This window comes from Macaca fascicularis, chromosome X (assembly GCF_037993035.2).
Source record: "Macaca fascicularis isolate 582-1 chromosome X, T2T-MFA8v1.1".
Classification (NCBI taxonomy): domain Eukaryota; kingdom Metazoa; phylum Chordata; class Mammalia; order Primates; family Cercopithecidae; genus Macaca; species Macaca fascicularis.
Genome location: NC_088395.1, coordinates 149,637,668 through 149,781,846, shown reverse-complemented (window position 1 = coordinate 149,781,846; position 144,179 = coordinate 149,637,668). Strand labels below are relative to the sequence as shown.

The 144,179-nt window shown below is 38.5% G+C and overlaps 2 protein-coding genes, 1 long non-coding RNA gene and 1 pseudogene across 5 annotated transcripts; 3 read left to right on the top strand and 1 right to left on the bottom strand.

Annotated features, from left to right (window-relative positions):
* The first annotated feature begins 23,419 nt into the window (after window positions 1–23,419).
* Window positions 23,420–32,718, top strand: LOC102125235 (sperm protein associated with the nucleus on the X chromosome N2). The gene is made up of 2 exons (XM_005594744.4): window positions 23,420–23,896; window positions 32,293–32,718. Exons 1-2 carry the CDS (start codon window positions 23,819–23,821, stop codon window positions 32,716–32,718), a joined length of 504 nt encoding a protein of 167 aa, XP_005594801.2. The 5' UTR covers window positions 23,420–23,818.
* A 24,160-nt stretch (window positions 32,719–56,878) lies between these two features.
* LOC102122305 (heterogeneous nuclear ribonucleoprotein H2-like) lies at window positions 56,879–58,794 on the top strand (annotated as a pseudogene).
* Window positions 58,795–67,266: 8,472 nt separating this feature from the next.
* On the bottom strand, window positions 67,267–98,832 carry LOC123570844 (uncharacterized). Its single transcript, XR_006695057.2, has 4 exons — window positions 98,630–98,832; window positions 97,558–97,615; window positions 90,552–90,643; window positions 67,267–67,388 (listed from the first exon to the last, which is right to left on the bottom strand). It is a non-coding gene; the product is annotated as an uncharacterized lncRNA (long non-coding RNA).
* SLITRK4 (SLIT and NTRK like family member 4) lies at window positions 98,280–111,542 on the top strand. Of its 3 annotated transcripts, none has more exons than XM_005594741.4 (2): window positions 98,280–98,620; window positions 103,210–111,542. In XM_005594741.4, exon 2 carries the CDS (start codon window positions 103,260–103,262, stop codon window positions 105,771–105,773), a length of 2,514 nt encoding a protein of 837 aa, XP_005594798.1. In that variant the 5' UTR covers window positions 98,280–98,620; window positions 103,210–103,259; the 3' UTR covers window positions 105,774–111,542. The 3 variants fall into 3 exon arrangements, with proteins under 3 accessions (XP_005594798.1, XP_005594799.1, XP_005594800.1); XM_005594742.4 differs by lacking the exon at window positions 98,280–98,620 and adding an exon at window positions 99,269–99,460; XM_005594743.5 differs by lacking the exon at window positions 98,280–98,620 and adding an exon at window positions 99,269–100,015.
* Window positions 111,543–144,179: the final 32,637 nt, after the last annotated feature.

Genomic DNA, 144,179 nt, shown 5'->3' with positions numbered 1-144,179 from the left:
TGTGAGCTCAGATTCACCTCATGCTGGCAGCATCTCCCCTCAAAAATTTGCCACAATGTCTCTCTACTTTCTTCCCGGGGCCTTCTCCAATAGCACAGGAATAAGAACATTGTTTCCACATATCACAAATGGGAGATTATTAGCCTGAAGAGTAATTTTTAACCAATGAGGGAAAAGAGATGTTATATTGCTTCTGTTCATCAGGTGGAAAGTTCTGGCAGTCATTCTCTGCACTTTTCAGAAAGTCTCAACACAATTGAGCCCCTATTGCCCACAGCGAGGGTCTCAGTTATATACCTTAGATTGGCATATTTATTTTTCCACCTTCCTCTCTTCTCTCTGCTCCCTTACTCCTGCTCCTGGTAACTCCCAAATAAACTACCTGCACTTTGGTCTTTATCTTGGGTTCAGCATTCAGAAGAATTGAAACTAAGATGGTGTGATACATTGTTTTGCGTTCATCAGAATTTCTTCTTCCTGAGTTTAAATGAAAACAATGTTTCTCAGTCTCCTGGAAGTAATGGTAAGGTACCTGTGATAGATTTCTGACTAGTGGAATGTCAACAGAACTAACCTAAGCTGTTTTTATAAACCTCAAAGTATAAGGAGAACAAATTCAGCACTGAAGATCTCTCACCATTCCTGTAGCACCCTGCTTTTCTCAACACTAGCTCGAGCACTTAGTATACACTACAAAATTGTTGCTTTATTTATCTTTCCCCTTACGCAAACATCACTAGATTGTTAGATTTTCACACAGAGCCTGTCACAGAGGAAACTTAGTAAATGTTTTTGAATCCATAAATAAACAAAGCCTAATGTCTGAGCAAAAGCTCACCCAAAATCTTAAGTCATTAAGAAGTTGCAAAAAATTAAATCCCCTTACTTTACCCTACATCCATTCTCTTGAGTATTTAGCCTTTCTCTATGAGCCTTTCTTATCAACAAATATTTTTGCTCAAATATTTTTCCAAAACAAAACCAAACAAAAACCTTCCTGGATTCTTTTTTATAGCATCCAGGTTACAGGTTATCCTCCTTATTCAATTTCACAGCCAGATGTCTTTAATGAGCTGTCTAAATTCAACATCTATGCCTCCTCACTTCCTACTCACTCTTCAACTTACTTCATTTTGGCTTCTGTCTGCACAAGTCTGTTGAAACTCATAAATGTCACTGAAGAATTCTATGACTCTAAAGCAAAAGAATATTGTACAATCTTCGTCTTACTTGACTTCTTAGCAGCAGCCTTCACAGTTGGCTATTCCCTTCTCCTCAAAACAGTGTTTTAACTTGATTCCTGTGATATCGCACTCATTGAAATTTCTTCCTCTCTAATTGCCTTTTCTCAGTCTGTTTTGGGGGCTCATGTTCCTCTCTATGATCCTTGAAATAAGTATTTCTCTAGGCTCTTTCATTTTCTCTTGGTGCACTAGTATTATGTGGCCTCACCTGTCATTTGTGCACTACTGTCATTTGTGCACTAATTATTCCCAAATTCATAACCATATTTCTGAGTTCTCTACCCATTTACAGATATGTATTAGCTTTCCGTCTGCTGGATATATATAATATATATTATATATTGCATATATATTTATATATTATATATTATATATTACATAATATATATATTATATAGTATATATTACATAATATATATATATACACACACAACCCAATACCAAATAGATAAACAAATTACCTTGTCTAAAAATAAGCAAAGAACCCTAATAGATATTTTTCCAAAAAGACATGCATGTGACCAATAGGTATATGAAAAGATGCTCAACACCACTAATCATCATGGAAATGAAAATCCAAACCACCTCACACCTGTAAGGAGGACTGTATGAAAAATACAAGAGGTAAAATATGTTTGTGAGGGTATAAAGGGAACTTTTGCACACTGTTGGTGGGAATGCAAATTGGCATAGCTATTACAGAAACAGTATGGCGATTCCTCAAAAAATTAAAAATACAACTACCATATTATCTAGAAATCGCACTTCTGGGTATATATCTGAAAGAAAGGAAATCAGTATATTGAAGAGATATCTGCATTCTCGTGTTTATTGTAGCATTATTCACAGTAGCCAAGATAGAAAAACAAAATGTCCATCCATGGATAAATGGACAGAGAAAATGTGGTATATCTACACAGTGAAATATGACTCAGCTATGAAAAAGAATGAAATCCTGCCTTTTGCACCATCATGGATGAATCTTGAGAGCATTATTGTAAGTGAAATAAATCAGATAAAGAATGCCAAACACTATGTGACCTTATATGTCGAAACTAAAAACATCAAACTCATGAAAACAGAGAGTAGGATGGTGGTTTGCAGGGTCTATGGGTCAGGGGAACAAGAAGAAAGTTTGGTCAACATGTACAAACTTTCAATTGTGAGATGAATGAGTTCTGGGGGTCTAATTTATAGGATGGTTACTAAAGTCAATAATACTGCATTATGTACTTGAGATTTGCCTAGAGAGTCGACACTAAATGTTTTCACGACACACACACACACACATACACACACACACAATGGTAAGTATGTGAGATGATGGATGTGTTAGCTAACTTGATTGTGGTAATCATTTCACAATATATACATATATAATCATCATAGTTTATGTCTTAAAGAGATACCAATTTTGTCAACCACTGCTCAGTAAAGCTAGCAAAAAATTTTATCTTCAACACACAAAATGACCTACATAATTCCTTGAGAACTGATGAATAATCTGGTCTTTCAAAATATCTTTTTAAAGACAATCACATCATCCCATTTTTAAAAAGTCTGTTGGTTCAAATAAATACAAGTTTTAAGAAACCAAATATATTTCAGCTACCTTAAGGATATGAGATCAGCCAGCTAGAAAAAAGAAAAATGATGAGTTAATTCTGTCAAACAACTTGAGAGTTTTTTGTTTTGTTTTAACAAAATATGCTAATTTGTTCAAATAAACCAGTTATGTTGGTACTGTCTAGCACAATGTATTTACTAGATGTCTAGTTATTTTTTATTATTTTCCAATGCTTCCAAAGCTTTGCCTTGCTTGCATGTAATCAATACATTATAAAGGTATTTCTTATTAAAGTCGCTTAAGCCTTAATTATTTAATTTTTATAATAATTTAATACATCGTGGACTTAACTCTCCTTTTAGACTCTATATGAAGAAAATGCAATCTTATTTATAATGTTAAAGAAAAATGTTAAGTGATAGTAAACTGCTTAGAGAAATAAATGCTTCCAAGGACTTTTGCAAAATCAACTTGAATACAATGAGTCAATTACAAATTATTATTATCTATTAATTAAATTGAAACTCATTAAATGTTCTATTAAATTATGCTTTCCTGATTATTATTTAAATTAATTAAAGCAAAAAATTCATATAAACAAATTGTAAATACTGAAGACTTTTCACCGATTTAGACTGGCTATCTCTCTAATGAGTCTGATTTAACAATGCTTTATTGTGTCTGAAAAAATACTTTGAAAAAGTAATGCACTCTCTATTGAATCTGTGCACTACAGATTTTTATCTTCAGAACAGTTGGATTTTCTGTATATAGGTATGGGTATACATTTATTTCTATGGAAATACTCAGGCATTTCTACTTAACCTATTTTCAATTTAGTCTGCATCATATATACTAGAGAGACAAACATTTGACCTCTTGTTCATAGGACCATTTTTATTAATAAGAAGTAACTGATTTAAATGAAATTTTCCCTTTTCTTCAGGTAACTCGCAAACATATTTCTCCTTCACAGTTAAATAAAAGAGACAATGAATGTGCCCTGGACACTTAAAAGTATTGGTTATTCGAAAGTAAGGTGACACTCTTAAAATTTAGAAGACTCTTTCTCTATACTAAGACTTTCATTCTAATAGGTTCGGATCTGATAACATTTGTACATGGATTCACATGAAAATCATTATTAAATATCAACTATATTGAGTAGTTTTGAACATTGTCTACAAGTCACATCTGCATAGTCTGTGGATTGTAGACTTTCTGCCAATAGTTGCTATTTAATTTGACCTTGGAAGAGTTCCGGCACATTAAGCATGACATTTATTTAAGTGTTAAATTTATACTATGCTTTTCTGATCAAAAGTTCAAGGAACCAAGTGCAGTGGCATGATTTGCCATTATAAAACTAGTCTCATTAAAATTGTGATAACATGATACACATTTTTTTTTTCTTCTGTAGTGTCTTTGTCTGGCTTTGGTGTCATGGCAATGCCAGCCTCCTAAAATGAGTTGCAAAAATTATCTCTACTTCGATTTTTGGGGAAGAGTTTGAGAATAATTGATGTTCTTCTTTAAATGGTTGGTAGAATCCAGCAATGAAGCTGTGTAATCCTGTGCTTCTTTAATAGGAGGTTTTTATTGCTGATTCAATCTCCTTACTCATTATTTGTTTAATCAGTTTTTTAATTTCTTCATAATTCAGTCTTTGTAGTGTTATGGGTCTAGGAATTTATCAGTTTCTTCAAGGTTATTCAATTTGTTGGTATATAATTGTTAATATTAGTTTCTTATGATCCTTTGTATTTCAGTGGCATCAGTTGTAATGTCTCCACTTACATTTCTAATCATGTTTATTTTTATAGTCTCTGTTTCTCCTAGTCTAGCTGAAGGTTTATACAAACCTTTATCTTTTATCTTTTTATCTTTTCCAAAAAAGTAACAGTTTTGTCGGTTTTTTCTATTGTTTTTCTAGTCTCTACTGTCTCCTCTGATCTTTGTAAATTGCTTCCTTCTGCTAACACTTGGCTTAATTTATTCTCTTTTTCCAACTCTTTGAGGTGTAACATTAGATTATTTATGATCTTTATTTTTTGATACAGGCTTTTATCACTGTAAATTTTCCTCTTAGGATAGCTTTTGCTGTATCCCATAGTTATGGCGCAATGTGTTTCCGTTTTCATGTTTTACAGAATTTTTTAGTTTCCATTTTCATTTTGTCTATGACCTATTGATTGTTTAGGAACATGTCGTTCAATTTCCCATATTTGTCTGTTTTCCAAGATTTCCCCTGGTTTTGATTTCTAGTTTCATTTCATTGTGATCTGAAAAGATACTTGATGTGATTTCCATCTTTAAATTTTTAAATATTTATTTTGTTGCCTAACATGTAATCTACCCTGGCACTTCAATGAGCACTTCAGAATAATATGTATTCTGCTACTGTTGGATGGAATGTTCTATATGTGTCTGTTGGGTCCATTTTGTCTAACATATAACTCAAGACAAATGTTTAATTATTACTTTTCTGTCTAGATTATCTAAAAGTGGGGTATTGTAGTCTCCGACCATTATAGTATTGCAGGCTATCTCTCCTTTCTGATCATTTAATAACTGCTATATGTATTTAGGTGATCCAATATTCGATGTAGATATACTTAAAATTGCTATGTATTCTTGATGAATTAGCCTCTTTATCATTACATAATGACCCTCTTTGTCTCTTTCTATAGTTTTCAACTTAAAGTTTATTTTGTCTGATGCAAACATAGTGACTCCTGCTCTTTTCTGGTTTCTATTTGCATGGAATATATCTATCCCTTTAATTTCAGTCTATGTGTGTTCTACTGCAAAAGTGAATAAGCAGAATATGGTTGGATCTTGTTTTTCAAAAAATTCAGGCACTCTTATGTCTTTTTTTTTTTTTTTTTTTTTTTTTTTTACCTTTTGTAAAATGCCGAAGTCATTTTCTCTTTTATTTTATTCTTTTTTTAAATTTTATTTTATTTTATGTTAAGTTCTGGGTTCATGTGCACAGCATGCAGGTTACACAGGTAAACCTGTGTCATGGTGGTTTGCTCCACCTATCAGCCCATCACCTAGGTATTAAGACCCACAAGCGTTAGCTATTTATCTTGATGATCTCCCTCCTACCACCCCCGCAACAGGCCCCACTGGGTGTTGTTTCCCTTCCCGTGTCCATGTGTTCTCAGTTCAGCTTCCACTTATGGATGAGAACATGCAGTGTTTGGTTTGCTGTTCCTGTGTTAGTTTGCTGAGGATGATGGCTTCCAGCTCCATCCATGCCTCTGCAAAGGACGTGATATTATTCCTTTTTATGGCTGCATAGTATTCCATGGTGTATATGTACCACATTTTCTTTATCCAGTCTATCATTCATGGGCATTTGTGTTTATTCCATGTCTTTTCTATTGTGGATAATGCTGCAATGAACATACATGTGCATGTATCTTTAGAATAGAATGACTTATATTTCTTTAGGTGTATACCAGTAGTGGGATTGCTGAGTCAAATGGTATTTCTGGTCCTATGTCTTTTTGTAGGCAAATTCAATTCATTTACATTCAAGGTAATTATTTTTAGGTGAGGACTTGCTACAGAAATTTTATAATTTGTTTTCTGATTGTTTTGTAAGTCACTTATTTCTTTCTTCCTCTCTTGCTCTCTTCCCTGTGGCTTAATAAATTTTTGTATTCTCTGGATACTTTCTTTTTATATTTTGTGCAACCACTATAGGTTTTTCCTTTGTGGTTACCATAAGGCTTACCTAAAATATATTTTTAACTTTTATGTTAAGTTCAGGGCTACATGTTCAGGTTTGTTACATAGATAGACTTGTGTCATGGGGTTTGTTGTTCAGGTTATTTTATCACTGGTTTTAAGCCTAGTACCCTTTAGTTATATTTCCTGATCCTCTCCCTCCTCCTACCCTCCACCCTACGAAAGACCCTGTGTGTATTGTTGCACTCTATGTGTTCATGTGTTTATAACAGTCCACTTTAAGCTGATAATAACTTTCCTTTAATTGTATACAAAACTTCACATTTTCACTACCTCCCTAACCTTTTATAATATGATGTCAACATTTACACTTACTTTTGTAATTTGTATCTCTTAACAATTTATTGTCGCTATAGTAGTTACTTTTAGGTTTTTCTTTTAATCCTCCTAGTAGGGATAAAATTACTTTTCACACTATACTTATAGAATTAGAGAATTTTGAGTGTGACTATGTATTACATCATTGAATTTTTTTCAAATGTTTTTGTTACTAATTAGCAGTCTTTCATTTAGATTAAATGACTCCCTTTAGCAATTTTAATAAAGGGGGGCTACTGGTGACAAACTTTCTTCACTTTTGTTTGTCCTGGAAAGTTTTAATTTTATCCTCATTTCTGAATGACAGCTGTGTCTGTAAAATATTCTTGGTGGGCTGTTCCTTCTTTTGTTCCCTTCAGCACTTTGGATATATCACTCTATTAACTCCTGGCCTGCAGGTTTTTTGCCGATAAATTCCCTGAAAGTTTTATTGTGGTTACTTTAAAAGTGATATGTTATTTATCTGTTGCTATTTTCAGTGTTTTTCACCTTTGATTTTTGATAATTTGATTATAATGCCACTTGGTGCATCTTTTGGGTTAAATTTGATTGGTGGCATCTGAGCTTCCTGTATTCGGATGCTGTCATCGGTCCCTAGATTTGGGAAATTTTCAGCCATTATACACTGAAATATCCTTTCTAGGCCTTTTCTTCTTCAATACCTCTTATTATGCAAAAGGTAAGTTCAATTGATAGTGTCTCATAATTCCCATAGGCTTTCTTCATTATTATATTGTGTTGCTCCTCTGATTGAATAATTTCAGAAGTTCTGTTTTCAAGCTCATTGATTCTTCTGTTTGATCAAGTCTGCTCTTCAAGCTTTCTATTGATATTTTTTTAGTTCAGCGATTGTGTTCGTTATCGTTAGGATTTCTACTTGTATTTTTAATTGTTTCTAATACGTTGCCAAACTTTTCATTTTGTTCATGAATTGTTTTCCAAATTTTATTTAGTTTTCTACCATTACTTTTTATAGTTCCATGAACTTCCTTAATATTATTCTGAATTCTTTGTTGGTCATCTAATAAATCTTCATTGCTTCTGGGTCCATTATTAGAGCTTTATTAATTTGTTTTGGTGGTGTTATATTTCCCTGATTTTTCTTTATTGTTGTGTCCTTATGTTGAAGCATGCACATTTGAGAAAACGGCTGACTCCTCCAGCCTTTGCAGGTGTTCCTTGGTGGTGATAGATCTTTACTATTTAGTCTATCCTAGGTTTCTGTATAAGTTGACAGTAATGCCAAACAGGCAGACCTTGGTGTCAGATTCTCTAGATGGGCTGGACCACCTCCTATGGTCTGAGGTTGAATGGTAATGCTGGCTGTATTCCATGGTCTGGTGAAATCAATGGCCGAACTCTGCCATCAGGTGATATTATTGCCAGTGATCTATAATTTTCTCTGAGCAAGTAAGGTTGAAGGCCGTCATCCCTGGCTCAATGGTACTGTTGTTTAGAATCTGTAGCTGAGTAGGTATGTGTTGTGGACTTCAAGACTGGTTGAAGTCTTTGGGGTTACTACTCAGCCACATGGGTTGGGAAAACCCAGAGGCTCTGATCCGTGGATATGTTAGACTTGGGCTTGCCTCCTGGCCTAGGGTAGGCTTCAGCATAGCACTGAAATTTGGTGAAGTCACCACTCTGTAATTGGGGTTGAGTGAAGCCAGATGCTTTCTCTATGGGTAATTTCTGGCCTTCAGTTGCTTCCCAGTCAGAAAAAGACTGAATGTAAGCATTGGAACTTGGTTGGATTACCTATTCACTGCTAAGATTGAGCATGATCTCATGCTCACCCCACACGTAATCACTGACCTGCAATTCCTTTCTAACCTGGGGAAGAATTAATGTGAGCCCCAGAGCTTAGATTATCTCTTCACTACTAGGGTTGAGTGGGGTCCACATGCTCCCTCTATGGGCAATCACTAATGTACAGTTGCCTGTCAACCTGAGGAATACTTAACAAGAGCACCTAGGTTGTGTGGGGAAGCTTGCTAGGGATTCAAACCTGTAAGATCAATGGACCACATTTCCAGCAGTGTGATGCTGTTGGATAGCTTCTCTAGTGTGGTGCTTTTCTTGGCCAGAAGGCATAGCAATCATCTGGATCCACACACTGGTAACTGTGTGTCTCACCGGCATTCTTTATTTCTAACTGAAATAACTAATCTAGTGCTGCTAGTACTCCTAATGTTCCCTGTGGGTTGAGACATGAGTGACCCTCCTTTGAAGGGGCTCAGCATGGTAGTGAAGCTTCATGGGCGCCTCCAACTCACTTTTCCCACTGTAGAAACCATAGGACCAGGCACTTTCTTTTTGTGTGATGCTGCGCTAGCTAGGAAGAAGGGAAGTGTGATCAAAAAGAACCATTTGTCTTATAATTTCATTGTGGCTTTTCTTGGTTTTGCATCCAAGTGTCTCAGTCTCATTGCCACATTCTGGGATATTTGGGATGGGATTCTTGCCTGTGGGTAGTTGACAGTTGAATTTCTGTGCTGGGGAGTAAAGCACAAGAACTCCTATTCTTCCAATTTGCTGACATTACTGATCTTGTTTTGCCTTTTCTTTAATTTTATATACATTGAATAATACATGATGTAGTCTTTTTTAACTTCTTTCATGTAGCATAATTTTTATAAGATAAATTTATGTTGTTGAGTTCACAAGTCGTTTATCACTTTCAATATAGAGTATTTTTGCATTGTATGAATATACCACATTTTTCTTATCCTTTCCCCAATTGATGAAAATGGCTTCTTCCAGTTTTTGGTGATTATGAATACATTTACTCTCACCATTCATATAGAGGTTTTTGTGTAAATACAAGTTTTAATTTTCTTTACCAGGGAGTGGAATTGCTATTGGGTCGTGTGTTAAGACTATATTTAACTTTATGGGAAAATGCAAAACTGTGTTCTAAAGTGGTTGTCCATTCTGCATCCCCACAAGCAATCTATGAGAGATCTCTTCACTTTGCATCCATACCAGCATTTTTTATTGCCATGTCTTTTATTTGTAACCATTCTAGTACATATTAGTGATATATAATTGAGATTTTAATTTGCATTTCCTTAATTAGGTAGTAGTATTTTTTTCCCAGAAATGTGTATTCCATTTCTTTTGTCAGGCTGTTGTTAATACGTGGTGTTGAGTCAATCTAGTCAGTAGTCGAGCTCAAAATGCTTGAAGTATTATTGTCCTGGTAATCCTGTTCCACCCTCAGCTTTTGGCAAGCCTCGTATGCCTGTGCAGCAGAGTGTTCTCACTCCACATGCTTGCATTTTCTCAGCAGTAGACTGCTTTTGCTTGTTACTCAGTAAGAGGCTTGTGCTGTTGGCAGAGGAGGTCCTCATTCTTCAATTGCATCCTCAGTTTTTTACACTGTGCACATGAGTCCCAGAGATGGTGATTTCATAGTGCCCCTGCCCTCTTTTCTGGTGACAGTCAATCTCTATCTTTCTGTCATATCAGTCAGTGTATTGGATGGAAAAAAGTTTTCTGCCCTTTTTCCGGTGGTAGCTTATCTCCTAGGACTGAGAAGCTTTTCTACTCTTTTCCCAAAGGCAGATGAAACTTGTGTCTACCTTTCTTCCAGAAATCATAGGACTTTGTCCTGGGGCAGTAGGATTTCCTCCCCTTCTTCCTGTAGCAGATGGTTTATGATTGGGATGCGAACCAAGTCCAGGGAAGTAGGCAAGATTTTCTACCTGTCTCTCAGTGGCAACTTATCACCACCTATTTGCCTGCAACACAAATAAAGGGCACCCTGTTAGGTCTTGTTGCTTTCAACTTTTCATATGAGCAGCTAGTGAAGGCCCAGAAAAAAACATACTATGAGTGAGGACAGATTCTCATTTTGTCTGAGTCTTTCAAGTACTCTAGATTAATTAGTAACCCACAGTAGATTTTTAAGAATCCATTAAAATTCAAGTTGTTTTCTATTTACCTGCTTTATGTGGGCCGCCCCTTTCTCCCATGCTCTCTAAAAGGTAAAATAGTATATGTTCTTTGCCTCTCCTCAAAGACAAAGGGACTTGTCACTCTTTGGAATTTAGTTCATCTAGTTGCTTTGAAACCTTTGCAAACTGAGCAACTCAGAAATAGTTACGTTTTGTAAATTATCTGGTTTTTTATTAATGTTAGGATAGAAGCAACACGCTCTTGCAGCTTTCTACATCCTAAGTGGAAATGTAACTTCTTTCAATCCATGCTTTTTGTATTTGGTCACTCAGCTCACACTATATTTCTTGGGACAGACCATGCTACTTTGCAGGTCACTGCTATGGCTACTGTTATGCTGGGCAAAAGACACTCTATAGCCATCTCAAGTCCTCAATATACTACTGGCGCTTGCTCCTAACTGAACATGTTAACTCTGAGAAGGTTATGAGAACTCTGATGTAAATAGGACTTAATATGGACCATGAAAGGAAGAAAGGCTGGGGATATACCGTCCAGAGGGTATATGTAATGAAAAATGATAAGCTTTCTTCTCACTTTTTCATCCTCTTTATATCTGAGACATGTCAGCATTGATCCAACTATGGCACAACCTTCTTAGGGCACTTCCATCTGATGAGGAGCGCTCCTCTCTCCACATGGTCTTTTTCCATTTTATGGCTGTGTCTTCATCCAAAATAACTGGCAGTGTAACAACTCCTGTGAGGTAATTTGCATGTGTCCAGAAGGAAACATTGCCAGAGAATCGCCCTCTGGCAAAGCCTTGGGTTATACAAATTGTAGATTTATAACCTGCCAAATATCAACAGGCTTTAGCAGTGAGCTTGCAAAGATGGTGTTTTCCTATGACTTCCAGCCTGTGATTTGTACTAGTCCAAAAACCCATTCCACTTTGAATAAATCCTTCTCCTCTCCCAATTGAGCTGATACCTGATGATTCTCCAGTAATAAAGTGCATTCCTTTGTCTTCTATGAACACATAGATATGTCTAGAAAAACTGATGTTTTGGGCCTTATCAGTTGAAAACATCTCAATGTGAATGAGTATATCATGACCCTTCCTGAGATTCAGGTGAGATAGAAGAGGGGCAGAAGAAAACATTGGTGGGGAATGGGCAGACCTTATGAACATAGAATAAAGAAAGGAGAACAGAAAGAAGAAAATAAACTCATTGAATATGTATTTCCTGTATTTGTGCCCAACCTAGCTGGTCATAAATTACTATGAGGAAGAAATGTTCTAAGTAGACAAGTATCTTGTTAACAACAGAAATGATGAGTCAGTCATTACCTTGCCAAAGATGACAAGGTTTCTGTTTATCCCGTTGCTCTAAAAAGAACTCAAGAGAAGAACTTGATGTGAGGTACTAAGCAGACACCTTCTGCTCTCCACACCTCAGTTTCCTCATCTGAGAAATGATGACATTAAATTTGAATATTTCTCAGGACCCTTCCATATGTACTGTGATAAGTTTCTAATTTGTGGTGCTATTTCATTTTGGTGATATGAAAGTTATTACTGTGGATACATAATATGAGACTGACATTTTAGACTGCTTTTCTAGCTTTGCGTTTGCTAGTTAGAAAACCACATATCAGTGGCATTGATTAGGTATTTCATTGCTTTTCCTTCCGTGATTATTGATCATCTTCCAAGTAAAATTTATTTTAAAACACTAAGGCAATGGTCTTGGAAATGAAATAAAGATAAATTGTAATTCTTTATGAAAAAAGTGGGTTTTATTTCAGACCTGGTTTCTCATCATCTCTTTTGGCACATGCTACAAGGCACTGTGAAGAAAAACTACGCATAGCCTGAGTAAAGAAACATCTCATATTCTTTTTACACTCAACCTCCTTGCCAAGAATAAGAAAAACACATGTGATACAGATGGAATCCTGCACTTTCTATAATAATTTTAATTATAATATCTTAATAAACAGGTTGTATCAAGTCACAAATATGTCCTAAGTACATATTTACCATATAAATATATCGATCTGTCTACTTATCTAATCTTTTATTGACTTTCTTTACTTGCATGGTCACTATCAGGAATTTATTTGATGCAAAATTTACTATAAAATCAAGATCTGAGCTTCCAGTACTGGAGAGCCTTCAATTGGAGAGTTAGGAGCTATGCTAGGCATGTTGCAAACATTATCCCATGTAGTATCCAAAACAACCAAACGAGTTCATTATTATTGTACCCATGTGTCAAATAAGTTATCCAAAGTTCATATAGGTAGGTGAATAAAAAATGATTTGAAAATGGCTTTGTCTGATTCCAAGTTGAGTGTTTGTTCCCTGCTTCCTCTCAGTTTTAATTTGCAGTGTATTTCTGAATCTTTTAAATATATTTTTTTTCTGATAACAAAAGTAGTAAATAAGTGTGGTGGGCAGAATTCTAAAGGTGCCTTCCCTCCCCAAGATTCTCATCCACTGGTTATTCAATCATACATGAATTGAAGTACTACTGTGATGGGATTCTACACATATAATTCAAGTTCCAAGTAAATTAACTTCAATAGATGGAGATTGTCTGAGTGGACCTGACCTGATCAGGTGAACCCTTTAAAAGCAGTGAATTTCTCTGGCTGGTCGTAGAAGTGGAAGAGAGAGAGAGATTTGAATCATGAGGGAGATTCAGTGTGAGAAATCCTGCTGCTCACTGTTGAGACAGGGCCTACGAGAAGGCCCATAACAAGGGACTGTGAGAAGCCTGTAGGAGAAGAGCCTGATACTTCAGCTGAGAAATGGGATTTCAACCCTATAACCATAACAAACGGATGTAATGTAAGTCACATCTGAGCAGAAGTTTTAAATGTTATTGTGTGGTTCAGATTAAGCTCATAGTTCATGCTCTTCCTTTTTAGCACAAGGATAGGAATGCCTAACACAGGGGCTGTTTCTTTAGCCAAGGACCCAGAATCAGAACATATATGGAACAGAGTAAATCAGAAGTAAGGAAAACTAAGCAGAGTCACAGTAGCTACCAGTGCCCTGAAACTTATAACATGCAATGCAATTTAAAAGTAGATGTTTTTTGTAAGTCATTGAGGTTCTGGGGCTTTTATGGAGAAAAACTACAAGAACAATACACAGTTTTCATCCTGCTTTTTCAGTTAATATTTTGTAATATATCAGTTATCTACTGCCACTTAAAATATCAACACAAGCTTAGTTGATTGAAAGAATACATACTTACCATCACACAGTTTTTATGGATCAGGAGTTTGATAACAGCTTAACTGGATCCTGTCTTTCAGCATCTCACAAAGCTGCAGCCAAGATGTTGGCCAATGATGTGGTCTTATCTGAGGCTCAACCAGAGAATTTCCTCTCAAGCTCCAGTTGTTGCTGGCAGCATTCCATTTTTTGCAGGCTATCAGACTGAGGGCCAGAATTTCTCAATGGCCATCTGCTGAAGATACCCTTCACTTTTTTGCCACGTGGCTTTCTCTATAGGAAAATCTCACAACATGTCAGTTTGCTTCATCAAATCCAGAAAGGGGATTTATGTCCTCTAGCAAGATTGGTGCTATGAACTATGTAGCATTATCACAGTAATGATATTCTGTCACATGTGCTGTATTTTATTGATTGTATGAAAGGCATAGTTACTGACCATACTCAAGGGGAAAGATTATACAAAGGTTTAAACTCCAGGAGGAAGGGATCATGAGGGACCTCCTTACAGCCTGTTCACCGCAGATAGAATTTCTCATGTTACTAAGCATTCTTCAAAAAGGATGCTTTCTGCATTTATTAAAATCTTCATGTATATTTTTCTTTATTTTGTGATTGCCATAAAATATGACAAATGGTTTTTCTAGGGTTCACAAAATACATAAATTTTAGTGTTTACACAATACCTCATATGAATGGATAATAATGTAATTAATCAGTGTATTGTTCAATAATTAGGTGGTTTACTACTTTTTACTATTAGAATTATCTTTCTGATAATTGTGTACATCAATTTTTTCCATATATTTACTTATTTTCTTTATATTGCTAGGTGACTACTAACTAAATCAAAGAATATTACTTCTTTTAATGTCCTTAATGAATACTGTCACAATAATTTCCAGAAATGTATAGAAATTTACAGTTTAAATGCCTATCAGTAATGCATTGTCTTACCATAACTCAGCATGTGTGTGTCTCTTCACTAACAATAGGATTCTATACCATAAAATTGCTAAAGATTCTGCCAAAGTCCTCTAGACCCAATAAATGACTTTGGTAAAGTTTCAGGTTACAAAAGCAATGTATAAAAATTAGCAGCATTTATTTTTTTCTTTCCTTTTTTTAAAAATTTTACTTTAAGTTTCGGGATACAGATGCAGAACATGCAGGTTTGTTACATAGATATACATGTGCCATGGTGTTGCTGCACCTACTGACCCGTCCTCTAAGTTCCCTCCCCTCACCCTCCACCCCCCAGCAGGCTCCAGTGTGTGTCCTTCCCCTCTCTGTGTCCACGTGTTCTCATTGTTCATCTCCCACTTATGAGTGAGAACACGCGGTGCTTGGTTTTCTGTTTCTGTGTTAGTTTGCTGAGAATGATCATTTTCAGATTCTGATTTTTTGAGATATGTTCCATCAATACCTAGTTTATTGAGAGTTTTTAGCATGAAGGGGTGTTGAATTTTATTGAAGGCCTTTTCTGCATCTATTGAGATCATCATGTGGTTTTTGTCATTGGTTCTGTTTATGTGATGGACTACGTTTATTGATTTGAGTATGTTGAACCAGCCTTGCATCCCAGGAATGAGGCTGACTTGATCGTGGTGGATAAGCTTTTTGATGTGCTGCTGGAATCGGTTGGCCAGTATTTTATTGAGAATTTTCACATCAATGTTCATCAGGGATATTGGCCTGAAATTTTCTTTTTTTAATTGTGTCTCTGCTAGGTTTTGGTAACAGGATGATGCTAGACTAATAAAATGTGTTAGGGAGAAGTCCCTCTTTTTCTGTTGTTAGGAATAGTTTCAGGAGAATGGTACCAGCTTCTCTTTGTATCTCAGGTAGAATTCGGCTGTGAATCTGTCTGGTCTTGGGCTTTTTTTGGTTGGTAGGCTATTAATTACTGCCTCAATTTCAGAACTTGTTATTGGTCTATTCAGGGATTTGAATTCTTCCTAGTTTCATCTTGGGAAGGTGTATGTTTCTAGGACTTTAACCATTTCTTCTAGATTTTCCAGTTTGTTTGCATAGAGGTGTTTATAGTATCCTCTGATGGTAGTTTGTATTTCTTTGGGATCAGTGGTGATATTCCCATTATCGTTTTTTATTGTGTCTATTTCATTCTTCTCTTTTCTTTATTAGTCTGGCTAGTGGTCTATTTATTCGGTTAATCTTATCAAAAAACCAGCTCCTGGATTCCTTGATTTTTTGAAGGGATTTTCATGTCTCTATCTCCTTCAATTCTGCTCTGATGTTAGTTAGTCCTTGTCTTCTGCTAGCTTTTGAATATGTTTGCTCTTGCTTCTCTAGTTCTTTTAATTGTGATATTAGGGTGTCAATTTTAGATCTTTCCTGCTTTCTCCTGTGGGCATTTAGTGCTGTAAATTTCCCTCTAAACACTGCTTTAGCTGTGTCTCCAGGATTCTGCTACATTGTGTCTTTGTTCTCATTGAAGAACTTAGGTTTCAGAAGAACTAAGGTTTCAAAGAACTTACTTATTTCTGCCTTAATTTCATTATTTACCCAATAATTATTTAGGAGCAGGTTGTTCAGTTTCCATGTAGTTGGGCGGTTTTGAGTGAGTTTCTTAATCCTGAGTTCTAATTTGATTGCACTGTGGTCTGAGAGACAGTTCGTTTTGATTTCTGTTCTTTTGCATTTGCTGAGGAATGTTTTACTTCCAATTATGTGGTCGATTTTAGAATAAGTGCCATGTGGTCCTGAGAAGAATGTACATTCTGTTGATTTGGGGTGGAGAGTTCTGTAGATGTCTATTAGATCTGCTTGGTCCAGAGCTGAGTTCAAGTCCTGAATATCCTTGTTAAATTTCTGTCTCATTGATCTAATATTGACAGTGGGGTGTTAAAGTCCCCCTCTATTATTGTGTGGGAGGCTAAGTCTCTTTGTAGGTCTCTAAGGACTTTCTTTATGAATCTGAGTGCTCCTGTATTGGGTGCATATATAATTAGGATAGTTAGTCCTTGTTGCATTGATCCCTTTACCATTATGTAATGCCCTTCTTTGTCTTTTTTTATCTTTGTTGGTTTATAGTCTGTGTTATCAGAGGCTAGGATTTCAATGAGAGGTGACAACATGCTAGCAGCCCTCACTGTGGGAGCCTTCTCGGCCTCAGTGTCCACTCTGGCTCTGGCAGTGCTTGAGGAGCCCTTCAGCCCACCACGGCACTGTGGGAGCCCCTCTCTGAGCTGGCCGAGGCCAGAGCCGGCTCCCTCTGCTTGTGGGGAGGTGTGGAGGGAGAGGCATGGGAGGGAACCGAGGCCGCGCAAGGCGCTGTGGGGCCAGCCTGAGTTCTGGGCAGTCGTGGGCTCAGTAGGCCCCACAATTGGAGTGGCTGGCCGGCATCGCCGGCCCAGGCAGTGAGGGGTGTGCACCCTGGCCAGCAGCCCTGGAGGGTGTGCGGGATGCCCCAGCAGTGCCGACCTGCCTGCGCTGCGCTCGAATTCTTGCGGGGCCTCAGCTGCCTCCCCACAGGGCAGGGCTCGGGACCCGCAGCCCACCATGCCCGAGCCTCACCCCATGACGCAGTGGGCTTCTGCGTGACTCTAGCCTCCCTGACGAGCACCGCCACCTGCTCCATGGCACCCGGTCCCATCAACCGCCCAAGGACTGAGGAGTGCAGGTGCACTGCACGGGACTGGCAGGAAGCTCCGCCTGCACCCCAGTGCGGGATCCACTGGGTGAAGCCAGCTGGGATCCTGAGTCTAGTGGGGACTTGGAGAACCTTTATGTCTAGCTAAGAGATTGTAAATACACCAATCAGCACCCTGTGTCTAACTCATTTGTAAATACACCAATCAGTACCCTGTATCTAGCTAACCTAGTGGGGACTTGGAGAACTTTTCTGTCTAGCACTCTGTGTCTAGCTAAAGAATTGTAAATGTACCAATCAGCACTCTGTGTCTAGCTCAGGGTTTGTAAATACACCAATCAGCCCCCTGTGTCTAGCTCAAGGTTTGTAAATATACCAATCAGTACTCTGTATCTAGCTAACCTAGTGGGGAGTTGGAGGACTTTTCTGTCTAGCACTCTGTGTCTAGCTAAAGGATTATAAATACACCAATCAGCTCTCTGTGTCTAGCTCAGGGATTGTAAACACACCAATCAGCACTCTATCAAAATGGACCAATCAGCTCTCTGTAAAATGGACCAATCAGCTCTCCATAAAATGGACCAATCAGCAGGATGTGGGTGGGGTCAGATAAGGGAATAAAAGCAGGCTGCCTGAGCCAGCAGTGGCAATGCGCTCAGGTCCCCTTCCACACTGTGGAAGCTTTGTTCTTTTGCTCTTTACAATAAATCTTGTTGGTGCTCACTCTTTGGGTCCATGCAGCCTCTATGAGCTGTAACACCCACTGTGAAGGTCTGCAGCTTCACTCCTGAAGCCAGTGAGACCATGAACCCACCAGGAAGAAAGAACAACTCCAGATGCGCCACCTTTAAGAGCTGTAACACTCACTGCAAAGGCCTGCAGCTTCACTCCTGAAGTCAGTGAGACCATGAACCCATCAGAAGGAAGAAACTGTGGACACATCTGAACATCTGAAGTAACAAACTCCAGACACACAATCTTTAAGAACGGTAACACTCACCGCGAGGGTCCGCAGCTTCATTCTTGAAGTCAGCGAGACCAAGAACCCACCAATTCGGGACACAGCAACCCCTGTTTTTGGTTTTTTTTTTTTTCTTTCCATTTGCTTTGTAAATATTCCTCCATCCCTTCATTTTGAGTCTGTGTGTCTTTGCACATGAGATGGGTCTCCTGAATAAAGCACACTGATGGGTCTTGATTCTTCATCCAGTTTTCCAGTCTGTGTCTTTTAACTGGTTCATTTAGCCCGTTTATATTTAAGGTTAATATTGTTACATGTGAATTTGATCTTGTCATTATGATGCTAGCTGATTATTTTGCCCATTAGTTGATGCAATTTCTTCATAGTCCTAATGGACTTTACAATTTGGTATGTTTTTGCAGTGGTTGGTACCAGTTTTTCCTTTCCATATTTAGTGCTTCCTTCAGGAGCTGTTGCAAGGCAGGCCTGGTGGTGACAAAATCTCACAGTCTTTGCTTATCTGTAAAGGATTTTATTTCTCCTTCACTTATGAAGCTTAGTTTGGCTGGATATGAAATTCTGGGATGAAAATTCTTTTCTTTAAGAATGTTGAATATTAGCCCCCACTCTCTCCTGGCTTGTAGGATTTCTGAAGGGAATAGTAGTCTGATGGGCTTACCTTTGTAGGTAACCCCATCTTTCTCTCTGGTGAATCTGATGATTATGTGTCTCAGGGTTGCTCTTCTCGAGGACTATCTTTGTGGTGTTCTCTATTTCCTGAATTTGAATGCTGGCCTATCTTGCTAGGTTGTGGAAGTTCTCCTGGATAATATCCTGAGAGTGTTTTCCAACTTGGTTTCATTCTCCCTGTCAATTTTAGGTACACCAATCAAATGTAGGTTTGGTCTTTTCACACAGTCCCATATTTCTTGGAGGCTTTGTTCATTCCTTTTCATTCTTTTTTCTCTAATCTTGTCTTCACACTTTATTTCATTAAGTTGATCTTCAATCTCTGATATGTTTTCTTCTGCTTGACCAATTTGGCTACTGATATTTGTGTATGCTTCACAAAGTTCTTGCACAGTGTTTTTCAGGTCTATCAGGTCATTTATGTTCTTCTCTAAACTGATTATTCTAGTTATCAATTTCTCTAACCTTTTTTCAATGTTCTTAGCTTTCTTGCATTGGGTTAGAACATGCTTTTTTAGCTTGGAGGACTTTATTATTACCCGTCTTCTGAAGCCTACTTCTGTCAATTCATCAAACTCATTCTTTGTCCAGTTTTTTCCCTTGCTGGGGAGGAGTTGTGATCCTTTGGAGGAGAAGAGGTGTTCTGGCTTTTGCAATTTTCAGCCTTTGTGTGCTGGTTTCTCCTCATCTTCATGGATTTATCTATTATTGGTCTTTGATGTTGGTGACCTTCAGATGGGGTTTTTGTGTGGATGTCCTTTTTGTTGATGTTGATGCTAATCCTTTGTTTGATAGTTTTCTTCTAACAGTCAGGACCCTGTGCTACAGGTCTGCTGGAGTTTGCTGGAAGTCCACTCCAGACCCTGTTTGCCTGGGTATCATCAGCAGAGGCTGCAGAACAGCAAAGATTGCTGCCTGTTCCTTCCTCTGAAAGCTTCATTCCAGAGGGGCACCCGCCAGATGCCTGCCGGAGCTCTTCTGTATGAAGTGTCTATAAATCACTGCTGGGAGGTGTCTCCCAGTCAGGAGGCACAGTGGTCAGGGACCCACTCGAGGAGGCAATCTGTCCCTTACCAGAGCTTGAGCATTGTGCTGGGAGATCCATTGCTCTCTTCAGATCCAGTAGGCAGGAACATTTAAGTCTGCTGTATCTGTGCCCACAGCCACCCCTTCCACCAAGTGCTCGGTCCCAGGGAGATGGAGTTTTATCTATAAGCCCCTGACTGGGGCTGCTGCCTTTCTTTCAGAGATGCCCTGCTCAGAAAGGAGGGATCTAAAGAGGCAATCAGGCTACAGCAGCTTTACCGAGCTGGGGTGGGGTCTACCCAGTTGAAACTTCCCTGCAGCTTTGTTTACACTGTGAGGGGAAAACCACTTACTCAAGCCTCGTAGTGGTGGACACCCTTCTGCCTACTAAGCTGGAGCATCCCAGGTCGACTTCAGACTGCTGCTCTGGCAGTGAGAATTTCAAGCCAGTGGATCTTAGCTTGCTGAGCTCCATGGGGATGGGATCTGCTGAGCTAGACCACTTGGCTCCCTGGCTTCAGCCCCCTTTCCAGGGGAGTGAACGGTTCTGTCTCATTAGTGTTCCAGGCGCCACTGGGATATGAAAAAAATATCTTGCAGCTAGCTTGGTATCTGCCCAAACGGCTGCCCAGTTTTGTGCTTGAAACCCAATGCCCTGGTGGCATAGGGACCCAAGGGAATCTCTTGGTCTGCAGGTTGTGAAAAGCATAGTATCTGGGCCAGAGTGCACTGTTCCTCACAGCATAGTCCCTCACAGCTTTCCTTAGCTAGGGGTGGGAGTTCCCTGACCCCTTGTACTTCCCAGCTCACGCAACGCCCCACCCTGCTTTGGCTTGCCCTCTTTGGGCTGCACCCACTGTCTAACCAGTAAAACCAATGAGATGAGCCAGGTACCTCACTTGGAAATGCAGAAATCACCCGCCTCCTTCATTGATCTTGCTGGGAGCTGCAGACCAGAGCTGTTCCTGTTTGGCCATCTTGCCAGCCACTCCCTTTAATTGTTTATTATTCATTTGGATTGAAAATATAATTACTAAAGTTTTCAATAGGAGTTATTTTATAAAGTAAGTTGTAATCTTTCAATAGAAATAGGCACTAGATGTTTTCCTAACATTTGGATTAATTTTCCTTGGATGGTGATATACCCATCAAAACATTTTTGGTAAACAAATTTAGAAAACAATTTTAAAAGGTAATAAGATAATTGAAAGCTGTTATTTTCAACAATTGTAATCAGTTTCTGACCTGCTCTATTTGATACAGCATATGCCTTTTGGTTTTCTGTTTGTTTTGTTTTCCATAACATGATATGACAGGGTGTTATTCTCACTGTTAATTGCAGTCAAGAGTACAAAAAGTTATTAGAAGTTAGCTTGTGAGCATTTAATAAATGGAATTATTGAACTCTAGACAACATCTGGGGTTCACTAAAAATGTATACCTTAATAAGAATCTTCTTTTGATTTGTTAATGTTTAGATGACAGTCATGAGAATGCAATAAATACCTCGTGTCTGGAGGTCAGCAGGATATTTTTCTAGGCCTTTCTTGTTTTTCTGGTGTATAAAATAAAGTTATGTGAGCTTGATGAACAGAGGAACAAAATTCCAGGGTCTACTTCTCTTTTGTCTTATTTTTAATTTGTTTTTTTCCTTATCAAGTTTTGTGACTTCTTACAGAGGATGAGACAAGTGTCAGTCAACCTGTGGGAGAAATCTTGGGCCATGCCTTCTCTATTTTTGATCCTCTTTCTTACTGTCTTTTAAAATATTTTTAGATTTTTATTTTGAAACAATTATAAATTCACAAGAAGTTTCAAAGATATGTACATGGAGGCCTTTTGTACCCTTCAACCAGACTCCCCAAATAGTAAAATCTTCAATACACTACCACATTACACTATCAAAACTGGAACATTAACATTGATACAATCCAGAGCTTTTTAAGATTCAACACTTTCCTTTTGACTATTCTAGGCACTTTATATTTCCATATGAATATTGTAATTATCTTGTCAATTTATATTAAAAAGTCTTTTTTGAATTTTGATTAGAATTGAGTTGAATCCACAGATGAAATTGGAAATAACTGCCATTTTACAATATTGAATCTTCCAACTGAAAATCAAAGTATACATCCAAATTTTTTTCATATGTCATTAATTTATCAATGTAATTTTTTGTAGTTTTAAGTGTACAAGTCATTTACATCTTTGTTTAGATTTATCCCTAAGCCTTTAATATTTTTAGTGATATTTTAAATTGCACTGTTCTTAGTTTCAACTTTCAGTTGTTGAAATTAACTTCCAGTTCATTCTAGGACTACCATTGGTTAAAGCATTGCCTCTTCTAATATAGAAACTTCTCATATATAACTGCTAATATATAAACATACAATCGATTTGTGTGTTGATCTCTTACTTTGTAATTTTGCTAACCTCAATTACTGTAGAACCATTTTTTTAGATTGACTTTTCTACATACACTCTCAGGTAGTCTTTGACAAAAGATACTTTTACTTCTCCCTTCCAATCGGAATGCATTTTTTTTTTTTTTTTGCACTGGACACAATCTCCAGTACAAAGCTTAACTACGCCCACACTGGTGCACATGTTGGTCTTAGATTGTAGTATCCTGCATGTAACAACTTCCAGCACTTGAATATCCATTCCTTCCCCCACCCACATACTGGCAGAATTCATGTTGGGAGACTACATTTACTATGAACATACACCCCCCATTTGAAACAAGACTAGAATACACGGGAAAGAATGTTTATTCACTAAAGTTCTGAGAGACTGAAGGCCATTGTTTCAGATTCTACATGGACATTGCGCAAAAGAACATGGGTTGAAATTTGCCTGGCAGTAGCCTAAAAGTAAATCGTCTTCAAGGTGCATTTGAAGGAACTGTAGGAGGGAAATGGGATAATTAATTATTATTTATTATATGTAACTAGTAATTAATAACTAATAACTAAATGTAGCCACACTAGCTTGGAGGGATTTGAGGTGAGACATGTAAAATACTAGGGCATGGTGGGTGCTGGAAGACAAAAGAATGAATCACTTACTAGGAATGGCTGTGGGGAAGGGCTTGAAGGAACCATCCTCTCGCTTCCATGTGAACCATGAACATTAAACATGGAGAAATGAGGAGCGGCGGCAGATCCATTTGGGATGCATCGTCTTCAGGGGATGCTGAAACAACAACAGCATTTGGTTTCCTCTACACCCCTTTCCCCTCCCCCGCAAGCCCAGGGAGTGGGCAGCAGTGGTGCTTTGTGATGCCAAAGCCACCCCAGGACTGCCATTGGCTGGGACGCTGCCTGTATGATCAAACAAAGCTCAAGGGCGTGGCTTTGCCTTGTCACCAGGAGGGTATATATAGGGAGGGCAAGAGCTCTGGGACATTCCCCTGGGAAGCTTCAATATAGCTGTGGAAGTCTGGACTCTACAAGAGCCTACTATAGACATTCTACAACCAACCACAATCATGGAACAGCCAACTTCAAGCACCAATGGGGAGAAGAGAAAGAGCCCCTGTGAATCCAACAACAAAAAAAATGATGAGGTAAGATTGTTAGGTTTTGAAGGGAAGGTGAGGGTGAAAGAAAGACACACTGAGAGGGGGTGGCTCAAACAGCAACACAGGAATACTGCAGACACCTGTGGAAGTGGGGGACCCGCTTAATGCCAGAGCCCACCGTTGCTTACAGGCTGGGGTGCTTGTAGGTATAGGTGGGAGGGGCCTGGGCAGTATGGCTTCCTGCCTGGCAGGATATTGATAAGATGGTTTTATGATCAGGCTGTTTGGTCCTTTTTCCAGTGGGATGTCATTGTGGTGTGTCTTGGAACTTTGCCCAGCAAGATATGATAGGAAAATTTCTTTAGTTGGGCCTTTGTCCGCCTTGTGTTACAATGATTAGGCAAGATTTTTCTCCCAGCCCGAACCCCCATGGAATGTTTCACTTTGACCAAGGTCTGCAAAATAGCAGGGGGCTTACTAAATGGTGGTTTGGACTCACATTCTTGCCTTCTACTTTAGTATAAAAGGAAGAGGGGCGTTGTTGAGTATCTGGCTGCCTCCTGCTGAATAGGGGAGCTGTAATCAGGGTTTGGGTTTTGAAGCAGTGGGTGTTGGACTTCAGAGTGGTATTCCTGGAGGCACTGGTACTGGACTTGGCAGAGGAGAAGGATGGTATCCATGTGTTGCAGGGTGGCTGCGTGGACGAGGGAGTTTGGCCTTCGGGAGATAAAGCAGGATATGAAGGTGAGTATACCTGGGCCAATTGTAGTATCAGGAGGAGGAAGATTAAGGGCCCTAAGAAAGGGGCCACCTGCTATCCCAGTGCTGAGTGCAGCAGAGATGTTCAGTTCTGCTAACACTAGAATGAGATGTAGAGCCTGCTTAGTGTGTGTGGAGGAAGATGAGACAGAAGCTACTAAAGGAACCTGGATGGTCTGCTTGTTAGGCAAAATGTCAATGTCTAGACTGAAACACCAGGGTGCATGTTCCTGACCAATTGGCCAGTAGGCAGAGATAAGAGTTTGTGCCATAAAGGAAGAAGACACTGGGGGTGGACAGACAAAAGTTGTAGGTTATGGTGGCAAGCCATGAGAAGGTGGGGGTTGAATTCTGCACAAACCCTTTGTTTTAACTTTTATATTTTTCCAAGTTGAATAGCTGCCAGCAAGGGTAGCCCCTCTGAGGGCCGGATAGGAAATGGTGGTGGGGGAGGAGGTGAAGGCTGTGTGGTTTTGGAGAGAGAGGGGGAAATGGGTTTTTGTAACTATTAGCCACTGTGGTCCTGACAGGGCAGAAAGATACAGGTTGCAGTTGAGGGAATTGTTTGTGGATTTTTTCCAGGGAGCACCTTTGATTTGGATACATGGAGAGCGCCTCCGGCGGAGAGGGGAGGGGTTGGTAAGAGGTGTGGGAGGGGTTGGTAGGAGGTGTTTTATGGAATCCGACTTGTATCATGTTTAGCTAAGAGGCTATGAGGCGAAGGAGGGTGACAGCCCTGTGTGTGACAGTGTGGGTGGATTTGATGGATTGGGGGGAAAAGGTGTTTAGCCGAGCAAGATTATAAACAGGTTGGGGAATGAATTGGTCAATTGGGTGAGATGCAGGTTTATTTTGGACCAGGTTTATGTGGCCAGGTTGACAGGAAGGGCTGTGAACTAATGGATTTGTGTGGACAAACAAGTTTAACAGTTGGAAGTAAAAGGGGAGTGTGACTGATTTAACGGGCAATGTGTGAGGCTGATGAAGGGGGCTCAATTGTTAGACATTCAGGGTGGGCACTTAGAATATCCCACAGACAAAGAGGACAAAGGAGAAAAAGGAGATTTGAGTAGGAGTGAAATTTTGGAAGGTGCCCTGCAGTCTTACCTCCTGCATTAGTGTGAGAAACTGGCAGGACTATTCAGGGACATGGGGAAGGGAAACCAGGAAAGATCTGAAATAAAGTAGGAGGTAAAATATTGGAAATTGGCGACGGAGAGTGTTATGGACTAGGGCATTTGTACTGGCAACTTCTGGAATTCTTGTTAAGTACAGTGAGGTTGGTCCTGTGAGGGAAGGAGAATAATTTGGGGGTGAACAAATCTCAACATGTGGATCTGGTGCTCTTTTTAGTTTGGAATGGTGCATTCAGTGTGGAAAGGATGTTAGCTTTGCCCCAGTCAGAGTAGTTAGGATAACCTGGTGAGGACTCATCCACATAGGTTGGAGAGGGGAGGAGGAGGAGTCTGTGATTCAGACCCAGTCCCCTGGCTGTAGGGACAGGGAGGAGTGTTTTCAGGATGGACGTTTAGGCTGGGTCAGTAAGCATTTGCATACTGTCTCATTAGGTGTCGGGTGAGGTGTAACGCCGGCCAAGTATTCCATATAGAAGGGGGAGAGAATACAGGGAGATCCTGGAGGATAAAGGGGCATTTGTACATGAGCTTAAATGGGCGTACACTGAGGGGCTTTTGGGAAATGACTCATAAACGCATGAGGAACAGTGGGAGAAGTGAAGTCCAGGCCATTTTAACCTTTAGGGAGAGTTTGGTTAGTTGTTGTTTTTTATACAATTTTTCCTGAAGATTGGGAGTGGTAAGGAATATGCAAAGCCCATTTAATGTTTAGAGCCTTTATCAGCTGTTGGTTAAACTGTGAAACAAATTGGCCCATTGTCTGACTGGATGTAAGAGGGGAGTTTAAACCGGTGGATAATATGGGTGAAGAGAATAGAAGTGATGGTGTGCGTCTTTTCGGTGGTGGTAGGAAAAGCTTTTATCCATCCAGAGAATGTATCTACCATTGTCAGAATGTAGAGGAATCATTTTATGGGGGGCATGTGAGTGATGTTGATTTGCTAGTCCTGCCCTGGTAAGTGTCCTCAGGCCTTGTGGTTGAAAAGGAGGTGGTTTGATAGCTTCCTGAGGGGAAGTCTGAGTGCAAAGGGAGCATGCCTTAGTAATATCTTTGAGATGGGCAGCTATGGTGGAAGAATGTATATAAGTTTTTAAAAGCTGGAGTAGGGGCAGTAACCGGCATGGAAATGGTTGTGCACATATAAAAGTACAGATAGTTTTTAAAACTTGGGCAAGACACTTTATCATTGAGGTAGAACCATTTTTTCCTGAATGACACCAGCCCTGGCAATTGGGATTTGTTCCTCCTGGGTATATACGGGGTGTATGCTGAGAAAAATGAGCAATAGCGATGGGGTTGTAAGGGCTGCTTGCCAGGCTGCCAAATTCTCGGTTTTGGCATCTGTAGCCTTCCGGTGTCCCTTGCAATGGATAATGGTGGCCATCAGAGGTAGTTTATCCACCCCAGCAGCTTATGTATAAGTTTGCCATTTCTTATGGGGGTTCCTTTTGCAGTTAGGAAACCCTGTTCCTGCCAGATTAAGGCATGAGAGTGTAGGACATGGTATGCATATTTGGAATTGGTGTAAATGTTGACCCTCTTTGCCTTTGCTAGAGTGAGGGTCCTGGTTAGGGCAACTAGCTTTGCCTGTTGAGAGGTAGCATGGGGTGGGAGAGCACTGGATTCTAGGAGTTTATTTTCAGCAATGATGGCATAGCCAGCTGCTGGACATGGCTGCCTAAAAGAGCTTCCATTAATTAACCAGGTATGTGTTCCCTGCAAATGGGCATCTGAAATGTGCTGGAAGGGGGAGGAGAGGGAGTCTAAGGGGTCCAGACAGGAGAGAGAGAGCTTAGAGTCAGAAGTGTTTACAGGAAGGAGGGTGGCTGAGTTGAGAGTTTTATATCTCTGGAAGGTGATTAGAGGGTTACCTATGAATAAGGCATGTACCTGCTGAAAGTGGGATGGTAGGAGGGATAGAAGAAATTGATGGTTTATGAGGTCCTGTAGGTAATAGGAAGATACAATAGTAATGTGTTGGTAGAGAGGGAGTTTCCGTGCCTCTAAGGCCAGCGATGTGGCCACACCTGAGATTTTTAGTCAGAGTGACCAGCCTTGGATGACAGAGTCCAGTTGTTTTGAGAGATGTGCAGTGGCTCGTGGGGCGTATCCGTATGTTTGGCAGAGTAGTCCAAGAGCAAGGCCTTGGTCGGAATATACATACAAAGTACAGGGCTTGGGATTGGGCAGTCCCAGTGTCAGGGCAATGAAAAGGGCATTTTTTAGTTTTTAAGTGGGATTTGTTGGGGCAAGCTGGGTTTAGGGGTTTTAGGATGGGCCCATGTGAGGCCACGTATAGTGGCTTGGCCAGCAAGTCAAAGTTGGGAGTTCACAGCCAGAAGTATCCCACAAGGCCCAAGAAGGAGGGGAGGTCCTTTTTTTCTGTGGGGAAGGGGCCTGTCACAAATTAGCTCCTTTCATTGTGTTGGGATGGCTCAAGAATTAGGGGTTAGGACAAATCCAAGGTAAGTAACTTTGGTTTGGGCTACCTGAGATTTTGTGGGTTAGGCCCAATATACTCGATTATGAAGGAAGTTTAAAACCTGAGTGGTGTGTTGAATGGACAGGTTCAGGAACGGGCTACAGAGAAGGAGGTCCTTGACATATTGGAGGAGGGTACTAGGAGCAAGGGGAAGTTCAGCTAGGTCCTTGATGAGGGCCCGTCTGAACAGGTGGGGCCTATCCCGGAACCCTTCTAAGAGTACAATCTATGTGTAAGTCCATGTGTAAGTCCTGTAAGAGTACGGGACATGTGAGTATTAGGATTTGACCAAGTTAAAGCAAAAAGATTTTAGTAAGCCGGATTTAAGGGAATAGTGAAACAGTCGTCTTTTAGTTCCAATACAGAGGATTGTGTGGTAGATGGGGGAATATGGTAGAGTATATTGGTTGAGGACCACTAGATGGATTGGTACCACTGCCTGGTTAAGAACTTAGAGATCCTGGACAAAGGGGTAAGTCCTGTCTGTCTTTTGGAAAGCCAGAATAGGGGTGTTGTTGGGAGAGTTGACAGGCTTGAGAATTTGAGCTTGTAAAATTTACAGATAATAGGTTTTAGGTCCCTAAGCAAGGCTGGATTAAGGATATGTTAGGACTGATGAAGGAAACTGGAGGGGTTTTGAAGTTATTTTAAATGGGATGTGATGTGTGGCTATCGTGGGTTTAGAAACATTCCAAACTTCAGAATTAACAGAAGGTAACAGGGTGGATAATGAGGATGAGTGGGGGAAGAGGGAAGCATTTGGGTGTCAGAGTAAAATAAAAGGGGTAGAATTGTAGGAGCCATATTGCATGGAGACCTGGGATTGACTTAATATGTCCCACCCCAAGATAGGTGTAGGGGATTGAGGGATAACCAGGAAACAGTGGGTGAAGAGGGGTGTTGAATAGGTTGTATAATAAAGGACCAGTCTGGAGGCCGGGCACGGTGGCGCACGCCTGTAATCCCAGCACTTTGGGAGGCCGAGGTGGGCAGATCATGACGTCAGGAGATCGAGTCCATTCTGGCTAACACGGTGAAACCCCATCTCTACTAAAAATACACACAAAAAAATTAACCAGGCGTGGTGGCGGGTGCCTGTAGTCCCAGCTACTTGGGAGGCTGAGGCAGGAGAATGGCATGAACCTGGGAGGCAGAGCTAGCAGTGAGCGGAGATCGTGCCACTGCACTCCAGCCTGGGCGACAGAGCGAAACTCTGTCTCAAAATAAATAAATAAATAAATAAATAAATTAATTAAAGGACCAGTCTGTTTGTGCCTAGAGGCGATTCCATTGATTCTCACAATAGAGATCGAAGAACTGAAAAAGGGTCCAGAATATTCTGGTAAAACTGAGTAACGAGTTGTCCTATTGAGTATCCAATAGGAAAGACATGGGCTTACCAGAGACTGAAAGCATTACCCTGGGTTCTGTGGTGGTGATGGCGGTGGGGGCGGTGGACTCCAGGCCCCATCAGACTTCAGGTACAAGTGGTGAAGCAGGATGAAGAGTTTTACTGAGCACAGTTTGACTTCCAGTGTTGCTTGATACCACAGATGGGGCAAGGTTTCCAGAGTGTCCTGGGATTGGGCAGGCTTTTTCCCAGTGTTCATGTTGGACGAACTTACAACAGGCTCCTGGAGTTGACCGTTGCCAAGTTGAAGAATTCTGTATGCCTTGGGAACCCTGTTGAGTGGCAGCTATCAGCATGTGGTATTTAGCCTGGTCCTTTTTTAGGTTTGGGGTTTTTAGTTCTTCCTCTCTATTCTTAAAGACCTTAAAGGCCACTTTGATTAAGTCTCTTTGGGAGGTTTGAGGGCCATCCTCCAGTTTTTAAAGTTTCTTTCAAATGTCTGGGGCTGACCGGGAGATAAAGTGTAAATGGAGGTCGATTTTGCCCTTATTGGTATTAGGGCTTAAGGTGGTCTATTTAGTTGTGACCTTTGAAAGGCGGGAGATGAAAGGAGCAGGGGCAGCTTTATTTATGCCAGCTAGAAGGCATGATATCGTATGGCCCGGTTTCTGTCTGTCTATGGAAGTCGCCTGAAAATTCCAAGTGGGGTCAGTTCTGGGGACAGCTACGGTTCCTATTGGGTTATGAGAAGCATCTTGTTGGTGGAGGGTGTTCTCATGGGCCTGGGTGCCAATAAAGATGTGTTCCCTGTCCTCCAAGGTGAGGGTAGAGGAGAGGATGACATATATGTCATGGCAGGTAAGGCCATAAGATTTAGAGAAGTACAGAAATTCCTTGTGGAAGGAGGTAGGATCCATTGAATAGGTGTCAAGTCTCTTTTCACTATGGGAGAAGTCAGCTAGAGAGAAGGGAACTTGAATTCAGATTATGCCTTCAGCCCTCGCGACCTCCTGCAAGGGAAGGACTTTGGAAGACCTTTGGACACGTGCCTGGTTTTCGGCAAAAGAGGGTTGGGCATGAGACCTGGTTTGAGGTGGAGAAGGAAGGGGGATGGAGGGCTACAGTAAGGGGGTGGAGGAGCCAGATCCGAAGGAGAAGGTGGAGGGAATGGTGGTGGGCAGGAGGCTGAAGAATGGGTGTGTTGGCCAGGTTGAAATTCAGAGGAGGAAGCCTTGTCTGTAGGAGGAGGCCTTTTGGGGGGTTTCTCCTTGAGGAGGAAGATTTGAAAAGGTGAACAAGATTGGCAGAGAGGGAGAGTGAGCTGTGAACAGAGATAAGCAAAGCACTTCAGATCATTTACCATTGTGTTGGAGAAAGTTTTTTAGATTATGTTGAATTTGGAAGTTGAATGTTGTGTTTTATGGAAGAGGGGAGTGTATACTCTGGAAGGCAGTGAATACCCCTGAGGAAAGTGAGTACCCTGGAAGGCAGTGAATACCCCAGTGGGGAGCGAGCACTCCAGAGAGAAGTGAATACCCCAGAGGAAAGTGAGCACTCGATTCCTCCTGGGAGAAGGGACCCGGAGAGTCGGGGCAGCCCCACAACTATTCATGCTCCCCAGAGGCCGGAGCAGCCAGAGTGGCAAATGTTCTGAGGGTGTACCCTAAGAATGTAGGCTGCAGTCACCTGGTGACTGTGGAGACCTGTCACCCAGCACTGGAATATTTTGGAGAACAGGCAGAAATAGCGAGGAATCCAGAAAGGAGGAAGACGGACACTCACCCAATAGTTGAAGCCCAGTGTAGGATGTGATGTCCAGCAATGGCGGTGATCCTTGTTGCAGCTGCCTGGAAAGGGGAAGAAATGAAAAATAAGGTGGATTTTTTGATCAATATCTGGAGGTTAGCCCGGGGCTGGGGAAGACTAGAGAATAAGGGGAATGGAATTGGGAACAGGGAGTACACTCAGGATCTGGAAGCAGACCCTGGTCTAGTTTGTGCTGCTTGCTGCTTTCCAGGTTGCAACAGAAAACTCACCCATTAGAACCCAATCACCATTCCAGGTTTTGGCACCAAAATGATAGGTTTTGAAGGGAAGGCGAGGATGAAAGAAAGACACACAGAGAGGGGGCAGCTCAAACAGCAACACAGGAATATTTTAGACACCTGTGGAAGTGGAGGACAAGCTTAATGCCAGTGCCCATCAATGTTTACAGGATGGGGTCCTTACAGGTATGGGTGGGAGGGAGCTGGGCAGTATGGCTTGCTGCCCGGCAGGATATTAATAAGATGTCTTATGATCAGGTGGTTTGGCCCTTTTTCCGGTGGAATATCATTGTGGTGTTCCTTAGAACTCTGTTAAGCAAGATATGATAGGGATGTTTCTTTAGTTGAGTCATTATGAACCCTGTGGTCAGGTGGTTAGGCAGGATGTTTCTCATGGCCTGAACCCCCATGGAATGTTTCACTTTGACCACGGTCTGCAAAATAGCAAACAGCTTACAAAATGGTGCAGTTTGGACTAACAGATGACCCTACCCATGCTCCTCTTCTTCTTCCCCATAGATCTCTACCCTGATTCCACCTTGTTCTTCTCTGGCACAAACCCCTTCCTCAACCTGCATTCCTCCTCATAAAGCCCCCCTTGCTATCCAGTCTCTATCCTATTCACCCAAAATAATGTCTTTCTGGCCTCTCCCTGTTTTCTCACCAGATGCAGGAGGCACCAAACAGAGTCTTAGCCCCCAAACAGAGCTTTCAAAAGGCAAAAACAGTAGAATATCTAACAGTAATAGTGTATTACTACAGGAAGGGTAAGAAAATAAATTCAAATCAACTGGAGAATGACCAGTCTCAAGAGAACTCCATCAATCCAGGCCAAGAGGAAGAGGACGAAGACCTAGACTCATCTGAATTATCTTCACAGGAGGACGAAGACCTATACTCATCTGAAATATCTTCACAGGAGGATGAAGACCTAGACTCATCTGAAGGATCTTCACAGGAGTATGAAGACCTAGACTCATTTGAAATATCTTCACAAGAGGACGAAGACCTATTCTCATCTGAAATATCTTCACAGGAGGATGAAGACCCAGACTTATCTGAAGGATCTTCACAGGAGGGTGAGGAAGACTAGTCAAACATGGAGAAACCAAATTGGACAAATCCTCACCACCAATGGCAATGATTACAATAAAATCAAGTTTGAGGAGCTGATGACTGTGTATATCTCTGCCTGTTTTCTGATGGTGGGGAGGAAGGGAAGGGAAGAGGTAGGCATTTGAGAAGGGAAGGATATGACATCCTGTAGTGTTGGCAGACAGACCCACAGGTTGACAGTTAGCCAGACATTGTAAATAAGGCCTGGGGGAGAACTTATTCCTAGAGACAAATTTTCTTCTTAAAATTTTATCTAACAGGAGAGGAAGAAAAGGGCTTGGTGTTTGGAGCATGTGAATGTGTAGAAGGGCATTTAAAAAGATCTGTATTGGCTGGGCGTGGTGGCTCATGCCTGTAATTCCAGCAATTTGGGAGGCCAAGGCAGACGATCACCTGAGGTCAGGAGTTCGAGACTAGCCTGTCCAACATGGCAAACCCCAGTCTCTACTAAAAAAAAAAAAAATACAAAAATTAGCTGGGTGTGGTGGCAGGTGCCTGTAATCCCAGCTACTCAGGAGGCTGAGGCAGGGGAATCACTTGAACCCAGGAGGTGGAAGTTGCAGTGAGCTGAGATCTGGCCACTGCACTCCAGCCTAGGGGACAGAGCGAGACTCTGTCTCCAAAAATAAATAAATAAAATACAAAGATCTGTATTGTATGTAGGTGACAGTGACACTCTTTCCAAAATGAAGACATCAAAATCACCACCTCTAGGCCACAGACCTCATAGTGGTTTGGGTTGCAGCTCAACCAATACTGTGAGCAACTGAAGCCCCTCATAAGGACCAAAAACCTCACCCTGCATAAAGTAAGACAGCATGTCACACACACCAAAATAATGGTGTTTGGAGGCCATGGTCCCAATACTAGGGCATTTCCTTGTTAAGAAACTAGTGGCCATTGTCTACTGCAGGCAATAAATGAAAGCATAGTCTACAGAGAATTTGAATATAATGATACAAGTAAAAGTTGGTATTTTTATTACCACTTCCATACACCAGCATTTCCATAGAATGTCAATGATTAAGAATTCTTCCCTTTAAAAAAATATTGTTTTTATTGAAGGGAATACAATAAAGTGGTTTGGCATCAATGTAGAGGGCTGAGTTACATTCTTTGAATTCATTGCTCAAGACCCTCTCCTGTTTGTTTACTCATTCACTCTCCTTTATTTGCATGATCCAGTTTTATTTCTCTTGTCTACATTGGCAATCATTGTAATGCATTTGATGTGTACCCTTTTCTCTGTATGAGTGTCAATACATGTTTTTTTATTGTTTGTGGACATTTGTTTTCAATTTATGTAGCCATTGTCAGTATTTAATGTTTCACTCAGGCCTGTTTTTAAGATGCATCTATTTATGTATAATCTGTTCTTCCCTTGTAAATGAATATATCAGGCACATTTTTATATTTGGTAAATTTTAGAAAGATATTTTGATATTTAATTTTTGTACCCACCTTCTGGTCCATGTTTTAATTTATACCTTAGTGTTACATTTTCTTTCAAGTGACTGTAAATAGTATCATGTGTTTAATTTTGATTTCCACATGTTCAATGTTAGTGTATAGAAGTGTGATGGATTTTTTATTTCTATTTTAAAGAAATTTTGTTGTGTATATTTAAGGCTTATAACATGATATTATGGGATACATAAAGTAAAATGGTTACTATGATGAAGCAGATTAGCATACCTCTCTTCTTAGTTTTTAAGTGTGTGACAATAGCAGCTAAAATCTACTTATTTAGCAAAAATTCATGATGCAGTTTCATCAGCTTTAGTCCCCCTGTACATTAGATCTTTATGCTTGTTTATCCATATTGTGGCAAATGCCAAGATCTCTTTTCTTTAAGTCTGAATAATATTTAATTCTGTATAACTATAAATACACACACACACACACACACACACCACATTTTTAAATCCATTCATCCATTGATGGGCATTTAAATGGTTTCCATATCTGGGCTATTGTGAATAATGCTGTAATGAATGAGACAGTGCATATATCCATATGAGGCTGTGATTTCATCTCCTTTGGGTATATACCCAGAAGAAGGATTGCTGGGTCATATGGTAGTTACATTTTAATGTATTTAGAAGCCTCCATACTGTTTTACGTAATGGTTATACCAATCTACATTTCCACCAAGAGTGTACTAGATTTGTTTTTTCTTCACACTCTCATCAAAATTATTTATTGTTTAATTGATAATAGCCATCTTAACAAGTTTGAAGTGATATTCTGGTTTTAGTAGGCATTTCTCTTATGATTAATGATGTTGAACATCTTTTAATGTATCTGTTAGCATGCCATTGTGAGAAATAATATGAAGAGATACCATACTGTATCTTTTACTCCATTTCCTCCAGTTATAAGATCTTGCAAAAGTACAATCAAAAGTACAAAAGTACATCACAACCAGAAAACTGGCATTAGTACAGTTCATCTGTTCAGATCACCAATTTTGCATGTGTTCATTTGTGTGTGTGTGTGTTTAGTTATATTCAGTTTTATCATATGCCTACCTTCAAGGGACAACCACCATATTAATATAGAAGAGTTTCATCAATACAAGGATCTCTCATTTTTCCTGTAATAGCTACACCCTAGCTTTCCCATCAAGTTCATAATCCCTAGTGACCACTATTCTCAGCCTATATAATTTTGTTATTTTGAGAATCTTATATAAATGGAATAATTTGAATTTGAGAAAGATGATTTAGGATATCTGGTAGGGGAAATTTCTAAGCAGCAAAGCATTCAAGATGTAACCCGGATTATTCTGAAAGCATTCAGTTATATGCATTCACAAAGAGATGGTTTGCTATTGGAACATACACTTGAAAGGGAAGCAGAGCATAAAAGTTTGGAAAATTTAGCGGCCTGATGATGTGATAAAAGAGAAAACATCATTTTCTGGGGAGGAATTTAGCACACTGCAGATATTTGCATAAGTAATGAGGAGCCAAATGTTAATCACCAAGATAACGGACAAAATGTCTTCAGGGCATATCAGAGCTCTTGGCTGCAGCCCCTCCCATAACAGGCCAGGAAGCCTGGGAAAAAAAAAATGGTTTCTCTGGGACCAGGGCCCCCGCTGCTCTCTGTAGCCTCTGGACATGGCACCCTGCATCCCAGCTGTTTCAGTGCCAGTCGTGGCTAAAAGGGTGGCTTTCCATATGGTTTGGGGCCTGCAGTGAACGAAAGTTAAGAATTGAGGTTTGGGAACCTCCACCTAAGTTTTAGAGGATGTATGAAAATGCCTGGATGTCCAGCCAGAAGTCTGCTGCCTTCTTTATAAAATTATAAAATATCTGAGGCCTTGCCAGCCATGCAGAACTGTAAGTCAATAAAACCTCCTTTGTTTATAAATTACCCAGGCTCAGGTAGTATCTTTATAGCAGTGTGAAAATGCACTAATACAAATACTTAACTGAGAACCTATTTCAGGTGAGTTGGTATATAGTGAGAAAACATAAAACTATTCAAAGGATAAAATAACTAGAATTAGATATTTTTCCTGGAGGTATAGCTTTATTTTTATCATTTGGATTACCCTTTGGCAATCTCACTTTACTGTAGTATGCTGTTCATTCCTATCAAGAGCATCACGTTTAGCTGCTTACAAAAGAGAGAACTTAAGCATAGATATCCATGATTAAAATTGTAACTAAATTGATTATGAAACACATGACAGGGAATCTAAATATTGCTATTGCTGGATTAAACAGGCAATGCATATCCTTAATAAACAACTGTGTTCTTTGATCTATATCTTACAGTCTGTAAAATATATTAATACTTCTACCTTAAAAATAATACATTATTTTGTGTAGTCATATAGCACTAGATGAGTGTCAACTGGGAACACACTACCAGAAATACCAAAATCTCTCACCTGGCTTTCTAGAATATTGATAACCCTCCATTTTCTTTCTTGATCTTTCTACCAGGTTCTTTCCATTGCTCCAGTAAACTAAAAAGTTTTAAAGACTTTCATGGAGTACTGACTTCTCATATGCCCCATTTCCTTGACCTCCAGCTCACCCCAACACAGCTTACAAACACATTATAAGAGGGAGAGGAAGCATAGTACATTGCAGTTAATGGCATGCACTTTGGAACCACTGTCTAGTTTTGTGATTTGGGGCAAGTAATATAGCCCCGTATATGCTTTACTTTCTCCACCTCATAGAGTTATCAGGATAATTAAATTAATGATAACTTATTTGTAAAGCACTTAGAACAATTTCAGGCACGTAACAGGTATTATGCAGAAAGTTTTAAAATCAACAAGTCTCTCTAGGCTTAGCACAGACATTACCACCTCCAAGAATCTTTCCATAATTTTGCTCTCACAAAACCAGGTTACATGCCCCTCCCCTTTAAATTCCTCCTCCGTGTGCTCTAGCTTCTCATTATATTCATCACACTATAATGTAGTTGTCAGTTGCTCTTAGGATTTCCCCATTGGAGTGATAGACAGGGAAGATGTTCTACAGCTGATAAATGGAAGTTTCCTTATGGCAGGAATTTTATCTTTTTTCCATCTATCAGATCCCCAGTGCCTAGGATAGTATCAAGCGCAGACACATGTAACTAAAAAAATTGTTGAGTGAATTGTCTAAATTTTTCATCTGATAAGTTTCTTAATCCTTTTATATGCTCACCTATTATAGTACTTCACATTACAGATACACAATAATAATAACATTAATAGTAATTAATCAATATATACCTGTCATGAACTGCCTTGGTCTGTTTTGTGCTGATACAACTGAATAAGACTGGGTAATTTATAAATACAAAAATGTTTCTCCCTTCAAGACCAGGTCATGAGGATCTGATGAAGGTCTTCTTGCTCTATCCTCACATGGTGGAAGTGAAATTTTCTGATGACATAATCTTACATGATTACAAATTTGCTGATAACATAATCTTACATAAAAAAATCTAGAGACTTTAATGGAAAACTGTTAGAATTAATAAATGAATTGAGTAAAGTTGCAGGATAAAAAATCAACATTAAAAATTAGTAGCATTTCTATGTATTGGTAACAAATAATCTGAAAAGAAAATTATGAAAACAGTATGATTTAGAGTAGTAACAAAAAATTAAATGCCAAGGTGTAAACTCCACTAAAGAGGTAAAATACCTGGATACTGAAAATGTAAAACACTGACAAAAGAAATTTAAAAGACACAAATAAATGGAAAGATTTTTCCTGTTCATAAATATTATGAAAATGTCATAATTGAATCTCTAAAAAGTAGGAAGATTTTTTTGTGAGGATCAGTGTCAAACAAATAAGACATTTATTGACTCTTACCATGAGCCATACACTGTTCTAAGGTCTTTACATATATTACTTTTTTAAATCTTCATCATCATTCTATGAAGCTAGCATAATTATTATGCTCATGTTATAACTGAGGAAACTGAGGTGAAGGCAATTTAAGTAACTTGCCCAAAGTCATACAATGATAAGAGATGGAGAGCAAGTCAGGGACTTTAGATTTTGCATTGCTAGCCATCACATTGCACCTGAAACCTTCTGATACATCTATAGTATGTTTGAAGGGAGGTTCAACTCAATTTTGAAATTAGTTCCACCCATTTGAATATATTCTGAAATACATCCACTTTTCAGTTAGGTTTCCGGGTTTCCTATGGATATAATTAATATTGTTAATAAGATGTAGCTTGTGGAACAAGCTCCCCGTAGAAGAAAGAGTCAAGACGTGATAGTTAAAAAAGACTTTTATTTGATTTCTGGCTCTCTCACTTACTGAGCAATTTATTTAATTGTCTTAGCCTCAGTTCTTCAGCAACCAAACCAACATAATTTTATTGGCTTTAGGATTTCTTTGTATGCCATTCAGAGTCCTAGTATGATTCACATGAAAAAGGAGTGATTGGGAAGGTTCAGTGAAGATATTATTTATAAGACATAAGAAACCAGCAAGGCTTCTGATCAGTAATGAGGAGCCATTATCACTCCTCAGCTTGAAGGATCAATGAAAAGGAGATACAAGAACCCAAAGAAATTGTCTTTCACTGTGGATAGTATAAGGCTGCTGAAGTGGAAGCTGGAAGCTTTAGTTGATGGGCACCCACAAGTTCTTGGTGACCATATGGGAGGAAGCCAGGAGAACAGATTCCTGCCCTTTCTCTCCTCCCTTGCTACAATCTCCTGTGTCTTTTCCACTGAATCCAGCAGAAGCCAAAGGGAAAGAGAACCAAGTTGTTGCAGCCTATACAAATCAGACCCCTGGGGTACCAGGAAAACAAGGGTGAAGAAAGGATCCACAGTACACACACTGATAACATTATAAGATGAACATTGCATGTGAAAATGCTGTCATGCAGCATGGGCTTAATAATTATTAATTTACTTTTTTCCTATAGTGGTCATTTTTTGTTTCTGCCAGCTCTGCATTGCATCCTCCTCTTTCCGTAAAATCAGCTTTCCTTTAATAAATACACTAATCCTGGGATAGTAAGAGGGCTCCATGTAAAAATATGTCAGTGCTTGAAAATTTTATTTTTAGGGAGAGATTCTGTAGCATAGTGGTTTAAACCAAGGGATTTAGAATGAGAGTGCCTGGGTCTGAATCACAGTTCACTTACTAGCTGTGACCTTGGGTAATTTTTAGGAGCTTGCTGAGCCTCAGTTCTCATTTCTGCATAAATGGAGTGTAATACTAATAGTGACTCAACAGGGCGATTTTGAAAATTAAATAAATCAATATGTATATATAAGTACATTATATGGTGACTATTAAAAATAGATGAGCCTGTATGCAAGACTTACCTATTATTTTTCCATGTGGTCTTGTTAATATTGACGTTCAGGTAATCCACCCACTGCCTTCATGACTGAACCTCCCTTTGGATAGGTATGTGTCTCTGGCTGGGCCGATCTGACTTTTTCTCCTGAGAAGCTGAATTATGTACTGAATGACGCAAGGTTAAAACAAACTGTGGATGCTGAAGTCACACTGACAGCAAGGCCCTTAAGGAACTGCGAATTATTTCTCACTATGCAATCCCTGGAATTATCCTGGTTTTATACTTCCAGATTGGTCACTTATTCCTTCGATTTTTAAACAAATTTTTTTACTTTTTATATTTTAAACAACTTTATGGAGATACAATTCTCATATACTAAAATTCACCCATTAAAGGCATACAATTTAATGTTTTTAGTACATTCATAGAGTTGTACAACCATTGCCAAAATCTAATTTTGGAACACTTTTATCACTCCCAAAAGAAACACCTTACCTTCTTTGGTACTCACCCCTTCATTCCCTTCAACCACCTCTCTCTAGCGCCTGACAATCATTAATCTACATTCTGTTCCTACAGATTTTAGACAAGGGTGCCAAGAAAATTCAATGATGAAAAGGTAATATTTCTAAAATATGGTGTTGAGACAACTAGATGCCCACATGCAAAAGAATGAATTTTTACCCCTACCTCACAGTCTATACAAAAATTAATTCAAAATGTTAAAATACCTAAATAAAGGAAGTGAAACTCTTAGAAGAAACATAAGTACAAATTTTATTCCTGTGATTTGTGAGTCACCTAATATCCTTTCAACAATTTCCTTTTAGCGTTTTGGGTTTGTCTAAAATTCTGTTTTGTTTTATTGTTATTGTTGTTTACTTACTTGCAAGCACAGGACTCTACCATATAGCTCTCCACCCCTGACTCCCTTGCAGTTAGAATATCATAATACTGATAGGAGTAATATAGTGTTTTCTTCCTCAAAAGCATCCCCACTACCACCTACATTTCCACCCCAGCTACATGAAGGTGAATGTATGGCATGATTGAACTAAAACACGTTATCTCAGCTTATGTCTGATTGGATCTGAGAACACCATTGTAGGTATCTTCACCTGCCAAGTGGCAATTGACTATTTTCTTGAGTAAAATGCAACACTGCTAAGAATATTCGTGAAAGTTTTTATTTTGCAATTTGACTGTAAGATTCTTGCCTAATACTTTGAGCAGGACTGTTTTTCTACCTCTTAAGAAACAGACCGGACTTCCTGTGTTGTTGACCCTAGGTTATTACCCTTATTGAAAAACTAGGCCGGGCGCGGTGGCTCAAGCCTGTAATCCCAGCACTTTGGGAGGCCGAGGCGGGCGGATCACGAGGTCAGGAGATCGAGACCATCCTGGCTAACACGGTGAAACCCCGTCTCTACTAAAAATACAAAAAGAAATTAGCCGGGCGTGGTGGCGGGCGCCTGTAGTCCCAGCTACTCCGGAGGCTGAGGCAGGAGAATGGCGTGAACCCGGGAGGCGGAGCTTGCAGTGAGCCGAGATCGCGCCACTGCACTCCAGTCTGGGCGACAGAGCGAGACTCCGTCTCAAAAAAAAAAAAAAAAAAAAAAAGAAAAACTAAATTTAGGCTTAAACTCAAGAGCATTTTTTCTAAGAGTTTTCCTGAGTCGGCAATGCTAATCTCCATGGTATTTAACTAGTCAGTCTCTGGCAGTGTTTTGGCATGTGTTTTTACAGGGCTAAATGAAGTTGCAATGAACTTAAAATAAAAGACAAATAGAAGTTGACAAGTTGTTCAGTTTGGCACCATGACCATTAAACTCAATGTAAGGAACCAGACGAGGCTGCTGTGAATTCTGGAATGAAAGAATGGAATTAAGAGGACTTATCACAAAAGAATACTAGTGACTTGCTACTTAGTGATAGTCTATTTATTAGGCATTTCAATTTAACTTGTATGTCAGCAATTTTAATTTTCCAAATAAACTGAATAAGAATATAAAAACCCTTTAAATAGAAAACCCATATATATCTCTCTGTGTCTGTGTGGTGGTGGAGGAAGAGGTGTTGAAGGAAGAAATCGATCTGATATTACCATCAGTAATATGGCATTCTTACCGTAAGAGGGTCAAGGATGAATACGTGTATTCAAAGATCTAAAACAAACAGGTCAAATGACAATGGTGTTTGCTGCTTTGCTGCTTGAATCATAAATGGTAACATTCTTTTACTTTGCACATTACCACAGCTGTTCATTAAATCGCATAAAAGAAAATGCAAATTGCCTTCCCCATAAAGTAAATGCGAGAGTATTCTCAAGGTTGGACCATCTTGCTGAGAAAGTGTACAACAACTGTAGAACTCAAATAATAATAATAACAGTAACAAAGCCTTCTGTTGTATAGGATGGAAGATGCACAGTTTCAACAATTTGCAGGATTCTTTTTTTCTCTGAGCAAGTCAATTGAACCACATGCTTGAGAAAACACATTTTTGATATTCTAGAGAAATAATTACATGATTTTTCACATGAGAAAAGTACAGATAAAAAACAGCAATGAGTGCACTGATATCCATCTAAAGAAGAGAATAAGCTTGTTGTTAAGTGTAGGCAATAAGACAGATAAGGATGTCAAGTAATGTATCAACATATGTGGGAAAAAAAGAAGAGTACGTAAAAATAGGAAGTAAACTAACCATCTCCTCTCCTGCTTTTTTCTTTTATATCTTTTGCTGCTCCTGCAATGAATTGTTTTTTCCTACCTAAGCATAAAATGCTACAGTCTCTTGTTATCCAGCCCCATATACATTTATACTTTACTATACCTTCTTCTTGATGATTCCATTTAGTCCTATGGCTTCATTTGTTATCTATTCCACATATACGTAACTTCTACATGTATAACTCCAGCTCAGACATTTCTTCTGAATTCTAGAACAAGTCTCCATTTGTCTCCTGAATGTGCCTACATGGGTACCTGAAAGGCATATCAAATTCAGCATGTCTGAAACTAAACTCATGATCTTCTTTCCCCAACATGCTCTTCTGGCAACTCCATCTCAAAATGGCACCACCATTCATTTATCTGTGAAAGTCAGAAACCCAAAGCTCATCCTTGATATTCCCATTTCATTCGTATCCCACACATCATTCATTAGTGGCAGAAGCACAATTTAAACCAATATAGTAACTTTCAGTTTAGTACAACTCCACTATTCCACAGAGTAATAAGGACCCCAGAGTCTAATAAGGAAACATTTAATAGATTTAATCTCATCAGACCTATTTTCTCTATATTTAGTCACCAGTATTTGTTCATAATGCATTCCCAGGGGGAGGGTAAGGGGACATGTACTAAAGAAGAATTGTGAAAACTGGGCAATATTCCCAGAGAGCTCATTTTAAAATGTTAAAAGTTCTTAATTACCTTTCACTTTGAAATTTAACTGTTTATTATAATGTTATGGGATACTGAGTGAGACTTTTCTAATTCTCCAGAATGAAAACCTCCAGTCTACAGCTGAGGATAAAGAGGCTCTAAGAAACCTATATTCTTAAGATACCTGTCAAAAATTTTGGCCCAACACTTTCCTAAGGACTCACTAAAATTACCAAGTGGTAGCACATATTGTACTAGTACCTCCAACAATCATCCCCAAATTTTTCCTTCCTCTAACTTATCAGTATATTTTTAAAAACTGCAGAAGAGAGAACAAAATAATCAAAGTCAAGAACAATTGTTGCAGGAGTGACCGGGGTTGTGTGCAGGTATCACCCAAGCAGAATGTACTCTTGCCTTGGTGCTGAATCAGGATACTGGGGGTCTCTTGCTATGCCAGATAGAAGCTTCATGTTTGCTGGATCGTAGAGTTGAGAGGCTGAGTTGGATGCTTCATAGGAGCACTGATGTGAGAGAGGGAGAGAGAGAGGTGATATAAAGTTATTGGCTATTTGCCAATGAGTAAAGAAGTATTTCAGTATTTCAACAATGTTTCTCAGAGAAGGGAAGATATTGGCATTGGGATATCATTATTCTCCAGGGACTGCCCATGCACTGCAGGACATTTAATATCTCTTACTCCTGGAAATTAAATGCTGTTTCAGTCACTCCGAGACAATCAATAATCCCTTCACACATTTTAAAAGGCTCCCTGAGTGGTAGGGCAGTACTCCACACCTTGTGACCCACTTCCATATGTACCACACTAGGGAACTATACAACTAAATAAATCCAGGGAGCTTCTGAAAATCTAAAACATGAGCCAAAAAAGGGAGGCAGCACTTTGATTCCTTTTTTGCAGAGGAAACCTGATGGCCAAGAAGAGTTAACAGAAAAGAAGCAATACAAACAGCAACAAAAATCATCACAGCCAAGAAGTAAAGAGAGACTTGTTAATACATTCATTTGCTCCACTGTCCGTCCTCCTCAACACCCTGAACGAATTAGGTCTTGAAGAATTAGGACAGGAGAAGTATCTACCTCAGATTCTGCCCTGCCACACCTAAACTACCAGCATTCCAGTTTAAGCTTGTGATGAAGGGAAAGGAAGAGAAAGAAAACTTTGGGGATTCAGGGGGAAGTATGCTGCTCAAGTGATGGGGGCACCAAAATCTGACAAATAACCACTAAAGAAATTTGTCATGTAACCAAACACCACCTGTTTCCCAATAATCTATGAAAAAAAAAAATATATATATATACACACACACATGATCATCAGATTCTCCAAGGTTGAAGTGAAAACACAAAAGGTAAATACAGCAAGAGAGAAGGGACAGATCACCTACTAAGAGAACCTCATCAGGCTAGCAAGAGACTTGTCAGCAGAAACCCTACAAGCCAGAAGAGATTCAGTGCCTATATTCAACATTCTTAAAGAAAAGAATTTTCAGTGAAGATTTTAATATTCAGTCAAACTAAGCTACATAAGCAAATAACAAATAAAATCCTGGTGGGACACATTGGCTAGTGCCTGTAATCCTGACACTTTGGGAGGCCGAGGCAGGTGGATCACCTGAGGTCAGGAGTTCCAGAACAGCCTGACCAACATGGAGAAACCCTACCTCTACTAAAAATACAAAATTAGTTGGGCATGGTGGTGCATGCCTGTAGTCCCAGCTACTTGGGAGGCTGAAGCAGGAGAATCGCTTGAACCTGGGAGACAGAGGGTGCAGTGAGCCGAGATCGCACCAGTGCACTCCAGCCTGGGCAACAAGAGTGAAACTCCATCTCAAAAAAAAAAAAAAAGAAAGAAATAAGATTCTTTTCATACATACAAGCAAATGCTAAGGGAATTCATTACTACCAGACCTGCCTTACAATGCCTTACAAGAGATCCTGAAAGGAGTGCTAAATACAAAAAGGTAAAACTGTTACTGGTTACTACAAAAACACAATCAAGTACACAGACCTGTTTTATACAGCAGCCACACAAACAAGTCTGCATAATAACCAGCTAATAACATGATAACAGGATCAAATTCACATCAACACTCACCTTGACTGTAAATGAGCTAAATGCCCCAATTAAAAGGCACAAAGTGGCAAGTTGGATAAAGAACCAAAACCTGACAGTATGCTGTCTTCAAGACACCCATCTCATGTGCAATGACACCCATAGACTCAAAGTAAAGAGATGGAAAAAATCTATGAAGCAAACAAACAAACAAAAAACAGGAAAAAAAGCATAAGCTGCTATCAGTTTTAATTCTTTAGTGAGGGATTTTTTGTTTGTATCAGTTTTAATTTTTATTAGTGAAGGTATAGGAAACTGGGTATACTTTTGTTATCCTTGTGGGAACATTGAAAGATTGAAAAAGAAATTCAATCATTCTTAAGGTAAATTTGACATCATATTTCAACAAACCTGAAAGGTACAAGGTAGCTGAGATGATTTCTATTGGTAGGCATTTACCCCAAAGAAATGATCAGAGATAAGCATAAATGTTGTTGAAATATTGTTCAAACATTGATCCAAGTGTTATTCACAAGTGAAGAAATTTAGAAACATCTGAAATGGCTTGGGGTGAATATACAAATAGAGTTTGACCAAAAAGTAACTGTGATATGGCTGTTAAAGATTTTTTTATGGAGAATCATTTAAAGACATTGGGAGATATTCATATGATTAAGCAGAAAAAAAAGCAAAATGTAAACCAGAATATACATTATTATACTAAATTTGCTTTAAAGTGTGTGTGTGTGTTAGTGTGTGTATGTGTGTGTGTTACACATCAGAATATTAACAGTGGGGATGCAATTCTTACTATTTTTACATTTCACTCTTGTAGTAAAAAAATAATATGCTTACAATAATGAATATTTATTACATATATAATTAGGAAAAATAAACAGGAAAATAGATTTATTTTAGAAATACAGAATTCATTAATTGAATGGTGGGACTGGGTGCATCTGGATATGAGGCAATCTCTCATTTAATAATGGTAAGGGTGTCTGGTGTACTGCAGCAAGAAAGAGAAGCTGACAGATGTGGTTGTGAGAAGCAAGGAAAAAGCCAAAGATGCATTTCATACAAACAATAATATTAGCATTAACAGATAGTTAAGGAAATGAGAAGTTAGAGCAAATTTGGGAAAAGATGATGATGTGCAAGATTTCACTGGTAATCTAATGTCTTGGTAACCAGCCATTGGACAGTGCAAAGGCAGTCAGGAATGACAAAATCATGACTTGAGAGACGTTCATCAGGATGTTATAAACAATATGGAAGTAGAAGAGGTTTCAGGGACAGAAATTTGAGGATAAAAACAGAGATATAAGAACTACACCTAAGGAACATGCTTCATTTAAGAGGTTTGTTAAGAGGAACCTATTAAAACAGTAGTTAGTGATAGGTGGAAAACCAAAACAGACTTTAAACTAACAAAGATCCAAAAAGACAAAGAAAGTCATGACATAATAGTAAAGGGCTCAGTTCAACATGAAGACCTAACTACCTTAATTATATACTCACCCAAGACAGGAGCACCCAGGTTCATAAAGCAAGTTCTTAGAGACCTGCAAAAAGACTTAGATAACCACACAGCAATAGTGGGAGACTTTAACACCCCAGTGACAGTATTAGACAGATCATTGAGGCAGAAAATTAACAAAGATATTCAGGACCTTAACTCAACACTTGACCAAATGGACCTAATAGACATCTACACAACTTTCCACCCGAAAACAACAGGATATACATTGTTCTCATCACCAAACGGCATGCACTCTAAAATCGACCACACAATTGGGCATGAAACAGTCCTCGGCAAATTCACAAAACAGAAATCATACTATCCATACTCTTGGACCACAGTGCAATAAAAATAGAAATCAATGCTAAGGAAATTGCTCAAAAGCATACAGCTTAATGGAAATTAAACAACCTGCTCCTGAATGACTTTGGGGTAAATAATAAAATTAAGACAGAAATCAATAAATTCTTTGAAATTAATGAGAAAAAATATACAACATATCATAATCTCTAGGACATAGCCCAAGTAGTGTTAAGAGGGAATTTTATAGCACTAAATGCCCACATCAAGAAGTTAGGAAGATCTCAAATTAACAACCTAACATCCCAACTAGAGGAACTAGAGCAACAAGAGCAAACTGCAAGCTAGTAAAAGACAAAAAAAAAAAAAAATGGAGCCAACTGAAGGAAATTGAGAAACCAAAATCATACAATAATTTAATTTTAATAACAAAAAGTGACCAGAGAGTTATGTAATCTGTGCAGTACTTCATTAAATGACAAGAAGTGTAGATTCAATAAGTATGGTTGAAGGCAATAACTAGAGAAAAAATTAAAAATTACTTTATGTTTGTATCTCAACAAGTCCAGATACCACAAAATACTGATTGTAATGCACCTTTATCATCTCATGAATTCCCTTAATTCAGCTCTTTTCCTTCAGATTTAAATATAAAGCTATTAGACCAACATCTAAATAAAGCTAACAATTTATATCTTTTGAGAGACTTTTTCTCCCTGAATTATATAGGCAAATCTGATTTTATTGCTTTTTACTTTTATTTAGCTTTGAAGATATTGCATTTTTTTTTTTTTACAAATTAAAAGTTTATGGCATTCCTGCATTGAGAAACTCTATCGGCACCATTTTTCCAACAGCACATACTCACTTTGTGTCTCATTTTGGTAATTCTTGCAATATTTTAAACTTTGTCGTTAGTGTTATAACAGGGTGGTATGTGATCAATGATCCTTAATTTTACCATTGTAATTGTTTCAGGGTACCACAAACCATGGCCATATAAGATGGCAAACTTAATAGATACATTTTCTGAGTGTTCTCACTGTCCCACTTCATCTCTTTCCCTCTCCTCTGACCTCCCCATTCCCTGAGACCTAACAATATTGAAATTAGGCCAGCTAATAATTCCACAATGGCCTCTAAATGTTCAAGTAAAAGGAGGAGTCACATGTCTTCCGCTTTAAATCAAAAGCTAGAAATGATTAAGTTTAGTGGGCAAGGCTTGCCAAAAGCTTAGATAGGCTGAAAGTTAGTCCTCTTGTGCCAAACAACTATCCAAGTTGTGAATGCCAAGGAAAAGTTCTTGAAGGACACTAAAAGCACTATTCCAGTTTCATTGATATGGAGAAAGTTTTAGTGTTCTGTACAGAAAAATTGAACCAGCCACATGACTCCCTTAAGCCGAAGCTTAATGCAGAGCAAAGCCCTTTCTCTCTTCAAGTCTATGAAGGCTGAGATAGGTGAGAAAGCTGCAGAGGAAAAGTCTGAAGCCAGCATGAGGTGTAAGGAAAGAAGCTGTCTCCATAACAAAAAAGCAGCAAGTTCTCATAAAAGTTGGGCAGTAAGTTATCCTAAAAATCTTGCTAAGATAACTGATGAAGGTGACTGCACAAAACAAAATATTCTCAGTAGAAATGAAACATCTTTCTATTGGAAGAAGATGCCATCTGGGACTTTAGTAGTTAAAGAGGAGAAGTCAATACCTACCTTCACCACTTCAAAGGGCAGGATGACTCTCTTGATAGGAGTTAATACAGCTTTTGACTTTAAACTGAAGCCGAGGATTATTTATCATTCCAAAAATCTTAAGGCACTTAAGAATTACGCTAAATCCATTCTGTCTGTGCTATATACATGGAACAAACATAATGTGTTTGCACATCTAATAGACTACAGTGGAATACAAACACAATTTTTGTTTTTGTTTTGGTTTTTTTGAGACGGAGTTTCAATCTTGTTGCCCAGGCTGGAGTGCAGTGGCGTGATCTCGGCTCACCGCAACCTCCACCTCCTGGGTTTAAGCGATTCTCCTGCCTCAGCCTCTCAAGTAGCTGGGATTACAGGCATGAGCCACCATACGCAGCTAATTTTGTATTTTTAGTAGGGATGGGGTTTCTCCATGTTGGTCAGGCTGGTCTCAAACTCCTGACCTCAGATGATCCACCCGCTTTGGCCTCCCAAAGTGCTGGGGTTACAGGTGTGAGCCACCATGCCCGGCCCTGCAAACACAATTTTTATATGAACCAGGAAAACGAAATTTTGTGTTACTCACTTTATTTTGATATTTATTGTGGTGGTCTGTGACTGAACCTTCAATATCTCCAAGTTATGCCTGTATTAAGGTTATGAGACGTGTGCAACAGTATGTATGATTTTCTGTTTTCCTCTCATGTTATTAGCTACATGTTTCCTCTCATGGTATTAGCTATACAGACAGTATAAAATAAATGTAAAAATTCAAATAACTGTACAATAAAACTTGATGTTCACTAAGAATTGCAACACTACTCAAGTTGAGCTGATGTTTGACTGGAAGCATCACTAGGAAGGGACTCAAAATATATAATACAGTACTGATTTTCTGGATGTTTTACATCCATTCAAAATTTGATGGATGATAGACAGTTTAGGGATTTAACAGTAAAATGTCTTAAAGTGTGAATTAGGCAAAATCTGAGCTATGAAATGTGAATTCCATGTTGTTAATAATAACCTATCTGTTGTTGATATGAGAGGGAGACAGCAAGGGGCTCGCCTGCTCTGTTTTACCAGCAATCTATACCCAAAAAGCTGAGGCCTGAAAATTCACTTGAAAGTCCTTATTCTTATAGATCAGTATTGGGATCTCTTTCATTATGCAATCCTCACTATTCAAAGAGTTGCCATAGACTCACCAGTCAGTTAAATCTTAAAGCTTTTACATTTTAAGTTCTAAAAAATTGGCCAATGGACTCCATTATGAGTCTCATTAAAAGTATATACATTCTTTTCAAAAGAATGAACATAGATACAATTTTGATTACAGTTGCTATTCATGGACCAGCTCCCAGACTATTCAACAACCCCAGATAGGATAGATCGTATTTTACAAAAATCACAGCACCAGTAATGATCTCATCCTGCACCTTCCTCTTACAACATGAGGTTCACACTCTGCCATTGAGAGGGCTATGTTCATTCTTTTTAATTCTGGGAAAACCTTTGTAATGACCAAGGAAAAGAACAAATTTAAACTCCTACTTCACAGTATAAACAAAATTAACTTGAAATGGATAGAAGGAACCTATATGTAATAGCCAAAACTATAAAACACTTTGAAGAAAATATTAGTGTAAATATTCATGATGCTGATTAGGCAAAGACTTCTTAGATATGACAACTAAAGTACAAGCAAGCAAAGAACAAATACATAAATGAAACTTCATCAAAATAAAAAGGTTTTGTACATTAAAAGATACCATCAAGAAAGAAAAGAAAACCCACAGGATATGAAAAAAAATTCTAACCATATACCTTATAAGAAACTAGTATCTGGAATATATTCTAAAATTTTACAACTCAATAATCAAAAGACAAATAACCTCATTTTTTAAATGGGCAAATGATTTGAATAGCCATGTCTCTAAAATGATATAAAAATGATCAATAAGCACACACAAAAAATGCTTAACATCATTTGCCATCAGTAAAATGCAAATCAATACCACAAACTTCATATCCACTAGGATGGCTATAACAAAAATACAGATCTTAAGTATTGCTGGGATGTGAGAGAATTGAAACATTGTGCCTTGTTAGTTGAAATTTAAAATGGTACCTCTACTTTGGGAAACAGTGTATAAGAAAAAGAACAGCCAAATAAGCTCAAAGAATGTAGACATAAAAATATAATAATACAGTTAACAGCAGCAATAAGTAAAATACAAAAATTAAAGGATCACTCCTTAATTACGTGGTGACTCATGCCTGTAATCCCAGCACTTTGGGAGGCCAAGGTGAGATCACTTGAGGTCAGGAATTTGAGACCAGCCCGTGCAACATAGTGAAACCACTTCTGTACAAAAAATTTAAAAAGTGGCCAGTTGTTGTGGCACACCCCTGTAATCTCAGCTAATTGGGAGGCTGAGGTAGGAGGATCCATTTTCAGTTTCACGCAACACAAAATAAAAATCATAAGCAAAGTATTACCAAAGTGCGTAAAGCAATATATTCAAAGGAAAATACATTATAACTAAATTGACTTTATCACATAAATGCACAGTTGTTCTATCATTAGAGGCTGAAATAATGTAAATCGAAATATTAACAGAGAAACAGATTTAAAAAACATGATTTGAATGGCCTTTTAACATTTGGTTAACATCAAATAAAATAACAAATTCAACATCAATTTATTATTTTAAAAAAACAGTAACTATTTTAAGAAATTGAGAGTATAAGAAAAATCCTCATAGTCTGACAAAGGGATGTGCAAACAACCAAAGTCAATACACACTTATCCGTGAAAGGTTGAACTGCTTCCCCTTTGAGAACAGGATTAAGACAAAGATACCTGGTTTTATCAGCTGTATTCAACATTATATTGGATGTTCTATCCAGTTCAGAAAGCAATCAAAAGGAAATGAGGAATGAAGAGTGTAGAAAAAAAATGTGTAACATTTTTGTGTTTAGAGAAGCCTAACAAATCTACAGATATATCATTAGGATTAATGAGAGTGTAGCAAATTTGTGGGAAACAATCAATATTCAAATATTAATTGCATCCTTTCCTTCCCTTGCTCTTCTTCCTTTTCCCTCTCCTACTCTCCTTTCCTTTTTTTTCTTTATGCACACAGTGGAATACTACACAATCTATAGCCACATATAAACATTAATGAATCATTTCACAAACCAAATGGAGGGCGAATAAAGTAAGACACATTATACACTATTCTATTTAAATAAAGTGCAAAATCTGTTTAAACTAAAGTATATATTTAGGAGTGCAAACCTAGAAGGTTAGACCGCAAAGAAAATCCAAAAATTATAGATACATATTTATTTTTAGTACTTACGCATTTTTAAAAATGTGCTACATAGTACTATAAAATAACAAAAGATCTCAAAAAAAATTATGTATGAGACAGAGTAGCATGGATAAAGAGGCGATTTCACCTTTGGCTCTGTATATTTCTGTGTTGTTTAAACATATTACACAAAGAATACACATTTTCTATGTATCATATATGTAATTTACTTTTAAATATTAATATAGATTTTAAAAACTATAAGAATACCCAAAAATTGTTCATATAAATTTTAAGAAAAAAAATATTTCAGAATGAGAGAAGACACAATGATTAGAGGCAAAACAAAAAATAAAAAGCTAAAACATTTGAGGGCCCCCATTAGTTTGATGAAGCTGAAGTAAAGGGCACATGTGTGGGGACAAAGCAGAGCTCTCTGTAATCTGATCTCTGAAGGGCTAGGGCTATACCACTTAAATGTGGTTTGAGGTCACCCACACTGAACCACATGGCAGTACTCTTTTTACTTTGACCCTGGTGCCCAGACTATGATCTAAACCTCATCATAGCTTGTAATAAATTCCATAATTATTAGCAATTCTAACAACAGAGAGCCAAAGAATTGATGAGGCCAGGAGAAAAGGTCTGCCCTTTAATCAGAAGCTATACATTCAAGTCACCTTCAAGGCAATTTTCTGGGGCAAACCACTGTCCATGCATTTATATGTGGTTAATGAGTAGTGAAAAGCCCTTTGGAATGTTGAGAGGCCCTTTTCATTTGCACACAATTAGGGTAAAAATGAAATGGGCTGATTAACATTGAATGACATTATTCTGTTATCTTTTCCTATCACATCATGCATGAAAACCAAAGGTCTCTTTGTCGTAAAAGGGACTAAATTGCTTAATCCATGAATTTATAAGCTTGCATTTTTCCCCTCAGAGAATTTGTCATGGTTTCTGAGTTCTCGAAAACTCCCAGAAACTGATAATGCAATCAATTGCATATGAAACCTCAAAATTCATAGCGCAAGACTAGTCAAGAAATTTAAGTTCAGAAGAGGAAGTATGAAAGGTAAATGGTAAATGTTTAATTTGGCAATTGAACCTTAAAAGATATATGTTTCCCGGGGATAAGGGCTACTGTGACCAAAACAGCATGATACTGATACAAAAACAGGCACGTAGACTAATGGAACAGAATAGAGAGCCCAGAAATAAGGCGACACATCTACAGCCATCTGATCTTTGACAAAACTGACAAAAACAAGCAATGATGAAAAGACTCCCTGTGTAATAAATGGTGCTGGGATAACTGGCTAGCCATATGCAGAAGACTGAAGCTGGACCCCTTCCTTACACCAAATACAAAAATCAACTCGAAACAGATTAAAGACTAAAATGTAAAACCCAAAATTATAAAAACCCTGGAAGACAACCTAGGCAATACCATATTGGTCCTAGGAATGGGCAAATATTTCATGACAAAGACACCAAAAGCAATCACAACAAAAGCAAAAATTGACAAATAGAATCTAATAAAACTTAAGAGATTCTGCACAGCAAAAGAAACTATAACCAGAGTAAACTGACAATCTACAGAATGAGAGAAAATATTTTCAAACTATGCATCTGACAAAGGTCTAATTATATCCAGCATCTACAAGAAATGTAAACAAGTTTATAAGAGAAAAACAACCCCATTAAAAAGTGGGCAAAGGACATGAACAGACACTTTTATAAAGAAGACATACATGCAGCCAACAAGTCTGTGAAAAAAGCTCAATATCACTGATCGTTATAGAAATGCAAATCAAAACCACAATGAGATACCATCTCACACCAGTCAAAATGGCTACTGTTAAAAAGTCAAAAAATAACAGATGCTGGCAAGGTCTCAGAGAAAAGGGAACCCTTAGACACTATTGGTGGGATTGTAAATGAGTTCAACCATTGTGGAAGTCATTAGGGTGATTCCTCAGAGAGCTAAAGGCAGAACTACCACTTGACCCAGAAATCCCATTACTGGTTACATACCCAGATAAATATAAATCACTCTATGTAAAGACACATGCATATGAATGTTCATTGCAGCACTGTTCACAATAGCAAAGACATGGGATCAACTTAAATGCCCATCAATGACAGACTGGACAAAGAAAACATGAGAGAGATATATACACACACACACACACACACATATACATACATATATATACACACACACACACATACATACATATATATACATATATATATGTATGTATCATGGAATAGTATGCAGCCATAAAAATGAATAAGATCATGTCTTTTGCAGGAACACGGATGGAGCAGGAGGCTATCAATCTAAGATAACTAATGTAGGAACAGAAAACAGATACTGCGTGTTCTCAATTATAAGTGGGGAGCTAAATGATAAGAACTTAGGAACATAGAGAAGGAAACAGCAGACACTGGTGTCTACTTGAGGGAGGAAGGTGGGAGGAGGGAAGGAGCAGCAAAGATAACTATTGGGTACTGAGCTTACTACCTGGGTGATGTAATAATATGTACAACAAATCCTCATGACGTGTTTATCTATGTAACAAACCTTCACAGTTACCTGCAAACCTAAAATTAAAATAAAAAAAAAAGAGTTTTAAAAGACTTCTTAAGCATGGTTTTATATGTGATTCTAGGCAACTGGACATGAACCGTCTGTAACTGTTTGCTCTACAACTATCCTGTTAACTGCTTCCAGCTTACCCACAACTAGGCCATGGGATTCATATAAAAAGCTTCATAACTCATGGAGTTCCTGTAAGCCCAAGCCTGCAGCCTCATTTTTTTTTTCCTTCTGCAGTCTTTAAACCATTTCATGTAGTCTCAGCCTACCTTTGTATTGAGTCTGGAGTTGGCTTCAAACCTTAAGGATGCTGCCTTTGCTGTAAGAGTTATCTCAGTTACCCATCTCCCCAAAGAAGGATGCAGTGCCCTAACCTACACTCTGTCCAGGCTTATGCAGGGAAAGCACTGCCAGGCAGATCTAGAATCACACTAGTCCCCACTTCAAGCCCTAAAGGTCCAAAGAGACAGAAATCGAACAATGTCTACAATTACTTCAAACTTTTGAACCACTGTCTTCTAAAGTGGAGGCCCTCAAACTACAGCCTAGTGTCGAAATCCAGCCCTTTTCCTGTTTTCATATGGCCCTTGAGATAAGATTAGTTTCTCTCTATTTAAAGGATTGTAAAGGAAGAAGGAGGAGGAGAACAGAAAGGAGGAAGAGGAGAAGGCAAAGGTGGAGGAGGAAGTGAAGCAAAGAAGAAAATGAGGCATATGCACTGAAGACCATATGCAGCCTACAAATCCTAAAATGTTTACTATCTGGCTCTTTACAGACAAAAATGTTTCCTGACCCGTGTTCTAAACCACAAACTTCGTCTTTTCAAGCCCTTGCATAAAATGCTCCCATGGCTTTTCCATCACTATCAGGATAAGGTCTATATTCGTCAACGTCTGACCCTAATTATCACTTAGTCCCTGTCAACTTGACCCCAACATACACTCCCTATTCACCGGGCCTGAATTACTTGCTCTTTTGTGAACATAACATAAACTTTCATCCCACTGTACCCTTTTTAAACATTCTCTCCTCTCCCTGGAATGCCCTTTTCCTCTGGCCCTGTTGGAAAACTCTTCCTTAAAGGCCCAGCTAAATTGTCACTTCTCTAAAGCATTCTCTGAGTACCCCAAGCAGAATTAAGATCTTCTCTGCATATCCACAGCATTTAGTTATGCCTTCTATTAGTTCACTTAATATATTACTCTCTGAGCCACCACTCGCAGCTGGGGACTGAAAGGTTTACCATTTCCATCTAGCTGTTTATATCATGCAGACAACCTAAAAGCAGTCCTAGGTTTGAATTTACTTCTGCTTCTATTTACTGTTTACTTAATTTGGGAAAACAAAAAGGATAGATCGACAGTCCCAAATTAGATGAATTGTCACACAGTTGAAAAGAATATAGTGCAGGCCTAGAAAATGGTTTGAGGAAGAATCAAAACCTTACCTGCAAAGTGAGGACACCTTAAAGATATTCTTGGGAAAGAAAAAGTTTTCATTTTATAGATATATGAGGCACTCCATTCCAAGAAAATTGATGCTATGCTAGAAAGTCTACACGCAGTACTGACATGATTAAAGGAATAAAAGGGAAAAATGGGAAAAGATGAAATAAATGGCTAGATACTAGGGGAATATGAAGAAATCCACATGAATGTCTACAGTGCTCTAAATAACATGACCATTCATTTGTAAAGATGAACTCAAAAAATAAAATTAGTTATACTCTACATACACTATTTAATTGTATGAAAATGGTCAATAAGATGAAGTTTTTTTTTTTTGTTTTTTTTTTTGTTTGTTTTTTTGAGATGGAGTCTAGCTCTTGTTGCCCAGGCTGGAGTGCAGTGGTAGGATCTCAGTTCACTGCAACATCTGCCTCCCAGGTTTAAGCAATTCTCCTTCCTCAGCCTCCTGAGTAGCTGGGATTACAGGCAAGTGCCACCCCTCCCAGCGAATTTTTATATTTTTAGGAAAGATGGGGTTTCACCACGTTGGCCAGACTGGTCTCTTATCTCCTGACCTCAGGTGATCCACCCACCTCGACCACCCAAAGTGCTGGGACTACAAGCATGAGCCACTGTGCCCAGCCGAGATGAAGTATTAATATGGAAAAAGGTTCATGGAAAAGAAGTAGGTTGAAAATATATATGGACTATGACTTTTTATGTCACTTATTCGAAATAAAAGATAAAACACCCTTTATGTGTATATGTGTGTGTGTAAATGTCTACAAAATTGTACAAGGTATGCCTGATTAGCAAAAATGTTTCATTTGTAAATAAGAGAGGAGAGTTTGGGGTTGATAATACAAGAGAGTCAAAGGGCATTTTAACTGTTACCTTTACTTGTGAATTGCTTGACTTCTTAAAAATAATGAGCAATTTTTTGTCAATTTAAATTAAAACCAACAAAATGTACATTCACATCACATCCAGATCCTACAAGATATAACATTTCAACAAGGTCTAAAAGAATAGGTGATATATTCTCACTCATTTAGTTTTTAAATTGTCTTTCTTGGGTTTTAAATATACATAATAAAAGAAAATCATAGATGCTGAAATAAGTATTCCAAAGCTCAGACACAAGCTGAGAACATCAGAATTAAAACCACACAGGTTAAAAATTATTTTCTTTAAGAATGTTGAATGTTGGTGCCCACTCTCTCCTGGCTTGTAGGTTTTCTGCTGAGAGATCTGCTGTTAGCCTGTGCAGCAAGCCACCATGGCACACATTTACCTATGTAACAAACCTGCACGTTCTGCACACGTCTCCTGGAATCTAAAATAAATTAAAATTAAAGAAACACACGAACTAAAGCCATTTCTATTAAAGGTGAATGAAACAAACAATAGACAGAAGTTGGGTTACCATGGAAGCAACAGAAATGAACATGTAGAAAAAAAAAAAAGGAGAAGATTTTCTGCTCAGTCACGTCAAAGTCAGGTGTCTAGTCTGTTTCAGTGTCGGATCCTGTAAGAGATGATGATGTTGGGCACTGAAGGTGGACAGGGATTCATAATGAAGGTCCAGAGATTGCCCTAGTCTTGCTCAGCCAATAAAGTGCAGTGGATTTTTTTCTGAGTGCAAAATTTAAAATAGGGCTCCACGTATTCATTTCATATACAGCAGAGAAGGCAGACTGAGTGGTGAGACTTTTGCTGAACTTGAGAGCATGAGGTCAAATTGGACTTGAAAAAAGACAAAGAAATCATAAGACACAGATATGTTTCAGTATTCAAGTCAACGTTGAGATGGATGCGGCGCTGAAGCACAGTGGTCCAGATAGTTCTGACACGGCCAATGATGGCTTTGTACTCCCCTTTGAATGTAGCAAGGAAGAAATTGTTCAGTGCTTCTCACGGTTGGAAATCATGCCAAATGGCATAAAACTGATCGTGGATTTCCAGGGAAGGAGTACAGGGGAGGCCTTTGTGCAGTATGCTTTACAGGAAATAGCTGAAAATACTCTAGAGAAACACAAGGAAAGAATAAGACACATGCATATCAAAATATTTAAGAGCAGTAGAGCTGAAGTTAGAACTCACAAAAGCTTGTGGCCATGCAGTGGCCAGGTCCCTATGACAGACCTGGGGCTGTCAAAGGGCGTAACAGCATTAGCAGAGGAGCTGACTTTGAGCAGACGGGGTGTGGTGCTTATGGTGGAAGCTATGGAGGCTATAATGATTGTAATGGTTATAATGATGGCTATGAATGTGGGTCAGATAGATTTGGAAGAAAATTCAATTACAGTTTTTTTAGGAATGTCTGATCATAGACATAAGGACGGTGGCTGTACCTTCCAGAGCACAATGGGACACTGTGTACACATGTGTGGATTACCTTACAGAGCTACTGAGAATGATGTTTATATTTTTTTTCCACTGCTCAATCGTGGAGAGTACACATTATAATTGGTCCTGATGGCAGAGTAACTGGTGAAGCAAATGTCGAGCTTGTAACTCAGAAGACGCTGTGGCAGCTATGTCAAAAGACAAAGCAAATGTGCATCATAGATATGTAGGACTCTTCTTGGATTCTACAATACACCAAGTGGTGGTGGTTATGGTAGCCAAATAATGGGAGTTATGGGCTTGTCAAACCAGTTCAGTTACAGTGGTCCAGCCAGCCCACAGCTTCTTTGATGGTTATGGAGGCAGCTATGGTGGCTAGAGCAGCATGAGTGGATACAATCAAGTTTTACAGGAAAACTCCAGTAATTTTCAATCAAACATTACATAAATAGCCAAGGAGCAATGAACAGCAGCTACTACAATAGAGGAAGCCATGCATCTATGGGCGTGAACAGCATGGGAGGGATGTCTAGCATGTCTGATATGAGTGGTGGATGAAGAATGTAATCGATCTGATCACGGACTCTTGGCCAACTTTTCTCAAGAAAAAAACTTCAGTTTAACAGTTTTGGAAATACAAGCTTGTGGTTTATGCTTACTCTGTAAGTGGAAATCCGGATTGTTCTGCAGACTTAATTAAGGCTCATTGTTTTTGAACACAGTACTCCTCTAGGATGTAGCAGTGAAGTTGAGTAAACTATAACTGTTAAAAAAGTTTTCGTTTTTCTCAAGTTAGTTATATTGTACAATGTACTGAAGCAGTACACGTATTTAGGTTAAAGCAGTTGAATTAAGTTAGTCATTACCCTTCTACCACGTTACATTGAATACAGTTTGGATGCGTGTTGAAATACATGCCTTTTTTTTTTTTTTTTTTTTTTTTTTTTGTAAAACTCAATATAGGAGCTGTGTCTGGAATTAAAGTAAAAATTTTTGGCATGTTTTTAAATTCTAGTTTCATTTAATAACCTGTAGGGCATGTATGTTTAAGCTTTATTTAAGTTAATGGGAAAAAATTAGAGATCCAATACCAATACTTTAGGATTTTGTCTTGGTGTTTACATGAAATTCTTAGGCCTTGATTTTAATCTTTCATTGTATTGTGATTTTCTTCTAGCTATACTGTACCACATGAAACTTGCCAAATAAATCTTTCTCTTTTTTTTAAATTTTTTGAGACAGAGTCTTGCTCTGTCGCCCAGCCTGAAGTGCAGTGGCACAATCTTGGCTCATTGCAGCCTCTGCCCACCAGGTTCCAGCGATTCTCCTGCCTCAGTCTCCTGGGTAGCTGGGATTATGGGAGCATGCCACCATGCCCGGCTAAGTTTTGTATTTTCACTAGCGATGGGGTTTCCCCATGTTGGCCAAGCTAGACTTGAACTCCTGACCTCAGGTGATCCGCCTGCCTTAGCCTCCAAAAGTGCTGGGATTGCAGGCATGAGCCACTGCACCCGGCCAATCTTCCTGTTAAAAACTGATAGAAGAAGGAGGAGGAGGAGGAGGAGGAGGAGGAGGAGGAGGAGGAGGCAGTAGCAACAGAGGAAGAAGAAGAGGGAGAAGGAGAAGGAGGAGAAGGGAAAGGAGGGGGGTATTATGACTTGGCACAACTAGTAATATCAGGTTAGTATAGATCATCAGGGCTATCATATTTTGTAATCCTCGAAAATCAATAAAGTTGAATAGTTAATTTCAGTGCAGGCTAACTTAAAATGTAAAGTAATTTTCTCCTCTTTGATTCATAAATTCATTTATTCATTAATCCGTCAAAGAGTTACTGAGTGCCTAAGATGTGCCAGACCCTGTATGCTGGGTGTGAAAGATACAGAAAAGAAGTAACTCATGCCTTTCTTGTATTTAAAAAGCTCAGTCCAACCAAGGCCTTTATGTAGAGTCAATGACTTGTAAGAGACTCACTGGCTGTCTGGGACAATATTGTTCTCTTTATTTCTCCTTACTGTTGGTTAAGATTTCCCCTAAATATATTACAGATTCAACTTTTATGTAGCAAGAACTGGCAGTGTGGAGTGGAACTGTTCACCACCCGTTCACCATCTCTGCTTTCCGATTTCCAACGCGGAGGTTGGCAAACTTTTAGTGTAAAAGGGCCAGATAGTAAATACTTTAGGCTTTGTGGGATAAAAGTCTAGGGCATTACATAGGTACTTCTATAACCATTTAAAATGTAGAAACCACTCTTAGCTTGTAAACCATATGAAAACAGGGCCAGATTTGACCAATCATTTGCCAACCCTTGTTCTAGTAGAAACATCTGAGGATGAGAGAGGGAAGCAGCAAAGTTGTTATTCCTACTATTTAAGGTCAGATATAATAAAGAGCAAAATAGGCACGGTCCTTGCCTTCACAGAGTTTAAGAGCAGGCACACAGCTAGTCCATAAAGGAGGTCTTCGTATCTAGTAGCAACTGTAATCCCTTGAGGGTGTATGTTTATCCCATTTCTCTTGCATGTCACAAAAAGAGCAGCTGTTTGAAAGCTTCTCTTACACTTACACCATCATTCTAAAATGAACTACTTGCATGTCTGTATCCTCACTAAGTTACAACCTCTGATAAGCCAAGGAGCATGTTTTATTTATCTTTATATTCTTAGTTCCTAGCACTCCCTGCACCTTGTGCATATGTTATACACTCAATAATTGCTTGTCAGATGAATGGAACTAAACTGTTTTATCACATTATGTGTGTGCCTTTTTAGGTGGTCACTTGTCTTTTGCTAGAGTTAACTGTGTTGTAAAAAAAGACTCTGAATTCAAAGCCTTCACTTTTGAGAATGGAAGGGGGCGTATATTCACTGCAGTTGACATCAACATAAGGTCTAAAAAAATCTTTGTGACATCCTATATTTTCAGCTGGGATTTGCAACAAACTATCGTTTTCCTTTTCTCCAAGAAAAACTCTACCTAACAACAATTTTCTTGTTGGTTTCACCAGGAGACTGTTTGCACACTCCTCTTACGAGATCGATCAGGTCTTACATCTTTCTTTCCTTATTATTTCATAAAGGAAAAGGACAGCTTTTTCTTATGTTGACTGTTCTGTATCTGTGACCTGTGGGTAAAACTAAATACACAGGTAGTGACTACTCAAAAGCTCGTCTGGATGGCTGAAACTGACATGTTTCTATTTGAACATGTGTGGAGTTAAACGTGCCCTTGTCAGCATAAAAGATGCAAATGCCTTTAAAAGTATACTCTATTTTTACCAGTATAAAAGTAATGCATATTCATTCTAGAAAATTTGAAAATAATAGAAAAATGGAAGGTAAGGGAATAGACTGTGTATATACTCACCATCTAAATATATCTGTTACAATATTTTTCTCAAGTTTAAGCTTTATGTGCCTCAGGTTTTTCATCTATAAATTCATTTATAAATCTATAAACAACAATACCTTCCTTAAAGTGTTGTAATGAATCTTAAAATAATCAATACATGCATAATGCCTAAAAAATATTTTTTCTTTATTTAAAAAACTTGTATTTTAGGTTCAGGGGTACATGTGCATGTTTGTTATATAGGTACATTTGTGTCATGGGGGTTTGTCATACAGATTATTTTATCATCCAGATACTAAGCCTAGTACCCAATAGTTATTTTTTCTGATACTCTCCCTTTTCCTACCCTCCACCCTCAAATAGACCCCATTGTCTGCTCTTCCCCTCCTAAAGGAGATTTTTACACAGAGTACATGCTCAACAAATGTTAGATAAATAGTACTCCTCATACTGAATATTATCTTTTAGTGCCTTAACTTGTTTTGTTATCATTATATCATAATAACAAACATTCCTTATGTAATTAAAAATTTTACTTAACACATTTGGGAGGCTGAGGCAGGCAGATCACGAGGTCAGGAGTTTGAGATCAGCCTGGCCAACATAGTGAAACCCCGTCTCTACTAAAAATACAAAAATTAGCTGGGCGTGGTGGTGCACACCTGTAGTTCCAGTTACTCAGGAGGCTGAGGCAGGAGAATCGCTTGAACCTGGGAGGCAGAGATTGCAGTGAGCTGAGATCGTGCCACTGCACTTCAGCCTGGCAACAGAGCAAGACTCCATCTCAAAAAAAAAAAAAAATTTTTACTTAACATAATTATGGTCCAATGCCTCCAACACATTGTTATAATTAGTAATAATACAGAATATTATATAAAAGAACCCCTAACTCTTGTTTATTTTATAAAACAAACTGAAATCAGTTACAAAATTCATAAATATTAACATTGTTTGAAATGTTGATCCTACTTAACCACAATTGCCAGAATAGCCTAGAAGAGTCTGTTCATGAAATATTTGTAGAAAACAGCTAAGTTTTCAACTATAGGTGACTCTAAGACCACTTATAAAAAGAGCATGCTTCGAAATTGTCCAAAGAAATCTTCATTTTTACTAAGCTTCAAATAGGTAATTGCATATTTGAATACTTACGGGAACTGAATCTGAATATTCGACTCTAAAGTAACCCATCAAACTTGCCATAATTTTCTTATATTTTCTCGAATCACGGACTATAGATTACTCTTCATCAGTTATTAACTTCTTTAGTGATAACATTTTTTAGTTTATTTACTGTTTGTCCTCAACCTTCTCCATACTTTTCCATTTCAGAGACAAATTCATGAGTAAAATAGCCAGTGGACAGGAGTTATTCATTAAAATTGTGTTTACAAATGCAAAGTATGATAGGTAATTCTGGTAACTGCCTAGATGAGAACTACATGAATGAAGAAATAACACCAACTTCCCAGGCAATAAATCAGCAGTTTACTTGAAGTGTCAGTTCCCACAAGAAATACAAATAGTAAATATTCATAACAAATAAGTTCAACTTGGTTAAGGGGTTAAACAAATGCAATATTTAACAAACATGAGGTGCAAAGTTTTGTATAGAAAAGAAAAAAAAAATAAATGAAATAAGTCCCAATCCTGGAAAAGACTGAAAAGAAATACTCTTATTTATGACTATCATAATCCTTTCAATGAGTAATTTGGTGATGTATATCAGGGTAGATAAAATAATTATACCCTCTGGCCCAACAATTCCCCACATGGAAATTTACCCTAAGTGACTAATCAAAGCAGCGAAGCTATGTAAGATTGCTTTATTAACATTCCATGGTGGATGGCAGAGCAAGATGGCTGACATCGATGCAGCTCTCTTCCACAGAATGGAACCAAAATAGCATGTAGATATTCACACTTAAAATAGATTGTGAAAGAGGGAACACTGGAATGCAACAGAGCAGTGATGGGAAAGCACTGAAAGCAAAGAAGAAAGAAGCAAGGCAGCCTGCTTGGCAGAGATGTGCCAGGAGCTGGGACAAGGTCCTGTGTGGGGAAAGGGTAAGTGACAGCCCACCAAGGCTGTACATTTTGACAACAGACTCTTACAATCCTAGCTATGGGGAGAGCCCGTCCACTGTCATGGGTCTGGAGATGAGCACAAGAAGCTGTCTAGAGATCATGCAGGCATTGTTCCAGAGAGGGTACTCACGCTGAACCCCACAGGCTTCTGAGCCCTGAGCAGCTACAGCATGGTATCATTGGAAGATCTCAGTCCCCAAAGGACTGTTTCCTATTCTGGGGCACACATTGCTCCTGCCACTGCTGGGGGAAAAGAAAAAAAGGCAGAAGGACACCAGGCACATTCACATATCCCAAGGACAAATTCCACCACCACCACTGCAGGCTGCTGGGGGACTCAGACACAAGTAAACTGTGCCCCCCACAGCACTGCACCCACTGAGAGTGACCCCACCCTCCTCCTCAGTAGCAGACCCAAAGGGGGCGCCAGTCTCAGAGCCAAATCCCCAAAGGACTGCATCCTGCCCTGGGGCTGATGCTGCCACTGCCACCACCAGGCCAAGGATGGTGGAGAGAGGAGGGTGGGCATGTTCATGCACCCTTACCTCTTCTGGAAAGAGGCTGCTGTGGGACTGATGCTGGAGAGGATATGGAGAAAAGGGAACACTTATATGCTGCTGGTGGGAATGTAATTGAGTAAAATCACTATGAAAAACAGTATGCAGATTTCTTTTTTTTTTTTTTTTTTTTTTGAGACAGTCTTGCTCTGTGCCCCAGGCTGGAGTGCAGTGGCGCGATCTCGGCTCACTGCAAGCTCCGCCCCCCGGGTTCACGCCATTCTCCTGCCTCAGCCTCCCGAGTAGCTGGGACTACAGGCGCCCACAACCGCGCCCGGCTAATTTTTTGTATTTTTTTTTTTTTAGTAGAGACGGGGTTTCACCATGTTAGCCAGGATGGTCTCGATCTCCTGACCTTGTGATCCGCCCGCCTCGGCCTCCCAAAGTGCTGGGATTACAGGCTTGAGCCACCGCGCCCGGCCGCAGATTTCTTAAAGAACTAAAAATAGAACTACCATCACATCCACAATCCCACTAAATCAGTATCTCAAAAGGATACCGGTACTCCCATGTTTGTTACAGCAGTATTCCCATAGATTTGGAAGCAACGTAAGTGTCCATCAACAGACAAATTGATGATGAAAATGTGGTCTACATACACACTGGAATACTATTCAGCCATAAAAAAGAATGAAGCCTTGCAGTTTGCAGCAACATGGACGAGCCCTGTAGGACATTATGCTAAGTGAAATATGCCAGGCACAGAAAAATACCATATGTTCTCACTCATACGCAGGAGCTAAAAAAGAGTTAATCTCATGGGCATAGAGAATAGAATGATAGTGGGAAGGGTGGGAGGGTGAGAGTAGGGGATGAAGAGATCCTGACTAGTGGGTAAAAACATACAGTTAGATAGAAGAAATAGACTCCAATATTCTATAACAAAACAGGATCAGTATAGTTAGCAACGATGTGTTATATATTTCTGGCAACCATCATTCTACTCTCTATCTCCACAAGTTCAATTGTCTTAATTTCCAGGTCCCATAGTTCAAAGTAGATAAAAGAGAGGGCATGAAATGTTACAAACCCATGACTGGGCGCGGTGGCTCACGCCTGTAATCCCAGCACTTTGGGAGGCCAAGGTGGGTGGATGATAAGGTCGGAAGATTGAGACCATCCTGGCTAACGCTGTGAAAACCCATCTCTACTGAAAACACAAAAAAATTAGCCGGGTATGGTGGCACGTGCCTGTAGTCCCAGCTACTCGGGAGGCTGAGGCAGGAGAATCACATAAAGCCAGGCAACAGAGGTTGCAGTGAGCTGAGATCACACCACTGGACTCCAACTTAGGCGACAGAGCGAGACTCCGTCTCAAAAAAAAAAAAAAAAAAAAAAAAGAGAAAGAAATGTTACAAACACATAGAATTTACAAAAACTCAAGGTGAAGGATACTGTGAATACTCCGACTTGATCATTTCAGATTCTATTCATAAAACAAATGCTCACATATACCCCATAAATACACAAAATATTTGATGTCAGTAAAAAAGTCGTCCATGGTCACGTTATTTATTGTGGCCAAAAAACTGTAAAAATTTAAGTTCTTAGCCAAAGACATGTTCAGTATATTGCAAGAATTAAATTGCTACAACATAATATTAAGCATTTATCATAAATAATACATCTTGGGATCCTTTAAAAGCTTGGAAAACAGCTTGGAGTTAATATTTTGTGAGACATAAAATTGGATTAAAGTAGATACTATACATTTTTGAGGAATTGAATCTAAGACTAAAAATATTTACCTTTTAAAATGCAGTAAAATAACTAAAACATCTAACCCAAAATTAAATACCATTTTTTTTCCAATTTCTCTGAATTGTTACCAGGGTGCACGATGAATAGTTTTATGAATTGCTTTTTCTTGTTTCCATACAGAGCATTTAGTAGATTTGTTCATGCCAGAAGTTCAAGTTGCCACTGAATTCACACAATCATTTATTTTGCTCAAACTTTCTATTTTAGAACTAAAGAACATGACTTTATTAAACTCGTCATTTCTATCACCAGTTCTAGCATTTGGCTTCATTTTAGAGGCTTTTATTTCCCACAGAGAAACTTCATTTTCATAACTCTTTGATAGCTACTATGTGAGTAAGAGTGAATAGAGAAGCACACGACTGGGCAGCAACCTAGGCTCACACACTGGTAAGTGGCTTGCTTTGATTAATCAGCCTCAGAGTGTACATGCTTCAAACGCATGCATCTCTAACAAAACCTTCTTTACTGCATGCGATGGGACAAACATTTGCCATTCTTAAAATGTGCCAACCATTCATGATCTGGGAACTTTTTTTTAATACATACTGCTCCCTCTACTGGGCTATTCTTATCCTCACCTTCACATCAAATTGCTAGTCACCACTGAAGTCAAAGTTGAAGCATGACTTTCTTTACGAAACATACTCTGACACCTCCAGGGATGGCTATTCCTGGTATCTTCTGCGTGATATTGCACGTGAAATCAGTACACTCCAGTCCTGAACTCTGCTTGCTTATGGCAGTGTTTGATGATATTAAGTATGAAACGTCATGACAGCAAAACCAGGAATCTATTTTCAGTTTCAGTTGAAGTTAAAGGGAATTTCTCACATAAGAGAACCACGCATAGTGTGTGATGAATAGTAAAAGAATTAATGCATCTGTATGCATAGAAGAGATTCTCACACATAGTATGCGCTCAATGAATCTTAGATAACGCTTTCTACTATTGCAGCTTTCAGAGAAAATGGACACCAACCTTGTAGTATTCAGGTTAAGGATGGGGAGAGTCACGGTATCATGTAGCCATCATCAGGGCTGGTAAGCAAGGGTTAAGAACTCTCCAAGATTAGTAATTAATGAAGACAAATCAGATGTAAATATTCCCATGCAAACAAAGCCTCATGGAACAGATGAATTGTTTCAGAAAGGACGGGAACTGTTCCTCTCACCATGCTGTAGACTAAAATCAGGGCCCTCTGCAGCCCTGGCAGAGGTGATTATAGATAATTATATAGACTAAGGTACTGAGATCATCAGTTCAGAGTGGGGGAACAGTTATTCTCAACAGACCTTCTTGTCATTATCATAAAGCTTCAAGTTAAGAAACCCTCAAATTATTATTATAGATATCCAGGTTGAAGAGATCTTACTGGTTACATCCGAGATCTGGTACCAGAAAGGAAAAAAACATGTAAAATACCCCAGTTATACATGGATATATACATACACATTGACAACAACAGAAAATAAAAGCCTGTCTAGATCAGTAACATCTTGTGCTATATCTATCCAGGCACTTCTCAGACTCCATTGTAATAAGTTGTGTACATGTTAATTGACATCTTTGCATCCTCTTTAAGAATGTTGGTATTTTACATAAGGGTAAAGTATTGTTTGTCTTGTATAACTCTATCAAATATAACCTTGTCTATGACTATAGGCATTCACACAATGAGGGTGAAATGGAAGACGGAAAATCAGTTGGTTGGAAGACATTTATCCTGAGATTCGTCTTCCCTGTGAGTTCTCTTAAGAAACTGATCAATTACAAGGTTGGCACCTTAAGTACCTTGTTCTACACTTCATGCAAAACTACTGAATGCCTGTGGAAACAAAACTATTTTTATTAGTGCCCCACTGAAGGGTTGACAAAGGCCAATATTCCAAAAAGAAATTTACCAAATACCACAGAAGAAAAGGAAAATAAGCTCAATAATCTCAGAAAATGCTAACAGCATCAGATTTCTGAAGCTAGTATAATGTCATTCCATGTGTTCAGTTGTGCATATATATACATATTCAACCTTACTTATTTTTTCTATGATTCAACACAGTTTCAATTTTCAGCTCTCAGTCTCTTTGCCTTAAATAAACCATCTTGAAAATGTTGGGGTTCCCCTTGCCATTGAGTGACATCTAAGTTTTAGAATGCTAAAACCTACTCAAGACATTGCAGGGTAGAGGGCATATATTAACCTTGGTGGCATTTGTCCTTGAAGACACTCCTTTGTCCATGAAGACACTTATTGAGACATTTGTGGCCTCATCAGTACAGATAAGGTGCTTATGAGATGACCCTTGCTCCACCCATGAAACCCCTTTAGGTCCAGTGTTGGCACACAGGACTCTCCCTGATGCCTTTCTACTACTTTGAGTTGAATAAGTCTCTATGAGGCACTCTCTAAGGCCCCACGTGTCTAGACTGACTACACAGCCACTTATTCTCTCGGGTTTTGTGCCTCCCCAGGGCTTCACCTTGGAAGTAGAGTATTGAAACTCTGGCTCTGGAATATGACAATGCCGCCTTCCTCTCTACACAAGAATATATAATCTAACCTCTAGAAAAAACCTGTTTCCTCAAATCCCCAGCTCATATTGTTCTGTTTTCCCCTTGTATTTTTTTTTTTTTTACTACGTCAACAGTCATATTCAACAAAGCCAAACAAAGATGTTACAAAAAAAGAAAATTACAAGCCATATCCCTAATGAAAATATATGCAAAAATCCCCAACACAATACTAGCAAACCACGTTCAACAGCACATTAAAAAGATCATTCACTATGATCAAGTAGTATTTACCTCTGGGATGCAAGGAAGGTTCAACATATACAAATCAAAAAATGGTGATATACCACATTAACGGAATGGAGGACAAAATCTATGTGATGATCTCAATAGATGCAGAAAAAATCGTTTGACAAAATTCTACATGCTTTCATTTTAAAAACTCTCAACAAATTATCTATAGAAGGAATGTACCTCAACACAATAAGGGCTATATATGACAAGCCCACAGCTAACATCATACTCAATGGTGGAAAGTTGAAAGCATTTCCTCTAATATCAGGAACAAGGCAAGGATGCTCACTCTCGCTATAGTTGCCAACAACATGGTACTGGACTAAAGACAGATACATAGACCAATGGAACACAATAGAGAGCTGCAAAATCAATATGAGCATTTACAGTCAATCGATTTTTCATAAAGATGCCAAGAACACACAGTGAGGGGAGGACACTCTTTTTATTAAGTAATGTTAACAAAAACTGGATATCCACATGCAGAAGAAGGGAATTAGACCGCATGTTACATCATATACAAAAAGCAAATCAAAATAAAGTTTTAAATATAAGAAAGACTTTACACTGTGAAACTACTATAAGAAGCATTGTGGAAAGACTCCATGACATTGGCCTTGGCAATGATGTTTTGTATATAAACCCAAAAACATGGGAAACAAAAGCAAAAATAGAAAAATGGGATTGTATCCAACTAAAAAGCTCCTGTACAGTAAAAGAAACAATTGACAGTGTGAAGAGACAACCTACAGAATGACAGACAATATTTGCAAACTGCACATTTAATCAAGCGTTAATACCCAAAATATATAAGGAATCCAAACAACTCAATAGCAAGAAAACAAATAATCTGATTTATAAAATGAGGAAAGGATCTGAATAGACATTTCTAAAAAGAGGACATACAGATGGCCAATAGGTATATGAAAATATTCTCAACATCACTAATTATCAGGGAAAAGAAAATTAATACTACAATGAGATATCATCTCCCATCTGTTAAAATGGCTATTATCAAAAAGATAAAATATAACAAGCTTTGGCAAGGATGTGGAGAAAAGGGAATCTTTATACACTGTTGATAGGAAAGTAATTTAGTACAGCCATCGTGGAAATCAGTATGGAACCTCCTCGAATTAAAAATAGAACTAATACATGATCCAGCAATTCTATTACTGTGTGTATATTCAATGAAAATAAAATTATTATGTGGAAGAGATATCTGCACTGCAATGTTCACGGCACATTATTCACAATAGCCAAGATATTGAGTCAACCTAAGTGTCCATCAAGGGGTGAATAGATAAATAAAATGTAGTGTATATATATACACAATGGAATACTATTCAGCCTTTTAGAAGTTGGAAATTCTGTCGTTCGTGATAACAAGGATGAACCTGGAGAACATTATGTTAAGTAAAATAAGCCTGGAACAGAAAGACAAATACCGCATGATATTATAGGTGGAATCTTAAAACATCAAACTCATAGAAGCATAAAGTAGAATGGTGGTTATCAGGGGCTGGGGTGGAGGCAGCGACTGGGGACATGCTAGTGAAAGGATACAAAATTTCAGTTAGCTAGATGGAATAATTTCAAACGGTCTATTGCACAACATGGTGACTATAGTTAATAACAACGTAGTGTGTATCCCAAAATTGCTAAGAGAATAGACTTTGTGTTACCACAACAAAGAATAATAAATGTATGAGGTAGTGCATACGTTAATTAGCATGATTTAGCCATTCTGCAGTGTATAATTTCAAAACATCATGTTGTACACCATAAATATATACAATTTTTATTTGTCAATTAAAAATAAGTTTAGAAATAGGGCATATGATTTAGGGTTTCATTAACAGAATAAATATTTTTAAAATAGGCATATCAATTTCCTAAAAGCTTAATTTTTTTGAAAACCCTAGCTAAGAACATTTCATATTCTCTGCTTTCTGCTTTATTAGTCTTCTGAATAGTGAGTTTAAAAAGGGTTATCTACTTGGATTTGGGGTTGGAGATAGAAAGAAAAGTGAATTATTGAGAAAGAGGAAAATCGTAAATACTCTCTTGTCACTTTTTCAAAGACTTCTTCACCCCCACAAGGTTGGCACAACTTTATAAGCATCTGGTTGCCCTTTCTTCCCGTTTTTGTGATAAGTCAGATGAAAAGTTAAATCCTCTAAGAAAATTCACTCTTTCAAGGAATACGGCAGTGAATACTTTTGTAGAATAGTATTTTATTTTATTTTATTATTTTATTTTTTTGTAGAATAGTATTTTAATTTATTTTCTTTGGGAAAATAAATAATTATCTTCTAATTGTTCTTAATATTTGAAAGTTTTCTAAACTACAGCCTATTTTTACCTTTACTTTGTCTGATACTTAGGTAATTGTGTGTGGATTTATCACTGATAACCTGGGTTATAAATTATAATAAAATTGCGTATGTGGGCTTTTTACTTCTATTTTAAAAGATCAGCTCATTAAAAAAATTAATGCTTTGGCTGGGCGTGGTGGCTCAGGCCTGTAATCCCAGCACTTTGGGAGGCCGAGTCGGGCGGATCACGAGGTCAGGAGATAGAGACCATCCTGGCTAACAGGGTGAAACTCCGTCTCTACTAAAAATACAAAAAAATTTACCAGGCCTGGTGGTGGGCGCCTGTAGTCCCAGCTCCTCAGGAGGCTGAGGCAGGAGAATGTCATGAACCTGAGAGATGGAGCTTGCAGTGAGCCAAGATCGCGCCACAGTACTCCAGCCTGGGCGACAGAGTGAGACTTCATCTCAGAAAAAAAAAAAAAATTGTTGATTTTGAAAAGATCAACAAAATTGATAGACCACTAGCAAGACTAATAAAGAAGAAAAAAGAGAAGAATCAAATAGATGCAATAAAAAATGATAATGGGGATATCACCACTGACCCCACAGAAATACAAACTACCATCAGAGAATACTATAAACACCTCTACGCAAATAAACTAGAAAACCTAGAAGAAATGGATAATTTCCTGGACACTTACACTCTCCCAAGACTAAAACAGGAAGAAGTTGAATCCCTGAATAGACCAATAGCAGGCTCTGAAATTGAGGCAATAATTAATAGCCTGCCAACCAAAAAGAGTCCAGGACCAGATGGATTCACAGCCAAATTCTACCAGAGGTACGAGGAGGAGCTGGTATCATTCCTTCTGAAACTATTCCAATCAATAGAAAAAGAGGGAATCCTCCCTAACTCATTTTATGAGGCCAACATCGTCCTGATAACAAAGCCTGGCAGAGACACAATAAAAAAAGAGAATTTTAGACTAATATCCCTGATGAACATCGATGCAAAAATCTTCAATAAAATACCAGCAAACCGAATCCAGCAGCACATCAAAAAGCTTATCCACCATGATCAAGTGGGCTTCATCCCTGGGATGCAAGGCTGGTTCAACATATGCAAATTGATAAACATAATCCAGCATATAAACAGAACCAAAGACAAAACCACATGATTATCTCAATAGATGCAGAAAAGGCCTTTGAAAAAATTCAACACCCCTTCATGCTAAAACCTCTCAATAAATTAGGTATTGATGGAACGTATCTCAAAAAAATAAGAGCTATTTATGACAAACCCACAGCTAATATCATACTGAATGGGCAAAAACTGGAAGCATTCCTCTTGAAAACTGGCACAAGACAGGGATGCCCTCTCTCATCACTCTTATTCAACATTGTGTTGGAAGTTCTGGCTAGGGCAATCAGGCAAGAGAAAGAAATAAAGGGTATTCGGTTAGGAAAAGAAGAAGTCAAATTGTCCCTGTTTGCAGATGACATGATTGTATTTTAGAAAACCCCATTGTCTCAGCCCAAAATCTCCTTAAGCTGATAAGCAACTTCAGCAAAGTCTCAGGATACAAAATCAATGTGCAAAAATCACAAGCATTCTTATACTCCAGTAACAGACAAACAGAGAGTCAAATCATGAATGAACTCCCATTCACAATAGCTTCAAAGAGGGTAAAATACCTAGGAATCCAACTCACAAGGGATGTAAAGGACCTCTTCAAGGAGAACTAGAAACCACTGCTCAGTGAAATAAAAGAGGACACAAACAAATGGAAGAACATACTATGCTCATGCATAGGAAGAATCAATATTGTGAAAATGGCCATACTGCCCAAGGTAATTTATAGATTCAATGCCATCCCCATTAAGCTACCAATGACTTTCTTCACAGAATTGGAAAAAACTGCTTTGAAGTTCATATGGAATCAAAAAAGACCCTGCATTGCCAAGACAATCCTAAGTCAAAAGAACAAAGCTGGAGGCATCACGCTACCTGACTTCAAACTATACTACAAGGCTACAGTAACCAAAACAGCATGGTACTGGTACCAAAACAGAGATATAGACCAATGGAACAGAACAGAGCCCTCAGAAATAATACCACACATCTACAGCCATCTGATCTTTAACAAACCTGACAAAAACAAGAAATGGGGAAAGGATTCCCTATTTAATAAATGGTGCTGGGAAAATTGGCTAGATGTAAGTAGAAAGCTAAAACATGATCCTTTCCTTACTCCTTATACAAAAATTAATTCAAGATGGATTAGAGACTTACGTGTTAGACCTAAAACCATAAAAACCCTAGAAGAAAACCTAGGTAATACCATTCAGGACATAGGCATGGGCAAGGACTTCATGTCTAAAACACCAAAAACAATGGCAACAAAAGCCAAATTTGACAAATGGGATCTAATTAAACTAAAGAGCTTCTGCACAGCAAAAGAAACTACCATCAGAGTGAACAGGCAACCTACAGAATGGGAGAAAATTTTTGCAATCTACTCATCTAACAAAGGGCTAATATCCAGAACCTACAAAGAACTCAAAACAAATTTACAAGAATAAACGAAAAACCCCATCAAAAAGTGAGCAAAGGATATGAACAGACACTTCTCAAAAGAAGACATTCATACAGCCAACAGACACATGAAAAAATACTCATCATCACTTGCCATCAGAGAAATGCAAATCAAAACCACAATGAGATACCATCTCACACCAGTTAGAATGGCAATCATTAAAAAAATCAGGAAACAACAGGTGCTGGAGAGGATGTGGAGAAATAGGAACACTTTTACACTGTTGGTGGGACTGTAAACTAGTTCAACCATTGTGGAAAACAGTATGGCGATTCCTCAAGGATCTAGAACTAGAAATACCATTTGACCCAGCCATCCCATTACTGGGGATATACCCAAAGGATTATAAATCATGCTGCTATAAAGACACATGCACACGTATGTTTATTGCAGCACTATTCACAATAGCAAAGACTTGGAATCAACCCAAATGTCCATCAGTGACAGACTGGATGAAGAAAATGTGGCACATATACACCATGGAATACTATGCAGCCATAAAAAAGGATGAGTTTGTGTCCTTTGTAGGGACATTGATGCAGCTGGAAACCATCATTCTCAGCAAACTATCGCAAGAACAGAAAACCAAACAACACCGCATGTTCTCACTCATAGGTGGGAATTGAACAATGAGATCACTTGGACACAGGAAGGGGAACATCACACACTGGGGCCTATTGTGGGGAGGGGGAAGCGGGGAGGGATAGCATTAGGAGATATACCTAATGTTAATGACAAGTTAATGGGTGCAGCACACCAACATGGCACATGTATACATATGTAACAAACCTGCACGTTGTGCACATGTACCCTAGAACTTAAAGTATAATAAAAAAATTAATGCTTTAAGTTAAGAAAATATAAATTAATGAAACTATGCTCAACTACTTTAAATCAATTATAAATTGTATTTATGAGTTCTTTGCTAGGATAACTGTCTACCCTGAAGCTTCCAACTTCAAGTGACATATTCGTAACTATGAAATCTATTATAATATAGCTTTTCACTGATTGAATTCGTGATGAAATACATTATTATTTTTTGTTAGATAGGTAAAATTAGATAGAATTCATCTCATTAGAATACATCTTTAGTTTCATTGTATATTTTCCCAGCAAAGCACATGTCACCTGGTGGCTGAAAGAAGTATGTAACATAATAGGTTTCAAAAATACTGTGTGGAAAACCAAAGCTTCCACAATATCATTTTGAATCCATTTCTGAAACAGTGGCAAACATGTATTTTGGGGCAAGACGCACCACAGTGGCAAATCTTTTTTTTTTTTTTTTGAGACGGAGTCTTGCTCTGTTGCCCAAGCTGGAGTGCAGTGGCGGGATCTTGGCTCACTGCAAGCTCCGCCTCCCGGGTTCATGCCATTCTCCTGTCTCAGCCTCCCGAGTAGCTGGCACCCACCACCACACCCGGCTTTTTTGCATTTTTTTTTTTTTTTTAGTAGAGATGGGGTTTCACCATGTTGGCCAGGATGGTCTCAGTCTCTTGACCTCGTGATCCACCTGCCTTGGCCTCCCAAAGTGCTGGGATTACAGGTGTAAGCCACTGTGCCCCGTTGGTAAATCTTACATGTTCAAGAGCGGACACCCAGTGGTCTGTGTCAAATGGAGACATGAAACAGCAATACTCCATTTTAAGTATTTTTAAAATATCTTTCCAGAATTGTTTTGTATTTTGAAATATGTTTGTTTCTTTATGTCGTGTCCATTTTACTAACAAAAGTAAAATTGTTTACATGCAGAATTGCTTGTTCTGGTACACACCTAGAAAACAGAGGTAAATATCTATTTTTTTCTTCAACTAAGAAGGGAGGTGATTAGCCAATGTGGGAGGCATTTATTTCTTTCAAAATTTTTACTGGAGTAGGCCCTATGTGTTAGATGCCATGCTAACAGAGGGTAAGGTGATAGAGAGGAATCTCCAGAGGAAATCTCATTGTATTGAAAGTCAGAAAATCTGGTTTCTGGCTCACAGCCAGCTGGTTGTGTAAGCTTTGGCAAGTGTTAAGCCACCTGATGCACAGATATGTCACATATGCAAGGCCTACGTTTTAAGGCTTTAAGTGGATTGATTTTTGTGTGTGTGTGGCTACAATGGAAGTTTCTTGCATTTTTCATTTTTAATTATAGTAAAAACACATAATATAAAACGTATCCTCTTAGCCATTTTAAGCATATATTCGGTAGTGCAAACTATATTCATATTATTGTATAACAGATCTCTAGAATTTTTCATCTGCAAAACTGAAGCCATACCTACTGAATCGAACAACTCTTCATTTCCCCCTACCCCAGCCCCTCATAATCACCATTCTACTTTTTGTTTCTATGTTTTGACTATTCCAGATATCTAACTTAAGTGGAATCATATAATATTTATCTGTCAGTGAATGGTTTATTTCACTTAGCATGAAGTCCTCTAGACTCATCCATGTTTTAGCATGTGACAGAATTTTCTTTTAAAAAATGAAATAATATGATATGCCGTTGTATATACCACATTTTATTTATCCATTACTCTGTCAATGGACATTTGGATTGCTTCTACCTCTTGGCTATTGGGAATAATGCTGCAGTGAACATAGATGTACGTATATCTCTTCAAGATCCTCTTTTTCAATTATTTTGGAAATACATCCAGAAGTGGGATTGCTGGATCATATGGTAATTCTGCGTTTAGGTGTTTTTGAGGGATCTTCACTCTCTCTTCCATAGTGGCTGCATCATTTTACATTCCCACCAGCAAGGCACAAGGGTTCCAATTTCTCCACATTCTTGCCAACGCTCATTATTTTCTGTTTTTGTTTGTTATATAGTGGTCATACTAATGGGTATAAGGTGATATCTCATTGTCATTTTGATTTGCATTTCTGTAATGATTAGTGATATAGGGTCTCCTGCAATATACTTGATAGCCACTTTTTTTTTTTTTTTGAGACTGAGTTTTGCACTTGTTGCCCAGGCTGGAGTGCAATGGCGTGATCTTGGCTCACTGCAACCTCTGCCTCCTGGGTTCAAGTGATTCTCCTGCCTCAGCCTCCTGAGTAGCTGGGATTACAGGTATGTGCCAACACGCTGGCTAATTTTGTATTTTTAGTAGAGACAGGCTTTCTCCATGTTGGTCAGGTTGGTCTTGAACTCCCGACCTCAGGTGATCCGCCCACCTTTGCCCCCCAAAGTGCTGGGATTATAGGCGTGAGCCACTGCACCCAGCCTAACTTGATAGCCATTTCTATATCATTTTGGGAGAAATGTCTATTCAAATTCTTTGCCTGTTTTGTGAGCAGGTTAACTTCTTTGTTGTTTATTTGTAGGAGTTATTTATATAGTTTGCATATTAACCCCTTGTCAGATGTATAATTGACAACTATTTTTCTTATTCTGTACATTGATTCTGTTTTTTTATTCTGTTGATTCTTTTCCTTAATGTGTAGAAGTTTTTGAGTTTGATGTTTGTTTCATTAGTGTATTTTTGCTTTTGTTGCACATGATTTTGGTGTCATATCTAATAAATTACTGCAAAATCTAATGTTATGAAGCTTTTGTCATATGTTTCCCTGTAGGAGTGTTTTAGTTTAGGTCTTACATTTATATCTTTAATCCATTTTGAGTTTATTTTTTATAAGGTTTGAAGTGAGAGTCTAAATTCATTTTTTGCATGTGGCTATCCCAGCACCATTTCTTGAAATGACTGTCCTTTCCCCATTGTGTGATCTTGGCATCTTGTTATATTATTTGACCATATACGTGATAATTTATTTTGGAGCTCTCTATTCTGTTGTATTGGTCCATATGCCTGTCTTTATGCCTGTACCACACTGTTTTGATTACTATAATATTGTAATATGTTTTGAAATCAGCAAGAATGAGATCTCCAATTCATTCTTCTTTATCAAGATTGTTTTGGTAATTCAGGGTCCCTTGAGATTCTATGCAAATTTTAGGGGTTTTTTTTTCCTCTTTCTGAAAAGGGCTCAGAATAATTAACTAAATATTTAGGTTTTAATGTGTAGCTATCAGTGTTTTCTTAACCTCTTGGTTCACTCTAGCACAAAAAGCTGGCTACTGTATCTAATGATTCAACTTCCCTTCACTCCTATAAGAAAATTTATTCTCCACCTACTCTTCCATGATGATCAGAGCAGATTCACCTCTCATTTTCAAAATATCTCCACCATTCATTATTCATACCATCCTGGGCCTATTATAGGAACTTACCAAATCATTCATTTTTAGCCATGGAATCTCCCTGCTGTGAATTACACCCTAGAATCATTGTCCCACTTTATTTTGTTTGTGACTTTTATTCTGTTTAGCCAGCTGTCTCTTCCTCCTTGGGCTTGCCTTGTGCATGATATTCTAGGCCCTTAGCCAAGCACTAATCTTTCACTAATTAGCTAACCAACCACTAACCTGCTGCAGCTTCCTGCATAGGTCTTAAGCTCATCATCCTATCCCTAGCCCCAGGACACCTGATAATTTCCTTCCCTGAGAGTGTCACAAAGTATGCCACACCAAATATACTGGCTGAGAGAGTCACTGAGCTGCACAGTGCAATCTTTAAATGTATAGTCAGTTGAACTTAAGAAACTTTGGACCTTTTCTCAGGACTCAGTGAAGTCTGTGCTACATCTGCTGGCAGCAAGATCCAAAGGCTCACTAAGCCTTATTATTCTGTTATCATCAATAGTAAATGACTTGAGGTTACCTAAGAGGATGCATTCACTAAAAGTGATAATGAAATGACTTACAAATGTGATCAAGAGGTTTAGAAAGTTCAATGTTTTGTGGCTTATGCAACCAACCCATGAGCTGTAGAAATAGCATCTTAGTCCATATTATCTAAAAGTTTACCTTAGTTCACTATTCATTGATGGTTCTGTTACATTCAAGTAGTTTAATAAAATAGATCCACAATTTGAATGTGAAAACGTGCTTAAAAGTGTAAATGAACTGTGATGATATCTACTGGTTGGTGATAAGATCACTAACTGACAAATAGTGTGCTAATAAACAATGGAGAGATTTGAAGCAGCAGAACTGCATCAGTGTTTAAGGATGTGCACAGATTTTTAAATGATTTTTAAAAACACACAAAAATACTACTAAGAGAAATATTCATGGACTTGACTATGAAATTCTCCCAATCACATATATAGACATGTTGTAGTAAACAGATCCAAGGAAACTAGCATGCATTGAAAAACTATAATGTGGTAGGTGCTTTGTACATACGAGTTTACTTAATTATCACAATAAGCCTGTCGTGTAGATGGCATTATTATCCCATTTCATATGTGAAGCTTTTAAAGCTTAAAGAGGTTAAGTGTCTAAGGTCGCAGAGCTAATAGAAGGGCCAACACTAAAACCCAGGTCTGTATGACTGCAAAATTAAGTAGTTTTCTACTATACCAAGGGTGACATGACAGCTTTGAAGGAAAAAGGATACCTACGTAGCTCAAAGATGACTGAGGAAGTCAGTATGTGAGGATTGAAAATAAAGCTGATATTGAACATTTTGAATATTTGTTTCTCAAAGCTTATATGCTAAAGATTTCTAACATTAATATTTTCATTATAAATACATATACATATGTATATATATCTTGACAGCAGCATGAATACACATGTACAGGTCTTTTACAAAAGTGATTGTACATTTTGTAAACATTCTATATATTTCATCACTCTAGCTTAATATAACTTCTTAAAGATAAGGTCCATGCTTGATGCACAATTGACTTGGTTTCTGGCATGTGTAGAAATGTGTGCAAGTCACTCAAATGCTCATGTTTCCCAAGGGGATAGAGAGAAAGGTAAGCACTTACCATCTATGTACCCCACCCCAGCTCTGGACAGATCTTGGTCTCTGCAAGCCCATTCACTCATTCAGCCAATGTTGTTTGATTACCTGTTGCATGCAATGAACTGTGGTAGGCACAATAGGAGGCATGCAAAGATGAAAAATAAGACAAAAAATGGCCTCTTGAATTTATCTTATCTGATCTACCAATCTGCCTGAAAACATCCTAGCTGTCCTTGGTTTATCAAATTTATCACAGTTATCTTGTCAGAGTGGTTAAGTATTATATTCATTCATTCTCATAAAGCTTGTGGGCTCCACACCTCAACCATACTGTAAGAGTATGGGACTCTAACTTCAACTCATTTAAATTATTATTGCTGTGACAAGAACATCTTAAAATCTCTCATTGAATCACCAGTGGTAGCAGCTTTACTTTTTAACACTAAGCAGCAGTTAGAAAATCATATCAAATATTCTGGCAATCTGTTTTAATACTAATTAGTTAATAATGTAATTAGCAAAGTAAGAAATATATTACTATTATGCTGTATTATGACTTAGCTGAAATTGCACATGCAGATGTATAATGTGGAATTTCTAAAAATTCCATTTAGAAAATTTAGCAGTGTATTTAAATATTTCTTATTCACAGGCACCCAGCTGTGATGGAGGAAGCTGTATTTAAATAGTCAAAATTGAAGGTGCCAGCAGATTTCAAACAGAACACGTGAAAGGGAACTTTTTATAAACTTTGTTTTCCTTCTTGGCGTGGATTATTACAACACACTGAAATTGAGGTGTGAGGTTTATTTTAACCATCTATGTACATTTAAATGTTACATGGTGCACTACTTTCTAAACGCACAACTGTCTGATAATATTCACTGGAAGTACTTGTCGACCTGTTCACCTGTGCCAGACACTATTAGCATAAGTGGTCACTAAATTAGTGTACATATTAGAGTTCACTGTAAACATGGTTTTACCTAAGGTGTGGCCATAGTTATTCAAAGCTAACATGCTTTATATACGATTACATATACATATATAATACATATTATATATATTTTATATAAATAAGATATATGTATACACATATATGTGTGTATACAATACATATATGCATATACATAAAATATATATACAGATTATAATGTGTATATATTATATGTATATGTGTGTACATATATCTCTTTGGGCCAGAATCTGTGTTTCACTACAGGAAACTGTAAGGCCGTTTTTAAGTACATTATAGCATTACTAAGCAATCTATACAAGTAAGAGTTCAAGCTTCCTCATATTAAGGCAGGCATAGAATAAAAAATGCAAGAATTATATGAATATTTTTTTCTTTTTCTTTTGGAAACACATAGTGGCAGAGAACAAAGGATTTTTTAATAGTATCTACTATTTATGGAGGGCCATGTGCCAAGCAAGATATTAGGTGCTTTAACAAGTAGTATCTCCTTTAGTCCTCAAAATAATACCATAAACTATTTTATCATGCCCATTGTATAGAGTAATGAAGCAGGGAGGATGTGTGACTTACCAAATATCACATAACTAGTAAGTAGCGGAGACCAGATTTGAATCCAATCTATTTGGCTCTCACATCTGCACTCTTTATTTTCCGTTATGTTATGTTATTTTATTTTATTTTACTTTAAGTTCTGGGATACATGTGCAGGCTTGTCACAGAGATACACATGCGCCATGATGATTTGCTGCATCCATCAACCCATCATCTAGGTTTTAAGCCCCACATGCGTTAGGTATTTGTACTAATGCTCTCCCTCCCCTTGCCCGCCACCCCCTGACACGCCCTGGCGTGTGATGTTCCCCTCCTTGTATCCATGTGAGAACAGAGGATTTTTAGGGTAGTAAAACTACTCTACATGACACTATAATGGTGGACACCTAGAACAATAGGTAAAAGACTCACAATTTACTTTGAATTATAGTGGATTTTGTATATGACACTATAATGGTGTCCATCATTATAGTACAACACCAAGAATGTACAACACCAAGAGTGAACCCTTTTGTAAACTATGGACTGGGCTTCATACTGGTGTGTGAATCTGCTGTAACAAATGTACGACTCTGGTGGAGGATGTTGATAAAGGGGAAGGTATGCATGTTTAGGGGTACAGGGATATGGAAAATCTCTATCTTCTTCTAAATTTTCCTGTGAATTGAAAACTGTTCTAAAAAATAGTCCATTTAAAAAAACACATAATAACAAGTTGTAACACTAGGATGAATAATAATTCAGTCAAATCATCGTTAAAGCATGATGAAGCCGACCTCTTCTATTCACCAATGGATATGAAATTGACAGAAGCATATATACTGTTTCCTTTTTTAAAAGGCATATTCACCATTGAAAATAATTGGAAGTTTAATTTTGTATGATATTATACCAAATGAATAACATAAATTGCTCTTGGAACCTAGCAACCTATATCAGACAGTTAAAAAAAGAATTAAAAACACAAAATATGGGAACCAAACATAAAACCAAGACATGTACAGAGTAAAGTAACATTAAACACCATTTAGCAGCCTTTTAGCAAAGTACTCTACACGATTAGCTAGATTGCAAAATGTATAGAAGTTTAATCTGTTTTCTACAGGATATTCTTCTAAATGACTGAGGACAGTTAAACTTCTACTTTTGCATCATTCCTTTTTTACTTTTACATCAGTCCCATCAGTGGTTTCTCATCTGACATGGTTTCCAGAAACTCAAAGTTTCCTCCTTGATACTTTCTAGTTTAATATCTCTCTTGAAATATGGTAGCTGGAATTGAATACCCAACTCCAGATATGCTATGTCCAACACAAAACAGAAGAAAATTATTATTATAAACACTTATTCATTATTATAAGGCCATTTGCATGACTAAAGCCTGTTTTCATTTGTGGCAATGACACCCACTATTGAATCACATTGCTCTTGTACTCAGTTAATTCTGAAAATGAATCTATATGCTACAGATATAAGTTATCTGACAAGGTGTTAGGAAAAAGACCAGCCACTAGAATCACACAGCCTCCATGTAGCCTTGAGCAACTCAGCTCACCCTTTTTGGACCTCAATGTCTTCATCTATAAAATGGAGATAATAAAATTGCTTTTTCATAGGGTTGTTGGGAAGAGTAGGTAGAATTATACATGGAAATCTCCTCAAACAAAGTCTGGCAGAAGGCAAATTCAAGAGTTATAAAGAACCAGGGGCAGAGAGAGAGATCATGTCCATAGATGAAGGTTCATTAACCTAGAACAATAGGTAAAAGAATCACAATTTACTTGAATATGGAACCAGTATTCAAATACGGCTAGTAATGTTTTTGAGAAAAACCATTCAGTGCAGAGGCCAGAAACAGAGAAGAAAGTAAGCCTTCTGGGATCTGGAGATTTCCCAGGAGAGAGAAAAGAAATGAAGGCATGCAGGAAGCCACTTGCTTTAAGCAAGGAGATCATAAAAGTAAACTTTAGGTGGGAGAGAGGGACATACTATGAAAGTGATCCTGAAAGAGACTGAAATTTCCGCAAATTCAAAATTACAAATGAACTTCTGAAATATTAATATAGTGCTGGTGCAAGCCTGAATCTACTTTGCACCAGAGTCTAAGTGGGTAAACTTAGCATTGAATATTATATGACTGTAAGTCGCAGTTTTTCTGAAATATTTATTTATTTTGAGACGAAGTCTTGCTCTGTGGCCCAGGCTGGAGTGCAGTGGTGTGATCTTGGCAGACTGAAACCTCTGCCTCCTGGGTTCAAGTGATTCTCCTGCCTCAGCCTCCTGAGTAGCTGGGATTATAGGCATGCGCCACCACACCCAGCTAATTTTTGTATTTTTAGTAGAGATGGGGTTTCGCCATGTTGGCCAGGCTGGTCTTGACCGCCTGACCTCAGGTGATCTTCCCGCCTCGGCCTCCCAAAGTGCTAGGATTATAGGCATGAGACACCGTGCCCGGCCCTCTGAAATATTTCTGATATCAAATTGTCTCTCTTAATATCAGACTGGGGCCAATTTTCGTTTAGAAAACAGAGACATTATCTTATTCTGGCAAGCATAAGAATTTATAGAGAAAGACAAAGAGTGTAATAACTTTGAAAGATGGTTGAACTCTATATAACCAGTATCATATGATTTCCTAGAACTAGAATCTCCATGAGAGCAAGCACTGTTTAGTTCAACTACTGAAACCATAGGGGTTAGCACAATTCCTGGCGTGAAGTAAGTGTTCAATGATGACCTGTTGAGTGAATGAAGGAAAGACATTTGTATTAACTTATTAACCTCAATATTTTTCCCCATAGTGATTATGAGAAAAACACTGTAATCAAGAAGGGTATTTGGGAGGACAAGAAAAAGACCACCTGCTAAATCCTATTTTATAACCAGTCTTACAGTGAAAAGGACCCTCAGGGGCTACACTGTATTGCAGAAATGATAAAGATGAGAGAAACACAGGGTAATATATGGAAGCCTGTATAAAGGAAAAAAGATCCAAAGATCTTGTCTGGACCAAAGGCATTTAATTCGTGGAAGGGCAGTGTAGCTCCCCTAGATTTATCCATTATTAAATTCTAAAATTTCCATTATTAATATTTTCATATTTACCTGTTATACTGTAATCAACTAGACATAGCCTTAGTTTCTTACTATTGCAACTAAAAGGTGAACGTAATCTTAGAAATTATTATAACCGCTTTAAAATTAAATTTAAATATCTAACCAAAATCAGCCTGCTGAGTTCTCCAGATTTTCCACCAGGTACACAGATGTATGCCACTGCCTACGGTCCTTGCCAGTGTGACCACGGCACATCCTATGGTAAGAACAGGCCAAGAGATTTGGAAGGTTGGCATCAATAACTGTTGTAATTTAATAAACTATATTGTGGAACAATATGCCTATGAAAGTCACCTGCCGTTGACAGTTTTGTCATCTCAGAAGATGAATCCTGATTACCAAGAATAATTTTTGTTGCTGCTACACAATGTAAATAAAATGGAGTATGTTCGGAACTGCCTTCTTGGTACTTCCACACTGCCTCTTAATCTTTTCATCATCAAGAGAAAAGAGTAATGGAAAACTAACTCAAAAAGGAGGAAGGCAGGACTGAGGAATCAGACCCTTTGAGAATGTCACTGTATAGGGAAGAACACCTACTGACTTGAGTCCTGGTTACAGCAAAGAAACATGGCAGGAGTAGCGGAAGAAGGTATTCCTAAGAATTATTTGTAACCTCACGAAAGAAAAAGGGCTGTATCCGCTATCCCTATTTCTTCCCTTGATTTTTGTGTGTGTACACACACACACACAAACACACAAACATACATAATAATTCATATATATGTATATATACACGGTGTGTGGATGTGTGCAAGTGCACACAATTTCTTTTTTCCTCTCTGCGATTTTCCCCCTTGTTATTTGATATGAACATTTTCGCTAGCAGTTAAGTTTACAATATAAGCTTTAGATTATAAAATGTTTAGGTGGAATTTAAGGCTATTTAATATCAGCCAGAGATGGACATCATAAATGTTGGAACTTTGTGTTAGGGGAAAGGGGAAAATATCTTTATTTGGAGGAAGGATAGAAAGCATAGAGTTTTGTTTTATAGAAGTTAAATACTTGTAGGAAGTCTACAGATACTAAGTAATGAGAGTGGGCTGTGGTGATTGTTATTAAGCTGTTGTCTCTCAGCTACAAATAAACAATTCTATACATTGTTTTGTGGTGCTGGCACCAGGATGGGACTCTGCATACCACATCTCTCCTTTGCTACGTGGTTTTGCCGGTAGGAGCACTATTTGCCAATAGAGGGAGGCTACAAAATTGAAAGAGAAAGAAGACATCTGATCCTACCGGATTACTTGCTAATCCTGTCGGCCTTGCCCAACCACTGCCCTTTACCCTGCCAGTAGCAGTTAGTTCCAGTCTCAATTTTCCTTCCAAAAAACATGTTTCTGTTCATCCATCATGACTATATTAGTTACCTGCCTTATGGAGTCATCAATAAAAAATTTTGTGCATCATACTGAGAACCAGGAGACACAGGTTTTTATAATTGTTTTTTTATTTTTGTCTTTTTCTTGTTCCTAACTTAGAGACTAAGGTAACCTTAATCAAGTTAGCTTTGTGTGTTTCTTATATTATAAATAGTGATGTGCTTTTTATAATCTACAAGAGTATTGTAAGCATAAATAAGAAAATACCGGTGAAGATCCTTAGATTCAGAAAAGAATAAAATTTTGTGCTAAGATTCAATATGAATCTTGGAAATAATTTTTAATATTAAGCCTTTTGGAAAATATACAGGCAACAATCCAGATGAATGACTAATAAACAGAAAATCAGTCAAATAAAATTACAGCAGCAGTAGCAGGGAAAATATGTTTTTTTCTTCCCAAATAATTTATTTAAAGAAAAATTAAACTTCAAGTAGATTGAATAGCAACAGGGGATTTCAGTATAAGATGCTGAACACCAAATATTTTGGAATGGCTATTTTTTTGGCTTTCATCTATCCTTCTTTCTTTATGGAAGAGAGTACAAGAGGGGATGGGAGGTGTTTGTTTGTACAGTAAAGCTATGGAATTGAGAAGAGTAATGACAAATCTTGACTACTAAATTTCTAATGTAATCTTTGCTCAAACTCCAATGCAAGAATCCCATAAGAACTGTTTATTGGTGCTGGGATGAGGAAAATCACGAGTTAAGTCCTATGTTAGAAATAAAAACCAGCAAAATTTTTAAAAAGGGTAAAATCTCTTGACATCCATAAATAACAATTAGAAGACATCACTGTCAGGCTGAGGTAGAAGTCCCAAGGCTAAATGGCTATAAGAAGTGTATTTCAAGTCTGTTTTGACTTATTAAAACAGTCAAACTATTAAAAAAATCCACATTTTAGCCTTGTTAAAATAATTTTAGTAAGATTTCTCTCTTTCTTGAAATATTTATCAAATGACCCATTTAAATATTGAGGCACATCTGTGTATACTGGTTAAAAATAAAAAGAGATAATGTAAAACTAGACCTGCTTATATTTAAGATACTATTGCCAGCTGCTCTTATTTCCTGAGAACAAGTTTCAGTTTCCTAGTTGTTATTTCTCAATCACCACATATATATATATATATATATATATATATATATATATATATATATATATATATATATATATATAAAATCCGATCTACCAATCTGCCTGAAAATGTCCTAGCTGTCCTTGGTTTATCAAATTTATCACAGGTACCTTGTCAGAGTGGTTAAGTATTATATTCATTCATTCTCATAAAGCTTGTGGGCTCCACACCTCAACCATACTGTAAGACCATGGGACTCTAACTTCAACTCATTTAAATTATTATATATATGTAGTAGAGAAGATATATAGATATATGTATATGTGTGTGTGTGTATATATATATAGTAGAGAAGATAGTTTTTATTGTATTTGGCTCTCAGTTCCACTTGGGAAGCCAGGTCCCTAACGCTATATACACTGTATACAGTTGACCCTCAGTATCAGTGCATTCAACCAACTGTGGACACAATGAGATTGCATCTCACGCCAGTCAGAATGGCAATTATTAAAAAGTCAAGAAACAATAGATGTTGGCAAGGTTGTGGAGAAATAGGAACACCTTTACACTGTTGGTGGGAATGTAGATTAGTTCAAGAATTGTGGAAGACAGTGTGGAGATTCCTCAAAGACCTAGAACCAGAAATATCATTCAATCCAGTAATCCCATTACTGAGTACATACCCAAAGGAATGTAAATCATTCTATTATAAAGATATATGCACACATATGTTCACTGCAGCACTGTTCACAACATCAAAGTCATGGAACCAACCCAAATACCCATCAGTGATAGACTGGATAAAGAAAATGTGGTACGTAAATACCATGGAATACTCTGCAGCCATAAAAACAAACAAGATCATGTCCTTTGCAGGGACATGGATGGACCTGGAAGCCATTATCCTCAGCAAACTCATGCAGGAACAGAAAACCAAATGCCGCATGTTCTTACTTGTAAGTGCGAGCTGAACAATGAGAACACATGGACACAGGGAGGGGAACAACACACACTGGAGCATGTTTGGGGGTGAGGTATGGAACGTATCAGGAAGAATAGCTAATGCATGCTGGGCTTAATACTTAGGAGATGGGTTGATAGGTGCAGCAAACCACCATGGCACATCTATACCTATGTAACAAACCTGCACATGTACCCCAGAACTTAAAATATGAATTTCAAAAGATCTTCATTAAAAAAACAATATAACAATAAAAATAATACAGTATAACAACTATTTACATAGTATTTACATTATATTAGATATTACAAGTAATCTAGAGATAATTTAAAGTATACAGGAGAATGGGCATAGGTTATATACAAGTACTATGCCATTTTATGTAAGGGAATTGAACATCTTTGAATTTTGGTGTCCTGGGGGTTCTGAAACCAACTCCCCACAGATACCAAGAGAGGATTGTAATATTCACATTCCTGAAAACAACATGAGGATCTCTTCCTTTTTCATGATTTGCAAAATCAAATTTGAGAAGACCCTTATTGTTTTCGTACCTTCTTCCATTTTATTTCTTTTGCATATGTGAACTACTTCAATTTCTGGCCCTTCCAAATGATTCAGTTTCTTATTTTATAGAACATTTCCTGTTAATGTACTTTCCAAATATGCCTGGCACATGGTAAATTTTGACTCTCTATTCTGGAGGAATATCAAAAATTTGGACTGTGTCATCTCCAGAAGGACATACAAGTTGTTGACCTTGCCATGTGATGGAAGGCAGTGTTCTGATTTTCTTAATTTCCTTGAATATGTGCCATGGAAGCTTACCATTATTGCCTTCAACTATAGTTATTTCACAACATTTTATAAAACCGAGAAATTTAGTAAAGTCTGAAAATGAGCGGTCAGTAAAGGGCATATTCAATCAATGCATTGTATAGTATTATTTATGATAACACAATACATTATATAGTATTGCTTATTATAACACAATATACATTCTATAGTATTGTTTATTGTAACATGGTCTCATCTGCTTTATCACTAAACTAAGTGATCTAGGAGGCAGAGGCAGTTTCCTTCACCTTGGCACCCAAAGCCTGATGAATTATAGGCATTCAATAAAGATTTAATAAAGTGAACTTTATGGTTGAGCAGATTTTTTGTAGTCAGTCACCTCTACTAAAACTCCATATATTCTTGAAATTCTTGGAGTTCTTGGAGAACAAAAGGAAAGATAATTTTCTATTACTAGGACAGAATAAAGCATGCTCATTTGTTTTAGGTGTACATTTTGATTCTTCCAATGTGCAGCTATCAAATCAACCATTAGGATGGGGATGGCAAGGTTTGTTTTAATTCTAGAGAGCTTGTTTCTATGTGGTTCACAATGTGATGTGGCTCACTAGGAAATCTCAGGATTAAATTTGCCCTTTCCCAGAAAAGCTCTGAGTACAAACGTGTTTAATTCAGAATTTTCAATCAGTGATAAAGAGGACAATATGCTTCGTTTTTTAAAAAAGGTAATTACTTGAAGTGGTTAATGAGTTAAGAACAAAGAGCTGCTTGAGAGTTACGTGTAATTTAGATATTGTGTGCACTAGTATGCTAAAATGTCATTTGTTTCTCCTTTATCCATTTTCCCCTCTAGGCTAGTCTGTTCTTGCTACTAGTCTTAATAAATGATAAAATCAGAATCTCAAATGAATTGGAGATACCTTATATAATATTTAATAATGAGCTGAAAAAGAGACCCAAATATATTCGCTTTTTGAGCTACAATCCAATTAACCATCAGTCCTTGCCAGTCCTTTGTTACTACGAAAATACTATGTGAAACTATTCCTTATAGAGTTACCACTGCTTACCAAACTCAACGTGTTTTACATAAGACATGCTTACCTCAGAAATTTCTCTTTTACAAAATCTGACAACCTTTCACAAATGCTTTTAAACCAAAAAAAAAAAAAAAAAAGAGAATTTGTCAATATATTTAATTTCGTGTTTAAATTTTGGTAGTAACGTTGAGACCCTCAAACTATCATGTAAATCTTCTGTTTGCAAGACATAATTGGAGAAAAGATCAGCACAACTCTGGCCGCTCACTAAATTTTAGATTGGAAAATGGCATTTCTTTTACCTTTGTCCAGATATCCTCTTAAAGTATACAAGGAGGGGTAGGAAAGAAAGGTAAGATTCCCAGAACCATGGTGCCCTCACAGGGATAGCCTGCCATATGTCATAGAGGACAGATTCTGAAGGAGAAAATCTGAATGACTTTCAACAAAATTCCTCTCCTTTCAAAGCTCAGGAAACTCACATCTCAAAACATAGGCAAAGAAATGAAAGGAATAATCATTATATGGTCCATTTGTGATTTTTTTTTTTTCATTGCCCTGAGTGGCTGAATCCTGTAGTTTGGTTTTCTGGATATTTCTTCATCCATAAAGATAATAAAAATGAAATTTCATAGAATAGCTTCAGCTATAAATGGAAGTAAAATGCCCAACAACTTGAACTCTATGGGGGAAAAAAAGTTGTCTAGCGGCCATCCTTAGAATTTTTTTTTACCTTAGAATTGTTTTACTAGAGAAGGTATAAATAGAATTGAGATGATGTAAGTTAGATGTCACCATTTCCAACAATGAATATTGTAAGAAAAGTCAAATAACAATGGATATAATAGGCACTATATCTGCCTGAATATTTATTGGATGATTGAGATTGACTTAATTTACACATAATTTATCACACGAATGTGATCTTAGGTATAATTGCACCACATCTTGTCAGATCTGACTTGCTTTTCTCTAAAAACAGCATATGCTACTCTTATGACAAAATAATCTTAGATAGAAGAATGCTAGTTCTTTAAGTCATTAAGTTTCTAAAAATATACATTTCCACTAGCAAAATGATAAAATTAGTGCCCCCAACTCACCTGAAATTTTTTTGCACGTAGATTACAAACATTAAAGCTATATACATGTTGGTTCCTTTTTTCCTTTGCTTTCTCTTTTCCTGTTTGTTTCCCTAAAAAAAAAAACCAGTGACAGGATTCAGAAAAAAAATATTTTTAACATTCTCTCCAGGGCCATTATGAGGAATTTTGTTGCAAAAATGATAATACCCACTTTTGTGGGTCTGACATGTAAAGAATGAGATTCTTGGTTATTCTGGCAAGCAAGGCAAGTAAGATTATTTTAAAAAATAGTAATGGAATCTGCAATCCTCAATTCTACAGAGATTATTGTTACAATTAACTTTTAAAAAACTAATAATATGTGAAATGAGAATGGAGAAGTAACTAAAGGATACCAGGAGGGGTAAGAACAGATGGATTTATTTTTAAATAATAGTTCTAGCTTTTGAAATAAACAAAAGATACATTGAATTAATCCAACCACTCTCTTCTACTTGCCATCCTTAGACTCAAGAAGAGAAATAATGTATGGTCTGAATTATTATTATTATTATTTTTGTATATGTGGAAGGCTTTTCTGTTTATCAATAGAAGGAAATAAAAATATTCTGCCAGAAAGACACAGTGCTAGGTGTTTGTCAAACATTATACTTGTTAATCCTCATAAACTCAGGAGGATTGAGTTTGTCCTGCCCACTTTACAGAAAGGCAATGAAAGCTCAGAGAAGTTAACTGCCTTAAATCATAGAACTACTAAATAGTGAAGCAAGAAATTAACACCAAGTTCATCTGGTTCCAAATTTCACACTCCTGAAACCCTGATAGATCTAATTTTATGTTTCCTGAATATTTACAAAACAGCAACAATTTCAAAAATTCTGTAATTAATTTTCTGAATAACTCACTGGAGATTCTAGTCTACCCTCAGTGAGCTCCCCGTGACTGGGTGTAGTCAAGCATTGAGTGTTCATCTGATAAAATACCCGTTTTGTGAGTGCTTAAACTAGAAAAACTTTAAGGTTCCTTCAAATCCTGTTTCTAATTGATAACCAAACTGTGCACCTGAAAGAGAAGAAATTCTCTGTGATGACACTTCTTCCTATACCATGATCCCTTTACATGGGACCTGAGGACAGTTTACTCATGGCAACCTTAGGTGGGTAGACATCACTCAATTTGCGTCAGAGTGGGGAATTAGCAGCTCCAAATTCAAACTGAAAAAGAAGGTAGTCAATCACAGATGCATGACACTAGCTTACACAGATGTTCTGCTTTCCTCTGACTCACTCTTTGAGGCTTGGAAAGGGATAAACTTTATTTTAATATAGCAATTGCAATACAGTCATACCATAACTCATATTTTTATATTATGCCTTTTTTGCCTTGTTTTATGCCTCCGTTTTTGACCCAACCTTTGGATTGTTCAAGAGCCTCTAAAACAAAGGAGGAGGAGCTGAGAACAAGATCAACTTTTTATTTTTAATTTTTGTGGGTACATAGTAGGTATATACAGTTATGGGATACACCAGACGTGTTGATACAGGCATGCAATGTGAAATAAGCATATCATGAAGAATGGGGTATGCAGCCCCTCAAGCATTTGACCTTTGAGTTACAAACAATCCAATTACTCTTTAAGTTATTTAAATGTACAACGAAGTTATTATTGGCTATGACCACATGTTATGCTATTAAGTAGCAGGTATCATCCATTCTTTCTAATTATTTTTCGATATTATCTCATCCCAGTTAAGATCACTTTTGGACGAAAGGTTGAAGTGTATATTTCTAAGGAAAAGTAATATTGTTATAAAAGTATCGAACAAAAGACCCTCAATATTTTTGCAAAACAATAATATTTTGCTAGCTAGGGACAACACTGTGGTTCCCAAGATAGAGTTGAACATGGTAAAAACAGAAAGATTTTTATCAACTTACTATCTCTCTGATAAAGCTTTGGTTGGTGTTATGGAACTTTTACAGCCCATAAGAGTAATTCTCACACTAGATTGTTTAGCTATTAACTTCCTATCTTTTTATTTTATGATCTTTATTATCTTTGAGTTGTCTGAGGGCTGTTGAGCTTGTGGCTGGGCCCTAATATTTGACAGTGAGATTTCTTCGAGTTAGAGAATATATAGAAAAAAAGACACTATTTTGTCAGCATCCCTGGCTTAGCAATATTCTAAACCACATAGGTGGTTCTAGTTGGCCATAGGGATAAGTACTCACTAGGGGCCAAAGTTACAAAGATCCTGCAAAACAACATACACCTCTTTATTATTATTCTAAAAATAATAATTTCTGAGTGAAATAGTATTTGAAAAATTAGCCAATGCCTTGCTGCACAGACTTTAATACATTTACAGATGATGCCTTAGTTTCTGAAAAGGACACCAGGTTACCAGCTGTACTATAAAGAAGTCTGAGGAAAATGGAAGGTCAGGTTAATTGATATAACCTAATCAAACAATCAACTAGTCTCACATTTTCCATTTCATTTGGTATCCTATTTTATAACAATTCTTTTGTCTTAACTGGAATAAGTCTAGGGATGAACACTACTGCTTTGCATGGTGTGATGGTTAATACTGAGTGTCAACCTGATTGGATTGAAGGATGCAAAGTATTGATCCTGGGTGTGTCTGTGAGGGTGTTGCCAAAGGAGATCAACATTTGAGTCAGTGGACTGGGAAAGGCAGACCCACCCTTAATCTGGGTGGGCAACATCTAATCAGCTGCCAGGGAATATAAAGTAGGCAGGAAAATGTAAAAAGGCGAGACTGGCTTAGCCTCCTAGCCTACATCTTTCTCCCATGCTGGATGCTTTCTGCCCTTGAACGTCAGACTCCAAGTTCTTTAGCCTTGCGACTCAGACTGGCTTCCTTGCTCCTCAGCTTGCAGACAGCCTAACGCAGGACCTTGTGATCGTGCAAGTTAATACTACTTAATAAACTCCTATATATGTATACACACACACACACACACACACACACACACATATATATATACTATTAGTTCTGTCCCTCTAGAGAACCCTAATACACATGGCTCCATTTGGTAATAGTGAAAGTTATTATCCCTAATAGGGAACATTTGAGACATCATCACAGATGCAGAATCAACTCAGGTATGAGAGTTGAAAGAGCAGAATGGATAGAACAAGGCTACTGTTGGCAAAGGGTAAAATCAGTTGATTCAAGAGACCTTGTCATGCAGAATTGATGTGAACTGTTTTTAATGTCATTTATTTGTTTATTCTTGTGCTGAGTATTCATACTTTAATACTTGAAAACATTTATGTCTCAAGTATTTATCTTTGGAAAACGTATTCTGCTTTCAAATCTATCCCTTTCTCTTTTTTTTTGAGACAGGGCTGCTCTGTCGCTCAGGCTAGAGTGCAGTGGCGTGATGACGGCTCACTGCAGCCTTGTCCTCCTAAGCTTAAGCGATCCTCCCACCGCAGCCTCCCTAGTACCTGGGACTACAGGTGCACCCCACCACGCCTGGCTATTTTTTTTAATTTTACTTTTTATAGAGATGGCTTTTCACCTTGTTGCCCAGACTGTTTGTCTTGGCATCCTAATGTGCTGAGATTATAGGCGTAAGTCACCATGCCCAGCCTGCTTTCAAGTCTATTCTGCTTTCAAAGTTAAAAATTCCCTAGTTCCCCTGTGAAAATGAAAACATGGTGTAGTGGAAAACTTCAAGATCCGGGGTCAAACCTTGACTGTCACTTACTCACCATGTGACCTCGGGCAAACTGTTTACCTTCCCTGAATTTATTTTATTTTATTCTATTTTATTTTATTTTGTTATTTTATTTTATTTTATTTTATTTTATTTTATGTTATGTTATGTTATTTTATTATTTTGAGAGAGTCTCACTCTGTTGCCTGGGCTGGAGTGCAGTGGCATGGCCACAGTTGACGGCGGCCTTGACCTCCTCGGCTCAAGTGATCCTCCTGCCTCAGCCTTCCAAGTACCTGGGGCTACAAGCATGTGCCACCATTCCCCACTAATTTTTGTATTTGTTGTAGAGAAGGTTTTTCCCATATTGCCCAGGCTGGTTTTGAAATCCTGGGCTCAAGCAATCTCCCCACCTCAGCCTCACAAAGTGCTGGGATTACAGGAATGAGCCACCATGCCTGACCACCTAACCTCATTTTTAAAATAAGTATAATAATCCCTTCCTTGTTCATAGAACTAAGTGAAATATTTGTAGGCAACATAGCAAAGAAGAGGCACTCAACAGATAGTAGCTACTATTGTATGGGTTAGATTATGATCTGAAAACTTCCTTTCATGTTCTGAATTCCACGAAATTTGTAAAAATGAGCTATTAGTATGTTTTTCAAATTGTATAGATAGAAAAAAAGGGTTCCATTGTCATATAAGTTTGTGAAATGCCACATGCCATCCCCCTTTTCCCTTGGTAAACAAAAGTTCATTTAAACATAATTAATTGTGTTGAAAAACCCCAAAGTAAAAATAAAATGTTTAGCTTTATGGAACCAAGGGTCTTTTAACTTATTTGATCGTGGAAACATTTCTTCCTAGAAGATATATTAACATCCTAAGAACTTTCTTGTATTCACTTAAAGAAATAGCAAGTGTGTGGCCGGGTGTGGTGGCACATGCCTGTAATCCCAGAACTTTAGGAGGCCGAGATGGGCGGATCACCTGAGGTCAGAAGATCGAGACCAGCCTGGACAACATGGCAAAACTCCGTCTCTACTAAAAATACAAAAATTAGCTGGGCATGGTGGCACATGCCTGTAATCCCAGCTACTCAGGTGGCTGAGGGAGGAGAATTGCTTGAACCCAGGAGGCAGAGGTTGCAGTGAGCCGAGATCACACTACTGCACTCCAGCCTGGGTGACAGAGCGAGGCTCTGTGTGAAAAATAAAGAAATAAAAATGAAAGAGAAATAGCAAGTTTGTGACTGTTAAAATGCCAGAATATAAAGAAATCTTCAATATTAAAAAAACTGAATAATCTGTGATACCTGGATACAAAAATTAAGGCTGATTTGATTTTGAACAGCAGCAAGACAAGGCAAGATAAATGAGGAATACAGTGAAAGTGAAAGATAACTGACTAGGGCCAAGATTTGGCATTATAATCACTTTCAGTTGTTTAGTGTTTTAATGACTTAATTCCAAACTGCCTTTGGAACTAAGGGTATTCAGGATCTTGTTGAAATTCTTAGTGCAGTTGTTTTTTTCCCTGATGGAGGGAGACACAGTATATCAGTATAGACCTACGATTCTGGTTGTACTCCTAAGAAGCCAAGATGAAATAAGGTAAAACATTTGGAGGAAGACTGTGAGGATATTGCAAAACTCACAATATTTGAATTCTTACATTTTAGGAAGAACATCAAATTTGTTTTTTTTCCCCAATGGCCATAAATAGTGCTGGAGTTTTCTTAACACTTTTATTTATGTATGTATTCACTTCCTTTGTTAAGCTAGCAATTCTGCATCACTTCCTACTGTTCTATTGGGATGTCACCTGTAATCCTAGGAGACAGAAAAGGGACTGCGAGACTAAAGGATTGGGTTTTTAAATTACTTTGAAAGCAAAATAAGCAGAAAACATGGAAGTTGTTACTTCTGTTTTATTTTATGAGCGTCCACTTTATCTTTTTAAGTAGAAAAATATTTTATTTTAAAGCATTCATTTTAAAAAGTTGAACATTAATCACAGACAAGTTCTGAGGAATATTGTGAATTGTAATTTATCGATGATCTAGCTGCGGTTGCTTTCAGATTTGTCTCCATATCCATATGAAAAATAACATTTCACAGTTATTGCAGTTAAATATAGCCAAGTCTCAGAACAGTTTCTAAAGTTGAATAAAGATAGGCATTTAAATCATCTGATATTTACTGTCCAAATCTGGCCTTTTCAGTTATCACAGTACTTAGAATTTTCAGGTAAACTTTTTTTGCTCATTCTATTGACTCTTGTTAACATTTATAGTGAAAGACAAACATTTCACCTATCCGGATAAAATATATTCAGCTTCCTGAATTGTTAACATTTAGAATAAAGGCCACCTTGTTTTGATACCCATTACTACTTTCAAATTGCATTATACAATAAAATGCAAATATGAGTTATTAATTAACAGGATCTGTTTTGTCCAAACGTGCAACAGTAGAGGGATTTTTCAACATGCTGCAGCTGTTACCTATGAAGGAAACACCATTCACTTTACTAAAAGGAGCTGCACAAGTACATATGTTGTTATAGACGAAAATTTAGTGTTTCCTTAAGCAATGCTATTTCATAATGGATTTCACATTGACTATAATAAATGTTACCAATGCTGCCTAATTTCTGTCTCTAGGTTGTTTTTAAAAGAGAGGATGATTAAAGTTTTCAAGGCAATGTGGAGTGAAGGTAGAGAAAGAGTTGTTCATGAAAGACACAATGTTTAGCAAGGTCATAAAGAAATATGCCCATATATGCAGATCTATTTAAATGTTCATTTACATGTTGTATGTGCATCTCTGTATACATGTTGTGCCTGGCCAACATTCCTGTGAATATAACCTGAAGGAAGTACCATAAAATGACAAAAGAAGAAAAACAATAAAACATACATATGAATGACTACGATAGACGGTATAGAAGGTAGGCCATTATTCACAAATAATGCAATAAATCCTTTGCCCATCAGATGTTTTTACCTAGATTTGGGGCCTTTAAAACATCAACCAATTATGGTAAATGTTTAACTGTAGGAGTTCAGGCAGACAGCCAAATTCTGGTTTCAAAGCTGTTGCTAGTTTTAGCTTAAAGATTTTTTTTTTTTTTTCATTTTTAAGCAAGAACATTTCTGGATACCGGTTGTGCTCTATTGTGGCTAGAGCCGCTGGAATTTGAATAAGTGAATTGGGCAGCACATTGGTCCTGAAGAAATGGGCCTGGCAGTATTACCTGAACGTGGCAAATAGTAGGCTACCAAGAGTCCTAGGGAAATACTTCCCATTTATAACTTAGCTCTACTTACCTAAAGCTAGTTTATTCCCACAGACACGAAGAGTGAGTGGTTTTTCTTAGCCAAGCTCCTACAAAAAACAGCAAGGTTGGGGGATGGGAGCACATGGAATGTTTATGCCTTTTGTTTAGGAAAGCCAGGTGTCTGAAATACATACATGATAGCCAACTCCTCTGCTCCCCTCCCCCAGGTTTACTTATTTTCTTAACAAGCTTATTGACGAAATTATCAATCTGCATGTAACTGTTTTGAACATTGGCCCTTCCTTAGAATATCCCTACCCTCTTGTTGAAGCACTAACAAATAGGTAGAAGAAGGGGCCCAGACAATCCACACGTTGGATTTGCAGCCACTAGTATATTTCAGTCAGCTGCTAAAGTCTCTTTGGTATAGACAAGGAGGGGGCGACTGAAGTGACTTTTCTTAGTCCATTTCCTCTCCTTCTCTCCCTCTCCCGAAGGTATTCCTTGGGTCCCTTCCATTTCCCTCTTCACAGTCCCTCCTGAGCGGTCCCAAAGCTTCAAACCTTGTTCTCCAACCCCCTTTCCCTAATGTCTCCCAACTACCACCCCCTTCCCCAATCAAACTCCCCTCCCGGTCACCACCAAAGCCCGGAGAAGTGGAACGCACACAATGCCTCCCTTATAGGGCTTGAGCTGGGAACTGAGCATGCTCAGTAGCCAAAGTAGATTTTTTTTTTTTTTTCTTTTGGTCGCAAGTGCGGCATCTCTCTCAGTCCCACGCCTCTCTTTCCTCAACCCCTATACCCTATCCCCTGTCCCCACCCCCAGCTCCCAAATCATCCGGCTTAACCCGTTCCGCACCAAAGGCCCACGGAGTTCTAAGGTGCGGATAATTAACCCGACTCCTAACCCGGCTAAATAGTCTCACTTTAGGCTAAAGCCTCACACTTTCGCCTTAAAGCCCCCGGCCCCTTACGCGCAGACAGGTAGGGGGAGTGCGAATACTACTGGATCCTAGGAAACTGGTTCCCAAGAAGGCTCCTTCCAGGATCGACCGCTACGGAGAAGTATTCCAGGAGCCCTCTGTTCTGCGGGGTGACAATTAGCCAAAGGTACCGTACCCGTGATACAAAATCCAAGTATGATTGTTGCATTTGAATGTCATTGTTGTTGACTCATTCCTCTCCATCCTGTAATTATTCAATTCCGCGTAGGCTCGACGACCCTATCGATCTCCCTCGGCCCCCCTCCCCCAGGCTCTCCAGTGTTTCTTGGCTTTTCCTGGCTTCTTGGTTGCTCTCTCAAAGGAATGCCCCGTGTGTGTGTGTGTGTGTGTGTGTGTGTGTGTGTGTGTGTGTGTGTGCGCGCGCGCGCGTTATTAGGGGACTGGAAGAGAAGAAAAAGGCTCGAGTGTGTGTGTGTATGTGGTGGGGGGATGAAGGCAAGCGCGCCCTTGTTAGAGGACTGGGGTCTCCACGCCTGAGGAAAGGGGTCGCTCCTCCCTAGGGAATGTTTTAGGCAAAAAGAGGGGGCGGATACCGGGAGGAAAGCGCGCTGTCTTTCTGGGTGTGTGGGTAGAAGAGGAATCAAATGGGCATGTCTGGGTGGGGGACGGGGGTAGGAGCTCAGGAATGTGAGGGGGTCGAAGTGGTCGAGTGTTGGGAGGGAGGACTGCTTGTGTGCGGGGTGAGGGGGGAGTGGAGAGCGGGGGCGGGGATTCAGCGCGTGTATGTAAAGGTGCAGCCCGTGTGCTAGGCTCTGGGTGCGCGCGCGGTGTCTGCTCGGGTGCGCGCGCGCCACTGTCCGCCTGCCCGCCTGCTGGGGCTGCTCGGCGGGTTTGACGGGCGAGCGGGCGCGAAGGAGCTCTGTCCGGAATCACATAGAGACCATCGTGGAAACAGCAGCGCAGGTCGCGGCGCCGCGGGCCCTGCACAAGACGCTGGGCTCTAGAGGTGGGTGAATTTCCAGCGGGAGCTGCACAAGCTGCACCGACACGCGCTCTGCCTCTTCCCCGCTCAGCTCAGTAGCGCGTGTGTGTGTGTGTGTGTGTGTGTGTGTGTGTGTGTGTGTGTGTGTGTGTGAGAGAGAGAGAGAGATCGCGCGCGCGCGCACGCGCGCGGAGGGGGCAAGTAGCTTATTATTTTTAGTTTGAGTCCTGTTCGTTTGGGGCCGGTCGAGTGGCCAAAGTGGCCGAGGTGGCTAATCCTGCCCTCCACCTCCCACTTGCCTGCCTACGGCGCGGTCGCATGCCGCTGAGGACCGGAAAGGATCCGGGTGTCCTTGGCATCGCTGCCCCCCCATACCCCGGGCGACCAGGGCGGCGGGGCAAGTGTACTGGTCTCGGGTGGCTCCGGCTGTCGGGCCGCTTGGCTGGGTTGGGCTATATTTTTACGCCCCACTCGCAGCCACTTTCTGCAGACGTGGATCTGAGGCTCGGGGCAGTGGCCCGCGGGCTAGTCGGAGACTGCTAGCGCTCGGCAAGACTAGGAATACCAGAGGAAGAGCCGGTGGGTAACTCTAAAAGCTCTGCAAAGCCAGGCGAGCGCTGCTAGCGCGACTTTGCAAGGTGCCTAAATGTTGAGCTGATTTTTGGCATAGTGAGAACAGGATTTATGTAGCTGGCCGGGGAGGGAGCACAGGCAAGGGGGAGCCTGGGCCGCCGCTCGCAGCCACAAAACCACAGGGTCCCTCTGCCCGTGGCAAGCAGGTCAGTAACACCCTAGTGCCAACGTCTTCGAGGCGGCCTGATCTGGCCATCTCTTCCTCCTCACCCACCGCACGCCTGGGTCTGGAGAGGTCCACTGAAACTCCAGCAGCTGCCCCTTGTGGGACGGGAGCGCGTGGAGAAATGTGTGAGCAGCGGGACTGAAGGCCCCCGCGACATTCCGCGCGGTACCCCGCCTCCGCTACACGGCCCGCCAGGCTGCTGCTTGGGCCCCTGACGCGGAGGGGGCTGCGCGCCGGCTCTGGGAACAGGGATGCGGCAAACATTGCGGTACGCGCCAGGGGCCCCTCCAGCCTCCTCGCCGCCCGCCCGAGGTAGCGCACCGGGGGTGGCAATGGCCGGGTCTCTCCGCGAACCTCTACCACTTCCATCCGAGCCTTAGGCGGGCCAGCGGGGTTTCTTTCCCGAGTGAGCTCTCCGGGAGCCACCTCGGCCCACCGCCCTGCAGCCCATCAGTGGTCTGCCCTCCTCAGGCCGCCTCTCTCCTCCCAGTCGCGGACTGCCAGGCGCTGCACTCTGGTGGATGCAGGATTTGGTTTTGGTAGGGCTAGATTTGTTCAGTCCTGGTGGGTCGTGGGAGCCAAGGGTCTTTCAGGGCACGGAGAGGAAGACGGAAAGACCGAGAGGGAGACGGACAGCTCCCAGCAGCCACGGAGAAGGCTCTTGGTACCCAACTGGTACTTTGTGGGTTTTTCTTTTCTTTTTTGCGTTTTTCCCTTGATGTTTAAATGTGCATGTTTCGGTGGTACCACGCGAGTGTGAGGCTTTATTCGCATGCATTCAGTGCCCCCTTTACTCTCTTCGTAGCTCCCCTCTCGGAGCTCTTTTTCTTCCTTTCTCCACATTTCCATGGTCTCTTGCCCTTTCAGTACCTCTTTTCCTCTCTCCTTGGTGGACCAACTGGACTCTTTCTCTCTCTTGCCTGCCCCTCCAGCTGCTTGTGGCTTCCTCTGTTTCACAAGAGCTGCATTTGGGAACTTCCTGGCTCGTCCTAGTGACTTTTCCCCCCTTGCTACTTAAAGTAGAAATTGCCAGGAGGAGGAGGGCAGCTTCTTATGCATTTTCAGATTTGTTGAGATTCCTGGTTCTTGTTTTTATACTGAATTCGGATTATAAGGAATTTTTATTTTTTTTTTAATTTTCTGCGTTTGGTTTTTAGTTTGGTTGCTTTTGGGTTTCTTTGTTTTGAGGTGGGTGGGGTGGTGCTTTAGTAACAAGAAATGACTCAACTGAACCAAAATAGCTGTCGAAAACCACATTCATAACAAGGCAAAAAATATCAAGTGAAATTTTGATTTTACAATGAAAGTTGCTTTAGGTGATGTCATAGTTAAGAATTATGACTTCTTTTTTGCAATGCCAATCATGCTCTCATGGTGAATAGGGGAAATGCACGTCTATATGGCAGCCAAATAGCATCTCAGCAGTGCTGGCTGTATTCTGAACCAAACTACTTAAAATGCAAATCCTCCTGGGTCATGGCTAATGGATTGTCTACCTTGAGACATGTTCGGTTTTACCACTAGCTGATTCCTCGTGGGCAAAATAAACAAAGGAGTTTCTGTGTGACACTTCTTTCTTTGCATCATTTCCTTATTGCGTGTCCCTGGGTATTCTACGTATTTAATTAATATTTGGAGGTAACGATATTGAAATTACACCCAGCTTCCCATTCACGATGGAAAAGACTAACGTTGCTAAAATAGCATCAATAAAATGCACGCTGCTTGTGTCGTGTAATCTTTTCCAGGAAGCATTGTGTATATTTGTATATATATGCAGGATTTAAGGACCCGAATACGATGGGTTATTTTGCTAAGCATTGAACTCTACCAACAAGTGATTCTTTATGTGTTTATAGTCAGGGACATGGGGTGGTAATATTAGGAAGGACGGGTGGGTGTTTGGAAGTGATGATTTTAGGACGAAAAATGTGCTGTACTGAACATATCTGGTGCTGTAGAAAAAGCTACTCAAAGATTGTGATGTGTGAACTCCTCTTCCTCAGCAGTTGCAGTCTGTGGTCAAAGTAAAAGAGATAAGCAGTTAAGCCGACGATCAGTCGGACCTGGGTTCAAAATGGTAAATAAAGGTGTGGGAGAGGGCCAGGGAGGCAAGAGAGCCAGTTCTCAAAGTGGAAAGGCTGCCTGGAGATTAGCTAAGCAATGCAGGAGTAAGCAGGTTACTCTGCTGCTTTCAGAGGCTCAAAGACAAAAGGCCTTTTGCTCCCTCTTTGGGAAATGACTGACAGGAAATTAGAGACTGTTTGTTTACCAGAAAATAAAAGTTGGCCATCCCTTACTCAGTTGTTTTTCTAGAACTGCACAGATTCATCTGTGTCTTTGAAGGCAGCAGTGTACAGGAGTAAACTGATTGACAGAAACGAGCTTACCTATGGGGCTATAGCACAAGCAAATCTCTTCCCAGGTCACCGTCCCTTGGTCTTTTAACAGTCCCTGCTACAGCAGCCCAGTCCTCCCATTTCCATCCTCCAGTGAACTCTGGGCTCTAATATGTTTTGTATTCAGCCTCTCTATCTAGGTGAAGCTTAGAGAATAGATATCCACTAATCAAAATGGCTTTGTGGTGCAAACTCGATGGCATACTTGATGGTCTTGGTCATTTGAAGTGCAAATAGGAAGCTTAAGGCCTGTGTTCAAGGGCAGGGTTTGATGGTCCACGTGGAAAAAATATTTTCAGATTGTAAGATTTCAGCATGATTAATAATATATTTTCCTATTGTTGGTTGTGTGTTCTGCACATGTGAATTTTGTATAAACCACAGGTATGGAAAATAAAATGGATGGCAGTTTTGGTGGTTATTATTGTTTGACTGAGTGAGAATATTTGGAGGTTTGGTTGCCTTAAAAATACAACTCTGGTAATTATAGCCACGTGTTCACTATGGTATGATTTAAATACAAGTAATTTTTCAAGTAATGACCATTGAAAAAATGTTTTCTTTTTATTTTTTAGATTATTTCTCTTTATTCAGAAGCATACAGTTGTTTGCTGATTGCAAGAAGATGTTTCTTTGGCTGTTTCTGATTTTGTCAGCCCTGATTTCTTCGACAAATGCAGATTCTGACATATCGGTGGAAATTTGCAATGTGTGTTCCTGCGTGTCAGTTGAGAATGTGCTCTATGTCAACTGTGAGAAGGTTTCAGTCTACAGACCAAATCAGCTGAAACCACCTTGGTCTAATTTTTATCACCTCAATTTCCAAAATAATTTTTTAAATATTCTGTATCCAAATACATTCTTGAATTTTTCACATGCAGTATCCCTGCATCTGGGAAATAATAAACTGCAGAACATTGAGGGAGGAGCCTTTCTTGGGCTCAGTGCATTAAAGCAGTTGCACTTGAACAACAATGAATTAAAGATTCTCCGAGCTGACACTTTCCTTGGCATAGAGAACTTGGAGTATCTCCAGGCTGACTACAATTTAATCAAGTATATTGAACGAGGAGCCTTCAATAAGCTCCACAAACTGAAAGTTCTCATTCTTAATGACAATCTGATTTCATTCCTTCCTGATAATATTTTCCGATTCGCATCTTTGACCCATCTGGATATACGAGGGAACAGAATCCAGAAGCTCCCTTATATCGGGGTTCTGGAACACATTGGCCGTGTCGTTGAATTGCAGCTGGAAGATAACCCTTGGAACTGTAGCTGTGATTTGTTGCCTCTAAAAGCTTGGCTGGAGAACATGCCATATAACATTTACATAGGAGAAGCTATCTGTGAAACTCCCAGTGACTTATATGGAAGGCTTTTAAAAGAAACCAACAAACAAGAACTATGCCCTATGGGCACCGGCAGTGATTTTGATGTGCGCATCCTGCCTCCATCTCAGCTGGAAAATGGCTACACCACTCCCAATGGTCACACCACCCAAACATCTTTACACAGATTAGTAACTAAACCACCAAAAACAACAAATCCTTCCAAGATCTCTGGAATCGTTGCAGGCAAAGCCCTCTCCAACCGCAATCTCAGTCAGATTGTGTCTTACCAAACAAGGGTGCCTCCTCTAACACCTTGCCCGGCACCTTGCTTCTGCAAAACACACCCTTCAGATTTGGGACTAAGTGTGAACTGCCAAGAGAAAAATATACAGTCTATGTCTGAATTGATACCGAAACCTTTAAATGCGAAGAAGCTGCACGTCAATGGCAATAGCATCAAGGATGTGGACGTGTCAGACTTCACTGACTTTGAAGGACTGGATTTGCTTCATTTAGGCAGCAATCAAATTACAGTGATTAAGGGAGACGTATTTCACAATCTCACTAATTTACGTAGGCTATATCTCAATGGCAATCAAATTGAAAGACTCTATCCTGAAATATTTTCAGGTCTTCATAACCTGCAGTATCTGTATTTGGAATACAATTTGATTAAGGAAATCTTAGCAGGCACCTTTGACTCCATGCCAAATTTGCAGTTACTGTACTTAAACAATAATCTCCTAAAGAGCCTGCCTGTTTACATTTTTTCCGGAGCACCCTTAGCTAGACTGAACCTGAGGAACAACAAATTCATGTACCTGCCTGTCAGTGGGGTCCTTGATCAGTTGCAATCTCTTACACAGATTGACTTGGAGGGCAACCCATGGGACTGTACTTGTGACTTGGTGGCATTAAAGCTGTGGGTGGAGAAGTTGAGCGACGGGATTGTTGTGAAAGAACTGAAATGTGAGACGCCTGTTCAGTTTGCCAACATTGAACTGAAGTCCCTCAAAAATGAAATCTTATGTCCCAAACTTTTAAATAAGCCGTCTGCACCATTCACAAGCCCTGCACCTGCCATTACATTCACCACTCCATTGGGTCCCATTCGAAGTCCTCCTGGTGGGCCAGTGCCTCTGTCTATTTTAATCTTAAGTATCTTAGTGGTCCTCATTTTAACTGTGTTTGTTGCTTTTTGCCTTCTTGTTTTTGTCCTGCGACGCAACAAGAAACCCACAGTGAAGCACGAAGGCCTGGGGAATCCTGAGTGTGGCTCCATGCAGCTGCAGCTAAGGAAGCATGACCACAAAACCAATAAAAAAGATGGACTGAGCACAGAAGCTTTCATTCCACAAACTATAGAACAGATGAGCAAGAGCCATACTTGTGGCTTGAAAGAGTCAGAAACTGGGTTCATGTTTTCAGATCCTCCAGGACAGAAAGTTGTTATGAGAAATGTGGCCGACAAGGAGAAAGATTTATTACATGTAGATACCAGGAAGAGACTGAGCACAATTGATGAGCTGGATGAATTATTCCCTAGCAGGGATTCCAATGTGTTTATTCAGAATTTTCTTGAAAGCAAAAAGGAGTATAATAGCATAGGTGTCAGTGGCTTTGAGATCCGCTATCCAGAAAAACAACCAGACAAAAAAAATAAGAAATCACTGATAGGTGGCAACCACAGTAAAATTGTTGTGGAACAAAGGAAGAGTGAGTATTTTGAACTGAAGGCGAAACTGCAGAGTTCCCCTGACTACCTACAGGTCCTTGAGGAGCAAACAGCTTTGAACAAGATCTAGGTCATGTAATCTTACTTCATACAGAGGACATTTATTTAATGATGAAAGTGCCTTTTGTTGACTTCTAACTTCCAAATACTATATTATCAATAGGCATAGAGGCAGGTGTTTCCAAGGGTGTCTCATTAACTGTAGCTGCAAAGATGTGTCAAGTAGAAGAGAATATGTTTAATAGATTTTACTACATAAAACCTATACTGTGGAGTCCTGTGGGGATACTGCAAACTCTGTTGCCAAAGGGATGCTTTATACACGTAATACTGAATTTAACCTTAAGAGGCAAATCTGTTTTGTATCCCAATGCAAAACCTTCGTCTCTTTGTGCTTTGTAAAGCAAACTCAAGAAAACTGGTACAGGTGTTTGTACCTCAGCTGGGTCCTTTATCTTGCACGTAGATTAAGTTGGTGGAACTGGAATAATCCTTTTGATTTGTGGCATTGTAACAACTCCGTGTAAAGATTATCTGAAAAGTAAAAAAACAAAAAAACAAACAAAAAAAAAGCATGCAAAGAGAGAACATTCGATAGTATTTGTAAATTGGTAACCTTTATGGCCTGCATCTTGAAACTGCTGGATTTATAATGTTAAATTGTGCAAATACTTGTTTAAAATATAACATGCATTACATAACTATAAAATAAATTTGAATACTTTAAGCATTACCTGTCTATACATAAAAATCTAAAAGAAAAAATCAACGCGAGTTAGATAGCATTTGTGATGATCTGAAGAAATATGTGATGTTTATCAGAATTAAACATGGCTCAAATTAAATTAACACTAGAGTTTGTTCTCAGTTAGGTGAAATACCCACAATCCTTAAAGGTTGTCCAAAATAAGCAGAGTGCTTACTGTGTGAGCGCACCCAAAGCTATTTTTGTAACATAATTCGTATTTATGAAGTACTTTGTATACTAAATAGAAAAATGTGTACTCCTTAATATGTATTTAATATGCCTGACTTGTTTTCCTGATCACAGTGAATTTACCAGTAAGTATAAATGTAGACAGAAAAAAATATACTAAACTGAAACAAGCTGATGTGTACAGAAATATTCTGGACTTTGTGATCAGGTGTAACTTAAAAACAAAAAAAAATTAAAAACAAAAAAAAAGAAAAAATACAAAAGAAAAGTTAACTCTGTGCTATTCTTGTGAATTTAGCATATTATCTTCAGATTTGTTACCAACTGTGCATTTAAAAATAAGTTCCTTAGTTTTCTAGTATTGTGTCTTGGGCAGTTGTTATTTGCCATCAGTTGTCTTGCTTTTCAGGATTCTATGAGCTTAATTCAAATAGTTTTCGCTACAAGTATTTAAAAAATAATGAATAAGGTTAATAGTTATATCTTGTATGCATCAGTATCCTGTTCTTTCATCATTCAGACCACTATCAGATAATCTAGTAGAACTGTAAACATCATGGTAATCTTGGCTATGAAAGCCACACTGTAAAAATGCTTGCATTGGTTTCAGATGAGTTCACAGTCTGCAACTACAAATGATACGCCCCTGTGTTTGCTTTTGCTAAGATCTAAGTCAAAATTTGTTTAAGGAATAAAGTAACTGAGAATGGGTGATTTCGGAACTTTTGTAGGAGCTCCCGATTAACAAAGTGATATTCAGAAACACATTGTCTTCTTGGCCTGCCTGCATATATATATATATATAGATATATAGATCTATATAGATATACATATATATGTGTGTGTATATATATATGCGTGTGTGTATATATGTGTGTGTATATATATACACATATGTATGTGTGTGTGTATATATATAGTGTGTGCGTGTGAGAGAGTGTGTGTCCCATCTTTTTTAATTACCTTATAAATCAGTAAGATAACCAAGAAAGTAAACATAGCCATTCCTCATGATTGCAAGTGGCATATTTTTTTGTTGCAGCTTCCAAAATGATATTATGTTTATAGTTGCAGTAGCTGTTCCTTTACTAATCACTAATTTCAGGGCTTTATGTGTTTGTTGCAAGACAAAAAAAAAAAGAAGCTTGGCTTTCTTGGGTGTGTGTGTATGCGTGTGTGTGAGTGTGTGTATATATACGTGGGTATATATTCATACATATAGATAATTTGGAAATCTTTTTTAAATAGCAAAAACGTCTCCATGTGTATGTGCTGGTGCTCTTAAAACTTTAGTGTGTAATTTTAATTTTTATGATGTCTGTGAAAACTTTATATGAATATAAAATAATTCAAACAAATAATTGCTTTCTGATCTTGAAAGAAAAGACAAGATGTGTGCCCAACAGCTTTTTTCATCCACAGTTTCATAAGGACTTTTGATATGCCATTACCATGCATGCACACATCCACGGATTAAAGGGCTCCTAATGTATACTGACAGGATAAAGATACAAAGGCTTCAAAGAAAGTGCTTTAGTTTAGTCTGTCAATAAAGTATGGCTTGAGGGATCTTAAATAGACACTTATAGGAGGAATCAGAAAGTTCCACTCATGATCTGGGGATAATAGGTTATTTGAATGATACCTTTTATTCAGTGTGGTGATGTTTTGAAGATGTTTCAAGGTTTCTGCAGAATTCTCAATGGCAAGAGTACCTGCCACCATCTCAAAAGCTTGCTGTAGCATATTGGCTATCTCATACTCTTCTGCTAAAAGGTATAAATGTTCAACTTTTTTTAAAAAAGTAATTTAACGTACGTGGTTATTTGGAGGTTCAAATTGTAAATGAAAGTAACAAATTCTTGGTTAAGGCTAATATATTTTCCTTAACTGAAGTCATTGTGCCTACATTATATAGTGTATACAATTTTGCACCTGTCTTTCATTAGTTCTAGTTGTACATTTTATGATAATGTAGTTAGGTATAAGTTCTGAGTTGAGTACAAGAACAGTTAAAATACTGTATCTACATTTTGTTGGCTTCAACTATAACCTTGATGTTAGTTTAACCCCTTGAGGTATGATATGTACATCAGTACAACATTTTCAGTGGAACTCGGATGCAAACCTATAAAATCCAAGAAGTGCTCATTTCTAATGTGGTCTGACACATCGTGGGCTTCTTGGCACTATGTTCATGTGTATGGACTATGTTAGAATGATTGCAAACAAATTTAGATCTTATGAAATCAGTGAAGGGGTTGAGATAATATATTGTGTCCATGTAATATAAATCAAGTTTTAAATTATTTTTTTATGAAATCAATAAAGATGATTCAATTCTTTAAAAGTAAGTCTTTGTGTAATTTTATGAGAAAGCAGCTATTAAAGTAGAGTGATTCAAGTCTATAAGGCAATTTATATTCTATATTTAGTTTTTCATTCTGAATAAACTGAAAAAATATATTAATTAGAAATTTATTTAAGACCATCTTCCTTTTGTTGCTTTTTTTAAACACTTTTTTTTAAGCCATAAGGATGCATAAATTATACAGGACATGACCTTATGAGTAATATCAACAGGTATTTCAGAAATAACAGAACACATCTAGAAATGTATGGTGGTAATATTAATCTATAATATTTTTTGCATGATTTGTACATTGACATTGTATGAAATGAGCACAGTGAGGTTTTTTTTGCTGTTACTGTCGCATCCAAAGAGTTGGAGAGAAACTATGTTAAGAATGTATTTATAATCACTATTTTAAAATAAAGTAAAAAAATTGTATTGTTTTTACCCTGATTTGATTATTAGTATTTTAGGTTAATTTGTAAGAGAAAAATCAAGTAATGCTGTAAAAGCTAATGTAAATCAGAGAAAAGAACTGTTTTAATGACTTTTGTTTGCTTTTAATAACATCAAGGTATTAGAATTTATTAATTGCCATTTTTATGAAAGTATTAATAAAATTGTTTGCTACAATGATATTTCTGAAGCCACAGTTTGTTAAATATATTTGTCTTTCCATTATTTTTCAGAAAAAATAAAGCAGTAACCAAACTGATCATTTCACCCAGATTTGAGGGTAAGATATAGCTTTAGAATACTGTTTGTATTCAACTTAACTGCTAAATCTCTGTTAAAAAAAAAATGCTTTCTTTAGAAACATATTTTCAATCTGTGTTCCTTCCCACTGGCAGCCCCTTTGGAGAAGAGTCAGACAGTGCCAAGATCAACATGCTTTGATTCTTGCCCATTCTTTTGAATCAGTTGGATTCTGACATAACTTCAGATAAGCAAATCTTAACTATCTCAACAATCTTAACTATCTGCTCAAATACTTTTAGAAAACCTTCAGTACCTCTGTATTCCATTGCCAGTTTGCATGGTTACAGGTTAGTTACCCACTTTATGGAGTGAATTGTGATTTGTATTTGGTTCTTTTAAAGATGACCAAAATGATCAATCCGTCACTTTACCAAAATTATTACTGTTGTGGAAAATGAACTAATTGCATTATGGTTAACTTGAGGGCAGAAAGGAATATAATTGACTATATTGCCCAATACAGTGGGTTTAAGGTTCATATATTTATGGTAAGACAAGTAAAGACAGAAACAGAGAAAGAGAATATAAATTAAGATTGTTGTTGCTTTACACGTATACATAGGTATGCTGAAGGTGTGAACAGTATAGATAGCATATACAAGGACTTTTAGACTAAATGCCTTATGCATCTGAGGAGATACACTGCGGGATTGTGTTATTTTATTTATTTATGAGTACTGAGCACAGAGCTTTGGGTTCCAGCCACTTCTGTTATGTAGACAAGTGGCATCAAATCAAGGTTTGGCATCATTTCTCGTGCTCTATCCAATTAGTCACTGTGGTCAGATGGGCTGAACTAAAATAAAATATCCTGTTTGTGGCTTCACTTACCGAGAATAACTGGTGACATATATCGAGTTCACCTGATAATTGTTAACTCTCAATTTCAGATTTCCTAAGGATCTGCTCTTTATTTAAAAGCAAATGGGAAGTCAAATGAATTTTAATAACTTACTTTGTACAAAACTGCCCTTAATCTAATTTTGAATTTTATTTTGTTTTCTTTATTTATTTATTTAATGTCTTTTCAGTTTCTACTGGTTGATAGGATTGTGTTTTAAAAGGGGGAAATCAAGGAAGGGAAATTGTGTTGTTTTTCTTATATGAAATGACTTTTTTTAATTTAAAAAAAAATATTTTAACCTGTTGTTCTTATGTCTGCAGGGAGAAAATAAATTAGGGCTCTGAGGCATTTGAATATTTTAGACCAAATAATTGCTATTCAGAAAAAAGATTCAAACTTCTCATTAATTCATAATTAACATTTCCACTGACAAGAGGACCCAGAACCAGGAAAGAATTACTCAACCCTCCACTTTAGTTTACTTTTGTAGACACTGCCTAAATAGAAATAGAAATTCTGGTGATTTCAGTAACATCAAAAATGACAAATTACCTGTTTAACTTAAAAAGGTCATGAATGAGGCCTTCAGAGAAATAATGTTAATAATATAATGAATAACCATAGGGCAGTGCCTTTAAATTAGCTATATGAAGGAAATAGTCTTTTTAAGTTCCTGAACAATATATTTCTCTTAGTTGGCACCTCACAAATACTAGGTCATGTCAGATGCTGCTGGTTAATAGCTGAAGGAAGGCATGTTGTGCAGTGGACATTGCTCATAGAAGTGTTTGAAAATCATAGTAAGCTTTGTTCTCCCTGCTAAGACTTGCTATGTATATTTCCATCATTGTTTCATGTAAACTGAACCATTGTGGTAAACTTTTGGAGTTGATATGGAGTAACTTTAATGCTGTTTTCACAAATAAAAGTTTTTTCTTATAGGTCACATTTGTAGCCATTCAGTGTGTTTATTAGTGTGAAATTAGTAAAGCTCAAGTTCAAAAAGAAATGCAAATAATCTGGTTTTTAGCTGATGCAATCATTGTATTAGTTTACATGTCTAGGCCAGGTCTACCTACACACATACACATGCGTACATATAAGAAAGATAGAGGGTAATATGTGCAAATAGTGAATTATGCACAAAGGGAATTGTCTAGTTAATGTAAACAAAATATTTCTACCTTGACCACCTAGATTTTTCAAATTCAAGTAGATTGGGACCTAAATGTTATTTGTCCTGTTTTGTTTTTTTTTTTTTTTCTACACTTGAAATTAAAACCTGACCACTTTGTCATATATAGTAGAAATTATGCCCAGTTTATCTCCCAAGACTTCTCTGGATTTCAGTTATGTTTGTTGTCTTCAGATTTTATTTTGATTTTCTTTGTTAACATTTTTCATCACTATCATCCCCAAATTATATGCTTAATAAATGTATAGTGCTGTGTACAATTTTCAGGCAACCAGCCCGTCCAGGTGCAAATCAATGCTGCTACTACCTTTCACAAACGTTATTCAGAGAACTGTATAGGGGCATTTAGAACCAAAATAATCAAAGGATGAGGATTGAATTAGAAATTATTGGAACAGGTATGGGTTTTTTTCCCTTAAAGAAGGAAAAGTTGTTTGAAGATTATGACTAAAGAACAGGATGAGAACAAAGGAGTATTAAGGGAAAAAATATTTATTTATCAGATAGAATTCAGAACTTAAATACTGAATAAAAGTATCGCAAAATAAGTCAAATTGTAGATTTCTTTCTCATTATTTACCTCAGCTTTATTTCTTTTAAACAGATATGAAATCTAGGCTTTGTCAACACAATAGTAGTTTATGGTTTTTATAGAACCCACTGGTCAATTAAAACATTTAGTTACCTTTGCAACCCCTATGGATTTTTTTTTCCCTTGATTGACTGACATCAAGGATTGACTGAATCTCAAAGCCTCCCGATACAGTTTTAGCTGTTAAAAAATGATAAGTAGCATTTGTGTTTAATGAGAATAAGAGGTGAAAAATGCATATCACAGAAAACCATCATGATAGGGAGCAAAATAAATGAGTACAAACATTTGCGTTCCCAGATACAAAAACTTGTGGTCAAAAAGCTGCTAGACCTTTTGGGTTGTTTTCAGAAATCTTATTTAAAAAAATATCAAGTGCCTATTTCAGAAGCTATTTCCTGTACGAATCCCCAGGAAGCCATGTATCTGCCATGGATCCCCTTGTTCCATGGCAGGATGTGTCACATTTGCCAAGTCCTCCCTGCTGGAAATTTTTCTCTTCTGCTGTTACAAACAACCAACACTGTCTATGGCATGGGCTAGCTTAGGGAGAATTTTTTTCACTGTTTTTTGGTAGTTAGTGGTAATACACGCAAAAAATCTAGGAGTCTCAATACAAGCGTCTATTCACCTTTGTAATATTACCATACTAGAGAGCATTTGGGTCTTGTATGTTTTACACATTGCGTCTTTGTTTTTATTCATCAGTTATCCTCTAGCCCACAGAAGCTACTAGTTATTTTATTCATCCCTGTCTTTCAAAGTAGAAGCTAATCACCATCCTGAAATCTCAGTTATTTATAGAAATGATCATCACACTTCTACGTGCCCATTTCCTTCTATAACTTCTAGAAATATAGAAAATTTAGTACAGTAAGTGATGGATTTAAAAGGAAGTCCTACTGACACACAAAAAAATCATGATATGAAGACAGAGTGACTTACCAGAGAAAAACAACTTTAGGAAATCATTTCTTAAGTTTTAGATTTCCTTGCTTTGCAATTAGACTTCAGTGCCTTCACTTTTGAGCTGGACCCAATGAAATCCGTTTTCACTCTGGGGCCACGCAATAACTAGAAATGATATTGCTGACATGTGGGCAGGTTTGCCATGTGTTGCCATAAACATGGCTGCTATTTTCTCCTTGCACTTTCTACTTCAGAAAATATTCATTCTCTCAGATTTGGCACAGCTGCTGAAATGCTGCTATATCAATTCTCACCATGAAAATTCAAAAAGAATTTTTTTTCTATATGTAACTAAGCAGTTACACAAAAATGCGTATTGGAAACTGGATAAAAACATCAGGATAAAGAAGATAACTAGTGTGTTCCTAAGAAAAGAGGGTTTTAAGGAAGCGAAATGCAGGCATTTTATTAAAAATTACATCTACCACCTCCCTTTGAACTTGTCGACTTTTTGAAGACTCCAATGTATGCGTTATAAGGGGAATAGGACTCAGTTTACATGCAGCATTTTCACTCTCTGCTCATTCTTCTTGGTTGCCTAGCCTGTGCTGCAGTGTAGAACGTGTGAACAGTAACTTTTGTTTTTAAATCCCAAATGCATATATGATTTCAGTTGCTCATTTGAATATTAACACATTGGACATGACCAGTTTCTAACGTAATATTTTTACTACAGCCAATTGAGACTTCACTGAATGACCTTATTTCATCTGAAAGGTTATCAGAGCAGGGGTAAACTAAGAGGCTGTTGGTCAGTTTCAGTGTTTAAAGGCCATCACAGGAAAATGGAGTATTTTAGTATATGTACTCTGAATTTCCAAGTCAGATTATTTGGTCCTAATTTTCTTCTCTTTTGAAAGAGTAACTAGGGCTAGCGAGGGGAAGTGACTTGCCCAAGGTCATAAAATTATTACGGCCAGTCTGGTCTAGGACCTGATTCTCCTCACTCACAGGACCATGTTATTTTCATTACACTGCTTTGTTTGGAAGTTCCGGAGAGGAAAATGAGCATCTGTGGGTGAGGCTTCAGGCAGACATTCCAGTGCAGCATAAGGACATTTTCTGTAAGGTTTTAGAACGCTCTATAACTGGAATGAACTAGATACAAAATACAGAGCTCTTAGTCCTTAGAAATGTTCAAGCTGAGGATGGTTCTAACAAGGAGGATGGATGTTATTCAAGAAAATTTATTTGAATGTGAGCTTGGACTAGGTGATCTTGGAGGACACTTGAAACTCTAAGACACTAAGGATTCTCTAGTGTATACACTGTAATCATTTACCCAGAAAGTCAAAACTATCAAATATGTTTCATCCAGAATATTTAATTAATTGATCTTTGTAGTTTAATGACCAGCACATGATCTCTACTAGTAGAATAACAAATTAATAACCCCCCAAAATACCAGGTAGGTATTAGGCATCATGATAAAAGGGACATAGAGTGAAATCTCCCCCAGTATGTAGTGTTTGTGTTTTAAGTGTCAGCATTTCAAAACGAACAGTCTCTGATGTTTAATTTTTTACAAAGGAAAAAGAAATTCTTTTGTACATTGCACTGAAGATGGCACTGTAGTAACAACCCCGCACTGGAAATGCTGAGACATGCCGGTATATGTTATTTCAATCCTAAATTTCAATTTTGACACTATTTCTTGAGCTTGGCAAGTGGAACACAAAGGTTAATATCTTGTAACATCATCTTTGCTAATTGGAGTGGGGTGCATTTTTTTATAATTTACTCTCAATAAGATAGAACTGAACTTTATTCCAAAGAATTGCAATTCAGGTTGCAGCTCAACAGACTAGATTCAGAATAGAAATTGCAAATTATCCGACCAATAAAAAATTATTAGAAATATTTATTTGAATTTTCTTCCATAAAGATAGTTTTCCTTAAAAAAAATAGTAAAGGAAAAATGAAACCATTCAGACCTCAAGGACTGTTTTGTTTGTTTATTTTTGGGGGATGTTATTAATTTTTAAAGATTGTGGGTACACCCAGGATGACTCTGAAATGCAGTTCCTAGGCTTTCTTTATTCCATCCATATCATTAACTAGAGCTCCATCAAATGTGGCTACCCTGCAATTCCTGGTTCCTTTAATCACAAAGAGTATTCCCTCAGGTACCAGCAACTCATTCAAAATTAGCAGTTTTATACTTTGGAGTCATACTTCACTTTTAAATAGTCACAGTGTTAAACATACAAATAACCTCTGCCCAAGTAATTTTATGTTTTAGTAGAGAAGAATAGAAGCGAATAAAAATACTTACTTTGACTTGACACTGATGTGCAAGGCACGTTGACCCTTCCACCCTTCCCTCTCTCTTCATCTCACGTGCCTTTGCATGATACCACTCTATCTGCCTGCTGCCTGTGCAGCCTCATAGCTCTTCACGCAAACGTTACTTCTTGGGACAGTGGCCTTATGCCCCCACCCTCACTAAAACTGTTTCTGTTTAACAGTGTTTTTCTGAAAATTCACATTCGGATACCAGATTCACATGCCGCTAATTCACAGGCCCATCAAATATGTCAGTACTCTGAGACATTTTCCAGAGAGGACATCAAGGAGTGGAAGACGAGACCACGTTAGTCGAACAAATAATGGTGTTTCAGGCCTGGGACAAGCAGTGGACCAGGGGACCTCCTTGGTATGCTTCAGTTTTACCATGGGTAAAGCTGGTACAGTTCAGACCAATAAGGAGAGAGACTGACTTCAACCTCTCAGGAAGTCCCATCTGATGTCTCCTTAGTGGCTTTCATTCATTCCACATTATTCATATTAGAGTGGAGGGAGTGGGAGCCAGTTAGGTAAGGCTCTCTTGTGGAAATAATATTTAAATGAAAGTCTTGAAGGGTGAAGTTCATATTAATGACTGAGGAGTAGGGTTGAGGAGGGCCTCTGAGGTTGAGAGAACAACACGGGCTTTGACTACAGTGTGGGAATTAACTCATTATGTTGTACTGGTCAGGTAGGCAGTGCCTAGGCCAAGGGTTGGCAAACTTTTTCTGAAATAATTTTCTGAAATAGCAAATATTTGAGGTTTTACAGACTATATTGTCTGTGCTTCGACTAGTTAACTGCTGTTGTCGCACAGAAGCAAACACAGACAACAGGTAAACAAATGGTTGTGACTGTGTGCCAATAAAACTTTGTCGTCCAAAATAAGCTGGGGGATGGATTTGACCTACAGGCCAGAGGTATCAACCCCTTGGCTAGATTCTGAAGGGCCCTGAAGGAGTTTGACTTTCAGGTGCTTTGGGAAGTCAATGAAGGTTTTTTTAAAAGCAGTGCAGTGATATGATTAGGTTTGTTTCCAACAGACTTCCTTCTGCTTCTGGAGGCTGGACTAGAGGTGGTGAGGAGCAGAGTATAAGTGGGGAAACAAGTCAGGAAGCTCTTGCAATAGTGCGGTCCAATAACAAACACAATCCAAGCTAAGATGAAGGAAGAATATGAGTTGTGAGCTATATTTTCAATGTCAACTCCGTAGCACTTGTCAATATACTGGATATGAAGGTCAAGAGTGACAGTGGAATGAAGGAAAACCCTGAGTTCTGTGCCATGAGCACCTGCGCTGATAAAGATGCCATTCTCTGAGATGAGGACCTCTAGGTTAGCGGTGGCTGTGCAGGGTAGGCATCACGAGAGTAAGAGTTCCATTTTGGTGGCCGGGCGTGGTGGCTCACGCCTCTAATCCTAGCACTTTAGGAGGCTGAGGTGGGCGAATTGCCTGAGCTTAGGAGTTCAAAACCACCCTGGGCAACAAACTGAAACATCGTCTCTACTAAAATAAAAAATTAGCCGGGTGTGGTGGCACACACCTGTAATCCCAGCTCCTGAGGAGGCTGAGGCGGGAGAATCGCTTGAGCTTCGGAGGCAGAGGTTGCAGTGAGCTGAGATTGTGCCACTGCACTCCAGCTTGGGTGACAGAGTGAGACTCCGTCTCAATAAATGAATAAATAAAATAAACTTCCATTTTGGACGTGTTAAATTTGAAGTGGCTGAAAGTCTTCCAATTGTCAGACTGGTGACTGACTTTGTTCAACAGGAGCTCTGAGGAGAAGCTTAGGCCACAGACAAAATGGAGAAGTATTATCGTTTTGAAACTGAAGGTCATGGAAGAAGGTCACAGAAGGAAAAAAAACAAAACAAAAAACAGAAAACCAAGACCCTGAAATGATGGCAGGTGCTTTAGAGCTTTCTTTTTCGGTGTCATCTGTACTGTGCGCATTCTGCATCGGAATCTCCTGAGGTGCTTGTTAACATTCAGACTCTTAGGCCCCATCCCAGACCTTCTGAATCAAAATTTTTGTGGTCAGGACCCAAGGAATGTCCATTTTGAAGTTTCTTAGGTTATTCTTATTCCCATTAAATTGTAAGAGTGTCTGCTGTTTAGGTAACTTAGAAGATAAAGTACCTGCAAAAAAGGGAAAGGGTGACCAGACAGCATGACAGAAAACTAGGAAGCTGTGGGGTCCTGGGAGCAAAGACAAAAATAGCTTCCACAAAGGACTCCGTGACTGACCATGCCCAGTGTTGCTGAGAAACAGCAGTGCTATCTAAGCACGCTTTTCTGGCACGGGCCCCACTGAGATTGCATGAAAGGCTGATGTCAGAACAGCTGTGGGACTTCACTCCCTAACAAGAGACAGAATCTTAGAAAGAAACTCCACAGAGGGAAGGGATGATGGATGAGAAATGGTACAGAATAATCAGGACCACAATACTGGGCAAAGTGAAAGCAAAGATCAGTGCAAGAAAGACTTTAGGATTCCAGAGGTGAGACATGGAAACAGCAAAGCCAGCAGCAGGATTCTACCCAGAGTAGGAGGCCAAAATGGGCACCTAGAGTCAGCATCAGACGGCAACAGGGGTGGGCTGTGGTGGAAGCTCACCACACTCTAGCACTTCATAAATGACTTTATGTCCAGTAGTCCTGCCCCAACAGAGATGAGGAACAAACAGAAGAATCTTGGAGCTGTAGCTGTTTTCTGTGGTCTTTGAACTGAAACAAATTCGGCCCGGAAAACCCCACTACCACCCCTACTCTGCCATGGAAATTTTTCCTTAATAGAGAATGCTTTTTAAATTCAAGTTAATGCACATTCACTGAATGCCTACTATGTGTTTTCTCTGGGCCGGATGATGGAAGGGACAGAAGAGTTATACCAAGTCTCAGCTCCCATGGAGCTTACAATCTAGTGAAGGAGGCAGGTATGAAAATGACTAACTAGAATATCACATCCTTAATGCCATAACATAAAGGGAATGTGGTACTTGAGCAGGCGCTGAGCTATAGGGCACAAGGAAGGCTTCATGGTGGAGGTACATTGTGACCTAACCTTTGAAGGATGGATTCAATTTTGATAGGAGAGGGACGTTCCAGCTGAGAGAATAATGTGTGTAAAAGCAGAGAAGGGTGGGGAAGCTTGGTGTTCTTGAGATATTAGGTGGTTCAGTGTGGCTGGAGCATGTACCTCCTGAGGGCTATCTCTACTGCTTACCTGCCATGTCCCTCTGACTCAAAGGGACCCCAAGCTCAAAATATGACATATTGAATTCATCATTCTCTCTGCACAGAATATTATTCTAGTCTTTGCCATCCTGGTGCCCATCCCCTCAGCTACCTGGATACTCCAGCCAGAATCCTGGGCATCATCCTCAGCCCCTCCATGTCCTTCACCCCACAGCAGCAAGACCTGGGGATTGTGAGTGCTTCTTACCTACCAGTCATTGTTCTAAGCACTTAGCATGTGCCATGTAAATTAACTCTTTTTTTTGCCATTTATACTATTTATTGAACCTCAGATTGATATTTTGTAGTATATATTTGTAACATGTATGACATGATGTTTTGATGTATGTATACATAGTGAAATTATTACTGTAGTCAAGCAAATTCACCTATCCATCACCTACTATCGTTACTGTGTGTGTGTGTGTGTGTGTGTGTGTGTGTAAGAGCACCTAAAGTCTACTCTCTTAGTAAATACCCAGTATATAATACACCACTATTAAGTATAGTCCTCATGCTGTACATTAGATCTTCAGAATTATTCCTCCTAATAAATGCAAGTTTCTAACCATTTACCTCCTTATTCCTAGTTCCTCCCTCTTCCTGCTCCTGGTAACCAGGATTCTATATTCTGTTTCTATGCATTAGCTTTTTTTTTCTTTTCTTTTCTTTTTTTTTTTTTCAGATTCTACATATAATAAGTGAGACAATTTAGTATTTCTTTCTATGCTTGGCTTATTTCGTTTAGCATAATGTCCCCTGGGCTCATTGGCAGTATTTCCCTTTTAAAGGCTGAGTAATATTCCATTGTATGTATATACCACAATTTCTTTATCTACTTATATATCAACAAGCACTTAGATTATTTCCATGTCTTGGACATTATGAGTAATGCAGCAGTGAACACAGTACTGCAGATATGTCTATAGGTGCTGATTGTTTCCTTTGAGTATACACCCAGCACAGGAATTGCTAGGTCATATGGCAGTTCTAGTTGCAATTTTTTTAGGAGGCTTCATTATGTTTTTTATAATGGCTGTACCAATTTACATTGCCACCAATAGTGTACAAGAATTCCCTTTTCTCTATATCCTTACCAATACTTATCTCTTGTCTTTTTGTTAATAACAATCCTAGCAGGTGTGAAGTGATAGGTTGTTGTATCTATTTGTATTTTCCTGATGCTTAGTGATGTTGTACACATTTCCATATATCTGTTGGCCATTTTTATGTCTTCTTTGAGAAAATGTCTATTCAGGTCCTATGTCCCTTTTCAATCAGGTTATTTTTTTTGTTCTGCTATTGAGTTATGTGAGTTTTAAAAATTATATTCCAGATATTTACCATTTATCTGAAATATGGTGTGCAAACATTTTGTCCCAGTTTGTAGGCTACCATTTTCACTCTGTCAGTTGTTTCCTTTCATGTGCAGAAGCTTTTTGGTTTGATATAGTCCTACTTGTTTATTTTTGCTTTGGTTGCCTGAGATTTTGGCGTGATATCAAACAATTGTTGGCAAGATCAGTATCACAGAACTTTTCCCCATCTTTTCTTCTGGCAACTTTATGTTGTAGGCACTACAGTTGTCCCTAATTTACAGATTAAAAATGGAAGCAAAAGGAGATTTTAAAAATTTGCCCAAACTTGTACACTGGTACACTTGTACACTGGTTTCAGTGACAAAGCTGGAAAACATACCCAGGCATTTTGGCTACATATCCCACACTTTTCTGCATCATGGTGTATGGCTCCTACAAAATGTAAACTCTTTACCATGGTCTACATAACCAGCATGGCTGGGCCTTTGCCAGACTCTCCAGCCTTAACTCACACCATAGACTCCCTTTCTTTCTTAATATTTTATGTGACATGGTGAACTAAATGGACGAGGCAGTTGCATCCCTCTGTCTAAAACAGCCTTTATTCCTCTCTTTGCCATGTTGACTTCTGTTCTTATCTTAGATATCAGCTTATTCACCACCTCCCCTAAGAAGCCCCACCTATATATCCCCATACCACACTGTGCTAACGCATTTCAGCCCTTGGCACCTGGAATCAAAAAGGCATGTTTTCTTATCTGTATCCTACAACTAAAATAAGAGCTTCTGGAGCACAGGATCTATATTCTGTTTATCTTTTATCACCAATGCCTAGCATAGTACCTAGAAGGTAGTATGTGGTAAACAGATATTTGTTGAATCAATAAATATATTAATGGTCACAACAGCAAATGAAATGTGAGATGGTTAGTTTGGAGTCAAATTATTAAAAACTTTGGATGGCATGTTAAGATGTTTGATTTTTTTTTCTGCAGGCAATGGGGAGCCATTGAAGATTTTTGAGAAAGGAGAGACACTATCTGAAATTTTTATTTTGGGAAGATGAGTCTGCTAATTTGTGGAGATTGGAGAGAGAATTTTGAAGGCAAGAAGATAATTAGGATATTACAAAGATAATTAGAAAATTAAAATATCAGTCAACTTTTACTGCCTAAAATACTGCCTTCAAACTCAGCTGCATATGCTGCAGTTTGGCTACTTCAGCCTGTGGGTCTGTAGGTCCATTGCATAGGCTCTGCTTTAGACTGCAGGTGCATAGGTTGGCTGATCTAGACTGATCTGGGCTGTTTTATCACCAAATTGAAGGTTCAGTTCTATATTTTTGCTTTGAAATGTCCAGGGGAAACTGGACTTTTAGGGAAAGCTCTTCACTTAGCATTGTCACCAGTACAAGAAGGCAAGCTCAACTACACAAGTATATATCAAGTCCCTGCTTGTGTCTTATCATTGACCAAAGCAGGTACAAAAGGAAGCCCCACATCGATGAGGCAGAAAAAATAAAAGACTCTTCCCATGGAAGTTCAAGGGGAAGGAGTGACTGTTTCATGAGCAATAATCACCACAGATGCTATTGATATAGTACAGACCAGTAGTTGTCAGCTGGGGAATAAAAAGGCATGCTCCACCTTCAACAAGGTGAAACAAAATCTTAGGGAAGGGGTAACCACGTATATGTATTTTAAATCCTACCTTCACCCCTGCCTTTCAGAATCATTTCTAGTATGAATTATTGTTACTAATTAGAGTATCAAATCCATGAAATCTGGTGGGATGGAATAAAAGTTTGGAAAATATTACTGCAGATGATAACTGAATCAGGCCTAGAAGATGAGAGGAGAAACACACAAAAAGGCAAATAATTGGATTCAGAGGATAGGGAACAAGAAAAGTCAGTGAGGTAACATAGAGATGGTTTGAACGAAGATAGTGAGGGAGAAAGGTGTTTATTCATTGAAGAATTAGGATGCATTGATTATGTACAAGCCCCTTATTCATAGACATGGATAAAATGCGGTACCTGTCACACATCTTACAGTCCAGTGAACACAAGACTTGTGCAAATAAGACATAGACACAGGTAAATATTAGGTGTTCTTAAAAGAGGTAAATGCCATAGGGAGAAGAAGAAATTGCGAGAGCCTAATTCTACCTGTAGAAATCAACAGTGAAGAAGATGACAATAAATCTTAGTGCTAAAATATAGGTGAATTTGGGAAAGTAGCAGAGAAGGTCAGGGAGACAGCCTAAGCAAAGGTACAGAGATACAAGTGTCTGGGATGCATGTGAGGCACTATGTATGAAGGGATGGTGAGAAATGGTGCTAGGCATGTTGGCATTCTTCAGGCCTCTTGTGATGGCAAGAGAAAAAACCCAAACTGAATTAGGTTAGACAAAAAGGGAATTTTCTAGGAAGTGTTCTAAAGAACTTCAGGAACCTGTGTGAAGGACAGTGTATTAGTCAAGGTTCTGTAGAGGAACAGAACTAATAGGAGATACATATATATGAGTTCATTAAGTATTAGCTCACATGATCACAAGGTCCCACAATAGGCCGCCTGCTAGTTGAGGAGAAAGGAGACCCAGTCCGAGTCCCCAAACTGAAGAACTTGGAGTCTGATGTTTGAGGGCAGGAAGCATCCAGCACAGGAGAAAGATGTAGGCTGGGAAGCTAGGCCAGTGTAGTCTTTTCATGTTTTTCTATCTGCTTTATATTCTAGCCACACTGGCAGCTGATTAGATGGTCCCCTTCCAGATTAAGGGTGGGTCTTCCTTTCCCAGCCCACTAACTCAAATGTTAATCTCCTTTGGCAACACCCTCACAGACACACATAGGATCAACACTTTACATCCTTCAATCTAATCAAGTTGACACTCAGTATTAACCATCACAGACAGGGAAAGTGTAAAGCTGGCTATGATGTAATGACAGGAAGCTACTGAGTATTTCTCTTCAGTTGACATTTCTGCTTGTCTCTATTTTTTTCCTTTTCTGCCACTCTTTTGTCTCAAACCAACTGTCTTAGTTCATTTTTTGCAGCTATGACAGAATACCACAAACTGGGTAATTTATAAACCATATAAATATATTTAGTTCATCATTCTGGAGGCTGAGAAGTCCAAGTGCATGGTGCCCACATCGGGTGAGGGTCATGCCATGATGGAAGACATCGCATGATGAAATCTGTGTGTAAGACAGAGAGAGGAATTGGGCTGATCACATCCTCATTATGAGGAACCCACTCCTTTGATAAACTAACCAATTCCCAAGATAAAGGCATTAATCCTTTCATGAGAGCGAAGCTCTTATAACCTAATCACCTCTTAAAGATCTTACTCCCTAACACCATTATAATAGCAATTAAATTTCAGCATTTGTTTCAGAGGGGCATTCAAACTATAGCACCAATCCATCCACAAATTATGTTAATTATGTCTTGAACATATATCCAGAAACTTCCCACTTCCCACTATTCCACAGCTATCACCTAGGTCAAAAGCATCATTTTCTCTTTCCTGTGTAATGCACTGGCCTTCACACTGGTGGTCTCCCTGCCTCTACCCTTGTACTACTTCAGTCTGTTCTTAACATGGTAGGCAAAGGGATATTTTAAAATGACGTCATGTCACTTCTCTCTTCTAAACCCCACAGTGGTTCCCCATTTCTCTCAAAGTTAAAAACTAAAGTTTTTATAATGGGCTATAAGTTCCTATACAACCTAACCTCCACTACTGTTCTGACCTTACCACCTATGACTTTTTCCTCATTCACTTTGTTCTAGCTATGCTGTTCTTTGAAAATGCCATACATATTTTCATTTTCTGATCTTTATAAGTTTCTTCTTCATGGAACACTCTTCCTCCAGAAAGCCTAATAATTCACTCCTTTATTTCCTTCATTGAGTCTTTGCCTAAAGGTTACCTTCTCAACAGAGCCTACCATGACTGTTTAATTTAAAATTGGGCCAGTTGCGGTGGTTCACACCTGTAATCCCTGCACTTTGGGAGGCCGAGATGGGTGGATCAAGAGGTCAGAAGATCAAAACCATCCTGGCCAGCATGGTGAAACACCATCTCTACTAAAAATACAAAAATTAGCTGGGCGTGGTGGTGGGCACCTGTAGTCCCTGCTACTCGGGAGGCTGAGGCAGGAGAATCACTTGAACTTGGGAGGTGGAGGTTGCATTGAACCAAGGTCACGCCACAGCACTCCAGCCTGATGACAGAGCAAGACTCCGTCTAAAAACTGATAATAATAAAATAAAGTAAAATTACAACCAGACCCCCACACTCCAAATCCTATCTTTACCTTTCTCTATAGTGTTACATGATTAACTTACTATGTTTTTTTTCTCCATCTCTTTTTCTCTAAAATATAAAGTCCACAAGAGCTGGAATGTTCACATGTTTTCTGTACTTTATATTCCTAGCACCTAGATTGATGTCTGGCAAGAAGTAGGGGCTGAATAATTTTGTTGAATGAGTGAATGAAATTGCAAGGTGATAGTTCTAACTTTTACATCATAGTTAGAGGATACATTGGTGAAGGCCATAGGGTAGGGGAGAGACAAAGAGTAAGAAAGGAGGTGTGGTCCTGGCAGAGAAAACGATTATTCCACTAGGCCCAGCTACAATGTGAATTTCCTGTGACACCTACCAGACCCTCAGTTAGTGGTGCTCCTTTGTTTACTGTTCTTTGAACAATCCTCCAGGAGAGCACAAATTTGCATGCTTGCTTAATTGGTAATTTACAAGTCTTTTCCCTTGACGGTGCTGAACTTTACCTGAGCCCTGTGCTCTTGGAAAAGAATAATAGTTAAGAAATACTTCTCCTACCCTTTTGTATTCCCTAAAATGTTTTACTGCCAAAAAACACTTTCCCCATATGACTAAGACTCTGGTGAATGTACCCTTGAATACCTATGACAAAGCCAGAGAAAGACCCTCCACAGTTCCACCTTGTGTCTCATAATTGATTAGCTGAAATGTTTGTCTCCACTGACAAATCAAAACAAAATGCCCACTAACTTGACTTGACCAAATGTTGTCAGACTTTTGTTTTGTCCATGGGCTGCTGGTCTTTCACCCTCAGCCTGAACGAGCCCTCCTTAAAGGCTTCCATTGAGACTAGCCTGGATTCAGAGTAAAACCTTATATCCAGTCGTGTCACCCTGACTCACTGATTCATCCCACTTTTCTTCTTTTTTTTTTTTTTTTTTTTTTTTGAGACTGAATCTTACTCTGTCGCCCAGGCTGGAGTGCAGTGGCGTGATCTCGTCTCACTGCAACCTCCACCTCCCGACTTCAAGCAATTCTGCCTCAACCTCTTGAGTTGCTGGGACTATAGGCACGCGCCCTCATGCCCAGCTAATTTTTGTATTTTTAGTAGAGACGGGGTTTCACCATACTGGCCAAGGTGGTCTCGAACTCCTGACCTTGTGATCCGGCCGCCTTGGCCTCCCAAAGTGCTGGGATTACAGGCGTGAGCCACTGGCCACTGTGCCTGACCCTCATCCTACTTTTCTACAACCAGTCCTTTCTAGGTGTGTTTATTTCCTCATGTAAAAGAAAAATCTTTCGGCGGGGCACAGTGGCTGACGCCTGTAATCCCAGAACTTTGGGAGGCTAAGGTGGGTGGATCACCTGCGGTCAGGAGTTCAAGAGCAGCCTGGCCCACATGGAGAAACCCCGTTTCTGCTAAAAATACAAAAACAAAAAAAAACAAAAACAAAACTGGGTGTGGCAGCATGTGCCTATAGTCCCAGCTACTCAGGAGGCTGAGAGAGGAGAATCGCTTGAATTCAGGAGGCAGAGGTTGCTCCGAGCTGAGGTCACGCCACTGCACTCCAGCCTGGGCGATAAAGCGGGACTCCGTATCAAAAAAAAAAAAAAAATCTTTCCAGGTATGACCATTGAAACACTAGCAGATCTCATGCTTGGAGCCTTCTCCCCATTACAACAGGCCTCCCTCTCTACTGCAGTTTTCTCTTTTCCCTCTCTTCCAACAGTTCTTTCAAGTAAATTATCTCCTTATCTAAGCTCAGATATTTGCTTTTATTTGACATACTTGGCTTGATTATTTTGTTTTTCTTAAGGACAGTTGCCATGTATGATTCAGCACAGGACCTCAGTACTTAGCACCAGGCCTGCCAGTATAGTAGTTGTTATATATTAGCTGAATGAACTAACCCACACACATACACGAATGAATACATACTGTGTCAGTCGCTTGGAAAGACCAAAAAAAAAATAGACCTCTTCCCCTCCTTCAAAGATTCTGTACCTCAGTTCATTTCAGTAGCTTTTCTCTTAACACAGATATTTAGCATTGTTTAGACAAAAATCTCACTATGTAGCTATGCTACAGAATTAGCCTAAATCATGCATCTGCCTGTGGTTTTGGCAATTAATCCCCAATCTTAATGAGAAAGGAATAAAGTTAAGGTGTTTTCTCAATCTAGTGCAAAAGCTTGTATTTCCTTCTACTTCAGCAAGACCCTGGAGTGAGTCTGAGGTTACTGTTTTTAAAACTTTGAAAGCTGGGATGGTGGTGCATTACTCCTGCTTCTATTGGTGGGTGTACTTCACTGAGCTCAAGTTAAGCTTTTGTTGCAGGAATTTGTATTGTTTTAATTCTTTGCAGGCATCTCTGTGATGAAAAACCTGAGCATTGCAGACTTTTTTTTTTTTAACAGCTCTGAACAATTCCATTCAAGGCAAAGTCCCTGCACCTTCCTCTGTGAATTCTATATATTGTCTGTATGTGTATTAGTCCATTTTCACACTACTATAAAGAACTTCCTTGAGACTGGGTAATCTATAAAGGAAAAAGATTTAATTGACTAACAGTTCTGCATGGCTGGGGAGGCCTCAGGAAACTTAGAATCATGGTGGAAGGGAAAGCAGGTACATCTTACATGGCAGCAGGTGAGAGAGAGCATGTTGGAGGAACTGTCAAACACAAAACCATCAGATCTTGTGAAAACTCACTATCATGAGAACAACATGGGGAAATCTGACTCCATGATTCAATCACCTCTCACTAGATCCCTCCCTTGACATGTGGGGATTATGGAGATTACAATTCAAGATAAGATTTGGGTGCAGACAAAGAGCCAAACCATATAACTCTACCCCTGGGCCCTCCCAAATTTCTCATCCTTTTTACATTTCAAAACTAATCATGCCTTCCCAACAGTCCCCCAAAGTCTTAACTCATATCAGCATTAAGTCAAAAGTCCACAGTCCAAATCTCATCTGAGACAAGGCAAGTCCCTTCCGCTTATGAACCTATAAAATCAAAAACAAGTTAGTTTCTTCCAAGATACAATGGGGGTACGGGCATTGGGTAAAATACACCCATTTCAAATGGGAGAGATTGGCCAAAACACAGGGGCTACAGGCCCCATGCAAGTCCAAAATCCAGGGGGACAGTCATTAAATCTTAAAAGTCCAAAATGATCTCCTTGGACTCCACGTCTCACATCCAGGGCACGCTGACGCAAGGGGTTGGTCCCCCCCAGCCTTTGGCAGCTCCTTTATTGGCTGACATTTAGTGCCTGTTGCTCTTAAAAGTGCACAATGCAAGCATTCAATGGATCTACTAATCTAGGGTCTGATGATGGTTGCCCTCTTCTCACAGCTCCATTAAGCAGTGCCCCAGTAGGGACTCTGTGTGGGGGCTCCAACCCCACATTTTCCTTCCACACTGCCCTAGCAGAGGTTCTCCATGAGGGTTCCACATCTGCGGCAAGCTTCTGCCTGGACATCCAGGCATTTCCACATATCCTCTGAAATCCAGGTGGAGGTTTCCAAACCTCAATTTTTTACTTGCGTGCACCCACAAACCCAACACTACATGGACCCCGCCTGGGCTTGGGGCTTGCACCCTCTGAAGCAACAGCCCAAGCTGTACCTTGGGCCCTTGTAGCACTAATGGAGTTGGAGAAGCTGGGACACATGGCACCATGTCCGAAGGCTGTACAGAGCAGGGGGACCCTGGGCCTAGCCTGGGAAACCATTTTTCCCTCCTAGGCCTCTGGGCTTGTAATGGCAGGGACTGCCATGAAGATCTCTGACATGCTTCTGAGTCATTTTCCCCATGGTCTTGGCTATTACCATGTGTTCCTCATTACATATGCAAATTTCTTCAGCTGGCTTGAATTTCTCCCCAGAAAATGGGTTTTTCTTTTCTACTACATAGTAAGGCTGCACATTTTCCAAACTTTTATGCTCTTCTTCTGTTTTAATTGTAAGTTCCAATTTCAAATATTTTCTTTGTGAATGCATATAACTGAACATTTTCAGAATAATCCAGATCACGTCCTGAATACATCGCTCTTTAGAAATTTCTTCCACCAGAAACTTTTAATCATCTCTCTCAAGTTTAAAGTTCCACAGATCTCTAGGGCAAGGGCAAAATACCTCCAATCTTTTTGCTAAAGCATAGCAAGAGTGACCTTTGCTTCAGTTCCCAAGAAGTTCCTCATCTCCATCTGAGACCACCTCAGCCTGGACTTCATCATCCATATCACTCTCAGCATTTTGGTCAAAACCATTCAACAAGTGTCTAGGAAGTTCCAAACTTTCCCACATCTTCCTGTCTTCCAAGCCCTCCAAACTGTTCCAACCTCTGCCCATTACCCAGTTCCAAAGTACCTCCCACATTCTCAGGTATCTCATAGCAAAGACCCACTACCCTCAATACCAATTTTTTGAATTAGTCCATTTTCACACTGCTATAAAGAACTTCCCTGAGACTGGGTAATTTATGAAGGAAAGAGGTTTAATTGACTCATAGTTCTGCATGGCTGGAGAAGCCTCAGGAATCTCACAGTCATGGTGTGAGGGGAAGCAGGAATGCCTTACATGTCAGCAGTCGAGAGAAAGTGTGTGAAGGAGGAACTGTCAAACACATAAAACCATCAGATCTCTAGATCTCACTCACTATCATGAGAACAGCATGGGGGAAACTGCTCCCATGATTCAATCAACTCCCACTAGGTCCCTCCCTCTACATGTGGGGATTATGGGGATTACAATTCCAGATGAGATTTTGGTGGGGACACAGAACCAAGCCATATCAGTATGTTTACCAGTTTGCCCTAGCCTCTGGCTTCAGATAATAGAAAGGGCATCTTTTCATTTGTTTTTTGCCTTCATTTTCTGTTTTTCCTCTTACTCTGTAAGAAAGAGTCTGTTTTCGTTTTCTTTTCTGTGCTATCTGCTCTACTGTTTGAGGAAGGAGTGTCTTGATGAGTTGTCACCTTTCTGTGAACAGAGCTCATATTTTGAGTGTGGTTTCATTTTTTATCTTAGAAATAAAGCAGCAGTCAGGGTGTCAAATACTACATCGTCTCAAATACTTCGGTCTCAAATACTACATGGGTGTAAGTCAAATATTAATAGTGAAGAGAATGAGCCAAATTTCTAATTTGAGGCTGTATTTCCATCTCTATGGGGTCCAAAATAAAACTGGTTAAAAAAATGCCATCTTCACTATGAAAGACTCACTGTCTACACCATCCCTCTTCCCATGGAGTTTCTGTTGATAGAGATGGAGTCAGTCAAGTCTCATGGGAAGTGGATTTGGGCAGAAGGTTCCCCTGCAAATGATGCTCTATCCCCACAAAGATGCAGCAGAGAAAGGCAGAAAACCCAGTCTTCAATGCAAAATGGCGAGGAGGAGCCTGGCTTAGAATCTCAGCCTGAAATGACAAGTGAAGAAAAAGTCTCAATACATTTCCTCATCCTTGCTATTTCACTCCTCTGAAGCGTTCTCTCTATATTTTGCTATTTTGCAAGGGAAGCGCAGAAATAATATCTATGCTTTTCTCTGTGGATTTAAAACAAGATGCTGAATTATCAATAAAGAAGATTTAAAGTGCTCTATCATTTGTCATGTTATGGTCAGCAATGGTTGTTCTTTTCTTCTTTCTTCCTTGTATATGCAGATTTACCTGTCACTACTGGCAGGACTGAAAATTGTTTTATAGTCATGGTCTGCTATGTGGCAGCCCAGGATAGGGGTAAACTTTTGGGGATAGGAAGAAACAAAAATGATAATAGCATTTTTAGGCATTAAACGTCATTACCCACTTTATACAGCAAAAAATGAGAAATTTCAAGGGGCATTGAATTTAGTTTTTCCTCACTGAGGAAAGGTCAGAAGAAAAGGAGCAAAATTAATTTGTAAAGAAACTGACTATAAATGACTTGAATAAACAAATTCAAATGATTCATTATAACAGAATAATATTAGAAAAAAATTGTTATCTTATTATTAAAAGATGGAACTGGATTTTTTTTTCTCTTTTCACCTTCCTTACATCTACCCTCAGCTTCTATATAAATTCACAAATAAACACTTCAGACTTTTTTCTGTGACTTAATGTGTACAGACACTGTTGCTTGCTTGTGGATCTAAAAGATCCACACTTGAAAGGTCAGGTGTGGCTAATGCCTTTCTCCATCTAGTGATAGATCTTTTTCTTTCTTTTTGTTGTCTGTCCATAAGACTGCTGATAAAATACCAAGAGTGATTAAATATACTAAATTGTCCAACTGAAGGAAATTCCAGCATATCAAAGAGCTAATAACTTCTTGGAAAATGTATATGCCTCAGCAAAATGCACAATTTTATCTGGTTGGGAGTTTGAGCTGGGAAAAATTTCAGCAACTTTAGAAAATCTAATCTACTGGAATACTTTACAAAGGCTCTATAGCTCTGGCCCCAAGGATTCTATGTATGCAGTGGCACTAGTAGCCAAGTTGATTGGTTGGTTTTCTGCAGATTAAACAACTGATTGATTAAGCTAGTCCCCTTCTTGTCTATCACCCAACTCCTGTCTAATAATGATCCAAGTTTTGGCAGTTACTGAGTCTTACTATGGGCTAGTTCCTGGACAAATAAGTTCATTAGCATGATCTCAATTAGACATTGTACCAAGAATATTTCAGAATGACTTTTTCTGGAGCTTGTATCCTCATATGATGAGTATTATAATACCAAAAATGTTACTTCACTTTTTATATAACTGAACAAGTAAATAAAGGACAAAGCACTATCATACCTCATGTGTTACTATTAGACTGTAAAGATTGTCATTGGGACTACTCGTTACAGTACTCCCCATCAGGTCTCAATTGTACAGACTGGGCCTCCTGTGATATTTGTATCCTGGAAGATAACAACATCCTGTTTGCTCCCAGAACAAATTACTTTTTCAATTATTATTATGAAAGTTTTGTATCCCCTAAACAGATTTTTATAGCAATGGAATGAAATTTTTTTTTCATTATAAACTCTATTGTACTGTTTGAATTTATTTGGCCATTTGCTTGCATTACCTGCTAGAGAGGCAGAGAGAGAGAGAAACAGAGAAAAACTATGAGTGAGTTTTCACCTAATTTTCCAACTTAACCTCCTACTGAATCTCATTTTACACATGACAACTCATTGCTTCTCAAAGACACTAAGTATATTCATATTGAGTGTGTGTTTGTTTGACTCACATGTTTTCTGCCTGTAAAAATCCTATCCCTCAAAAGTTCTTCTAAAACAGATTTTTGCATGTACCTCTCACTATTCTTAAGTACAGAAACAATTCTGGACATTAGATCTCCAGAACTTATTCATGTGACAAAACTGAAACCACTTGAATAGAAACGCTCCATTTTCCTCTACCTTCAGCCCCTGACAGCTACCATTCTACTCTGCTTCTATAAATTTTACTATTTTAGATACTTCATATAAGTGGAATCACGCAGTATTAGTTTTTCTGTGACTGGTTTATTTCACTTAGCATAATGCCCTCCAGGTTCATTCATGTTGTTGCATATGGCAAAATTTCCATATTTTTGAAACCAAATAATACTCTCTGTATGTATATATTACAATTTATTTATCCATTCATCTGTTGATAGACATTTAGGTTGTTTCCACATTTTGCCTACTGTGAATAAGGCTGCAGTGAACATGGAAGTGCAAATATCTCTTTGAAATCATGATTTTAATTCTTTTGTACAAATAAACAGAGATGAGATTGCAGGATCATAAAGTCGTTCTATTTTTAATTTTTTAAAGGAATCTCCAAACTGCTTTTAATAGCACCTGCACCATTTTGTATTACCACAACAGTGTACAAGGGTCCCAGTTTCTCAGCATCCTTTCCAATGCTTTTAGTCTCTTTTCTTTTTTCTTAATAATAGCCATCCTAACAGTTGCGAGATAGTATCTCATTCCGGTTTTGATTTGCATTGTTATGATTATTAGTGACATTGAGCATCTTTTTATATAACTGTTGGTCATTTGTATGTCTTCTTTGGGGAAATGTCTATTCAAGTCTTTAGACCAGTTTTTAATTGGGCTATCAGTTTTAGCTGTTGTGTTATGTGAGGTTCTAATATATTTTGGATATTAACCTCTTTTCAGCTATATGGTTTGCAAATATTTTTCCCATTCCATAGGTTGCCTTTTCAACTATATTGTTTCCTCTGTTTTGTAGCAGGTTTTTAGTGTGATGTAGTCCTACTTGTCTATTTTTTCTTTTGTTGCCTGTGCTTTTAATGTCATGTCTCTTAAATCATTGCCAAGACTACTGTCACAAAGCTTTCCCTCATGTCGTCTTCTAGGAGTTTACAGTTTCAAGTCCTGTATTTAAGTATTTAGTCCATTTTGAGTTTCTTTTTTGTGTATGGTGTAAGATAAGGGTCTGATTTTATTCTTTTGCATGTGGATATCCAGTTTTTCCAACACCAGTTTTCAAAGAGATTATCCTTTCCCTGTAATTTATTATTTGTACCTTTATCAAAAATCAGTTGACTTCTGTCTCGACTGGAGCAGTGAAACAAATGAACAGAAATCAGTTGACTATATGTGTGGGTTTTTTTTTTTTTTTTTTTTCCGGACTTTGTATTTTGTTCCACTGGTCTTGTATGTCTGTCTTTATTATGCCAGCACCATATTGTTTTGATTACAGCAGCTTTGGAATATATTTGCAAATCAGAAAGTGTGATGCTTTCAGCTATTTTCTGCTTTCTCAAGACTGTTTTGGCTATTCAGATTTCTTTGCATATGTGCATGAATTTTAGAAATTTTTTTTCTGTTTCTGTAAATATTGCTATTGTGATTTTCATAGGGATTAAATTGAATCTGTACATCACTTTAGGTAGTATGGTCAATTTGACAATATTAAGTCTTCCAAACCATGAACACAGAATGTTTTCCCATTTGATTGTGTCTTCTTTAATTTCATTCACCAATGTTTTGTAGTGTTCAGTGTACAAGTCTGTTTACTTCTTTAGTTTATTCGTAAGTATCTTATTCTTAAGTATCTTATTGTTTGACAGTATAGTAAATATAATTAGTTGTCTTCCTAATTTTCTTTTCAGATTTTTTGCTTTTAGTATATAGAAACAAAACTTTTTTTGTTGTTGCTGTTGTTCATTGTGTATCCTGCAACTTCACTGAGTTTTTAGGTCAGTTTTAAGAGATTTGGGGTAGTGCCTTTAGGATTTCTATGTATAAGAACATGTCATCTGCAAACAGAGATAATTTCACTTCTTCCTTTCTGATTTGGATGCATTTTTTTTCCTCTTACCTAATTGCTCTAGCTAGGACTTCTACTACTATTTTCTTAGTCCATTTCATATTGCTATAACAGAATTTATGAAGAACAGAAGTTTATTTGACTCACAGTTCTGGAGGCTGTGAAGACATCAGGTAAGGACCTTCATTCCACATTATCCCATGGCAGAAGATATTAAGGCAAGAGAGGGTGAGAGGGAGAGCAAGAATTAAAGGGGGTGGAATTTATTCCGTTTATCAGGAAACTACTCCCAAGTTAACTAGCCAGCTCCTGCAATAGCACCATTGATCTATTCACAGGGCAGAGCCTTCATGACCCAGTCATCTCTTAAAAGTCCCACTTCTTGACACTGTTGCATTGGGGATAAAGTTTCTAATACATGAACTTTAGAGAAACACATTTAAACTACAGGAACTATGTTGAATAGAAGTGGCAAGAGTGAGCATCTTTGTCTTGTTACTGATCTTAGAGAAAAGCTTTTAGTTTTTCATCATCGATAATGAAGTCACCTGTGGGCTTGTTATATATGACCTTCATTGTGTTCGGGTACATTCCTTCTTATACCTAATTTGTTGAGAGTTTTTATCATAAAGGGATGTTGAATTTTGTCAGGTGCTTTTCTTGCATTTATTGAAATGACCATATGGTTTTCATCTTTCATTGTGTTAATGTGGTATATCACATTTATAGATGTGCATATGTTGACCCATTCTTGTATACCAGGAGTAAATCCCCCTTGGTCATGGTGTATAATTCTTTTACTGTGCTGTTGAATTTGTTTTGCTAATATTATAATGGAATTTTAAACATAGTATTTCTTTAATTAAAAATATGTTATTGTTATAAAAAATAAAATAAATAACAGTGAAACTGAAGTCTTTCTCTTATCTGTGACAAGAAGAGTCCCTGAGGGTCAAAGGTAAGAGGGATAAGAAAGCTGAAAGAAAACTGAAACTGAAACAGACAAGGGTGATGGTTCTTACTCAACTATTAATTATCTCCTTGAACTCAGTGTGTCCCTTCATTTCTCCAGGCCTCAGTCCCCTGATCTGTTGAATGTGGGTATTATTTTATTTTATTCGTCCCTTAAAAAGTTAAGTGCCTTTGTAGTTATTACTCAGTCAAAAGTAATACAGGTGAGAGATAAAGACAAAACAAAACAAACAAAAACAAAGAGAGAGAGATATATATATATCACCCATATTAAGTCTTCCAATCACCCACAGTCTTATCCCTGCTCCCTACTGACAACCACTGCTCTCGGTTTCTTAGATATCTTTCCAGGACTTTTGTAGTCGTATCCAGGCATATGTACATATTTTCATTTGTGTTTTAATCAAAAGGAAGAACACGGAAGGCTCTATTTAAGAAGAGGAAGCAAAGCATAGTAGTTAATATAGTGCAGTCTTGGAAGCCAGACTCCCCGGGGTTATATCTCCTAGTTCTTTTGCTGTTTGAATTTGGCCTTGTCACTGAAACTTTTGTCTCAAATTCCTCATATGTAATATGGGGGTGATAATACGGCCTGCCTCATAAGTATTGATATAAAGAATAAGGGAATTAATTAATAATTTACTAACACATTTACTCAGTAAGTGATCATTAAATATGAATTAATCTATACCTTCTTAATTTATTTTTATGTAAGGTATAGCTACCTCGGTTCTTTGTAATGGCTTTATATTTTTACAGGGTAGCATAATTTATATGACCAGTCTCCTACAGAAAAACACTGAAGCTTTCAGTCTTTTGTTATTAGAAGCATTACTGTAAGGAAAATCCTTTCCCAAACTGCATTTGCCCACACTTATGAACATATTGATATAATAATTTTTGACAAGCAGAATTTCTGTGTTAAAAGGACTATGTACTCAAATGTTGATTAGTATTGCCAAATTTACCTCCAATAAGTTATACCATTTTATTCTTCCATTAGCATTATATGGGAGTCCCAGTTTACCCACACCCACACAAACTTTATATGCCATTAATTTTGTTTTATATGTTTACCATTTCAATGGATAAAAAATAGTATCCCATTACTATATTAATTTTTACATTTTAAACTATAATTAAAGCTAATAATCTTTTCCTGGGGGTACAAGCTATTTTAACTACCTATTTATGTTATTTGACAATTTTATGATTTTAAAAATTAATGATCATTTCAAAACTATTTACACTAATCCCATTGTTTGGAAGCCTTCAGAATTTTGACTCAAAGTTAATAAAAAACAAATAACAAAGCAAAATAATAGGGGAAAAAACCTCTCCTGCAATACCCATTTCATAGAGAAGAAAACCAATTCTCAAAGAATGTAAGTAACTCATAAGGTTAGAGCTAACTAGTGACAGAGCTTGCATTTAAACCTCCCTTGCTTTTGTTCTGTTTTGTTTTCTTTTATGGGAGCAGCTGTACTGCTTTTTAGACAATATGTTCTAGCTTGGCTTTGCTAATATATAGCTATAACCATAATCACCTCTCTACCACCCTTTATTTCACTGTATAGCAGCCATATGTTTTAGATGTGGAATGGCCTATTAACTTGGCTTTCCTGTAAAACTGTAGAGTGCTAATGAGTCAGTAATCTTACCAGCAGTTTCTATTTACTAAAGTCACCACTAGCTATTTCCCCTTGGGAAATAGTCACCATTTCCCAAGGAATGTCTTTTCACATAGCATACAAGTTCTTATAATAGTGTCTTCAGCATCTATGGCTAACTCCACAAAGTTTATTTTGTTTTAGTGCTTCTTCCTTTATCATGTCTTCTTGAGAGATTAGTATCCTCACATTGTATTGTATTATTCACTGTTCCAAAACTAACATACTAGGGAATAATAGGGTCAATAGATTTGTTCTTATTAAAAAGAAACTTATCAGAATGCTAATTTCAGACCAACATGGATTTGCATAAGTCAGACATGAATCTGGTGGGATAGCACTGGGGAAAGGGGGAAGTTTGTATATGGGGGTGGGGTGCAATGGGGTGAATACAAGACAGGATTTCCTTCCTTCTTTATTGAAACTAAGCATTTTGCATTCTCATCAGTGAATGAAACGAATACTGCCATTATTTGAGTGTTACTGTTCTGGACACTGTGCTAAGCTTTTCACATGTATTATCTTACTTCTCAATATGCCTTTTGAGAAGAGTATTATTATTTTAATTTTGTATATAAAAAAAGAATGATGTTCAGGAAGCCTAAATAATGTCTGAAGTAATATAGTTAATAGTTGGTAGAGCCAAGATTCAAACCCAGGACTTCTGACAGTGAATTTCACGTGCATTTCACTCTGTTTTGTTGTCTCTATGTATAAAGTATGTGGTCTGAGCTAAGGTGATACAAGAGACAGAATAAGATATGCTGATGTATATGTGAACAGAGGTGGCAAAAATGGAATTATTAGCCCCTAACTCTAGTAAGTTCTTGCCAGAAAACTGGATAAGGTATTCATACATCAGATGAACAATGCCCAAGATCGTTGTTTCCCAAAATTATTCCAGAGAACACTAATTGTTTAGGCTAATGGGTGATATTTTTGAAGGGTTCTGTGCTCTAATAATTTTTTTTGGTAGATCCATTTATTTTTTAAATACAAGTATAATTCTGGAAGGGCTATTTGACAAATTCAGCATTAACTGCCAACTCTATAGACAACAACAAAAAACAAGGCATTTACTCTTGGCCCTTTTAGTACAGGCCAAATGTCCTATCGCATTACAAGTGCTAGTGATGCAGTAACAGATCCAAGGGCAAAATAGTAAAGATTTTGTTTTCCAACTGCAATTCAGTTGAAAAATAATATAATACAAACATATATTAATGACTATCAAGATCAGCAGTGATCTGCAGAATACCTAGAGGCCTACCTACTTAGAATTCTGAAACTAGTAAAAGAGTATTAAAATCATACTTTTTAAAAGTATTAAATTTAGTAAAATTAAATAGGATTATTTATGTAGGATTTCTCAAAGTAGTCATTGTGCTAATGTGCATGTTAATACACCAAGATACATGATATAATATTCCATGTTTCCCAGTCTAATTTAACTTAGTAATTCCCTTTTTAAGAGTCCCGTGTGCCAGGGAAATAAGTCCTAGCCTGGGCCCTGGGGAAAGCTTGGAGTCCTGGTCCACGAACTTGATCCCTACCCAGGTATTTTCCAGTGGGGCGGGGGCGGGGAGGGCACTTGAGGGCCAGTGTTTGTTCGAGGCAGGTGTAAGACACCTCAGAGGGAGAACTGTACTGCTTCCTCTTTCCCACCTGCCTCTCATCTCAATCCTTGACTGGCGAATTCAAAGTTCTTCTGGAACCATGTAAATCTGTCCTTCTTGTGCAACTCCAAGGAGCTTGTGACTCTGCAGCCACCCTTGGGCCCCTGCCAGGCTACCATGAATCAGAACTCTTTCCCAGAATGTGGGCCTTTCTGAAGTTTGGGGGAGAGCCACTGGGACTCATCCAGTGCTCCAGAAGGTGGACTTGCTTCTGGTGGGTTTTAAAGGAGCCTCCAGGAGATATACTTAACCAATCACAATGGATTTTGCCCCAGCTGGACTCAGCAGCTTCACGTGGAATCCAGGTGCAGCCTCCAGTCTGGGAAAGTCACCCAACCTAGCATTTGTCATGTGGGCAACCTCAGGCACCTCTAAGCCTGTCCTGGAAGAATGACCAGCAGCTCCTGCAGAGCTCTGCTCAGGACAGAAGGTGCCTACTGGCTCTGGGTTTGGAAGCTGGGGTGGGTAGCAGGTAGTAAGTACTATATATGGCTCTGGAAAACCAGCTGCTACTGCCAAATCTATTGTCCATAATGGTTTCTTTCTGAGGTTGCTTCTTGGCCTCAAAGGGCCCCAGGGGATGTTTGGAAATAGCCTCTCTACCCTTCTGGAGCATGGTTTACAAAAGCCAGCTGACTTCTGGAACTGTCTCTGGAGGACAGTTTGGGTGCAGGTTACTGATGTCTCACCTGAATAGCTTGTGTTTTATAAGCTGCTGTTGGGTATTCTGCTGGGGGGAGTCTTCTTTTTATACATTGTCTTTTTGTATGCCTTTTGGAAAGTGGTGTTAACTGTTTTTGTACAAGAAAAAAATCTCTTGGGCAATTCTCCTGTTGCAAGGGTCTGATTTATTTTGAGGGGCAAGTTCACCTGAAATTTTGTATTTAGTTGTGATTACTGATTGCCTGATTTTAAAATATTGCCTTCTGGGACATCTTCTAGTAAAAGATTTCTCAAACAAACAAACCAAAAGCGTCTTGTGTGCCATAGATCATACTGTGGGAAACGCTGACTAATTGGAATCTCAAGCCCCTTCTAACACTGAACACTTACAATTACATGATTCTGTTACAGGCCATGAAGATAAAGGAGAATACTGATATATATATATATTTACACACACACACACACATATATATGTATGTGTATATATGTGTGTGTGTATATATACACATATATAAAAGATATAGAATACTGATATATATGTGTATATACTGATATATATGTATATACTGATATATATATGTGTATATATATATCAATACTCTCCTATATCTTTTATATATGTATACACACACACACACACACACATATATCCTGTGCTCTTGGATTAATCTGTGATTGGTCCACTGTGTAACTGCCTAATTATCCTCAGTGTGATGTTTTCTATAAAATGTCTTGGCAAGATTGTTGATAGGTCCAAGCATTCAATAGAAGGTTGAACTGGACCTAGCTGCACATTTGACCTAACTAAAGTATTTGTTGTAAGTGCAGATTTCTGAGACAAATTCCCAGGATTTCTGATTCTATGATTTGAGGGAAAGCTCTAGAAACAATTTTTAATGGTCATTCCACGGGTTCTGGACCATATTTGGTTCATATGACAATATTAGAAACAAGCCTAAGATATAAAGTCAAGAAAGCCTATGAGGATGCTACAGAGTTCTTCTCAATCCTGTCCATGCACCAGTTCCTGGAGTTCTACCCAAGCCCTTGGAAACTTGACCCAGTAGATCCAATGTTGCTGGGAGTGGGACCTGTGGATGTTAATACTTAATAAACTCTCATATATATATGTGTGTGTGTGTGTGTGTGTGTGTATATATACACACACATATATATTCCATTAACTCTGTCCCTCTAGAGAACCCTAATACACTTACTATGTGAAGAGAAACATGGTGTGAGGCTGTTTGTTTATAGTCCCAACTGTAACCTATGCTGATGAGGCTAGAATTGAGAGCCTGTGCTCAGATATGGTTATCACTCTAAATTAAAGAAGCAGAGACAAACCCGAATAAAGGTCAGAGAGGAGGGATGAAAATGATAAGGGTATTCAAACACATGGCATATGAGGAATCATTGAAGGAACTGGGGTGTTTAGCTTGGAGAAGAGAATAATTGTGTGCAGATAGGAATATTATCTTTAAATATTCAAAAGGTTGTCCTGTTGAGGACCTATTAGGCTGGCTGTTTAGGATGCTATAAAAAAAGAAGACACTTCTAACAGATGGAGGGGAAAATATTATGCTTGAGCACCTGTTAGGCCAGGGATGGTTCTGGGTATTTTAAGCATGTTATTTTATTTAACAGTCATACAAAATATGCAAAACAGGTACAGTTGACCCATTTTAGAAATTAGGAAATAGGCCCAGAAATGGTAACTTATTCCATGGTCCTATGAATATATGGATAATATGGTAGTCATTAAAGCTGTTCACAAATATTCCATTTCCTCTTCTTCCAGAAACATGGTAGGACTATACTTCCTAACCTTCTTTGAAACTCAGAGTAGGCATGTGGAATTTTGTAAAGCCATTACATGATTCACCACATTCCCTTCCCTCTGTAGTGGTGATAAAACCATATGCCAAGATGAAGCAGAGGTTCCCTGCCAATATGGCTTGGACATATAGCAAAAGTGAGAAACAAACTTTTTTCTCCTGTCATGAAAATCCAAGAGAAGCGGGCTAACTATATACATTCTTAGTCTATGTTCTTATTCTACGTCATAGGTTGTATACATTTCTATTTGTCACTGGGAATTTGGAGTTATTTGTTACTGTAGGATAACTCAGGCCTCCTTGCTGATAATGGCAGAAGGAGAAGAGTCAGAGTTAAATCTAGCTTATTCTGCTTCCCAAATCTGTGCTCTTCCCATTGTAATATAAGACCTCACAGATAACCAGTGTTAAGCTCTATAGCAATGAAAGAGAGTATTACAGTTCATTCATGCAAATATTTGATAAAAACTTGTCGGGATTGATAAATCTAATGGCTGAATTTTAACCACCCAATGAGTTTACCTTGCCGACTGCCTAGACAGAGCTGATTTATCAAGAGAAGGGAATTACAATAGAGAAAGTTTAATTCACATAGAGCTGGCTATACGGGAGACTGGAGTTTTATTGTTGCTCAAATCAATCTCCCTAAGAATTCAGGGATCAGAGTTTTTAAGAATATTTTGGTGGGTGTGGAGGCCAGTGAGTTTGGAGTGTTGATTGGTTGGGTGGCAGTTGAAATCATAGGGAGTCGAAGCTGTTCTCACACACTGAGTCCCTTCATGGGTGGGAGCCACAAGACTAGATAAGCCAGTTTATCCATCTGGGTGGTGCCAGCTGACCCATCAGGTGCAGGGTCTGCAACATTTCTAAAGCACTGATCTCACTGCAGTACATAGCTAGTCAGACATGAGCAGAGCAGGAAGTGAACCCCACCACCACCAGTAACGTCAGGCAACCATTAGGGGATGGTCAGGCAGTTGCTAAACCATCTCTCTAAAATAATATTTGGTCACAGCCAGTGACAGAGAAAGGCAGTCCTCCAATAGATAGAAAATACCTGAAACTTATAATCAGCAGCTTCCCAGTAGGATCTCAGGATTTGGACCAGTGGGCTTAAGCTTGTGCATTAAGAGGCAAAATGGCAGAGTTTAACTGGTGTATGACCTTCTAGGGACACTGGACTGGTAAGAGAAGAAAACCTCTAGTGAACACGTGTACAACTCCAATAAACACACTGTGCATGCAGCCATTTCCAAGTGCTGGCAGGCCACTGAGCATGCAGACAGCCCACCCCAAGAGAAGAATCAGGGGAGAAGGGATGCAGGACCCTGGAAGTACACCAACATATAAAACCCTAAGTCAAAGGTCAAACATGGCACTTGATTTCTCAGGTCACCTGCCTGGCCCTCTTGCAAGTATACTTTACTTCCTTTTATTCCTGATCTAAAGCTTTTTAAAAGCTTTCACTCCTGCTCTAAAATTTACCTCGGTCTCTCCTTCTACCTTATGCCCCTCAGTGGAATTCTTCCTTCTGAGGAGGCAAGAATTGAGGTTGCTGAAGACATGTACAAATTCACCATCAGTAACATACTTTGGTGCAAGTTTTAGAGCGGGGTGAAAATTTATTAAAAAGCTGTCAAGCAGAAATGAAAGGAAGTAGAGTACACTTGGAAGAGGGCCAAACGGGTGACTTAAGAGATCAAGTGCACGCCTTGACTTTTGACTTGGGGTTTTATTAGTTGCGATTCTTCTGGCATCTGAATTTTCTCTCCCCTGATTCTTCCCTTGGGATGGGCTATCTGCATGCACAGTGGCCTGCTAGCACTTGGTAGTGTCCCCATGCACAGTGTGCTTAATGGAGTTCTATACATGCTTCCTTGAGGCATTCTTCCCTTACCAGTCCAATGTCCCTAGAAAGTCATACACCAGTTAAACTCTGCCATTTTGCCTCTTAAGGAGCATGCTTGAGCCAACTTGCCCAACTCCTGAGATCTTAGTAGGAAGCGCCTGATCACCAGCTTCAGGTTTTTTCTATGTATTGGGGGACTGCCTTTCCCTGGCACTGGCTGAGACTATCAACTGCCTGACTATCCCTTGATGGTCCCCGATATTCCTGTTTTGGGGGCGCTCTCCTGTGCTGCTCATGTCTGACTAGCTATGTACTGTAACAATCTTAGGGTTTACCAAAAGTGATGTTATCCCCAGGAACAATTTGGTGAGGGTCAGAATATTGTAGCTTCCAGCTGCGTGACACCTAAACAATAGTTTCTAATCTTGTGGCTAATTTGTTAGTCTTACAAAGGCACTCTAGTCCCCAGGCAAGTAGGGGGCTTGTTTTGGAAAGGGATATTATTATCTTTGTTTCAAAGTTAAACTATAAACTAAATTCCTCCCAAAGTTAGTTTGGCCTACACCCAGGAATGAACAACAGCTTGGAGGTTAGAAGTAAGATAGAGTCGGTTAGGTCATATCTCTTCACTGTAATAATATTCTCAGTTGTAATTTTGCAATGGTAGTTTCAGAATGGTCTCTTCCAACTCTAGTATTCTATGATATCCTGATTCTGTGACATGTTGTAGAACCCAAGTGCAAAATTTGTGCTCGTAAGGCATATTCACTTTATGTGGACCTTTCCCAGCCCCATCTCAATTGGTCTTTTTAGGAAAAGAGAAGTTTTGCTTTTTTTTTTTTTTCCTAACAGCCATGAAATTTGGCATCAAGTCACAATGACCTTTTATTTCTAATGACTTCCCTGAGGCACGGGGAAAAAGCATTTGCATTTCAGCTCATTCTTTCCTGGAGCATAATGCATTCTTAGATTTATTTATAATTTTGAGGGTTTACCTCTCCTTGCTGGTTCTCAAAGTTTAATGCTATCCCAAAATATGTTTATCCATTTCATGTCATAATGGGGACATGGGGATGATTTCCAGTTTGAGACCTCCCCATCACTATAATCATTTTCATGTCATCATTGAAGCAGATATGCTCTTAGGAGTGACCTCATTAGAGTCAAAATATGATGGCAACAAAGAAACATATGTATCATACTCTTATCCGCTTTTACTTTAAATACTCTTACTTCTTATATTGGCTCTTACTTATGTAAATCATCCAATTGCAGAGACACTTGAAAGGACTGTATTTAAATAAGCTTTACAAAAAACAGAAGCCACAAAATTATAACATACATTATTGGCAACATCCTTAAAGATGACTTTCAGTGCATAGGACAGGGAATGTCTACAAACAAAGACTTATTCCTATGTCTTTGGAACAAAATCTGAAAATATCACCCTAAAACTGAACGAATTCCTCTTGGGCAATATGAGACATCTTCAAAATAAACTACCATGATTAATAGCATGAAAATCTGGTATTATTGAGGAAAGGCTACACCTTACATCTCTACCATGAAGATCAGAGTATTTCTTTATCAAACACAAAAATCAGAGTGCCTTTCAATATAATTAATGTCACCAGAGTATGTGTGAGCTTAGGAATGTAGATATACAGTTAGCCAAAATATGTTTGGTGCTCTTGCTGGTAAGGCACTCTGAGAAAAACAAGTCCTATGGTCAAGTTGCTAAAGCA

Excerpts from the sequence above, each read along its gene's own strand:
- SLITRK4 (XM_005594741.4), top strand. The coding sequence starts at position 103,260 with ATGTTTCTTTGGCTGTTTCTGATTTTGTCAGCCCTGATTTCTTCGACA.
- LOC102125235 (XM_005594744.4), top strand. The coding sequence starts at position 23,819 with ATGGAACAGCCAACTTCAAGCACCAATGGGGAGAAGAGAAAGAGCCCC. Across the intron at positions 23,897-32,292 it reads ACAACAAAAAAAATGATGAG|ATGCAGGAGGCACCAAACAG; the intron begins GTAAGATTGTTA and ends TTTTCTCACCAG.